Here is a 144,179-nt window from a genome sequence, read left to right on the forward strand (position 1 = left end):
AAATTTTCCCCGTCCCCTCCCCGAAAAAAAAATTGGGTATAAAATTATACCCGTACCCTCCCTGAATGGGGAAAATCCCCGAGGGTACCCATCCCCGTGGGGATTTTTGCCATCCCTAATGGTTAGGGATGGCAAAAATCCCCACGGGGATGGGTACCCTCGGGGATTTTCCCCATTCGGGGAGGGTACGGGTATAATTTTATACCCAATTTTTTTTTCGGGGAGGGGACGGGGAAAATTTTTTACCCAATTTTTTATGCGGGGAGGGGACGGGGATGAGGTGGAATCCCCATCCCCTACCCATTTCCCCATTTTAATTTTTAATTTTATTTTTATTTTTAAAATTACTAATAAATAAATAACAAAATTATAAATATTGTTAAAAATAATAAATATCAAAATAGTTGTATGTTGGGAAAGTGGTCACCCTTTGCCGGGAATTAGTTGAAGAGTATTAATTGAAGTTTTCACCAACTGTTTATTGCTTTGATTATACTGGTAGTAGTTCTTCTACTAGATCTACAGGGGATTCTTATAAGAAAGCAACCAAATGGATGACAGGTTTTAATGATTATGTAAACAATGGAGATTGTGCAGTTGTTGCAGATGAATTAGATTCATATTTGGATGAGAAAGTTATATCTCGGATGGAAGATTTTAATATTTTGAGTTGGTGGAAGACAAATGCTAATAGGTATCCTACATTAGCTCGAATTGCTAGAGATATTTTGGCAATTCCAATTACAACAGTTGCTTCTGAATCAGCTTTTAACACTAGTGGTAGAGTTGTGAGCTCATACCATAACAAACTTCATCCAAGCACATTGGAGGCCTTAATGTGCTGTCAAAGTTGGTTACGAGCTTACAATAGCGGTATGAGTTTATTTTAATATGATTAATTTAAAATCGAAAATAAAAAAATGTATTAGACTATTAATTATTCGGGGACCGGGGACCCTCGGGGATCCCCTGTTATTATTCGGGGAGGGGATGGGGATTCTCTCAAGCAATTTTGACGGGGACGGGGAGGGGACGGGGACATATACAAAACATCGGGGATGGGTATGGGGAGATTGGTCCCCTCCCCTCCCCTCCCCATTGCCATCCCTAATCACCATGCAATACGGTCCCGCTTTCAGCTATTAGCGTAATTGATATTATGATATCTCTTGAAGTAGTAAATTTTAATGAATCGCTTTATGTGCCAATCCTCTTAATTAAATGTCATTAAAGCATTCTAAAATATTTCATCTACTCGCATTTATTTTATGTCTATAATGAAACTATTTGGTTATCTAATAATTGTTTGAAGAGTTTTGAGTTTAATCTTAATCAATCATTAGCACTAAATTAAATTTTATGAACAAATATAAGTTGGATACACAACCTATTAATTTTAGATCGTATTATTGTTATTAATGCTTTTCTTATTCATTAGAGGATAGAATCCAACTTCCCGATTGATTCTCGTGGCCTCAAATCAAGATCTACTCTCTACTATTGTTTAGTCCATTGTTGAGGGCATCCGAGGGAGATCCCACGTGGCCGTAGATGAGATATCCACGTGGCAATGAGAATTGGTCACCCTAGCACCTAGCATGTGTGCATTCTAGGCAATTGCATTTGGGAAGAAGACGAAATGTGCCCACATGGGTAAGTAGCGTTTTCTACTTGGTTCTTGAGCCAATAAAGAATATCTCAATTGATTAATATTATAGCCTTTACAATTTTTACGTAGATCTAGTTGGTTTTAGATAATTTATTCTTTCATTAAACCCAGATTTGCCACTAAATCAATCAATTTTGCGGCTATTAATCTTAATTATAAAAACAATTACGTCTTTATTATCGTTAGCACAACTAATTGACATTGCGGTTCGGGGTCAATGACTCAATTTCCCCTAATCTTAATGGATTTTTAAATCAAGTGGGCCAAACAACTTTTTGGGCCCACATGGGTTTGTGGGGGCCTCAAGAAGCCACCATTTACCATTAGTGAAACAAATGTCCAAGTCCTTTCAAGGGAAGGATATATACATATACGTGAGGAGGGTACAATGGATTGCAATAATTGTATCATTGTTGTAAAATGATGCCACATGAGTAATGAGTGTGACAGTCTAGACTCATTAAAATCGTGAAAGCAAAAACTTTTTTTTGTTTTTTATGCGTTGTCTTTTAATATTATTAGGAGTTTTCACATAGTAACTTTTTTATTTTATTTTAATGTTTCACAAAGTATTTAGAAAGAAAAAAAATTACAATTAGTATATCAAAAAAAAAAAATTTACATTTTCCATAATTATGCCCATAAACCACTAACCACCAAAGCCTTCATGATTATTGTTTTATTTTACTCTTTTAAAACAAAAACAAAAAAAACACTTGATTTTTCTATTTCGCTTACTTTTTTTCATTTTTGGGTTAGGTTAGGCAATTTGCGTTTGATGGTTCCCATGTTGAATGGAGACAAGTGGTCATGATCACACTGAGAAATAATTGGGTTCAAAATTATGATCAACTTGGCCATACCCAAATGAAAAATTTGTTATGCCCATTTCACCCACCCCTTGGTACTTATAACACATATAATAAAAGAGAAGTCTCTAGGATATGAGTTCTATGCAAGGGGATCCCAAAAATTTATAATTATTATTATTGTGATAAATCTTTTAATAGTGCTCCTTCGTTGGAGACATTAAGCGACCATAGATATATCCTACTTTTTGCTTTTGGACCTTTCAATGAGTTTTAAGAAACCAATTGGTGCCCACACATTAGAGTATGTGCGTGTCTCTTTTTGAGCTCGTCAGTTGGTTGCTCTCTCCTTCTTCCCAATTTTTTACATAAAAATTTAATCTTAATTAAAAAAAACCTTTGGTTTTAGAGCAAGATGTTAATTATGAATTTTAAGCATGTGGCTGCCAATATCTAACGACTGGAAAAGAAGCAATCAAGATAGCAAGAGCTACAGTGCCAGGATTAAGCCCATCTAGCAATTATGGGCCTCAAATAAGTATGGGCCACTTTTGATAAGAGAAGTTCTCATTCTTCATATGCGCATATTGATTGCCACATTTGAAGAAAGGTAGTGAATAGATTATTAAGAAAATAAAAAAAAAGATAGGATGATTATTTTGAGATAAACGCATTCATTTAATTTTGTATTCTCAAGTATGCAATGATATGAGAAAGAGAAACCACTATCTTGCAATTTTCAAATCAAAGGTATGTGTATAATTCATTACCCCAAAAAAAAAAAAAAAAATTACATTATTCAAACCTTAAAAATCACATCATTTTCATAGTTAAACAAAAAAATTTTGTTTAGATTTGTCTTAGGCATCAATTTAAGTAAGCATTACACAACGATAATGGATGAGATCAATTCAAGCCATTACGTCAATCACTTAGCTGGGAGCTAATCTCTTTACCGAATACATGCAAACTAAATCAGTTCTGGGATATTTATTAACACGTATTTGACTTGTTATCAATGCTTAGAATCATACTCAACAAAAGTCAAATTGAATATTTAAAGTGATTCGATAACTTACATTTAACTTTTTTATTAGGGAAAAGGACATTCAACCCCCCAACGTTTAGGAAAAGGGACAAAAAATCTCTCAACGTTTCAAAAAGGACTTATAACCCCCTTTCCGTTAACAAATACCGTTTGTTTTAACAGTAAATTTATTTTTAATTTTTAATTACTGTTATACCCTTATAATAAAAAATAATATATTAATTTGAGATATATCACAATTAATAATTTTTTAAAAGCTTAAAATTGAGATACAATTATTTTTTTGCCAAAATTATTTACTATAAATTATACCTTTCTAACAATAATAATATCGTTTTGATTCCTCAAAGAAAAAGGGTTTAATCAAATTTCATTTTATTAATAATAATCACATATGAAAGGTTTGATCATTAGAAAGGTATAATTTATAGCAAATAATTTGGCCAAAAATGTAATTGTATCTCAGTTTTTAGTTTTAAAAAAAATTATTAATTGTGACATGTCTCAAATCAATATATTAATTTATATTTATTAGAAGGGTATAATAGTAATTAAAAATTAAAAATTAATTTACTGTTAAAACAAACGGTGTTTATTAACGGAAAGGGGGTTATAAGTCTTTTTTGAAACGTTGAGGGGTTTTTTTGTTTCTTTTCCTAAACGTTGGGGGGTTGAATGTCCTTTTCCTTTTTTATTATATTTATTTTTTAAAAGATAGGGATAGTAATTCATTTTTTAGCTTCTATTTCCTCAGAATTTGAACTCAAGTAGTCATTAACAAAATATATATTGAAAATCATTAAGTCAAGCTTATAGTATAAGGGCAATACATTTAGTTATTTATTTTTTAAAAAATAAAAGATGTTTTACATTATTATAAGTATAAATTTACTCGTTACAATAAAACAATCTATTATTATTATTATTATTATTTTTCGAAAGAGCCTTCCAAAAACGTTAATATGCTAATATTACAGTAAATGATTTTATTTTTTTCCCTATTTTCTTTTTTAATTATACATAGGACCATTACACTCATTATGCTTAAACGTTTCCATTTATTTCAAGCCCAATGAGTACATAGCAGAAGAGATGTGAAATCAACAATCGTATTTACAAAGGCATGTTAGGATTATGTTTTGCTTCGATTATTCTTTGATTTGACCTAATATCGTTATGGCATTTAGACTATATATTTATCTATAATTTGTTTCATATTAACTCTCTCTTTTTAACTTAAGCGTAGCACACTTGATATTTAATTCTCATCTTCATTCATGCGACCAGTAATGTTTGACTTTAAACTTTCTGTTTAGTATTGGGGAGGCTTGTTGTTGTGGTTTTGAAGTGGAAAAAAAAAAAGAAGAAGAGATATATATATATATATATATATATATAGTAATTTTCTGATCAGGGATTTTAAAGTGCGGAAAAGATTTAAAACCACACGATTTTAAAGGCTTACAGTTAGGGGTGGGCAAATTTGGTTTGGATCGGTTTGAGACATATTCTCAAACTGATCCAAACTTATCGGTTTGAAATATTTTCAAACCGATATCAACCTAAAATTTTTTCAAACCGAACCGATCCAAACCGACTGGATCGGTTTGGATCCTCGGTTTGAGTTTATTAGCTAAAAGCCCACTTCTTTTATATTATTTTACCTAAATTATTATATTTTTTTTGTGTCCGTAATCCAAATTGATACCTCTTTTATATTATTCATATCTACTTTGATATCTACATAACAATTCAAAGATACATCCATACGAGTTTACAGTATAATACATCCTAATAAAGAAATTCTTAACCTGTTCATTCAAAACAAACTCACAAAATTAAAATAAACTTGAGCAACATTTGACAATTAAAATATTGTGCATCCTGTTCGTCAAAACTTATGGCCCAATTACTTTTGATTTGTCAAAATCTGCATAAAATGATAAATATAATTAGTTAGATTGCTTAACTTAGAATATAATGTAATTATATAATATTTCTTGATTGGATCGGTTTGAATCGGTTTGGAATCCTTCCAAACCGAAATCCAAACCGAGTGATGTCGGTTTGCAATCCAATAAACCAAAACCAGTTTTTTTACTAATGAAACCGATCCAAATGGTCGGTTTGGATCGGTTTGGATCGGTTCGGTTAAAATATGCCCACCCCTACTTACAGTTTTAAACCTTTAAAACCATGCAGTTTTAAAGCTTTCCCGCATTTTAAAATTCCGGACTGAAACATTTCTCTCTCTCTCTCTCTCTATATATATATATAATTGTTTACTATATAATTTATTGCTACTATTTAAAATTTACAGTAGCTCAACCACAATATTAAAATGGCCATAATTTTATTTAACTTAAAAGAAGTTTATCAACTAAACTACTGACACCAACAACATATATATAATGTTAATTGACTTATAATATTATAATATTTTGTGAATAATTAAGATGATTTTTTGCTTTATAAATAAGATATCAAGTGATATCATAGTGCGTTATTTGGGAAGGTTGATAATCCAGTTAGAGAAATAATGTTGAGACAGCTGCTATGATGCTGACATGGGCCATGAGATTACTAATAACCGCGGACTCGGTATGTTCAGTATTCTAATAACTAATAATTAAAATTAAATGAATCTATGCAAGTAAATGATACGTAGTGTAGGCTAAGTGCGTGATCAAATCTAGTATCCCACCACCTAATTAAACAAGTCAAAACAAAATCATTTTTGACCATTTTAACTATATTCCCTTCAGACTTTTCTTACTACAACTTTTTGAAGCACATAATTAAGTGTAATTATAAGTCAGATATGCTGCACCAAACCTGAATCTATTTGTTTTTAATTAGTCAAACACTCAACATGGTTTTTTTTTTATTTGAGTTGGTAGATTTGGAACACAATAAACAATTTGAATGGCAATATATTAATTAAGGAACTTGCCTGGCTCGTCGACATGCATAGAAAATAATAAATAATCACTTTTCCACTCAATGTAGAAAAAACTGAAAAATAAATATGAAAAGAATATATGTGACTGCTCTATCCACCACTTTATACCTACCCAAATTTCTATTATAGTTTAATTATTGATTCTTACTGTACAGCTATAAAGCTTTCAAATTTCGAGGATTTTTCAAAAGATGTTGGTGGAGAATTTGTTACCATATGAGTTGGAAGACTCGAATATGGTGGCAGAGGATCACCAAATTAAAAATAATTTATTACCCAGCATAAATATATATAGCTCGATGAATTTCTTATGTGCACATCATCTGTTGTTATAGATACCCTTAAGAATTTATGATGAGCTTTATTTATTTTTTTCCCTCCCTCTCCAATTATAAATAGAAGGGAGATTATTTGTTTCTCCATACTAAAATTAATATGTATTACTTACGTTCTACTATTTTTATAAGATCTAGTAGATGAGAGATAGTCAGTTTCTCTACACTAAAATTGGTACATATCACTTACCTTTTACTATTTTCATAAGACCCAATAATCTGTCTGTCACCATAATTTTACAGTATTACCTTCAATTTTTAAAATACACTTTTATTCATTTTTATTACAATTAAATAAAAAGATATTATTATTTTACGGCATCATAGCTTTTGACATATCACTTTACTACCAAAGTTTCCTGATAATTAATTTTTTACTGCTTAACATTTAGTTTTTATCATTTTACCACCAAACAATTAACTCCATTACTAAATTATTGATGTCAAAAGACTATTTTAGAAATTTCAATATATTCAATATTTTTAGAAGTTTCAAATGGTATAATATTTACAATGTTATCAATTAATTATTTTAGATATATAAAATAATCAATTTTAAAAAGTATTGTTTCTTTGTATATAATTAATTTTGTACTTTTAATTACACTTAGTTTAGGGATAAGATAAGCTTTTACTATAATTTCTGTTAAAAATTATGTTAACTTTAACGGTTTGGTGGTAAAATAGTAAAATTGAAATATTAAGTGGAAAAAAGTAATTGTCATAAAATTTTAGTAGTAAAGTGATATGTAAGAAAATAATAGGTGTTAAAATGATAATATCCCTTAATCAAATCATATAACTTGAAATTAAAACAAAAATATTTAATTACTAAAATAAGAAATACATGTTTTAGTGTGAATAAAAAAATAATAAGATATTTTTCTTGTACTTTTAGTTATTTTTTATATAATAAAGATATATTTTATATTCCTAAAGTCAAATATCAGGCAAATAGCTAATTTATCCCTCTTATCCTTTAAAATTGGATCATGATCCTCTCTTGATCTGAGCACTCCTGGTCTTTTACAGATCTTGTGCCACATATGTTCTAGTGTTAGTAGATGATTATAATTTAACTACTTTTTCTTTTTAATTTATTAGCCACCAATCATATTTAAAAAATTTATTCAAATGAAAATCAAATCTAAAGAGGATCCTGATCCTTTAAAATCTTGGTGTTATTGGGTCATTAGTTGCTATGAAAACAATTAGAAAGTAAGTAGTATATATTAATTTCATTAAGGAAGAAACCAGTAATCTCTTTAAATAGAATTGCAACTCCTTGGCATGCGTGTTTTTTTTTTTAATTGTAATACATTATTTGTCACGATAAGCATTTTGATGTATTTTTTTAATTCAGTCCTTGTGCTTGTATGATCCCTGCTTAAAAAAGGAAGTTATGTTCATTTATTTTCTTTTTTCAAAAAGAAAATTCAGGTACAGTTACATCTATTATAAGAAGAAAGAAAAAATGTAGTGGCAGCACAATTACTCATCAATCTTTTCAGTAATCAGGGATATTGGTTTACGAGTTCCAACCATTTTGAAGGTAATTTAGTCCAAATTTGATTTTATTACTGAAAAGAAAAATTACAAAATCTTCTCTTAGCTAGGTTGCATGTTTTGGGCCACGCGGCCACACCAAGTCACCATCGACGATCGTTGTAACTTGTAAGAGGAACCATCTGGAGTCTCGACCGTTGTAATTGGGTGCCACGTGTACAGAACCCACAAAGCAGGTGCAACATGACATAAGCTTTAGATCATTAATGCTGTCTGAAAAATGTCTCCCTATTTTTTGCTTTGGATTTTAGCTAGCATGCATTATTTTTATTGCATGGACATGAATTTGCTTTTTGGTAACTCTTAAGAGTTCGTGGAACTGATCTTTAGGAGCCAACCTAGGCTAGACCCACCAGGCCACCAACCGCACGCAAAAAATGAGTTAAAAACTTATATTAATCTAAATTAAACAACAAGCAAAATGTTATAATCTCTTCACTCGTCCATCTTATCGATCATTTTAAGATTCTAGGGCACTTCACAAAACAAGAAAAAGAAAACGACATGTTTATTTTATAATCACTATCTATGATTTGTTCAGCCGACTTTATAATTCTCTTAAAAGTCTTGTAACAAATTAAAAATGATCCAAAAAATATTAAAAATTAAAAAGAAAAATAGAACCGATATGCCCACCTCAATGCAAATCAAATAAATTTCGTCCATGCCGCTGCATAGATAGAAAACTGTTTGATTGAAAAGAAAAAAAAAAAGAATATTTATATTGGACTTGTAAAAATGTTAGTTAAAAGAGTGTTGGTGCCATTTTGCTACCTTCAAAATTTTTCTACGTACACGTGATATGGAAAAGGAGAAGATTGATGAAAAATTAAAGTGCATAATAATTAATATAATCATCTTCAGAGGATTTGCTGGCGAAAGTGCTATGGCACCTTGATGAGAGATTCCTTTCACCCGTTTGTGTTCACACTTACTTTAAGGTGCGAGATTCCGTCCCGAACCCTTTTCACACTTGAAGGCTTAGCCATCTGATTTTTTAAGCTTCGTGGCTCGGCTCGGCTTTGGGAGACGACGTCGCTCTTCAGGGCTTCCGTTTTGGCTGCGCAGGGCTGAACCGAACGCCTCCCCTGACTTGTATGCATCGTACTTTTTTGAATCCGTTAAAATTCCGAGAGGATGATATTATAATTGTTAGTCTTTTATTTTCATATTATTATTGTTATTCATTAAAAAAAATATTTCTAATATTCGATATGCTAGTTACCTGCCTTCGTGGACTGCATTTATTAATTCAAAGTTGCATATTTTTAGTTTATAGTTAAATATAATAAAAAATAATTAATTTAGTGAACACCCATATATATTTTGAAATATTAATATTTGAACTCCATTAAAATATTTTAAAAAATACTGTTCATTCTACAACATTACTATAGCTCACAAAACAATAGTATTGTAACAACAGTACTACATTGCTATTATTTCTGTTATGAAAATATTTTGTTGGTGGTTAGATATTATTTTTTATTTTATTATGTGGCTAGGAATGATAATCTATAATTAATATTAAAATTACAAATTAATTAGATAATGTTAGATGACAACATGACTCATTATAAAGTGGCTGCGATTGTCTGCTAAGTCATTACTCAAACCTTACCTACATAGAGAGTATAGCTAAATGCCCAAATGCCTTTGCCGCCATTACAAATCCAAGAGAAGCCAGCCAGCCGCCACCGACAGCTTGGAGCTTCTAAAGTCTCAACTCACATGGACAGAGCTGCAAACTAATCCGAAATAGTAGTTGATTAGGTCAACTTATCATCATCCGCCACGTCAAACGACAGCCCGTCCAACGTGGCACACAATTTGGTCTGACCCTTTCCCTCCTTTTTCCTCCCCAGCCCCCACTCCCCCTTTCCCCAACTCCCACTTTATTATATAAAGAACGCAAATCCCTCCGCATCCAAAATCCTGGCAAAAAATAAAACCAAAACAGGAATTGCCAAAAATAAAAATAAATCAAAACAAAAAATGGGAAATTGTATAAGGCACCAACACCAACCGTCGATGCAATGGGCCGGCGACGACTGGGGAGCAGTGGTGGAGTCGGCCAGCAATCACAGAACCGAAGAGGCAAAGCAAGAAGGGCTGCTGCTGGGAGGTGACAAGGTTGGCTTTATTACATCACCCACTTCTGCTGCTTCTTCTACCGAGATCAAGATCAAGATTACGAAGAAGCAACTGGAGGAGTTGTTAGGTAAAGCGGACGTAAAGGGATTATCCGTGCAGCAGGTTTTGGCCCACTTGATCAACGTTAACGTTAGTAGTAGTAATGATCGTTATCATGAGACGAATCAACGGTCATGGCGGCCGGCGCTGCAGAGCATTCCTGAAGTTAATTAGGAGCCTGATATAGAATCTTAATGAATCGTACATATGATATGACACCAGGGTTTTGTAGTAGAGTTAACGAGTAAATTTTGTCTAAATTTCTAACTCTCTCCCTGTCTCTGGTTTTTGCTCTGTATATAATAATAGATTTGTTTCTATCAATTTCCCCATTTTGTTTCTGCTTAATCTTTCATTAATTTTTACTTAATATTCTTGATTTTTTATTAACTCAGGATTGGATTACGATGGAGTTTGGGTGTGTTTCTGTGTAGCTCTGGTTTTTGCTCTGTGTATATAATAGATTTGTTCCTTTCAATTTCCCCATTTTGTTTCTGCTTAATCTTTCATTAACTTTTACTTAATTTCTTGATTCCTGATTAACTCAGAATTGGATTATGATGAGTTTGTATGTGTTTCTGTGTAGGAAACTTTTTTTTTTTTTTTTCTCGGTGGGGGATCTTCGAATTTTTTTTTTTTTAATTGTTTTGAGTCAAAATTTACTTTAAAGAAACGCTGAAATCACTCTATAAATACGCTGTTGATTACATATAAGGTAACGTTTGGTTGGCCACGTATGATCAAATTGTTTGTCAGTCAACGACTTTCCAACTACTAAAGGAAATATTGGTTGTCCATTAATAGGAAGGCAAGGCCACCTTGAATTGAATGTTTCAATGTTCATATATTAAATATTTCAAGAATTCAATCTAGTACAATTCTCTGTTGATAAGTACAAATAATTAAAAATTGGGAATTTAATCAATTAAGTTTGATTTTGATCCAGTCCACTCAACCTATGTAATGGAAAAGGACAAGATAATAAGACTGCCCATATGGCCAAAGTAGCCAAAGTTTGATTGATCCTCGCCTATGCTGCTACGTATTTGTCACCAGTATCTAATCAAATAAATGACTTAAGTAGATAAAAATCTATGACTAAAGAACTTGGAACTCTTCAAATTAAAATATTCAATCATCATCGCCATCATCAACTTTTCAAATAAAGCCTCGATTAAGTGAGGTAAAATAATATAAAGAAAAATAAAGTCAGTATAGGATCAAAGAGAGGAATAAACTAATTATGAAGTGATAATTTCGAATATTTAATGATTGATGCCGTAAACTTTCATTTTGTGGGTTTTACCTGATGATTGTCCTACTATTATGACTCTTTTTGCTCGGGAGATTTCCATGAACGGACGACACACAATGTCTTCTTTTATAAAAAATATGGCATGTCGGCCACGTTTCGTATGATGACTGACGGAACATTCATCTCTTTGATGGAAATTGACAAATCGTTTAAATGAGATTATTATAACATGATAATGAAAGAACAAGATGAAGAGAATAATGACTTCAAAAGCCGACTTAAAATCATCTTTTATGAATATAATTCTGCTCGTATGTATGTTGGTAATTTATTTTGGCTGTTATCTAGTCTTTCCTTGCTTAAGCACCTTAATGTGGGTGGTGTCTAGTGAGAGCCTCATCAAAGCATTTGATTAATTGGTTAATGGTGACAGATTAATTCACTCCCTTCTTCACTACCCATTACAAAAATTTTCATCCCTTTTTGCACTAGCGATCTTTACTGAACCATTTAGGTCGCAATTTGATTTCAAGTTGGACTTTTGGTCTCGTTCAATTGTCCTCTCTCTTGATCTTATAGTTTTATTGAATTTCAGGGTCCAATATTCCTTTCATCAACTCCAAAACTTGACTTCTTCTTAAACATCTTTATCTCAGGATAATGATTTCAATTCTTCAATACCTAACTGGGAGAAAAAGTTGGTCAGGATTGGATTCCTCCATTTCAGCTTATAGAATTAGCCGATTATTTTGATTTGTGTAAACTAAAGAATTTTTGGAATCATTACTAGTACGTTTGGGAAATTTGTTCCCCAATTTATTTCCTTTAAATCCTTCTCGCAACGAAATTCATGGGGAGATACCAAAATTTACTTTACTTGATTTCATGTCCCGGCCAATAATTTATCATGTCCATTGCCTCTTAACTAAATCCTAAAACACATGGACATTCGGTCCTTCCAAAAATTCTTAGTCAGGATCTCTTTTCCAATTTTTTTTTTGTTCTAGAATGAATTACGGAGACAAATTAAGAGAATGCACAACTGTTGGATGCATAGGAGAAAATTGTTGGTTTTGAATTTATACAGTAATAATTTCCCTTCAGTAGCCTCGGAGCAGTACCCGTGGCTTCGAGAAATTGCACTGAGTTATTAGCACTTGACATTACTGAAAATAAAATTGTAGGAAATATTTACTCTTTGCATGCATCTTGGCTGGTCATAAATACGCTTTCTGTTTATGGTCGCCCGAATTCGAGTAATAATAGAGGTACGAGTGGTGCTTAGTGAATGAGATTTCTCATTCCTCTTAAGATTTTTAATTTTTTTACAATTGAAAAAAGTTTAACATGAGCGCTTTCTACCTGCTTAGTGTTACATTATACGTGCTCAGTCGGGATTTTTAACAAATTGGAGGATCAATAAACAAGGATGATATGAACCACCGTTGCCGTTGCTGTTGCTGGTCCACTCTGTTAATGCAGATACAAAATGCAACATGGAACCCCAAAGGCCCAACTCAAGCCTGGATCCTTTAGCCTCCTTGGACGTCCATATAATGGTAGCCCCATTCACCAGCTCATGGCCCCTTATCCCGGCTTTGAATAAAATTGGACGTCATGTCGGAGATAATTTTGAACAATATGACATGTCGTTTATAAAAAAATAAACGACGAATCGTCTAAAGTATGCATACACTGTACGATTGTCGGTTATGTGAAATATATTAAATGTCACATCGGATATATTTTCAGAAACGAATCGTGTCTCAGCAAAAAGTTGAACGACCGGTTTCGTTGCGTCCGAATGATGGCACTGATTGAATTTCATCAGTCGTGGATTCCATCCAGCTTGGCATTTGGAGCATCCAATTGATTTGCATTTGTTACTTTGCTTCGTCACCGTATATCAAGGCATATACGACATGCATATCTTTGCATTTATTTTCTTCATTTAGAAAAAAAAAGAGTTAAAAATATGACAGGCATATTTTACAAATATTTTCAAGTGTTCAAGAGATTTTTAAATTTAAATTTTTTCACCACTAATTGACATTTCTAAATTAGAGGCATCTCACATTCTCTACGCAATTTTTGAATCTTCAAAGTATTGAGCTTTAAACTTGGACTTAATAGGATCATGGAATTAGCGTTGGACTTTTAACAACGCATGCAAAAGCCACATTTAGTTTTTTTGTGAGGCTGATTTGTATTCTTATATCTAATTGCTTCAGGAGATTAACGAACTGAGGAAGAAACTTGAGAAGCTATATGTTCAGAATGTGATTGAATCCTTAGAGAAATCCTTAATGAGCATGAAGACAGAATGATCAAAACAAAAACAGGGTAATCAGGAGCAGAGGAAGATCTAGTTGATGTTTTTTGGAACCTTCAGCAGACCAGTAACCTTGAGTTTTCCCTAACAAGACAACCTCAAGCACTCATCTGGGTTTGTTTGTTAATGATTTTCGACCATGATATCTACACAGAAAAATTTAACAGATCACAGAAATAGCGGTACACCTGATCTAATACATCTTATTTATTAAATAATAATTGATTAACTTGATAAATCGGACTGGGTTTATTGTTATGCATGGTTCGCAATTGGTTGGTGCCAGCCAAATAACTCTTCAACGTTCATCAGATCTAAATTTTCTTTAGTGTCGGAGCCCTAAAAAATTCATTGATACCCCCCTTAAGTTTTTCCCATTTTTTTCTGTAATAAAATAGTCTGTATTTTATTTTCTATGATTATGCGCAATTATCTTTTATGTTATGCTTGTAATCTCTTTCGAAAAGTAAAAAAATAATCCTAAAAAATCACCACGAGAGATGATGATCCGCACGCCACCCATGAGTAACCGGTGAAATCCGGTAGCCAGTCGATGGTGGATGTGGATAGGGTCGGGGCGGTCGGGATGAATTCGGATCTGAGGAAAGAAAGTGGAAGGTGTTCTGTCGGATCCACGCAAGGGTTTGCGTTACGTAAACGACAGCCTGATTCTGCTTCCGGCATTTTGTTTACTTTATTTACGAACTCTCATCAGAGTGTGAGGGAGCGAAATTTGAAGTGGAGTAGTAGCTCTTCTTGTTGCTGGTGCATCGAAGCTCTGTAATTCTTTTTTATTTATTTTTTTAATTTGTAGAATTTATTTAAATGACTCGAAAACAATTTTTTCTACAAATATGATCCAATATTTGAAACTTTTAAGATTTCCCCATAGATAGAGTGAAATATTATTAAAATAAAAACCATTTGTTCTTCTTCAACGGCTCCTTGTTCAAAAATTGAACGGGTGACAAATAGTAAAGATTTCGAAAAAGAAAATCGTAATTAAAAATCAAACGGGTTAAAAGTGATTAAGAATTCAGAACAAAAATCATAATTGTCTATCAATTGAATGAAATAAAAGATAAGGGGAAAAAAAGAATTAGAGTATGTATTATTCAAAAATCTCTAAAATACTAATAGCACTCAAATGAAAAAAATGCACAAATTGCAATCAAGGTTGTAAATATTATTAATCAAGGTTGTAATCAAGGGTGGGCTTTGCTTGTAATCTCCTCTAATCATAGAACTGGTTGTTGTATGTAAGCCTAGCACTTGGATTTGTGGTGGGATTTTGGTGTTTCATAGGCCCTTTACTCATCAACAGAAGATGGAGGTACAAATACTGCCATTTCTTAGATGACCTTGTGGATAAATTTGGTTGCTTTGTTGGAAGATGCTACTAGGGGCACGGCTACAATACATGCATGTATGGGATACATGTAAACAAAAAAAAAAAATGGAAAACACATAGTTCTATTCATGTGTTCCTCCATTCCATTCATTACTGCCAATATGACATGGAATGAATGCTGTCTTACTGCGTCACCACTATCAATTTATCCTTCATTTTGAACAACTAATTTGGAGCAACTGATTTCTCGCATTGGAACCTGCATAAACTATAAAAAAACCATAAATAATTTATTCAATTTAATAACATAACTACAAAACAACATACAATTATTTAAGGGAACATACCACATTGCTCTCAAAGTCACCAAACTTTTGTCGCCACTTGAGAAATCTTTTTATTTTACTATCAGTCCATACACTAAGAGGACATCCATTCTTGGCAACAGAAAAAAGCTAAAACTTAGTTGATGACATATAGAACAACTTCAAACAACAACAAAATTGGTTAATACGAAAATAATGATAGATAATATCATAATCATTTAACTAACGATAATACAAATTAGTAAATAAATCATACCATTAAAAATATAACACATTCGCTCATTGAGAAAATTTGATTTTCATTGAACTTTGAAACTCCTTCCCACAAGAAGTTGAAAGACCAACTAACTTAATTTTTTGCGTGAATGTTACTCACTTATTTTAAAGCATGAAGATATAATGGGTTGATGTATGTGGCTGGAGTTGAACACAAAATAGTTCCAATTGTAAAAAGACTGAATAGAATACAAAAGTCCTCATCTACACAGATATTTGTCTTTAATTTGTCAACTAAAATACCTATTGGGATGCCCTTCTTTTTTGAGCAATACTTGGCTCTTAAGTCAATTATTTCACTATCTTTTCCAGCAAGCACAGTCAGCATTCCTTCGTCGCTAACACCCATCACGCTTGTAAAAGTTTTCGGTGTAAGCTTGGATTTCATTCCATAAAGTGTTACGAACCGCCTATCTACTTTTCATTGCTTAACTAGCAATCTACATAAATCTTGCCGAAGTCGCCCACATCTTAAACCTAAAAAGCTTTTGAAACCAATTTTTGTCATAGCATCATGTTGTTCAATAGATAGAGAAGAAACAATGTTGGAGGACAACAAAATACTACATTGAGATGGGTGATTACCCTTATCAGAATTGTTCTCCGCTGTTGGAATCGATTCATTTAACAATCCATTAGGCCATCTCGAGTTAATTTTAGCATTTTCATTATAACTGTTAACAAATTGGGCTTTCTTTTTTGAGCTAAGTTGCAATCATTTGTCACATATACGCCCTTTGACAAACACCAAAAAAAAATAAAATTCATTGATCAGTCATCAATGAAACTATTAGTGACTAGGATGCCACAAAGAAAAGTTATCTATAAACTGTTTCATCCACCTTCACACCTTCCTTCTTCAACTTTTGGGATTCTATCTTGCTGTAAATATAAAATAATATCAATTCCTTATATGTCAGCTTGCACTATTAAACTCAAATCACTACAAAATGTAAAAAAAAAAAAAAAAATTCAACGATGAATTAGTAACTTACAAGTAGTATATGTATGAATGCTTGCCCGGCCTCGGAGGTTCGAGTTTGTATTGGCCCTGGTGAGGTAAAATAAAAATATGTAATATAAATAGAACTAAAAATGAAAATATGTTGCTATACCGACAATAGTTCGACCGCTGCTGTTCATCAGTGGTCATTGCATAACATCGTTTTTTGCACTAAAATTTAGTACCATTAGAATCCTTATTATTGAAGCTATGTGATGATGTCATTATTACTAGTAAAAAAGTTTTGTTTGCCATAAATTTAAAAAATTTTAGAACTGAGACTTTGACTATAGATTGACAACAAATGAAAATTTCTTTGTTGGTAATAGTTGCATTATTACGTAGCCCTAACAATAAGGATTCTAATAGTACCAAAATATAGTTTAAATGACACTAAAATACGACAACCAACAATGGCTTGTGGTGCCCGGTAGTGAAAATTTTATATTTTAATTACAAAAATTTAAATTATTATTTGAATATAAATAATAACAAAATATAAGTGAATCTTGAATTATTAATTTAATAAAAATTTTAAAATAAAATATATTTTTTATATAATACAATCCATAATACCCTAAAATATAGTATTCTATTACAGTTTAATACAATATAATATAATTCAGCCTAATATAATATAATTAATGTAATATAATACACATCTTTAATAAAAGTAGATTGCGTGGTATATTTCTATTGGTCTTGGAAACTTGACTAGTCTCAAAACACTCGAACACCCGGTAATGTACTTGAAGGGAAAAATCCAAAAATCATTGTTAAAACTTTGTAAGTTGAGGACAACAACCCCTTTTGCCATCTGCATCATGAATCGAGATATTTTCAAAGTCTTAGGATGTTTTCTCTACATGTGCTGAATATGAGCTAGAGCTACTGGGTTTAATTAATAGTAGAATTTCTGGTCATTTGCCCAATCAACTAAGTCAAGTATAACTTCTATAAATTAATACTCAATAAATTAATAATTTTTATTATATAATAATTTTTATGGTCCCTACTTGGAGTAATTGGCGAAATTAATAATTTCGATAAATTAATAAAATAATACATTTTTTGAAGACTCTATATAACTTTATAGTCCCATTCATATTATAAATTAATAATTTGCTAAGATTATCAATATAATTGTTATAATATTTTATTAAATACAATATGAGTCTATTGTTACTTTTTTTCTTGAAATTAAAAAATAGTTGGATCTCATCTCTAATTTTTCTTAGTACATCCAAAAGTTTTGGAGCTGAATTATCAAATTAAATTAATTTTTAATTTATTTTTTGGCTAATATAATGTATACTTAGTGGATTGATTCATATTAATTGATTAGATTGGTAAATAGAATGAAGTTTTAGTTGATTAAATGTATGTTCATTAAATTGTATGTTAATTGTAACATTTTTGAGTTCCTTGAACGTATCTAACAATAACGCACTTGTGAAAATTCCCTACGAGCACTCAACAGCCAAGTTTTAATGTAACATGTTGCGTAGGCAACAATCTCTGCGGAGCTCCCCAATTGTACTGCAAAGAATGTATTTGTACGCGAAGATCGACATGGAAATAGAAACGAGGATGAAGATGAAGTGGATTGGTTGTTACATGTAAGCATGGCACTTTTGTGGTGGGATTTTGGTGTTTTATAGTTTATAGGCCTCTACTGAGCAACAGAAGATGGTGGTACAAGTACTGCCCTATCTTGGACGGCCTTGGGGATAAATTTGGCTGCTTTATAAGCAATGTTGCTAGCATCTTTGTTGTACGTGTTGGAATTTTTTTTTTTCTTTTTCATTATTATGCACCGTGTACTCTAAGGCTCCAAGCTAAATTGCTAGGCTAGCTGGTGAATAATGATGTAAAATTTCATGAACATGAAGTAGTTTGCGTATTCAATTTGGCAAGTTTGATTAATTTGGATACTTGAAAAGAACAACGAAGCGAGCGATAGACAGTGATAGCGTTAAGTCTTTTCTTGACTTCAGATGGATTTATCAACTACTGAGAATTGAGAAAACCAAGTCATTCTATTCAAATCAAAGTGGGAAATTTACCAATTCAACCAGTTTCCACTTTTTAATTTACAAAGACCATATTTCCAATTTTCTTAACCAATTACATGCCATTCACACCAGAATACCCTTAATCATAAAACAATTAAAAAAAAAAACCTCAAAGAGTAAGACTATTTAAATCTATCATATATCTATGTAAGAAATTACGTTAAAATTTAAAATTTAAAATCTCAAAATTACCCTTAACTTATTTTCTCTCTCTACTTTTTTTGATACAAAGATCTCTATCATCATACTTTGCATCTTGAAATCTCATTTTCTCTCTTTACTTTAAGATACTCAAAGAAATAACGCACTCATACTTAAGATCTCCAATACTCAAAGAAATAACGCACTCATACTATTACAATATTCAATTTGACAAAAAACAACCATTTTTTTTTTTTTAATCTTTCCACCAATACAACCATATTACTAAAAGGCCTGTAGTTCGTTAATATTATAAGAAAATTTGGAGTGCGATCATTTTTAAAATTGGAAAGTAGAAAGTGATCAGATGTGTAAATTTTCCAATTAAAGTGCGGCCGCTGAGAATTTGGATTGGATAATTTTCAAAATAGAAGAGGGACAAACTATTTCCAAGCTCATTGGAATCTGTTGCACGCATTTATTTGCAAAGCCAATAAAATATTTACAACACCCATTAGCGCATTATTATCTCTTATTTTTTGAAATTATTCTAATTTTCCTGCTACGTTATACGAATTATCGAAGCAGATAAATTGAAAAATTGAAGCTACATATATGAATAATTTTCTCTTTAATTAGTTGACTTAAATAAGAGTTCACACAGTTAATGCATTTCCTGCAGGAATTTGAAGACTTCACACAGTTGCCCGCCAAGTAATGGTAAGGTAATTTCCTGGGGAAATTTACACTAATAACCATTAAAGTTTTGGTTTTTTTCATCTTAACCCCCCAAACAAATTTCTATCAACATTAGCCATAAAACAAGCTTTGAGACCAAAATACCCCTCTCCCTCATCTCTCCCCCAACACTCCCTTTCACTCATCTCTCCCAAACCGAACCAACTCCCATCATCGGCGGCAACATCAGCCCTCGTCGGCGGTGGCTCCATCTTTCATCGACGTCCGATCTACAATCTACAACTTTCAACAAAACCTAGATTAGCCATTTTTTTTATTTTCATTAATTTCAAATGAAATTTTAGAATAATAATGGTTGTAGTTTGAGAATAATGGTGGTGGTGGTGGTGTTTGTGGTGGTTGGTGGTGTTTTGGGAGTATTGTTTTTGGATTTTTGAGTGTTGTGGGGAGGGAGGGGGGGTGGGGGGCAGCGCGGGCGCATGTGCGCCCCACTGTCGCACCAATTTTGGTGCGACAGCGCCCTACTGCCGCACCAATTTGGTGCGACAGCAAGCCTCTCGCACCCTCTATTCTTTATGTTTTTGCATCCAGTTTTTCCAAATTTTGAATTTGTTGGTCTGCTTACGGGGTAAATGTCAGTAATATTGGTCTGCTTACGGTTGCTTCAAATTTTCAGGATGATATGTCTCGTAAAGACTGGAACTTGGTTAAGGTGCCGAAGAAAATTTTTAAGATACCATAAAGTGATGAATATTGTTCTATGAACGATTGGGCAGTTGAGTACTGCTCTTGGAATAATGCAGTCAATCTTTCTTTCATGCTAAGTTTTGTTAATAAATTTTTCATAGATACTTTGAGATAATCGATAACATGAATCTTTTAATTTCTTCGGATACTGATTCCAAATTCTGGGATTTTCTTCATCTTTCATTTGTTAGAAATTGGTGCCTGAAGCCTGAAGCCAAACGAACATATTGGCAGTTTTAAATCAAGTACCTTGGACAACCAATGATTCATTTAAAATAAATTTAAGAAAGAAAAAAAGAGAACAGTAACATATGACATCTCAAATACGGCCAAAGGTTCAAGCTACAAAATGTGCCAAGCCATGTTGTTGAGCAAGCGTGCCTCTGGAACTTCCATCTTCATCAACTCTACTTTCTTCCAGCAAAACAATAACCAAGCAAATGCGATTAATCCTCGAATAAAACTTGGTGCGACAGGTTGCCTGTCGCACCAAGCTAAGTGCGACAGGTTGGTTTGCAAATCGTTTTACATTACAGAATCAAAGCACTGCAAGAAACTGAAGCCTCTTCGCCAAGAGCACTTACCAGCTGTTCTCATTCGATATTCAAACACAACCCATCTTGATCTCAGTCTCTATCCACGCATAAATGACCATTCTTTATTTGCAATATCGAAAATCACTAGCTTTACACTTCAATCTATTGATCTTTCACGTTCTTGGGGCTTTTCAAGTTCTGGGTTGCTGAGTTTGACGTTGAGCTGTAAGAATTTGGAATGATTTATGGCTTCGAAGTGACACAAAACCGAACTTGTTGAAGACTGGACCCTCTGTAGCTCGCACTTATGGAAAAGCAAAACTTGGTGCGATTAATCCTCGAATAAAACTTGGTGCGACAGGTGCCTGTCGCACCAAGCTAAGTGCGACAGGTTGCCTGTCGCACCAAGCTAAGTGCGACAGGTGCCTGTCGCACCAAGCTAAGTGCGACAGGTGCCTGTCGCACCAAGCTAAGTGCGACAGGTTGCCTGCCGCACCAAGCTAAGTGCGACGGGGTGCCTGTCGCACCAAGCTAAGGGCGACCGGCCGCCTGGCGCACCAAGCTAAGTGCGACAGGTGCCTGTCGCACCAAGCTAAGGGCGACAGGTGCCTGTCGCACCAAGTTTTTTTGCGACAGGCACCTGTCGCACCAAGTTTTTTTGCGACAGGCACCTGTCGCCATATTCACCCACGACTCAGTTCACTGAAACTCTCGAGCAAGTTCAAAAAATAACTCATGTGATGCCGATTAGTGTTGGATCCGGATAGATTATGATCAGATTTCACTTTTATCGTTGTCTTTTGCCGTCGCCGTTGGTTGATGATTAAAGAGTGGAAAGCTGCCTTTGGTTTGACGATATGTGAGAAAGAAAGTTGCTTTTGGTCTGTAAAGAAGGGTAATTTGGGGAGAAAAGCGTGTGTTTGGCTAATGTTGATAGAAAAAAGTTGAGAGGGTTAATTGTGAAAATAACAAAATTTTTATGGTTATTTTCGTAAATTTCCCAATTTCCTGCTGCAATTTGAAACCATATATATACTTCCAAATCAATTAATATTCTAAATTTGGACTGAACATATATCATAGTAATACCGAGGCTGTTTGCTCTGTTTTATTTATTTATTTTTTGTTTGAATTCAGAATTTGATTCATTCTCAGTCTTTTCTAGTTTTGATTTATTTTAAAAAACTTATATCTGAAAAGGAAAAAATTATTCTGATAATAATAATTTTTTCTTCTTCTTTTTTGTCTTTTTGAGGAAAAGATATCATAACCATTAAACTAAGGTAAAAACATAATATTTTTATACAAATTTTATTTTTAATATGTGTGGTCCACTACTTGACTTCCAATACACCTAAATTACACATTATTGATTGAAAGAGACGGCGTTGGACTGGAAAAGTCTTTCGTCCACGGCGGGACCCACAGCAGTTAGTGACGTTGAAGACTTAATGATCAGATATGGCTAATCAAGGGACATTTAATTATTAATTAAAATTTATAAATAGCAAGCGATATTGATAACATTCTCAGACACAATTATTCCTTCCCTAAATATAATTTCTATTCACATTTTCACAGCAATGAAACCTAACACGAGTGCTTTTGTTGCCCTTGCTTTGCTTGAGTTATTTGCTATAGCCACCGTGATCAACATTAGCCTCTGCAATGGCACCTCTTGCATAGAGAGTGAGAGAGAAGCGCTTTTAAAGTTGCAGCATGATCCCAGAGATCCTTCAAATCGCCTTGCCTCTTGGATTGGCGATAATGGAGATTGCTGTAAATGGGGCGGTGTCTTTTGTAGCAACTTCACCGGCCATGTCCTTGAGCTCAACCTCCAAAATCCTTCTAGTCCTGATGAAAATGAAGCTTACCAGAGGTCGAAGCTGGTTGGTAAGATAAATCCCTCTTTGCTTGAATTAAAGCATTTGGTTCACCTGGACTTGAGTGGTAATGATTTTCAGGGAATTCAAATTCCAAAGTATCTTGCTTCTCTTGTGAACCTAAGATACCTCAATCTTTCTGAAGCAAATTTCACAGGAATGATTCCTCACCAACTTGGAAATCTCTCAAATCTGCAATATCTTGATGTTACAGGGTATTGGTTTGAGTTGTACGTTGACAGTTTTTCATGGTTATCCGGTCTTTCATTGCTAGAGCACTTCCATATGAGTTGGGTGAACCTCACTAAAGCCTCTGATTGGTTACTGTCAATAAACTCACTCTCTTCTTTAAAAGAATTGAAGTTATCCTACTGCCGAGTCTATCACCTTCCTCCGTTATCCTCTGCTAATATTTCCTCCCTTAATGCCCTTGATCTTTCCGGAAACTATTTTAATGACACTTACATTCCTAGCTGGGTTTTTGGTCTAAGTCATTTAGTCTTTCTTGATTTAGGCTCTAATAAATTTGCTGGTCAAATCCCCAGTGGACTAGGAAACTTGACCTCTCTTGGACATCTTGATTTATCTTTAAATCAATTCAATTCTACAAAACCCGGCTGGTTGTCTAAGCTTAATGGGCTTAAGTATCTTTCTCTTCGTGGTAATAGTTTTCAAGGTACGATTTCATCAATTGGACTAGAAAACTTGACTTCTATCAAAACACTCGACATTGCTTTCAATGAACAACTTGGAGGGAAAATTCCAAATTCATTTGCAAGATTTTGTAAGCTGAGAGTAATTGATGTCTCATATGTCAACTTGAGTCAAGATATCTCACAAGTCTTAGATATTTTCTCTGCATGTGTTGCTGATGCACTAGAGTCACTGTTTTTAAGCAGTTGTCAAATTTATGGTCACTTGACAAATCAACTAGGGCGATTTAAAAATCTCCGAGCTCTCGATCTTTCCAATAACACGGTGAACGGTTCTATTCCGTTATCTTTGGGGCAAATCGCAAATTTGGAATCTCTAGATTTGTCCAACAACAAGTTGAATGGAACTGTTTCTGAAATCCACTTTCTCAATTTAACAAAACTGCTTGTGTTTTGTGCTCATGGAAACTTGCTAGTCTTCAAAATCAATCCTAATTGGGTTCCTCCATTTCAACTCGCATTTTTGGAGTTGAGATCATGTCATTTAGGACCTCGATTTCCTTTGTGGCTTCAATCACAAAAGAAATTATATTATTTGGATATATCCAGCACAAGAATCTCAGCCAAAATTCCTCGTGGGTTTTGGAATTCTATTTTCCAGTATGATTATTTAAATGTCTCTGGTAACCAAATCTATGGTGGGGTTCCAAAGTTTGACAGTCCATCAGTGCCTCTTATTACCACACCATCCTTGTTGGGTTCAATATTCGATCTTTCCAATAATGCTTTATCGGGATCCATTTTCCATCTCATTTGTCAGGGGGAGAATTTCTCAAAGAACATTGAATTTCTCAAACTCTCCAAAAATCATTTTTCCGAAGACATCCCTGATTGTTGGATGAATTGGCCGAGGTTGCGTACGTTGAACTTAGGCAACAACAACTTCACCGGTAGCCTTCCGATGTCTATTGGAGCTTTAAATTCTCTTAAGTCTTTGAACCTCCGAAATAATAGATTGTCTGGAATAATACCAACGTCGTTTAGAAATTTTTCAATTTTGGAAGCACTTGACATGGGTGAAAATGAACTTGTCGGCAATATTCCTACATGGATAGGAGAAAGATTTTCCAGATTGATGATTCTCAATCTTCGATCAAACAAGTTTCACGGAGATTTCCCCATTCAACTTTGTCGTCTAGCTTCTCTACAAATTTTAGATGTGGCTTATAACAGTCTCTCAGGGACCATACCAAGATGCATCAACAACTTCTCTGCTATGGCGACAACGGACTCATCTGATCAGGACAGCAATATATTCTATGCCTCATCGGGGGACAACGAAATTGTTGAGGATGCATCGCTTGTGATGAAAGGGTTTTTGGTTGAATATAAATCCATTCTTAATTTGGTGAGAAGCATTGACATTTCCAAGAATAATTTCTCTGGAGAAGTACCTGTAGAAGTGACAAACCTCCAAGGATTGCAATCATTGAATTTGTCGTACAACTTATTTACCGGAAGAATTCCTGATAATATCGGTGTTATGAGATCAATTGAATCCCTCGATTTCTCAGCGAACCAACTTTCAGGTCAGATTCCTCAAAGTATGTCAAGCTTGTCATTTCTGAATTACCTGAACCTATCCAACAATAACTTGAATGGAGAAATTCCTTCAAGCACTCAATTGCAAAGCTTTGGTGCATCATCTTTTGCCGGCAATGACCTATGCGGAGCTCCACTTTCAAATTGCACTAAGAAGAATATTTTGATACCTGAAGATGAAAATGGAAATGGGAACGAAGGTGATTATGAAGATGGAGTGGACTGGTTGTTGCATATAAGCATGGCACTTGGATTTGTGGTCGGATTTTGGTGTTTCATTGGCCCTTTACTTATCAAAAGAAGATGGAGGTATAAGTACTGTCATTTCTTGGATCGCCTTTGGGATGGCTGCTTTGTAAGAAAATGCTACCAGATCTTTCATGTTTGCACGTGTGTTTTCTATGTACTTAATCAATAAATGATGCATTACAATAAAATAAGGAAACTTTTTCTTGTGATTGAAGAGGGAATTTAAACAGATGCCAGATTTCTTTCAAAAGGCAAAAGTAGGAGTTTGTCTGACAGCTGAAGGATAATACCAATCACCATGTCTGCAAAGAATCATTTAAAGGTTTCTTCTAAATTGTGTAGAATAGTTGACAAAATTATTCAAAGACACGCCAATAAGAAAATTTTCAACAGTTAGTCAATATATAACTAAACTAGATTCAAAGTAAAAGCACTCAATCTTGCATCAAACAAAACATTCCAATAAATGCATGATTTTATAACAAATTTCATAATACTAATATCTGAATGAATCTTTAGATTTGTTACAACTCACAACATTCCATCACAACATTTATCAATGAAATCAATAACAATGTTATTGGTTCTTTGAGAAGTCAATGAACTCTGGCTCAAAGAGAAAAGAGTCAACTGGTAAAATGAATTACTTTTGGTACATGGTTGCTATGTCATCTATATTCGTGAAATTGACATCATGACATGGCCGTATTGGCTCAACAGCCTCCTGAAGATTCACATAAAATTATTTTCAGTTGAAAGCATAAATTTTATGAAAAAATGCTAAGTAAGAAAAAACGTAAGAGAATTTTATTGGCATAAATGACATTTATTTTCTTTCTTCATTTGGAATTCATCAATAGCATAGATAGAGTCACCTTCTGTCCAATTACTCCAATTTGGCATACCTCACAGCGTAAGGTGAAGTTGGCAGTGTCACTATATCTCCTTTTCCTAAGGAATAGTAAAAAAATCAAAACTCGATAATGTATAAAAATAAACATCAATATTCTATAATGAAAGAAAATAATTCATCACAGGATAACAAGTAAAGACAAATAAATTGCCTCCAAATCAATAACAAGTAACTCAATTTTCTGGAAATTCGGTTAACCGCAACTTGATCTTTGAAAATGCAGTGACTGATATGCATGTACATGCACATATGTTGGAAGAAAAAACATGTCAAAGGCGGGGATTTGGTAACCTCAATTAAATTTCCTCATAACATAGCTAATATCTCGACGTGATTCTCACCATGCACTAATGACCAAATGAATCTGAATGATAAAATTGGTCAATTAAACAGCAGGTAAAAAATAGTCCATTATCATTTCAAAAGTCCTAATTTCCAGCCTGTAAATAGCTGGAAAACAATTGTGTGTTTGAGCATGGCACCTTTCTTATTTGAGTACGAAAATATCAAACATTTATCACAGGAAACAATACATCTATGAACGAGACTACTACCCTTGTTGCTCTTTAACAAGTTTCAAAAGCTAGCTCTTCTGCTGGCCCAATGGTCCTGTCCTTTCGTACGGGAACTGAACTCTGATCAAACTCCACTGGAGCACCCTCAAATGCAGATATCTGCAGATACAAGATAAAGAAATCAAGCACTCATAAGTTGAATAGAAACTCAAGACAGCACAAGAATTAAGAGGAGCACCGATAGAGGGGAAAAAACTTGTGAAAACATGAACCGGCGTGAAAGATTAATTAGCATCACTCAATAGGAAAAGGATAAAGCAAGCTCAGGGAACTTTTTCTTAAAAGCAAGTTCTAAAACTTTTTTGCATGTGCAGCCTTGAGGCATGGGATTTTTAAAATCTTCTGATTTAACAACCAGCAGAGCGATCTAAAAGAAAAATAATTATAGGAAATTGATCATTAAACATCATACAGCTACAGCATCATAATGAAGCTCGTCGTAGATGAGCATAACTCTTTCAGAATACTTCTTTTCCTGGAAATGAGAACACTGGAAAAAGGAACATTCAGTAATGCTGAACTCGCTAGAATCTCATGCACAAAGGATTCAAGAAAACTACTAACCTGGCCATACAAATCACATCTTGTGGTCTGAATATCATATGCTGCAATTTCACGTCCATAATAATCTGCTAATATCGAAAGCTCAATGGCACCTTCAAATCAAACATAAAGTAAAAGCAAACACAATAAGTCAGTGAATAACCTAAACAACAATGTGACCCAACATATATACAGGGAGCAAGCGGATAAAGGAATAACTATGGCAGAGGTAGATGCTGCTCATATATACTACACTTGAAAAGCCAGTGGTTGCAAGATGATTCCTTAGTTTCATATAGACAAATTTAGACCCATGTTCTTGTAACTGTCTAGCAGATACAAAAGCATGCTTATTTAGGGAAAAAAAGTTCACCGCACCTCCCCACTTCTCTGGGTCCTGAATCCAAGAACAATACTCTTGATTTGACTTCCCAATAAATGCCTCAGAATGTTTTACCGTATCACTTGCTACTGTTGCTGCTATAGCCTTCAAAAGATGATCGATCACAATGTTCAGAAAATTAATAAATAACAGAGGCAATAAATAATGTCATTTATGAATACAAACTTGCCTATGAAAATATATGGTTGTCACTCTCATGCCTGGCAATAATGAAAATTTGATCTACATACTTCAATTGCTGTTAAACATTTAAAAACCTATATAAAGTGTACTTGAATGAACATTCACATAAAACTATTTTCAGTTGAAAGCATAAACTTTTCGAAAAGATACTGGGTAAGAAATAAAGCAGAGGAAATTTTAGTTTCAAAAATGACATTAATTTTCTTTCTTCATTTGGAATTCAAAAATAGCGTAGATAAAATCACCTTCTGTCCAATTACTCCAATTTGGCATACCCCATAGCACAAAGTGAAGTTGGCCGTGTCCGTATAGGTCTTTTTCCTAAAGAATAGCAAAGAAATCAAAACTTGATAATGTATAAATAGTGAACATCAATATTCCATAATGAAAGAAAATAATTCATCACAAGATAAAAAGTAAAGTCAAATAAATTGCCTCCAAATTGATAATAACTATAGTATCTTTCGACAAAATATGGGATTATCCCAAGAATATATCTTGATTTGCTAATATCTTTGCTGAGACTTTATTGTAATACTTCTACAGTATTCGTGTGGAATCAAGAAGCACTTTCATCGGGTAACTCAATTTTCTGGAAATTAAGTCAGCCTCGTCTTGGTCCTTGAAAACGCAATTCCTCATATGCATGTAAATGCACATATATTGGAACAAAAAACCGTGTCAAAGAAGGCAGGGATTCGGTAACCTAAATTAAATGTCCTCTTAACATAACTAATATCTAGACATGAGTCTCACTGTGCAGTAATGACCAAATGAATCTGAATAATAAATTGGTCAATTAAACAGCAGGTTAAAGAAGCTTGAAAATAGTCCATTAACATGTTAAAAAAAAAAAAGTGTTTCCACCCGATAAATAGCTGGAAAACACTTGTGTGCTTGAATATGCTCATCTTTCTTAGAGTTCAAAAATATCATTTATCACAGGAAATGATACCTCTATGACCTAGAATACTACCTTTGCTGCTCCTTGACAAGTTTCAGAGCTAGGTCTTCTGCTGGCCCAATGGTCCTGCCCTTCTGTACGGGAAATATAGTCTGATCAAACTCCTCTGGAGCTCCCTCAAATGGAGATATCTGCAGATACAACATACAAAAATCAAGCACTCATAAGAGAAGCACCGATAGAAGGGAAAAACTTATGAATTCATGAACCAACATGAAAGATTAATTAGCATCATTCACATAGCAAAAGGATAAAGCAAGTTCTGGGGGACTTTATATACAAGCAAGGTCAAGAACTTTTTTGCATATGCGAGTTTAGTGATTGTTTAAAAATTTTCTGATTTAACAACCAACCGAGCAAATAAGAAAATAGTTATAGGAAGTTGATCATAAAACATCATACAGCTAAAGCATCATAATGAAGCCCGTCGTAGATGAGCATAACTCTTTCAGAATACTTCTTTTCCTGTCTATGAGAACATGGGAAAAAGGAGGGAAAAAGGAACATTCAGTAATGATGAACTTGCTAGAATCTCATGCACAAAGGATTCAAGAAAACTACTAACTTGGCCATACAAATCACATCTTGTGGTCTGAATATCATATGCTACAATTTCACGTCCCTAATAATCTGCTAATATCGAAAGCTCATTGGCACATTCAAATCAAACACAAAGTAAAAGTAAACACAATCAGTCAGTGAATAACCTAAACAACATCATAGTTGTTGCTGATTGTGACCCAACATATATACAGGGAGCAAGTGGATAGAGGAATAACAATGGCAGAGGTAGATGCTGCTCATATATATTACACATGAAAAGCCAGTGGTTGCAAGATGATTCCTTCGTTTCATATAGACAAATTTAGACCCCCATGTCCTTGTAACTGTCTAGCAGATACAAAAGCATGCCTATTTAGGGAAAAAAGAAGTTCACCGCACCTCCCCACTTCTCTGGGTCCTGAATCCAAGAACAATACTCTTGATTTGACTTTCCAAGAAATGCCTCAGAATATTTTACTGGATCACTTGCTGCTGTTGCTGCTATAACCTTCAGAAGATAATCAATCACATTGTTCAGAAAATTAATAAGTAACAGAGGCGATAAATAATGTCATTAATGAATACAAACTTGCCTATGAATATATTTGGTTGTCACTCATGCCTGGCAATTATGAAAATTTGATCTACATAATTCAATTGGTATTAAACATTTAAAAACCTACACAAAGTGTACTTGAATGACTAGTTTGTGAGCATACAGGAGGTAGATGCACAGCTGACAGCTCAACTAAGTTTCCATATAAATGTATTCCATCCACAATTAACTGAGGCCAAAAGTATTTGACTAACCATCCCATGCCAAAAGGTGATATCTTCATCAGAAGCATAAAAATCTCATGTTTCAGACTTTGACAAGTATCAAGATGTCAACATGATAACATACAGCTCCAGACACATGTCAGGGTCATGCCATGATGATTTCATTATATACCCACCCACTAGAAGTTCTGGATAAGATCCCTTGAAAAAAGATTGCTGTAGAATCAGATGCCACTCACTAAAAAAGGGGTTGATTCTAAAAGAACATGGGCACGAAAGAATTTCACTACTAATTATCTGCGCACTTCAGTAACTATAACTTTCTTTACAACCTTTTCCATTCAGCTTATCATTTGGAAGAGGCTCACTTAAGAACAAACCCAGTAATCAAAAAACATCCAATAAAATCTTCCAAGACTTTAAATCTTCACTTATGGAACAAAAACTCCCTTCCATTCAGTGCAGTCATGAGAAGGTACAGATGTTTACACAGATAAGAATTTAATAGAATAGATCAACATAGATGTGGAAGCTAAAAGAATTCTGTAGGTACAGTTAGAGAAGATATAGCATCCTATATTAACCAAATACATGTCTCATAGGAAAGATCTAAAGGAAAAAGAGGATTTTTATAATTGACCTAGGTAGTTAAGTTACAAAGCCATGGCCGACCCTCCACTGCAGTAAAGATTTGTTCCATCCCACCTCATATGGAACATTCTCAGAAGAAAGAACACAATCGAATGGCCATGAGAATTCCATCCCACTTCTCCCCACAAGCTTAATCAACATTTAAACAAAACATCAGCAATATACTTCCAAAATAGAAGAAACGAGTTCATAAGAATTTCTATATATTCTCAACAGTTCTTCTGTATACAATGGATTAGATTGCAACGAAATCAAAAAAATTAATTAACCAACTCAACTCTGTTTTCTAGAATTCTAAGTTATCATAACCTAAGAGTGTTAACAACTGTGAGTTGTACATTAAAAGAAACTCACGAGGTAAAAAGAACCAAAACATATTACCAAATAAAGAAAATGAAACTTGATATCGGATCTACTATTACACTTTCTCCCAGCTCATCATGATTTTCCTTTAGATACATGTTTCCATGTTTCCAAAAGTCTTGATATTATTAATCGTACGAATAACTAATAAGCAAAGCTTTACAAGAGCACCATCTAGGCCATATCTTCCATCAATTTTTAGAAGATCTTGCTCCATTTTGTGGCAAGCACAATTTTCATTTTTGGCCCCTTGTGCTTTCAGACTTTCAACTTCTCTTGTTAGTCATTCCTAGATTATCAGACCATGTACTGCATTTGTTCTCAAATTAATAAATAAAATTAAAGACTGACAGGTAGCTGCGGGATTGGTGGAGTGTGTAATTTGCAGTTAAACCTTAATAAGTTCAAGTTTGATGTATAGCCGAAGATATTTAGCTTGATTTCCTTTTATGATGTATGTATGAATTATATAACATTTCACTGAGTACGTTAAACCATTGAACTATTACCCCCTACGAATCCCCAAAGTTATATTTAAGCTTTTCAATCAAATACTCCAATCACACTGAAACAAATTGAAATCTACAACAAACAATGCTGTTAACAAAAATAAAATGTGAAAGATAAGAACCTGTCTCAATTCAGGAGCTTTGTTTTTGTCATGTTCCATAACATACCTGTAAATGAAAAAAGGCAAGAGAACAACGATCAAACAAAGCCCCAAAGCTCACTTTACTAAACATAATATCGTCGCCGGGTCATGCGGCTGTTGATGGCCCTGGTGAGGCGTGTCGTGAGGGAGTGGAGGGGAGAGAGTGAGTGAAGAGGGAGAGGGAGCCATGAGGTCAGGGAATGAGTGAAGAGGGAGAGCGAGCTGTGAGGGTTAGTGAAGAGAGAGGAAAGAGGAAATTGGTTTCCCGTGTGAGATGAGAGCCCTTTTGTTTTTGTTTTTTTTTTTCCCACAAATATATATGGCTGGGTTTGATATGTGTTGAAACCGTTTCTATAGGTTCCAGTTTTGTAAATTTTTTTATTATTTATTAATTAAATTTTGAATCCAACAGCCATTTTTCCTGCATGTATCAGATACATGCAGGTATTGTAGCATCAGCCTGTTACTAGATCTTTCATGTTTGTACTTGTTGCTTTGTATGTACTTTTAAACAATAACTGAAGTGTTAGCCAATAAAATGAAGGACTTTGTTCTTCTTGCGACTATCCCAAAACCAAAAATTACTACAAGGCGACAAAAAGAATAGTACTGCCAACTTCCAATTAAAGAATTGACGGCAGAGAGCGCCTCCTCGGACGATATCCTGTCTACTAATCTCAGTTAATTAAGCAGTCATCCTCGGGGGAAGCAGACAGGTACGATTACTTACTTTGTCCTGATTGTAGTTAACTAATAAATTTAATTGAGTCGCTCAAACAATTCAAGGCCTTGACTTGAAAAACACCCTGTTCTGTATATCAAATGGCAGCGAATTTTGCAGGTCATGGCACAAAAAGATAAGGCTTTCATGATTTCCAATTTATTATTTGACCTAGAGTCCACTCGGAGCTACTTAGTTACATGAAGAAAATAAGAAACTGAGGTTTAACACCATTGATTGCTCAAAATATATTGAACAAATCGGTCAATATTGACAATTTGTCATTTCACATCTCCCTTTTTTTTAAATATTTCAACTTTATTAAGGGTTGTGTGGCAGTTGAAACCAAAGATGCGCCAGGGTCTATTACAATTTATAGATGGGTTCATGATAAATAATATTCTCAAGTAATAGTTACTGGCACTTATATACCCTGCCACATCGATAATCAAATAGATAATTGCATATTTGCAAAATCAAAAAATTTGGAACATTCAATTCACATTGCACTTTTCATAATTAAAGCTTTAGGCTCCGGTTAGTATTGTGGTGTCGAGGCTTAAATGCAACTACTAATGTGATAAAATAACTCTAATTATGATGTAAAAGTTCATAGTCAAGAGATAAAGTCGGAAAAATCGAAGCTTGAAGTCCACTTTACTAATGGAAAGCCATAGTGGGGCTGGAACCATTAGGAGTTCGTGATGTTAAAGTCCTGATGCTAAATCTCACTTGATCAACTGGACTTGGTCAACTCTATTATGATAATATCCTCTGATATATAGTTGGCTTATTTCACTATAATAATGCAGACCGCCAGGGGATAGAGGGACCTTTACCGGTTAACGACATTGAAGACTTAATGCTTTTCGTGTGTACAATCCGAACGCAGGACATTATAAATAGCTAGCAATGTAATAACATTCTCATAAACAACATTCTCATAAACATTTCATTCTCTTATAATTTCTATTCAGATGTACAGCAATGAAACCACACATGAGTATGTTACTATTTTTGCTGCCCTTGTTTTCCTTGAGTTATTTGTCATAACTACCGAGATATCGCCATTTGCTTCTGCACTGGCACCTCTGACACGGGTTGCATAGAAAGTGAGAGAGAAGCTCCTTTAAAGGTGAAGCAAGATTTCAAAGATCCTGCAAATCGCCTCGCCTCATGGAAATATTGATGATGGAGAATTTTGTAAATGGCTGATGTTGTTTGTAACAACTTCACAGGCCGTGTCATTGAGCTCAAACTTGGAAATCATTTCACTTATATCGGATCTGTTGCTGAATTACATGCTAATTACAGGAAGTCAAAACTGGTCGGTAAGGTAAGTCCCTCTTTGGTTGATTTCAAGCATTTGATTCACGGAATCCAGATTCCCATATATATTGCTTCTCTTGAGAACCTAAGATACTTAAATCTCTCGAGTCAGATTTGGCGGATGGTTCCACACTAACTTGGAAATCTCTCTTACTTCCAATATCTTGACCTCAGCAATGTTGTTGGCAGCCTCAGTTTACCTTATTGAGAACCTTTCTCATGCAAAAAAAAATAATAATAGAAAAGCCCGGTCAGGCCAGCCCATCTGAGAACCGGCCTTAAGCATGCGGGCTTAGGCCCTTCCGTCTATGTGGGAGCCTAGATGTAGGTCTAAACTTTGCAGGACCCTCTTGTACTGGGTTTAAGCAATGAAGTCTAGGCTTAGTCCTAGCCCACTTATTATTATCTTTTAAAATTTAAAATTAAATTAATATATTAATATCTTAAAAAATAAAAAATGAAGTAAAAAGTCTTAGTCTTTGTGTATTATTTGTGAACTGTGGTTTATTATGAACTTATGATGTTAGTATTTGCTAGTGCGCTTGTTGAATTGTGTTGTTTTGGTACTGTTTTTTTATTACGAATAGTGTTCTAGTGAGCACATGAAATTACATATTATTTGCAAACTTCATCTTTCTAGGGAGGTTATGTCCTTTTTTTTTCAAAAAAAATGTTGGAAGATTAAAAAAATTAAAAAGATATTAAAAATCGCAACCCATCTAATATTGGACAGGCCTATAGCGAGGATGGCCTGGCCAAGCACTGCCCATCCATTTGTCAATCGTATTGGTTTCCCTCAGGGTATTTTTTGGCACACCACATTACACGTGATTGCATTACTATTAATGCATTGTAATATCATGTTTGTTAAATTTTTCTATTCACATCATATAATACGGGTTTAGGTAATACAACATTGTTCACATTAATTTTTTTAAATTTTTTTAATTAAAATAATAAAAAATAAAAAAATGTAATATAAATAAAACTAAGAACGGAAATATGTTGCTATACCAGCAATAGTTCGAATGCTGTCGTTCATCAGTGGACGCTGCCATAACATCGTTTTTGCACTAAAATTTAATACAATTAGAATCATTATTATCGATGCTATGTAATGATGTCATTATTACCAGTAAAAAAGCTTTGTTTGCCATAAATTAAAAAATTTTAGAACTGAGACTTTGACTATAGATTGACAGCAAATGAAAATATCTTTGTTGGGAATAGTTGCATTATTATGTAGCCCTGACAATAAAGATTCTAATAGTACCAAATTCAGTTTAAATGATACTAAAGTACGATGGCCAGCCATGGCTTGTGGTGGCCGGTAGTGAAAATTTTATATTTTAATTACAAAAATTTAAATTATTAGTTGAATATAAATAATACCAAAATATAAATGAATCTTGAATTATTAATTTAATAAAAATTTTAAAATATAAATTTTAAAATGTCTAGATCTTTCTTCTGGCAGATTGTGTGGTTCTATCCCTTCATCTTTAGGGAACCTTTATTAATTTTAAAATATAACTTGTTACAAAAATTTAAATTATTAGTTGAATATAAATAATACCAAAATATAAATGAATCTTGAATTATTAATTTAATAAAAATTTTAAAATAAAAATTTTAAAATGTCTAGATCTTTCTTCTGGCAGATTGTGTGGTTCTATCCCTTCATCTTTAGGGAACCTTTATTCTTTTACAAGTTTTGATACTTTCTGATAACAGCACATTGAATGGCTCTATTCCTAAGTCTCTAGGGAACCTTTCATCTATGATTGATCCATATATTTCTATAAACAGTTGGATGGTTCAATTGTCCCATTCAGTGTTATGGCAACTGTGAGCAACTCTACATAAACGCTAGATAGTAGGTACAATGGCATCTCTGTTTCTTGAGGATGCATCAATTGCAATCAAAGGGGTGACAACTGAATAAAAAAAACCTTTTTCATTTTCAAAGGAAAGATGAAAACACTCCTAATTAACGCAGAGAAAAATTGAAGCAAATTGACTTTTGTCTTCTTTTTCATTAACTGTGCAACTCGTGATTTCTGAGTCAAAAGTGTTATAACACAAAAAGCACGCACAATTAACAGATGGGCCACTGATTTCTTCATCTTGGAAGATAATTTTTTCAGCGAGATCGACAAAAACAAAGTTAAAAGATCAGAAAACGAGTGCCCCTAACAAATGCAATTCAAGCCGCGGAATTTTTGTTGGGCTTATCGAATCATCAAACGAATAGCAAAAACATTTCAACATCAGTTGTCACGTGGAGAGGAACCTTTTCTCGCTTTCACTCCTTTTTTTTTTTTTTTCACGCGTGAGAAATTTCGGTTTCATCATAAATAGTTAAAGATTAATGATACAATCACAAACTTTTGTATAAATTTATTTTATATAAACTGACGTAGCATTAATTTATTAGTTGAATGAAAATATAAAATAATAAAAATAAATCATGTGGATCAAGTGATATTTAATTCAATTAATCTTATCATACCACATCAATTTATACAAAATAAATTTATACAAAAATTTATGAATATATCATTACTCATACTTAAAATCACTCACGAGTGTCAACTTGGCTTTGCAATTCGTGACTTTTGAGCCGGGCTAACTTAACTTATAACCCATAAGGCACGCTGAAACACTATTCAAGGGGCCACTAATTTCTTCTTCTTGAAAGATAATACAAAAAATATGAGAGAGAGAGAGGATGGGACCGTGCAATTAAATTTAAATTTCAAGTGGGCAGTCCCACTCCTACCATCACTATCTCTTATGCCAGTCAAATTTAAATATGAAAATAGGAAAATCTCACCATGTCTCTATGATAATGTTATGGGCTGTTTCACTTAAGTTTTAATTCTCATGACCTCTTTTAATAGATAAGTCTTGGGTGTCAAAATTTTCAAACTTTTAACTTCTATAATTTTTTAATCAAGTAAATGTTTATTTAGTTTTTTTATTTTAATTTAAGTTCTCATTTAATTCTTATATTTTAAAAAGTATTTTAATATACTTTTATTATTAAATATGTTACATTATTATCCTTACTTTTTTTTACTTTTATAATAATACCCTAACAATAATATTCTTAATATTAATTAATTTTTCTAAAAGCAATAATAGAAAATTAACTAATTATTTATTACCAAATTAACCAATAAATATCATTCTAAAAGAACTAATATTTTTTGTCCTTTAACATAAATCTTACTAATAACTATTTATAAATATATTAATATCAGCCAACTTAAGTAATATTTAATATTATCTCAATAATCTTACTAATAATTGTATATAAAAAATTAATTTACCAAATTAATCCTAAAACTTAAATAATAACATAAAAATTTACATTAATTTTTATTTTTTTAAGGCTAATTTGATGAATTAAATTTTTTCTTTTCATTAATATCTCCAAGATTATTATTGTAAGGTATTATTATAAAAAACAATTAAAGATTGGAACCTAATACAATTAACAATAAGAGTGTTTGAGGTATTTTTTAAAATATATAAATTAAATAAACTCTTAAATTAAAATAGAAGAACTAAACTCATATTTGCAATTTTTTTATTATCAAATAACAAGGTAATGTTAAAAACCTATTAACAGCTTTTTCATTAAATCCGATGGCTGAATCACAAAAGGAGAAAGTTTTGATTGGATCCAAATAAGAAGAGAGGAAAATATCTGGCGATTCTGAGTGGACCTGAAGGAGCGACTTAACGCTACACGTTCAACTAAAATTACATTACACCTCTGACAAATTTATGAGTAGTCTTTCACTTTCCCATTTTCTTTTTGCTGCTTCTTAGAAATTTCGGTTTCAATAGAAATTTCTGTTTGACTCCATTATCAATTAGTCATTGCCCGATTATCTTCTCTTTCATTGACTTTGTTCTTCATTACTTATGAGTCGGGCTAAGGACTGACAAAAAGTTTGTAACTTAACTTATCTCCCATAATGCACGCATAAATGTTAATTAATGGGCCACTAGTTTTTTTAAGACTTCTTCTTCCTGAAAAGAGAATTTTTGCAGCGAGGATAAAGAAAAACCAATTCAAGTTAAAGATCATAAATGAGTGTCCCTCACGAATACAATTCAAGCTAATACTTCGATGAATGTGACGTCACTGATTTGTAAAGTTTCCAGGACTATTAAATTACCTCAATATAAAAAAAAAAAGAATATCATCAATTTTTTACAAAAATTTTTCTCACATATTAAATCAATACCAAAATTTGGTGAAAACTACATCTTATCACCTAAAGTTTACGCTTTTATTACTTTACTACCATTCTATTAAAAATAAATTAATATTTAATATAATATGAGTTAAAATTTGATTTTGCTCTTGGATTGTAAAAGACGATTTCATCATTTAGAAGGAAAGAAATAACAAATCCGACTGTTGCATTGGCCCTAGTTTTATTGGTTGTCACTGATGGGGTCTTCTCTTAAAGTTAATGAAAAGATGAGCTTTGCCCAAATTGATGGATGGAACAAATTTGGGGCTTTGCCTGCTATCACAGTAAGAGTAGCGAAACCTCCATGGCTTCCCCATTCGGTGTTTAGCTAAGTATGTTACATGAACTGGTTTATTTCACAATTGAAAATGGTGCGCTTTTCCTTCAACTTAGAAATTTCTTAAAAGCCCTTATGACATCAAGTTTTAAATTACATAAACAAAATAGTAGTAAAGTGATAACAGCGTAAACATTAGGTGGTAAAATATATTTTTCATCAAATTTTAATACTGACTTAACATATAAGAAAATCTTCGATGGAAAAATGATAATATCCTCTTAAAAATATAATTGCAATTATCAGACCCGACTAATCTCAACAATTTATCCAAAAATTTTAGTTTTCAAAGAATGTGGAATTTATGATAGAATGGGTACTTTTTAAAACTTTTAAAATAATTGATATAGATTAAAACGATCATTTCCTGACCTAAACTTTTTCCAAGTAAAATTCATGTGGCAATTGGTGATTAAAAAATTAAAAAATTAAAATAGTTGAATCATACTCATATATTATTACTAAAAAACACGACACGAGTTTTAAACTTGGAAATGCTCACATTATGAGAGAAATGAGAATCCTAATATAATTGATATATTGAGAAGAAAATTATTGAATAATCTTTTGAATAAGTAGAATTGTTTTACAATGACTCTATCACAATCACATTTAAAAATAAAGTTATTCTTTGAACCTCACATCACTATTCCTACATGACGCAAGATTATAATTCAGTAATTTAAGATTTAGCCTCCGTTTGGGATTGTTTTTGGGAGGGTTAAAAGTGATTTTAAAAATCTAAAAGCTAATTTTGGTGTTTGGTAAAAAAAAATCAAAATCACTTTTGCCAGAATCAGCTCCTCCTACAGCCGATTTTGAAAAGCTGGGAAGGAGTAACTTTTAGATTCTGATTTTGAGAATCAATTTTATCCTTTAATATAATTCCATAAACATCCTTACAATTATTACTTAAACCCGAAATTATCCTTATTTAAATTGGAAATAAAATCAATATTTTAATAAATTTTTATTATAATTAACGCACACCTTTTGTTTACCCTATTTCTTCATATTTTGTGTTCTATCAAAACTTCTCTAGTGCAACAAAGCAAGATCCAGTACGTGTTCCATCACCATATTCAATAACAGTAAGTGATTCATCACCCTTTTCATGCATATTCAATGTAATTTTTATTATAATATTTGTTGTTTGTCTTATTTGGGTTTGTTTATATATAAACAATTCTATGCCTATGCAATTTTTATTATAATATTCATTGTTTGTCATAAGGGAAATTCCTTCAACTATCAAGACGCTTTGTTTTTTTCATAAGAATAGTTTGTGTAACTAAAGATACAGGGCACAAAGCTATAGAAAGTGCTACGTTTATGTTGCTTGGCAAGAAGTTAATATGCTAATTCCACATTTTTATAAAAAAAAAAAATTGTTTGATTCAACGAGATATTGCACGTGTACATTTTTATATGTATAAGTAAATTTCATCCTACATTATGTACATTTTAGTCATTTATTTTCTTACAGCAGTTTAACAATAAGATTTACCAAACACCCATAACTGCTTTCAAAATTCACAGTACTTTTGAAAATAAAATTTACCAAACACTTAACTGATTCTCTTCACAGCTGATTATTTCTACAGCAAAGTTAACAGCAATTATTTTAAAAGCTGCAGCATTACCAAACTGGCCCTTAATCAAAGTAATAATCTCTTCTTGCGTCGGTTATAAATTCTAAAATTTAATTATATCCTTTGACCATAATTGCTCCAACTCAAGAGAAGAACATTTCTAATAGAATTACGAAATTCATTACTAGAAATTTTTATAAAAGTTATGAGATTGGAAGTTAGATCATAGCAATAAATCCCTACCCAATACAAATATGATTATAAAGGAAAACAAATATATTGGGGCTAATTATATTTAAAAAAGAAAAAAATAACTTTTTCAGTCGTAGACAACTTTCTCACAACAACCATGAAATAATTATTATTTACACGTATTCTTATATTGATAACTATTGACATCATCTCACAACAGTCATGAATTAAAAGCGCAACCTTTCAATCTCATTCTCAATCGTATTGCAAATAAATTACTCTGTATGTATGAATTAACTGTTGAATTTATTTCGATAATTTTCGCAAATAAAAGTAGTATAAACATTATTATTATTATTATTTAGAAAACGAGCTTTCTTTCTTTTGCTCTTGCATTTGCTCTGTATTTAATCGCCGTTCAATCTCAATCTCTTGCAAGTTTATTATTATTATGAAATTCTGTAGGATTGCATGCACTTGACGCCTTTGTAAATTTTTTTTTTCGGAGAAAATTTTAAAAATTTAGTTTTTTCATCATCCCTAATAAAAGCGAAATGAAAATAGTGCTAATTGTAACCCGTAAAGCACGCATAATTAACAGGCCACTAATTTCTCCTTCTTAAAAGAGAATTATATATTGCTGAAAGAGAATTTCCATATTAGCCAATCATAGGTGATAAAAATTTTCAATTTCCACATGAGATATTCATAATTTGGAGGGGGAAATAAAAGTTATGAGGTTAGAAGTGTGATCATATGGAATAAATTAATAGGATGATTATAAAGAAAAACAAAACTTACTACAATCATTAATTACGATCTAGTGTTCCTGAGTGTGGACCTGAAGGACTGGCTTGACGCAACGGGTTCACATAAAATTATTGCTCCTTTCAACAAGTTATGAATGTAGTCTTTTCACTCCTCTATTTTCTTTCTTGCTGCTTCTTCGAAATTTCGGTTTCATTATATATACATGGAAGCAGCTATGAGTGTTCTTGCATTATCAGTCCAATTAATCACCCACTAACAATCTAAATATTCTAGTCTCATGGAAAGAATTCCTTCTCCCCGGATGATGATCAGATTTCTCTTACTCCATTGCTTGATTCTTTCCTTCATGATTGCATCATCCAACACTACAAGTATTACCACAGACCAACAAGCCCTTCTAGTCTCATGGAAAGAATTCCTTCTCCCCGAATAATGATCAGATTTCTCTTACTCCATTGCTTGATTCTTTCCTTCATGATTGCATCAGCCAACACTACAAGTATTACCACAGACCAACAAGCCCTTCTTGCCCTTAAAGGCCATGTAACTGATGATCTAGCCAAGAAATTGGCTAGAAATTGGGACACAAGTAGCTTTGTCTGTAATTGGACCGGCATCACTTGCGATGTCCGTTCTCAGAGAGTCACAGCCTTGAATATATCTGGGTTAAATCTCACAGGCACTATCCCTTCTGAACTTGGGGATCTTTCTTCTCTTCAAACACTTGATCTCAGTTTTCACTGGTTTTCGGGTTCCATTCCCGCCTCCATCTACAACATGTCTTCTTTACTTTCTATTAATTTTACAAACAACACACTATTTGCCGAACTCCCACCAATTTTTTTTTTTTAGTTGTCTTTCTAGGGTCCAAAATCAGATAAAGAATTAGAAAGATGGAACAATATCTATAATCTTGCAACACTTCAAGTCGCAGGGAAGTCGTCTTTGTTGGGAGAACATGTGTCTCCCGGTTCGAGTGGGGACTTCTAATATGGGTTGTGGTACGAGCTTAAAGGTGCCTCCCACAGTTGGGGCCCTCCCCAGGATACCTTGCCCTCCCCAGGATACCTTGTGGTTAAGACAAAAAAAAAAGGCAATCAAGTTGAGACGTTTCTTCTGGCATGAAAAAAAAAGTGTTTCGATTTTCAAAAGGAAAGTCTAAGCCAGATTAAATCCTAGCCTTAGAAGTTAGACCGTGTTTGGTCCTGCTTATCTCGTCAATTGACAAAAACTTTATTTATTTATTTTTCATAAAATTTTTTTATCTCTTTTCAGGCAAAAAAAAATTTTTATTTCATTTTTTTCTTCTTGATCGCCGGTTAATAAGTTAAAATAGTTTACGCATATGTTACTCTTGGATTTAAGGAGAAATTCCAGAGGCGTTGAGGAATCTTGCAGAATTAGAGGAGTTATGGCTAAAAATAATTTCTTAACTGGAACCATTCCTTCATCAATCTTCAATCTTTCTTCTCTATCGAATTTGGATTTGTCATATAATAACTTAAAAGGTAGGCTTTGCTAATAATATGCATTTGTGACATCAACATAAAATATTTGGCATGAAATCACAACTTATCTTTATATAATTGGAGATGCCATCGCTAACAAATGATTTCTTAACAGGCATCATTCCTTCTCAACTTGGGAATCCATCTTCGCTTCAAAAACTTTTTCTTAACTATAACCAGCTTTCCGGTCTGATCCCTTCCTTCATCTTATGTAAGTCTTCTTCCCTCGATAATATTCGTTTTGAATATAAGATATTATTTGGTGAACTCGCAGGTGAACTCCCGGCAAATATTTGCAACAACCTTCCTTTTCTGGAAATCCTCCTTCTCGATGAAAACAACTTTGGAAGAAGAATCCCATCGACTTTATCAAGGTGCAAACATCTGCAAACATTGTCTTTGTCGGTCAATGGCTTCTCGGGAGCCATACCAAAAGAAATCGGAAATTTGACCAAGCTTAAGAGTTTATATCTTAGCCAAAACAGTCTCCAAGGTATGTATGGTTTATATTTATGTCATTTTTTTAGTTATCACTCCGAGTATTTTACCTGGACCACTGTGCGCTCGTTCCTAGAATAGCAGGTGTTTGTTAGCTTGAAAATCAATTTTGTTTAAGCATTTTAATTGGAAACCTTATAATAAATGTTGACAGTAACTTTAAATAAGCAGAGAATTATAACAGATAAAGGGATTTGGATCCTCTCATATTCTAATCTTTCTTAATTTTTGTACAAGATCATGACACATGTTGATTATGCCTTTATGAGGCAATGATTTAAATTATTTTAGACTTTCCTTATTAAAATTAAAACACATCGTTTTATTGCCTATTTAAAAGTCCAAGACTAACAGCTCTAAGATTAACGAACGTCTAACAAGCGTAAAACTTCTATTTCGTTCACTTTGTTAGCTTTTCTCTTTCGCTCTTCTATTGCATTTTCTTCTATTTTGTGATCACTCAACAAATTTTGATAATCTATTAAGCAGATTAAATGTTTTTCATTTCTTTCTTGTTTTGTTCTTTTTTTTTTTAATTGTCTTTCTAGGGTCCAAAATCAGATAGAGAATTAGAAATTGCAAATAGAAATTGTGTTCAATTGATATTGGCTACTTCATCTGTCAATTGCTACTGAAGAGTACCAACGACAGTAATGCATCCAATTTTAATCTAATTCCGTGACGTAAATTCGTAAAAGAATTAAGAATTAATTGTCAATGTTTCTTCTTTGCTCATGTTTATACAAAAAGTTTATAAGTTAGTGATACAATAAGTAGCAGAGAAGAAGTCAGAAACAAGCAATACTTTGTGATAAAGGCGGTCAAGTTGAGAAGTTTATTTAGGCATGAAAAAAAAGTGTTTCGATTTTGAAAAGGAAAGTCTAAACCAGATTAAATCCTAGCCTTAGACTGTGTTTGGTCCTGCTTATCTCGTCAATTGACAAAAACTTTATTTATTTATTTTCATAAATTGTTTTTTTATCTCTTTTCAGGCAAATTTTTTTTTTTATTTCATTTTCTTTTCTTCTTGATCGCCGGTTAATAAGTTAAAATAGTTTACGCATATGTTACTCTTGGATTTTAGGAGAAATTCTGGAGGAGCTGGGGAATCTTGCAGAATTAGAGGAGTTATGGTTACAAAATAATTTCTTAACTGGAACCATTCCTTCATCAATCTTCAATCTTTCTTCTCTATCGAATTTGGATCTGTCATATAATAACTTAAAAGGTAGGCTTTGCTAATAATATGCATTTGTGACATCAGCATAAAATATTTGGCATGAAATCACAGCTTATCTTTATATAATTGGAGATGCCATCGCTAACAAATGATTTCTTAACAGGCATCATTTCTTCTCAACTTGGGAATCCATCGTCGCTTCAAAAACTTTTTCTTAGCTATAACCAGCTCTCCGGTTCGATCCCTTCCTTCATCTTATGTAAGTCTTCTTTCCTAGATAATATTCGTTTTGAATATAAGTTATTATTTGGTGAACTCCCAGGTGAACTCCCGGCAAATATTTGCAAGAACCTTCCTTTTCTGGAAATCCTCCTTCTGGACGAAAACAACTTTGGAAGCAAAATCCCATCGACTTTATCAAGGTGCAAACATCTACAAACATTGGCTTTGTCGGTCAATGGCTTCTCGGGAGCCATACCAAAAGAAATCTGCAATTTGACCAAACTTAAGAGTTTATATCTTGGCTAAAACAGACTCCAAGGTATGTATGGTTTATATTTATGTCTTTTTTTATTTATTGATCATGTCATTTATACCTCTGAGGCTATAATTGAAATTATTTTAGACTTTCTTTATTAAAATTAAAACACATTGTTTCATTGCCTAATTAAAAATCTAAGACTAATGGCTCTAAGGTTAACGAATGTCAAACAAGCGTAAACCTTCTATTTATGTTTCTCTTTTCTATTGCATTTTCTTCTATTTCGTGTCACTCAACAAATTTTGATAATCTATCAAGCAGATTAGATGTTTTTCTTTTCTTTCTTGTTTGTTCTCTCTCTCTTTTTTAATTGTCTTTTTAGGGTCTAAAATCAAAGCGGAGAATTAGAAAGATGGAGCAATATTTATATGTGTGTAAAGTTAAATTAATTTCAGACGATTGCAAATAGAAATTGTGTTCAATTGATATTGTCTACTTCAACTGTCAATTGTTATTGCACAATACCAATGACAATAACTTATCCAATTTTAATCTAATTCCGTGACATAAATTCGTAAAAGAATTAAGAATTAATTGGCAATGTTTCTTCTTTGCTCATGTTTATACCAAAAGTTTAAAAGTTAGTGACATAATAAGTAATAGAAAAGAAGAACTCAGAAACAAGCAACAGTTTGTCATAATGTCAGTTAAGTTCCATGTTTGGTACAGCTTATCTTGTCATTTTACAAAATTTTTATTTTTTTCATAAATTATTTTTTATCTTACTTTAGGCAAAAACATTTTTTTGTTTCTTTTTTTCTTCTTGAGTCCCAGTTAATAAGTTAAAATAGTTAACGCATATGTTACTCATGATTTTTAGGAGAAATCCCAGAGGAGCTGGGGAATCTTGCAGAATTAGAGAAGTTAGTGCTAGAATACAATTTCTTAACTGGAACCATTCCTTCATCAATCTTCAATCTTTCTTCTCTATCGGGTTTGGATTTGTCAGATAATAACTTGACAGGTGACTTCCCTAACGACATGCATATGTGAAATCTTCCTCTTCTTCGTAATTTTACATCTCCCCTTATAAATTCTCTTATGGGGACATGTCATTTCCACTATTTAACATTATCTTATTATTTGATAGAGATCTATGAGATTATGCAAAATTTTGTAAATTACGTTACAATAGAAAGTCTATTAATAAACAATTTCTTAAACGACCACCATTCCTTACGTTGGACATCTATTTCAGCTGTAACGGCTTGATCTTAGGGATAACCAATTCTCTGGTTCTTTCCCCTCTTTCAAATTCAAAATGCCTTCTTTATAAGTTCTTGATTTCAGTGTCAATAGACTATCTGCTGAACTCCCTGCAAATTTTTACAATAATATTCCTTTTTTGGAAGAACTTTATTTGTCCAAAAATATGTTTTATGGCGATATGCCCTCCGATCTAGCAAATTGCAGCTATTTTCGAATCTTAATTTTGGGGTTCAATGATTTCTCTGGAGCCATACCAAAGGAAATTGGTAACATGACCAAGCTTGAAAATTTAGATCTTTAGTTTAACAGACTCCAAGGTGCGTCTTATTATAGTTTATGTTATATCCACTCATGCAATATTTTACCTTAATCAATGATGCGCAATCTTATAAGTTACAATATCTTGAAGGTTAGTGTGATATTTTACCTTAATTTAGTGTTTGAGCATTTCTACTGAATAAATTGAGAACCGGTCCTCGATGGTATTTCAGCTGATAAATATGAAAAATAGGCTAAAAAAGTTATTTTACCGAAATAATAGTTAAAAATAGAGAAGTACAGTACATATTATTATTATGCCTATCATTAATATTAGCATTCCCCGACTTAGCCTTTTACTTTTCGCCAAGTCATTTTCTCAAGGCTCATCGCCTGGGCGACAAGTCATTTTCTCAAGGCTCATCGCTTGGGCGAAGATATCCACGCCCACATTCTCGTTCGTTGCATAGAATCCGTTTCCAGCCCGAACATTATATTAATAACAAAACAAACAAAGCAAATTAGGGTAATTTTTAAAAACCTCCCCTGAGGTTTGGGCTTGTTGCAAGTAGATGGTAAGAATTTATTTATTTGTAAAAAATCCCTTACCGTCAGTTAACTTTAACATTGACCGTTAGTTGACTGTGCAAAGACAATATTACCCTTAACAACAGTTTATAGACGGAAATAACTAAAAAAAAAAATTAAAATTGTTGGCTACTTTACCCTCTTTAAATTATTGATATTTTCTTAAAGTTCCTACAAAAAAGATAAAATTAAAAACTTGAAAATGAAATAGTTATAATCTTTACCTATGATATTGTAAATCTTTGGAATTGACAAGGATAAAATTGTCAAAAAATAGGGTTTGTGCTTTTCGCACCAACAATTTTAATTTTTTTTTAGTTATTTCCGTATACAAACTGTTGTTAAGGGTAATATTGTCTTTGCACAGTCAACTAACGGTCAATGTTAAAGTTAACTGACGGTAAGGGGTTTTTTACAAATAAACAAATTCTCGCCATCTACTTGCAACAAGCCCAAACCTAAGGGGAGGTTTTTAAAAATTACCCAAGCAAATTATAACAAGTTAACAATAAAAGCAAACTGATAAACTCTCACAGACATTTCGTCTCACATTTCATGCGCAAAAGTTGTATTAAACTATTTTAACCACAATTTTTTTTTTCACCAATACAAATCTAATACTCAAAGAAATAACACACTCATACTATTACAATATTCAATTTGACGAAAAACAACCATTTTTTTTTTATCTTTCCACCAATACAAACATATTACTAAAAGGCATGTAGTTCGTTAATATTATAAGAAAATTTGGAGTGCGATCATTTTTAAAATTGGAAAGTAGAAAGTGATCAGATATGTAAATTTTCCAATTAAAGTGCGGCTGCTGAGAATTTGGATTGGATAATTTTCAAAATAGAAGAGGGACAAACTATTTCCAAGCTCATTGGAATCTGTTGCACGCATTTATTTGCAAAGCCAATAAAATATTTACAACACCCATTAGCGCATTATTATCTCTTATTTTTTGAAATTATTCTAATTTTCCTGCTACGGTATACGAATTATCGAAGCAGATAAATTGAAAAATTGAAGCTACATATATGAATAATTTTCTCTTTAATTAGTTGACTTAAATAAGAGTTCACACAGTTAATACATTTCCTGCAGGAATTTGAAGACTTCACACAGTTGCCCGCCAAGTAATGGTAAGGTAATTTTCTGCTGCAATTTGAAACCATATCTATACTTTTCCAAATCAATTAATATTCTAAATTGGACTGAACATATATCATAGTAATACCGAGGCTGTTTGCTTTGTTTTATTTATTTATTTTTCTGTTTGAATTCTGAATTTGATTCATTTTCAGGCTTTTTGATTAATTTTAAAAAACTTATATCTGAAAAGGAAAAAAAGTTATTCTGATAATAATAATTTTTTCTTCTTCTTTTTTGTCTTTTTGGGGAAAAGATATCATAACCATTTAAACTAAGGCAAAAACATAATATGTTTATACAAATTTCATTTTTTAATATGTATGGCGACTACTTGACTTCCAACGCACCGGAATTACCCATTATTGATTGAGAGCGATAGCGCTGGACTTGGAAAAGTCTTCCGTCCACGGCGGGACCCACAGAAGTTAGAAACGTTGAAGACTTAATGATCGCAAGTAATGAGCTTGGAAATTTCTTGCAGAAAAGTGAGATCAGATATGGCTAATCAAGGGACATTTAATTATTAATTAAAATTTATAAATAGCAAGCGATATTGATAACATTCTCAGACACAATTAATCCTTCTCTAAATATAATTTCTATTCACATTTTCACAGCAATGAAACCTAACACGAGTGCTTTTGTTGCCCTTGCTTTGCTTGAGTTATTTGCTATAGCCACCATGATCAACATTAGCCTCTGCAATGGTACCTCTTGCATAGAGAGTGAGAGAGAAGCGCTTTTAAAGTTGAAGCATGATCTCAGAGATCCTTCAAATCGCCTTGCCTCTTGGATTGTTGATAATGGAGATTGCTGTAAATGGGGCGGTGTCTTTTGTAGCAACTTCACTGGCCATGTCCTTGAGCTCAACCTCCAAAATCCTTTCAGTCCTGATGAAAATGAAGCTTACCAGAGGTCGAAGCTGATTGGTAAGATAAATCCCTCTTTGCTTGAATTAAAGCATTTGGTTCACCTGGACTTGAGTGGTAATGATTTTCAGGGAATTCAAATTCCAAAGTATCTTGCTTCTCTTGTGAACCTAAGATACCTCAATCTTTCTGAAGCAAATTTCACAGGAATGATTCCTCACCAACTTGGAAATCTCTCAAATCTGCAATATCTTGATCTTACAGGGTATTGGTTTGAGTTGCACGTTGACAGTTTTTCATGGTTATCCGGTCTTTCATTGCTAGAGCACCTCTACATGAGTTTTGTGAACCTCAGTAAAGCCTCTGATTGGTTACTGTCAATAAACTCACTCTCTTCTTTAAAAGAATTGAAGTTATCCTACTGCCGAGTCTATCACCTTCCTCCGTTATCCTCTGCTAATTTTTCCTCCCTTAATGCCCTTGATCTTTCCGGAAACTATTTTAATGACACTTACATTCCTAGCTGGGTTTTTGGTCTAAGTCATTTAGTCTTTCTTGATTTAGGCTCTAATAAATTTGCTGGTCAAATCCCCAGTGGACTAGGAAACTTGACCTCTCTTGGACATCTTGATTTATCTTTAAATCAATTCAATTCAACAAAACCCGGCTGGTTGTCTAAGCTTAATGGGCTTAAGTATCTTTCTCTTCGTGGTAATAGTTTTCAAGGTACGATTTCATCAATTGGACTAGAAAACTTGACTTCTATCAAAACACTCGACATTGCTTTCAATGAACAACTTGGAGGGAAAATTCCAAATTCATTTGCAAAATTTTGTAAGCTGAGAGTAATTGATGTCTCATATGTCAACTTGAGTCAAGATATCTCACAAGTCTTAGATATTTTCTCTGCATGTGTTGCTGATGCACTAGAGTCACTGTTTTTACGAAGAAGCCAATTTTATGGTCACTTGACAAATCAACTAGGGCGATTTAAAACTCTCCGAGCTCTTGATCTTTCCAATAACACGGTGAACGGTCCTATTCCGTTATCTTTGGGGCAAATCGCAAATTTGGAATATCTAGATTTGTCCAACAACAAGTTGAATGGAACTGTTTCTGAAATCCACTTTCTCAATTTAACAAAACTGCTTGTGTTTCGTGCTCATGGAAACTCGCTAGTCTTCAAAATCAATCCTAATTGGGTTCCTCCATTTCAACTCGCATTTTTGGAGTTGAGATCATGTCATTTAGGGCCTCGATTTCCTTTGTGGCTTCAATCACAAAAGAAATTATATTATTTGGATATATCCAGCACAAGAATCTCAGCCAAAATTCCTCGTGGGTTTTGGAATTCTATTTTCCAGTATGATTATTTAAATGTCTCTGGTAACCAAATCTATGGTGGGGTTCCAAAGTTTGACAGTCCATCAGTGCCTCTTATTACCACACCATCCTTGTTGGGTTCAATATTCGATCTTTCCAATAATGCTTTATCGGGATCCATTTTCCATCTCATATGTCAGGGGGAGAATTTCTCAAAGAACATTGAATTTCTCAAACTCTCCAAAAATCATTTTTCCGAAGACATCCCTGATTGTTGGATGAATTGGCCGAGGTTGCGTATGTTGAACTTAGGCAACAACAACTTCACCGGTAGCCTTCCGATGTCTATTGGAGCTTTAAATTCTCTTATGTCTTTGAACCTCCGAAATAATAGATTGTCTGGAATAATACCAACGTCGTTTAGAAATTTATCAATTTTGAAAGCACTTGACATGGGTGAAAATGAACTTGTCGGCAATATTCCTACATGGATAGGAGAAACATTTTCCAGATTGATGATTCTCAATCTTCGATCAAACAAGTTTCACGGAGATTTCCCCATTCAACTTTGTCGTCTAGGTTCTCTACAAATTTTAGATGTGGCTTATAACAGTCTCTCAGGGACCATACCAAGATGCATCAACAACTTCTCTGCTATGGCGACAACGGACTCATCTGATCCGAACAGCGGTATATTCTATGCCTCATCGGGGGACAACGAAATTGTTGAGGATGCATTGCTTGTGACGAAAGGGTTTTTGGTTGAATATAATTCCATTCTTAATTTGGTGAGAAGCATTGACATTTCCAAGAATAATTTCTCTGGAGAAATACCTGTAGAAGTGACGAACCTTCAAGGATTGCAATCATTGAATTTGTCGCACAACTTATTTACCGGAAGAATTCCTGATAATATTGGTGTTATGAGATCAATTGAATCCCTCGATTTCTCAGCGAACCAACTTTCAGGTCAGATTCCTCAAAGTATGTCAAACTTGTCATTTCTGAATTACCTGAACCTATCCAACAATAACTTGAATGGAGAAATTCCTTCAAGCACTCAATTGCAAAGCTTTGGTGCATCGTCTTTTGCCGGCAATGACCTATGCGGAGCTCCACTTTCAAATTGCACTGAGAAGAATATTTTGATACCTGAAGATGAAAATGGAAGTGGAAACGAAGATGATGATGAAGATGGAGTGGACTGGTTGTTGTATATAAGCATGGCACTTGGATTTGTGGTGGGATTTTGGTGTTTCATTGGCCCTTTACTTATCAAAAGAAGATGGAGGTACAAGTACTGTCATTTCTTGGATCGCCTTTGGGATGGCTGCTTTGTAAGAAAATGCTACCAGATCTTTCATGTTTGCACGTGTGTTTTCTATGTACTTAATCAATAAATGATGCATTACAATAAAATAAGGAAACTTTTTCTTGTGATTGAAGAGGGAATTTAAACAGATGCCAGATTTCTTTCAAAAGGCAAAAGTAGGAGTTTGTCTTACAGCTGAAGGTAATAATACCAATCACCATGTCTGCAAAGAATCATTTAAAGGTTTCTTCTAAATTGTGTAGAATAGTTGACAAAATTATTCAAAGACACGCCAATAAGAAAATTTTCAACAGTTAGTCAATATATAACTAAACTAGATTCAAAGTAAAAGCACTCAATCTTGCATCAAACAAAACATTCCAATAAATGCATGATTTTATAACAAATTTCATAATACTAATATCTGAATGAATCTTTAGATTTGTTACAACTCACAACATTCCATCACAACATTTATCAATGAAATCAATAACAATGTTATTGGTTCTTTGAGAAGTCAATGAACTCTGGCTCAAAGAGAAAAGAGTCAACTGGTAAAATGAATTACTTTTGGTACATGGTTGCTATGTCATCTATATTCGTGAAATTAACATCATGACATGGCCGTATTGGCTCAACAGCCTCCTGAAGATTCACATAAAATTATTTTCAGTTGAAAGCATAAATTTTATGAAAAAATGCTAAGTAAGAAAAAACGTAAGAGAATTTTATTGGCAAAAATGACATTTATTTTCTTTCTTCATTTGGAATTCATCAATAGCATAGATAGAGTCACCTTCTGTCCAATTACTCCAATTTGGCATACCTCACAGCGTAAGGTGAAGTTGGCAGTGTCACTATATCTCCTTTTCCTAAGGAATAGTAAAAAAATCAAAACTCGATAATGTATAAAAGTAAACATCAATATTCTATAATGAAAGAAAATAATTCATCACAGGATAACAAGTAAAGACAAATAAATTGCCTCCAAATCAATAACAAGTAACTCAATTTTCTGGAAATTCGGTTAACCGCAACTTGATCTTTGAAAATGCAGTAACTGATATGCATGTACATGCACATATGTTGGAAGAAAAAACATGACAAAGGCGGGGATTTGGTAACCTCAATTAAATTTCCTCATAACATAGCTAATATCTCGACGTGATTCTCACCATGCACTAATGACCAAATGAATCTGAATGATAAAATTGGTCAATTAAACAGCAGGTAAAAAATAGTCCATTATCATTTCAAAAGTCCTAATTTCCAGCCTGTAAATAGCTGGAAAACAATTGTGTGTTTGAGCATGGTACCTTTCTTATTTGAGTACGAAAATATCAAACATTTATCACAGGAAACAATACATCTATGAACGAGACTACTACCCTTGTTGCTCTTTAACAAGTTTCAAAAGCTAGCTCTTCTGCTGGCCCAATGGTCCTGTCCTTCCGTACGGGAACTGAACTCTGATCAAACTCCACTGGAGCACCCTCAAATGCAGATATCTGCAGATACAACATAAAGAAATCAAGCACTCATAAGTTGAATAGAAACTCAAGACAGCACAAGAATTAGGAGGAGCACTGATAGAGGGGAAAAAACTTGTGAAAACATGAACCGGTGTAAAAGATTAATTAGCATCACTCAATAGGAAAAGGATAAAGCAAGCTCAGGGAACTTTTTCTTAAAAGCAAGTTCTAAAACTTTTTTTGCATGTGCAGCCTTGAGGCATGGGATTTTTAAAATCTTCTGATTTAACAACCAGCAGAGCGATCTAAAAGAAAAATAATTATAGGAAATTGATCATTAAACATCATACAGCTACAGCATCATAATGAAGCTCGTCATAGATGAGCATAACTCTTTCAGAATACTTCTTTTCCTGGAAATGAGAACACTGGAAAAAGGAACATTCAGTAATGCTGAACTCGCTAGAATCTCATGCACAAAGGATTCAAGAAAACTACTAACCTGGCCATACAAATCACATCTTGTGGTCTGAATATCATATGCTGCAATTTCACTTCCATAATAATCTGCTAATATCGAAAGCTCAATGGCACCTTCAAATCAAACATAAAGTAAAAGCAAACACAATAAGTCAGTGAATAACCTAAACAACACCATGGTTGTTGCTGATTGTGACCCAACATATATACAGGGAGCAAGCGGATAAAGGAATAACTATGGCAGAGGTAGATGCTGCTCATATATACTACACTTGAAAAGCCAGTGGTTGCAAGATGATTCCTTAGTTTCATATAGACAAATTTACCCATGTTCTTGTAACTGTCTAGCAGATACAAAAGCATGCTTATTTAGGGAAAAAAAGAAGTTCACCGCACCTCCCCACTTCTCTGGGTCCTGAATCCAAGAACAATAATCTTGATTTGACTTCCCAATAAATGCCTCGGAATGTTTTACCGTATCACTTGCTACTGTTGCTGCTATAGCCTTCAAAAGATGATCGATCACAATGTTCAGAAAATTAATAAATAACAGAGGCAATAAATAATGTCATTTATGAATACAAACTTGCCTATGAAAATATATGGTTGTCACTCTCATGCCTGGCAATAATGAAAATTTGATCTACATACTTCAATTGCTGTTAAACATTTAAAAACCTATATAAAGTGTACTTGAATGAACATTCACATAAAACTATTTTCAGTTGAAAGCATAAACTTTTCGAAACGATACTGGGTAAGAAATAAAGCAGAGGAAATTTTAGTTTCAAAAATGACATTAATTTTCTTTCTTCATTTGGAATTCAAAAATAGCGTAGATAAAATCACCTTCTGTCCAATTACTCCAATTTGGCATACCCCACAGCACAAAGTGAAGTTGGCCGTGTCCGTATAGGTCTTTTTCCTAAAGAATAGCAAAGAAATCAAAACTTGATAATGTATAAATAGTGAACATCAATATTCCATAATGAAAGAAAATAATTCATCACAGGATAAAAAGTAAAGTCAAATAAATTGCCTCCAAATTGATAATAACTATAGTATCTTTCGACAAAATATGGGATTATCCCAAGAATATATCTTGATTTGCTAATATCTTTGCTGAGACTTTATTGTAATACTTCTACAGTATTCGTGTGGAATCAAGATGCACTTTCATCGGGTAACTCAATTTTCTGGAAATTAAGTCAGCCTCATCTTGGTCCTTGAAAACGCAATTCCTCATATGCATGTAAATGCACATATATTGGAACAAAAAACCGTGTCAAAGAAGGCAGGGATTCGGTAACCTAAATTAAATGTCCTCTTAACATAACTAATATCTAGACATGAGTCTCACTGTGCAGTAATGACCAAATGAATCTGAATAATAAATTGGTCAATTAAACAGCAGGTTAAAGAAGCTTGAAAATAGTCCATTAACATGTTAAAAAAAAAAAAGTGTTTCCACCCGATAAATAGCTGGAAAACACTTGTGTGCTTGAATATGCTCATCTTTCTTAGAGTTCAAAAATATCATTTATCACAGGAAATGATACCTCTATGACCTAGAATACTACCTTTGCTGCTCCTTGACAAGTTTCAGAGCTAGGTCTTCTGCTGGCCCAATGGTCCTGCCCTTCTGTACGGGAAATATAGTCTGATCAAACTCCTCTGGAGCTCCCTCAAATGGAGATATCTGCAGATACAACATACAAAAATCAAGCACTCATAAGAGAAGCACCAATAGAAGGGAAAAACTTATGAATTCATGAACCAACATGAAAGATTAATTAGCATCATTCACATAGCAAAAGGATAAAGCAAGTTCTGGGGGACTTTATATACAAGCAAGTTCAAGAACTTTTTTGCATATGCGAGTTTAGTGATTGTTTAAAAATTTTCTGATTTAACAACCAGCCGAACAAATAAGAAAATAGTTATAGGAAGTTGATCATAAAACATCATACAGCTAAAGCATCATAATGAAGCCCGTCGTAGATGAGCATAACTCTTTCAGAATACTTCTTTTCCTGTCTATGAGAACATGGGAAAAAGGAGGGAAAAAGGAACATTCAGTAATGATGAACTTGCTAGAATCTCATGCACAAAGGATTCAAGAAAACTACTAACCTGGCCATACAAATCACATCTTGTGGTCTGAATATCATATGCTGCAATTTCACGTCCATAATAATCTGCTAATATCGAAAGCTCAATGGCACCTTCAAATCAAACATAAAGTAAAAGCAAACACAATAAGTCAGTGAATAACCTAAACAACACCATGGTTGTTGCTGATTGTGACCCAACATATATACAGGGAGCAAGTGGATAGAGGAATAACAATGGCAGAGGTAGATGCTGCTCATATATATTACACATGGTATTATTGACTTCCCAATAAATGCCTCGGAATGTTTTACCGTATCACTTGCTACTGTTGCTGCTATAACCTTCAGAAGATAATCAATCACATTGTTCAGAAAATTAATAAGTAACAGAGGCGATAAATAATGTCATTAATGAATACAAACTTGCCTATGAATATATTTGGTTGTCACTCATGCCTGGCAATTATGAAAATTTGATCTACATAATTCAATTGGTATTAAACATTTAAAAACCTACACAAAGTGTACTTGAATGACTAGTTTGTGAGTATACAGGAGGTAGATGCACAGCTGACAGCTCAACTAAGTTTCCATATAAATGTATTCCATCCACAATTAACTGAGGCCAAAAGTATTTGACTAACCATCCCATGCCAAAAGGTGATATCTTCATCAGAAGCATAAAAAATCTCATGTTTCAGACTTTGACAAGTATCAAGATGTGAACATGATAACATACAGCTCCAGACACATGTCAGGGTCATGCCATGATGATTTCATTATATACCCACCCACTAGAAGTTCTGGATAAGATCCCTTGAAAAAAGATAGCTGTAGAATCAGATGCCACTCACTAAAAAAGGGGTTGATTCTAAAAGAACATGGGCACGAAAGAATTTCACTACTAATTATCTGCGCACTTCAGTAACTATCTTTACAACCTTTTCCATTCAGCTTATCATTTGGAAGAGGCTCACTTAAGAACAAACCCGGTAATCAAATAACATCCAATAAAATCTTTCAAGACTTTAAATCGTCACTTATGGAACAAAAACTCCCTTCCATTCAGTGCAGTCATGAGAAGGTACAGATATTTACACAGATAAGAACTTAATAGAATAGATCAACATAGATGTGGAAGCTAAAAGAGTTCTGTAGGTACAGTTAGAGAAGATATAGCATCCTATATTAACCAAATACATGTCTCATAGGAAAGATCTAATGGAAAAAGAGGATTTTTATAATTGACCTAGGTAGTTAAGTTACAAAGCCATGGCCGACCCTCCACTGCACTAAAGATTTGTTCCAACCCACCTCATATGGAACATTCTCAGAAGAAAGAACACAATCGAATGGCCATGAGAATTCCATCCCACTTCTCCCCACAAGCTTAATCAACATTTAAACAAAACATCAGCAATATACTTCCAAAATAGAAGAAACGTGTTCATAAGAATTTCTATATATTCTCAACAGTTCTTCTGTATATAATGGATTAGATTGCAACGAAATCAAAAAAATTAATTAACCAACTCAACTCTGTTTTCTAGAATTCTAAGTTATCTAAATTAGATACATGTTTCCATGTTTCCAAAAGTCTTGATATTATTAATCGTATGAATAACTAATACGCAACGCTTTACAAGAGCGCCATCTAGGCCATATCTTCCATCAATTTTTAGAAGATCTTGCTCCATTTTGTAGCAAGCACAATTTTCATTTTTGGCCCCTTGTGCTTTCAGACTTTCAACTTCTCTTGTTAGTCATTCCTAGATTATCAGACCATGTACGTTGCATTTGTTCTCAAATTAATAAATAAAATTAAAGACTGACACGTAGCTGCGGGATTGGTGGAGTGTGTAATTTGCAGTTAAACCTTAATAAGTTCAAGTTTGATATGATGTATGTATGAATTATATAACATTTTTATGAGTACGTTAAACCATTGAACTATTACCCCCTACCAATCCCCAAAGTTGTATTTAAGCTTTTCAATCAAATACTCCAATCACACTGAAACAAATTGAAATCATATAATTTGAAATCGACAACAAACAATGCTGTTAACAAAAATAAAATGTGAAAGATAAGAACCTGTCTCAATTCAGGAGCTTTGTTTTTGTCATGTTCCATAACATACCTGTAAATGAAAAAAGGCAAGAGAACAACGATCAAACAAAGCCCCAAAGCTCACTTTACTAAACATAATAACAAGTTAACATCAGCCGCTGCATATCGTCGCCGGGTCATGCCGCTGTTGATGGCCCTGGTGAGGCGTGTCGTGAGGTAGTGGAGGGGAGAGAGTGAGTGAAGAGGGAGAGGGAGCCATGAGGTGAGGGAGTGAGTGAAGAGGGAGGAAAGAGGAAATTGGTTTTCCGTGTGAGATGTAGGGATGGCAAAAATGCACACGGGGACGGGTACTCTCGGAGATTTTTCCTATTCTGAGAGGATACGTGGATAATTTTATACCCAATTTCTTATTTAGAAAGGAAATAAGAAATTTTTTTTACCCAATTTTTTATTTAGGGAGGGGACGAGGATGAGGTGAAATTCTCATCCCCTACCCATTTCCCCATTTTAATTTTTAATTTTATTTTAATTTTTTAAAATTATTAGTAAACAAATATTAAAATTAAAATTATAAATATTGGTACAAATAAAAAATATCAAAATATTTATATTATTAAACTTTTAGGCCTAATTAACTAATTAAAGTCCTAAATTTTTATTTACGACATTAAAAAGACCGAGTAGATTCTATTAGCCAATTTTTTTTTATTTTAATATTCTTTAAATATTTTAAACTTAAATCTATTTTTTATTTATTTTTAGATGTTATAATTGCCCACAGCGAATCACAATTTTAATATCTAATCTAATATTTATTTTTGATTTGCTCCAATTTAATTATTGTGTTGTAAAGGGAATAGTCCACATTTATAAAGTGTCCACGCCACCATTGAAAAAGTTAATTTTGAATCTAAATTCGATTTTATTTGTAATAATTTTGTATTAAACTATTAATTTGTTCATGATAGTTTGTAAAAGAAGTTTGTATTCCGTGCATGTTGCGTTATTTACTAATTTAATGTATGTGACTTTTATAATAGATATTAATATAAGATATATTTTGAACTTTATTCTTATTTGAATTTTTTATTTTAATATGATTAACTCAAAATTGAAAAAAAATGTATTAGTTATTCGGGGATCGGGGACCCTCGGGGATCCTCTGTTATTATTCGGGAAGGGGATGAGAATTCTCTCAAGTAATTTTGACGGGGACGGAGACATACACAAAATATCGGGGATGGGTACGGAGAGATCGGTCCCCGCCCCTCCCCTTCCCATTGCCATCCCTAGTGAGATGAGAGCCCTTTTTTTTTTTTTTTCCCACAAATATATATATGGCTGGGTTTGATATGTGTTGTAACCGTTTCTCTAGGTTCCAGTTTTATAAATTTTTTTATTATTTATTAATTAAATTTTGAATCCAACAGCCATTTTTCCTGCATGTATCAGATACATGCAGGTATTGTAGCGTCAGCCTGTTACTAGATCTTTCATATTTGTACTTGTTGTTTTGTATGTACTTTTAAACAATAACTGAAGTGTTAGCCAATAAAATGAAGGACTTTGTTCTTCTTGCGACTATCCCAAAACCAAAAATTACTACAAGGCGACAAAAAGAATAGTACTGCCAACTTCCAATTAAAGAATTGACGGCAGAGAGCGCTTCCTCGGACGATATCCTGTCTACTAATCTCAGTTAACTAAGCAGTCATCCTCGGGGGAAGCAGACGGTTATGATTACTTACTTTGTCCTGATTCATAGTTAACTAATAAATTTAATTGAGTCGCTCAAACAATTCAAGGCCTTGACTTGAAAAACACCCTGTTCTGTATATCAAATGGCAGCGAATTTTGCAGGTCATGGCACAAAAAGATAAGGCTTTCATGATTTCCAATTTATTATTTGACCTAGAGTCCACTCGGAGCTACTTAGTTACATGAAGAAAATAAGAAACTGAGGTTTAACACCATTGATTGCTCAAAATATATTGAACAAATCGGTCAATATTGACAATTTGTCATTTCACATCTCCCTTTTTTTTAAATATTTCAACTTTATTAAGGGTTGTGTGGCAGTTGAAACCAAAGATGCGCCAGGGTCTGCAAGGGGTCTATTACAATTTATAGATGGGTTCATGATAAATAATATTCTCAAGTAATAGTTACTGGCACTTATATACCCTGCCACATCGATAATCAAATAGATAATTGCATATTTGCAAAATCAAAAAATTTGGAACATTCAATTCACATTGCACTTTTCATAATTAAAGCTTTAGGCTCCGGTTAAGATTGTGGTGTCGAGGCTTAAATGCAACTACTAATGTGATAAAATAACTCTAATTATGATGTAAAAGTTCATAGTCAAGAGATAAAGTCGGAAAAATCGAAGCTTGAAGTCCACTTTACTAATGGAAAGCCATAGTGGGGCTGGAACCATTAGGAGTTCGTGATGTTAAAGTCCTGATGCTAAATCTCACTTGATCAACTGGACTTGGTCAACTCTATTATGATAATATCCTCTGATATATAGTTGGCTTATTTCACTATAATAATGCAGACCGCCAGGGGATAGAGGGACCTTTACCGGTTAACGACATTGAAGACTTAATGCTTTTCGTGTGTACAATCCGAACGCAGGACATTATAAATAGCTAGCAATGTAATAACATTCTCATAAACAACATTCTCATAAACATTTCATTCTCTTATAATTTCTATTCAGATGTACAGCAATGAAACCACACATGAGTATGTTACTATTTTTGCTGCCCTTGTTTTCCTTGAGTTATTTGTCATAACTACCGAGATATCGCCATTTGCTTCTGCACTGGCACCTCTGACACGGGTTGCATAGAAAGTGAGAGAGAAGCTCCTTTAAAGGTGAAGCAAGATTTCAAAGATCCTGCAAATCGCCTCGCCTCATGGAAATATTGATGATGGAGAATTTTGTAAATGGCTGATGTTGTTTGTAACAACTTCACAGGCCGTGTCATTGAGCTCAAACTTGGAAATCATTTCACTTATATCGGATCTGTTGCTGAATTACATGCTAATTACAGGAAGTCAAAACTGGTCGGTAAGGTAAGTCCCTCTTTGGTTGATTTCAAGCATTTGATTCACGGAATCCAGATTCCCATATATATTGCTTCTCTTGAGAACCTAAGATACTTAAATCTCTCGAGTCAGATTTGGCGGATGGTTCCACACTAACTTGGAAATCTCTCTTACTTCCAATATCTTGACCTCAGCAATGTTGTTGGCAGCCTCAGTTTACCTTATTGAGTACCTTTCTCATGCAAAAAAAAAAATAATAGAAAAGCCCGGTCAGGCCAGCCCGTCTGAGAACCGGCCTTAAGCATGCGGGCTTAGGCCCTTCCGTCTATGTGGGAGCCTAGATGTAGGTCTAAACTTTGCAGGACCCTCTTGTAATGGGTTTAAGCAATGAAGTCTAGGCTTAGTCCTAGCCCACTTATTATTATCTTTTAAAATTTAAAATTAAATTAATATATTAATATCTTAAAAAATAAAAAATGAAGTAAAAAGTCTTAGTCTTTGTGTATTATTTGTGAACTGTGGTTTATTATGAACTTATGATGTTAGTATTTGCTAGTGCGCTTGTTGAATTGTGTTGTTTTGGTACTGTTTTTTTTATTACGAATAGTGTTCTAGTGAGCACATGAAATTGCATATTATTTGCAAACTTCATCTTTCTAGGGAGGTTATGTCCTTTTTTTTTCAAAAAAATGTTGGAAGATTAAAAAAATTAAAAAGATATTAAAAATCGCAACCCATCTAATATTGGACAGGCCTATAGCGAGGATGGCCTGGCCAAGCACTGCCCATCCATTTGTCAATCGTATTGGTTTCCCTCAGGGTATTTTTTGGCACACCACATTACACGTGATTGCATTACTATTAATGCATTGTAATATCATGTTTGTTAAATTTTTCTATTCACATCATATAATACGGGTTTAGGTAATACAACATTGTTCACATTAATTTTTTTAAATTTCTTTAATTAAAATAATAAAAAATAAAAAAATGTAATATAAATAAAACTAAGAACGGAAATATGTTGCTATACCAGCAATAGTTCGAATGCTGTCGTTCATCAGTGGACGCTGCCATAACATCGTTTTTGCACTAAAATTTAATACAATTAGAATCATTATTATCGATGCTATGTAATGATGTCATTATTACCAGTAAAAAAGCTTTGTTTGCCATAAATTAAAAAATTTTAGAACTGAGACTTTGACTATAGATTGACAGCAAATGAAAATATCTTTGTTGGTAATAGTTGCATTATTATGTAGCCCTGACAATAAAGATTCTAATAGTACCAAATTCAGTTTAAATGATACTAAAGTACGATGGCCAGCCATGGCTTGTGGTGGCCGGTAGTGAAAATTTTATATTTTAATTACAAAAATTTAAATTATTAGTTGAATATAAATAATACCAAAATATAAATGAATCTTGAATTATTAATTTAATAAAAAATTTAAAATAAAAATTTTAAAATGTCTAGATCTTTCTTCTGGCAGATTGTGTGGTTCTATCCCTTCATCTTTAGGGAACCTTTATTAATTTTAAAATATAACTTGTTACAAAAATTTAAATTATTAGTTGAATATAAATAATACCAAAATATAAATGAATCTTGAATTATTAATTTAATAAAAATTTTAAAATGTCTAGATCTTTCTTCTGGCAGATTGTGTGGTTCTATCCCTTCATCTTTAGGGAACCTTTATTCTTTTACAAGTTTTGATACTTTCTGATAACAGCACATTGAATGGCTCTATTCCTAAGTCTCTAGGGAACCTTTCATCTATGATTGATCCATATATTTCTATAAACAGTTGGATGGTTCAATTGTCCCATTCAGTGTTATGGCAACTGTGAGCAACTCTACATAAACGCTAGATAGTAGGTACAATGGCATCTCTGTTTCTTGAGGATGCATCAATTGCAATCAAAGGGGTGACAACTGAATATAAAAAAAACCTTTTTCATTTTCAAAGGAAAGATGAAAACACTCTTAATTAACGCAGAATATCAATTTGCTTAGAAGTATTGACTTTTCCAAGAATTATTGCTCAGAACATATTACAAAAGAAATGAGTGATCTTATAGCTTTACAGTAATTGAATATGTTGCAAAAAAAAAATTTACTAGGAAAATTCCAGAGAATATCACTTCTTAAAGAAACAACTTTGCGGTAAAATCCCCTCAAAGTATGTTAATTGTAACATTTATGGGTTACTTGAACTTATCTAACAATAACGTGATTGTGAAAATCCCCTGCGGGCACTCAACAGCAAAGTTTTAATGTAACATGTTGCACAGGCAACAATCTCTGCGGGGCTCCCAAATTGTAAAGAATGTATTTGTTCGTGAAGATCGAAATGGAAATAGAAACGAGGATGAAGATGAAGGGGATTGGTCGTTACATGTAAGCATGGCACTTTTGTGGTGGGATTTTGGTGGTTTGTAGGTCTATTATTTTAAAGTAAAGAATTTATTTGTTAATAGATATCTTAAATTAAAGAAAACACATTAGGCATCAATTTAGGTATCTTAAAGTATTGAAAAAAACGATTTTGAAGATATCTATGATCATAGATCTTGAAATCTCATTTTCATTCTTTTGGCTATTAATTCTTTTCTTTTATTAATAAATCAAACTTTATTTTTTTCTCCTATTACTATTCTTTTCCATTTATTCATCTTAGGCTTGTTATTTTAATAATAACTATGAAACCCAAAAAAAAAAAATGTTTTATGGTTTTCATGGCTGGTAAAAATTAATTGACATTTTTTATGGTAGGTTTTTTTATCTCTCATTTGTAATGACAATTATAAAACTGATTTTGAGAAGTTGAGCAACAAGTGTCATTGTTTATTTGAAATTAAAGGATAAACGTTTGAATTACCTAATCTGAAATTGATGAATTGGAAAAGAAAAAGAATTAGGGTTAATTAAGTAATTTTATAAAAAAAATATGTTTATAATAAAAACTTAATTTAAATAAATGACTCAGAGAAAAATTTAGCGAGTTCAAAGAGTCTTTTAAAAACTGCAGTAAAATAGAAAAAATTATAAAAAAAGTTACAAAATTTATCAAATATTATTTTTATAAAGAATTATGAAATAAAAAATTTATTAAATTTCTACTTTAATCCCACAGGAATACTTAATGTCCCACCATGTTATCATCATTCAATGTCTTATTGTCTTTGCTTTCATTGACTTTGGTCTTCCTTTTCATTAACTGTGCAGCCCGTGATTTCTGAGTCAAAAGCGTTAAAACACAAAAAGCACGCACAATTAACAGATGGGCCACTGATTTCTTCATCTTGGAAGATAATTTTTTCAGCGAGATCGACAAAAACAAAGTTAAAAGATCAGAAAACGAGTGCCCCTAACAAATGCAATTCAAGCCGCGGAATTTTTGTTGGACTTATCGCCACTCGTGAATCCTCGAATCATCAAACGAATAGCAAAAACATTTCAACATCAGTTGTCACGTGGAGAGGAACCTTTTCTCGCTTTCACTCCTTTTTTTTTTTTTTTCACGCGTGAGAAATTTCGGTTTCATCATAAATAGTTAAAGATTAATGATACAATCACAAACTTTTGTATAAATTTATTTTATATAAACTGACGTAGCATTAATTTATTAGTTGAATGAAAATATAAAATAATAAAAATAAATCATGTGGATCAAGTGATATTTAATTCAATTAATCTTATCATACCACATCAATTTATACAAAATAAATTTATACAAAAATTTATGAATATATCATTACTCATACTTAAAATCACTCACGAGTGTCAACTTGGCTTTGCAATTCGTGACTTTTGAGCCGGGCTAACTTAACTTATAACCCATAAGGCACGCTGAAACACTATTCAAGGGGCCACTAATTTCTTCTTCTTGAAAGATAATACAAAAAATATGAGAGAGAGAGAGGATGGGACCGTGCAATTAAATTTAAATTTCAAGTGGGCAGTCCCACTCCTACCATCACTATCTCTTATGCCAGTCAAATTTAAATATGAAAATAGGAAAATCTCACCATGTCTCTATGATAATGTTATGGGCTGTTTCACTTAAGTTTTAATTCTCATGACCTCTTTTAATAGATAAGTCTTGGGTGTCAAAATTTTCAAACTTTTAACTTCTATAATTTTTTAATCAAGTAAATGTTTATTTAGTTTTTTTATTTTAATTTAAGTTCTCATTTAATTCTTATATTTTAAAAAGTATTTTAATATACTTTTATTATTAAATATGTTACATTATTATCCTTACTTTTTTTTACTTTTATAATAATACCCTAACAATAATATTCTTAATATTAATTAATTTTTCTAAAAGCAATAATAGAAAATTAACTAATTATTTATTACCAAATTAACCAATAAATATCATTCTAAAAGAACTAATATTTTTTGTCCTTTAACATAAATCTTACTAATAACTATTTATAAATATATTAATATCAGCCAACTTAAGTAATATTTAATATTATCTCAATAATCTTACTAATAATTGTATATAAAAAATTAATTTACCAAATTAATCCTAAAACTTAAATAATAACATAAAAATTTACATTAATTTTTATTTTTTTAAGGCTAATTTGATGAATTAAATTTTTTCTTTTCATTAATATCTCCAAGATTATTATTGTAAGGTATTATTATAAAAAACAATTAAAGATTGGAACCTAATACAATTAACAATAAGAGTGTTTGAGGTATTTTTGAAAATATATAAATTAAAGAAACTCTTAAATTAAAATAGAAGAACTAAACTCATATTTGCATTTTTTTTATTATCAAATAACAAGGTAATGTTAAAAACCTATTAACAGCTTTTTCATTAAATCCGATGGCTGAATCACAAAAGGAGAAAGTTTTGATTGGATCCAAATAAGAAGAGAGGAAAATATCTGGCGATTCTGAGTGGACCTGAAGGAGCGACTTCACGCTACACGTTCAACTAAAATTACATTACACCTCTGACAAATTTAGGAGTAGTCTTTCACTTTCCCATTTTCTTTTTGCTGCTTCTTAGAAATTTCGGTTTCAATAGAAATTTCTGTTCGACTCCATTATCAATTAGTCATTGCCCGATTATCTTCTCTTTCATTGATTTTGTTCTTCATTACTTATGAGTCGAGCTAAGGACTGACAAAAAAGTTTGTAGCTTAACTTATCTCCCATAATGCACGCATAAATGTTAATTAATGGGCCACTAATTTTTTTAAGACTTCTTCTTCCTGAAAAGAGAATTTTTGCAGCGAGGATAAAGAAAAACCAATTCAAGTTAAAGATCATAAATGAGTGTCCCTCACGAATACAATTCAAGCTAATACTTCGATGAATGTGACGTCACTGATTTGTAAAGTTTCCAGGACTATTAAATTACCTCAATATAAAAAAAAAAAGAATATCATCAATTTTTTACAAAAATTTTTCTCACATATTAAATCAATACCAAAATTTGGTGAAAATTACATCTTATCACTTAAAGTTTACGCTTTTATTACTTTACTACCATTCTATTAAAAATAAGTTAATATTTAATATAATAAGAGTTAAAATTTGATTTTGCTCTTGGATTGTAAAAGACGATTTCTTCATTTAGAAGGAAACAAATAACAAATCCGACTGTTGCATTGGCCCTAGTTTTCTTGGTTGTCACTGATGGGGTCTTCTCTTAAAGTTAATGAAAAGATGAGCTTTGCCCAAATTGATGGATGGAACAAATTTGGGGCTTTGCCTGCTATCACAGTAAGAGTAGCGAAACCTCCATGGCTTCCCCATTCGGTGTTTAGCTAAGTATGTTACATGAACTGGTTTATTTCACAATTGAAAATGGTGCGCTTTTCCTTCAACTTAGAAATTTCTTAAAAGCCCTTATGACATCAAGTTTTAAATTACATAAACAAAATAGTAGTAAAGTGATAACAGCGTAAACATTAGGTGGTAAAATATATTTTTCACCAAATTTTAATACTGACTTAACATATAAGAAAAACTTCGATGGAAAAATGATAATATCCTCTTAAAAATATAATTGCAATTATCAGACCCGACTAATCTCAACAATTTATCCAAAAATTTTAGTTTTCAAAGAATGTGGAATTTATGATAGAATGGGTACTTTTTAAAACTTTTAAAATAATTGATATAGATTAAAACGATCATTTCCTGACCTAAACTTTTTCCAAGTAAAATTCATGTGGCAATTGGTGATTAAAAAATTAAAAAATTAAAATAGTTGAATCATACTCATATATTATTACTAAAAAACACGACACGAGTTTTAAACTTGGAAATGCTCACATTATGAGAGAAATGAGAATCCTAATATAATTGATATATTGAGAAGAAAATTATTGAATAATCTTTTGAATAAGTAGAATTGTTTTACAATGACTCTATCACAATCACATTTAAAAATAAAGTTATTCTTTGAACCTCACATCACTATTCCTACATGACGCAAGATTATAATTCAGTAATTTAAGATTTAGCCTCCGTTTGGGATTGCTTTTGGGAGGGTTAAAAGTGATTTTAAAAATCTAAAAGCTAATTTTGGTGTTTGGTAAAAAAAAATCAAAATCACTTTTGCCAGAATCAGCTCCTCCTACAGCCGATTTTGAAAAGCTGGGAAGGAGTAACTTTTAGATTCTGATTTTGAGAATCAATTTTATCCTTTAATATAATTCCATAAACATCCTTACAATTATTACTTAAACCCGAAATTATCCTTATTTAAATTGGAAATAAAATCAATATTTTAATAAATTTTTATTATAATTAACGCACACCTTTTGTTTACCTTATTTCTTCATATTTTGTGTTCTATCAAAACTTCTCTAGTGCAACAAAGCAAGATCCAGTACGTGTTCCATCACCATATTCAATAACAGTAAGTGATTCATCACCCTTTTCATGCATATTCAATGTAATTTTTATTATAATATTTGTTGTTTGTCTTATTTGGGTTTGTTTATATATAAACAATTCTATGCCTATGCAATTTTTATTATAATATTCATTGTTTGTCATAAGGGAAATTCCTTCAACTATCAAGACGCTTTGTTTTTTTCATAAGAATAGTTTGTGTAACTAAAGATACAGGGCACAAAGCTATAGAAAGTGCTACGTTTATGTTGCTTGGCAAGAAGTTAATATGCTAATTCCACATTTTTATAAAAAAAAAAAATTGTTTGATTCAACGAGATATTGCACGTGTACATTTTTATATGTATAAGTAAATTTCATCCTACATTATGTACATTTTAGTCATTTATTTTCTTACAGCAGTTTAACAATAAGATTTACCAAACACCCATAACTGCTTTCAAAATTCACAGTACTTTTGAAAATAAAATTTACCAAACACTTAACTGATTCTCTTCACAGCTGATTATTTCTACAGCAAAGTTAACAGCAATTATTTTAAAAGCTGCAGCATTACCAAACTGGCCCTTAATCAAAGTAATAATCTCTTCTTGCGTCGGTTATAAATTCTAAAATTTAATTATATCCTTTGACCATAATTGCTCCAACTCAAGAGAAGAACATTTCTAATAGAATTACGAAATTCATTACTAGAAATTTTTATAAAAGTTATGAGATTGGAAGTTAGATCATAGCAATAAATCCCTACCCAATACAAATATGATTATAAAGGAAAACAAATATATTGGGGCTAATTATATTTAAAAAAGAAAAAAATAACTTTTTCAGTCGTAGACAACTTTCTCACAACAACCATGAAATAATTATTATTTACACGTATTCTTATATTGATAACTATTGACATCATCTCACAACAGTCATGAATTAAAAGCGCAACCTTTCAATCTCATTCTCAATCGTATTGCAAATAAATTACTCTGTATGTATGAATTAACTGTTGAATTTATTTCGATAATTTTCGCAAATAAAAGTAGTATAAACATTATTATTATTATTATTTAGAAAACGAGCTTTCTTTCTTTTGCTCTTGCATTTGCTCTGTATTTAATCGCCGTTCAATCTCAATCTCTTGCAAGTTTATTATTATTATGAAATTCTGTAGGATTGCATGCACTTGACGCCTTTGTAAATTTTTTTTTTCGGAGAAAATTTTAAAAATTTAGTTTTTTCATCATCCCTAATAAAAGCGAAATGAAAATAGTGCTAATTGTAACCCGTAAAGCACGCATAATTAACAGGCCACTAATTTCTCCTTCTTAAAAGAGAATTATATATTGCTGAAAGAGAATTTCCATATTAGCCAATCATAGGTGATAAAAATTTTCAATTTCCACATGAGATATTCATAATTTGGAGGGGGAAATAAAAGTTATGAGGTTAGAAGTGTGATCATATGGAATAAATTAATAGGATGATTATAAAGAAAAACAAAACTTACTACAATCATTAATTACGATCTAGTGTTCCTGAGTGTGGACCTGAAGGACTGGCTTGACGCAACGGGTTCACATAAAATTATTGCTCCTTTCAACAAGTTATGAATGTAGTCTTTTCACTCCTCTATTTTCTTTCTTGCTGCTTCTTCGAAATTTCGGTTTCATTATATATACATGGAAGCAGCTATGAGTGTTCTTGCATTATCAGTCCAATTAATCACCCACTAACAATCTAAATATTCTAGTCTCATGGAAAGAATTCCTTCTCCCCGGATGATGATCAGATTTCTCTTACTCCATTGCTTGATTCTTTCCTTCATGATTGCATCATCCAACACTACAAGTATTACCACAGACCAACAAGCCCTTCTAGTCTCATGGAAAGAATTCCTTCTCCCCGAATAATGATCAGATTTCTCTTACTCCATTGCTTGATTCTTTCCTTCATGATTGCATCAGCCAACACTACAAGTATTACCACAGACCAACAAGCCCTTCTTGCCCTTAAAGGCCATGTAACTGATGATCTAGCCAAGAAATTGGCTAGAAATTGGGACACAAGTAGCTTTGTCTGTAATTGGACCGGCATCACTTGCGATGTCCGTTCTCAGAGAGTCACAGCCTTGAATATATCTGGGTTAAATCTCACAGGCACTATCCCTTCTGAACTTGGGGATCTTTCTTCTCTTCAAACACTTGATCTCAGTTTTCACTGGTTTTCGGGTTCCATTCCCGCCTCCATCTACAACATGTCTTCTTTACTTTCTATTAATTTTACAAACAACACACTATTTGCCGAACTCCCACCAATTTTTTTTTTTTAGTTGTCTTTCTAGGGTCCAAAATCAGATAAAGAATTAGAAAGATGGAACAATATCTATAATCTTGCAACACTTCAAGTCGCAGGGAAGTCGTCTTTGTTGGGAGAACATGTGTCTCCCGGTTCGAGTGGGGACTTCTAATATGGGTTGTGGTACGAGCTTAAAGGTGCCTCCCACAGTTGGGGCCCTCCCCAGGATACCTTGCCCTCCCCAGGATACCTTGTGGTTAAGACAAAAAAAAAAGGCAATCAAGTTGAGACGTTTCTTCTGGCATGAAAAAAAAAGTGTTTCGATTTTCAAAAGGAAAGTCTAAGCCAGATTAAATCCTAGCCTTAGAAGTTAGACCGTGTTTGGTCCTGCTTATCTCGTCAATTGACAAAAACTTTATTTATTTATTTTTCATAAAATTTTTTTATCTCTTTTCAGGCAAAAAAAAATTTTTATTTCATTTTTTTCTTCTTGATCGCCGGTTAATAAGTTAAAATAGTTTACGCATATGTTACTCTTGGATTTAAGGAGAAATTCCAGAGGCGTTGAGGAATCTTGCAGAATTAGAGGAGTTATGGCTAAAAATAATTTCTTAACTGGAACCATTCCTTCATCAATCTTCAATCTTTCTTCTCTATCGAATTTGGATTTGTCATATAATAACTTAAAAGGTAGGCTTTGCTAATAATATGCATTTGTGACATCAACATAAAATATTTGGCATGAAATCACAACTTATCTTTATATAATTGGAGATGCCATCGCTAACAAATGATTTCTTAACAGGCATCATTCCTTCTCAACTTGGGAATCCATCTTCGCTTCAAAAACTTTTTCTTAACTATAACCAGCTTTCCGGTCTGATCCCTTCCTTCATCTTATGTAAGTCTTCTTCCCTCGATAATATTCGTTTTGAATATAAGATATTATTTGGTGAACTCGCAGGTGAACTCCCGGCAAATATTTGCAACAACCTTCCTTTTCTGGAAATCCTCCTTCTCGATGAAAACAACTTTGGAAGAAGAATCCCATCGACTTTATCAAGGTGCAAACATCTGCAAACATTGTCTTTGTCGGTCAATGGCTTCTCGGGAGCCATACCAAAAGAAATCGGAAATTTGACCAAGCTTAAGAGTTTATATCTTAGCCAAAACAGTCTCCAAGGTATGTATGGTTTATATTTATGTCATTTTTTTAGTTATCACTCCGAGTATTTTACCTGGACCACTGTGCGCTCGTTCCTAGAATAGCAGGTGTTTGTTAGCTTGAAAATCAATTTTGTTTAAGCATTTTAATTGGAAACCTTATAATAAATGTTGACAGTAACTTTAAATAAGCAGAGAATTATAACAGATAAAGGGATTTGGATCCTCTCATATTCTAATCTTTCTTAATTTTTGTACAAGATCATGACACATGTTGATTATGCCTTTATGAGGCAATGATTTAAATTATTTTAGACTTTCCTTATTAAAATTAAAACACATCGTTTTATTGCCTATTTAAAAGTCCAAGACTAACAGCTCTAAGATTAACGAACGTCTAACAAGCGTAAAACTTCTATTTCGTTCACTTTGTTAGCTTTTCTCTTTCGCTCTTCTATTGCATTTTCTTCTATTTTGTGATCACTCAACAAATTTTGATAATCTATTAAGCAGATTAAATGTTTTTCATTTCTTTCTTGTTTTGTTCTTTTTTTTTTTAATTGTCTTTCTAGGGTCCAAAATCAGATAGAGAATTAGAAATTGCAAATAGAAATTGTGTTCAATTGATATTGGCTACTTCATCTGTCAATTGCTACTGAAGAGTACCAACGACAGTAATGCATCCAATTTTAATCTAATTCCGTGACGTAAATTCGTAAAAGAATTAAGAATTAATTGTCAATGTTTCTTCTTTGCTCATGTTTATACAAAAAGTTTATAAGTTAGTGATACAATAAGTAGCAGAGAAGAAGTCAGAAACAAGCAATACTTTGTGATAAAGGCGGTCAAGTTGAGAAGTTTATTTAGGCATGAAAGAAAAGTGTTTCGATTTTGAAAAGGAAAGTCTAAACCAGATTAAATCCTAGCCTTAGACTGTGTTTGGTCCTGCTTATCTCGTCAATTGACAAAAACTTTATTTATTTATTTTCATAAATTGTTTTTTTATCTCTTTTCAGGCAAATTTTTTTTTTATTTCATTTTCTTTTCTTCTTGATCGCCGGTTAATAAGTTAAAATAGTTTACGCATATGTTACTCTTGGATTTTAGGAGAAATTCTGGAGGAGCTGGGGAATCTTGCAGAATTAGAGGAGTTATGGTTACAAAATAATTTCTTAACTGGAACCATTCCTTCATCAATCTTCAATCTTTCTTCTCTATCGAATTTGGATCTGTCATATAATAACTTAAAAGGTAGGCTTTGCTAATAATATGCATTTGTGACATCAGCATAAAATATTTGGCATGAAATCACAGCTTATCTTTATATAATTGGAGATGCCATCGCTAACAAATGATTTCTTAACAGGCATCATTTCTTCTCAACTTGGGAATCCATCGTCGCTTCAAAAACTTTTTCTTAGCTATAACCAGCTCTCCGGTTCGATCCCTTCCTTCATCTTATGTAAGTCTTCTTTCCTAGATAATATTCGTTTTGAATATAAGTTATTATTTGGTGAACTCCCAGGTGAACTCCCGGCAAATATTTGCAAGAACCTTCCTTTTCTGGAAATCCTCCTTCTGGACGAAAACAACTTTGGAAGCAAAATCCCATCGACTTTATCAAGGTGCAAACATCTACAAACATTGGCTTTGTCGGTCAATGGCTTCTCGGGAGCCATACCAAAAGAAATCTGCAATTTGACCAAACTTAAGAGTTTATATCTTGGCTAAAACAGACTCCAAGGTATGTATGGTTTATATTTATGTCTTTTTTTATTTATTGATCATGTCATTTATACCTCTGAGGCTATAATTGAAATTATTTTAGACTTTCTTTATTAAAATTAAAACACATTGTTTCATTGCCTAATTAAAAATCTAAGACTAATGGCTCTAAGGTTAACGAATGTCAAACAAGCGTAAACCTTCTATTTATGTTTCTCTTTTCTATTGCATTTTCTTCTATTTCGTGTCACTCAACAAATTTTGATAATCTATCAAGCAGATTAGATGTTTTTCTTTTCTTTCTTGTTTGTTCTCTCTCTCTTTTTTAATTGTCTTTTTAGGGTCTAAAATCAAAGCGGAGAATTAGAAAGATGGAGCAATATTTATATGTGTGTAAAGTTAAATTAATTTCAGACGATTGCAAATAGAAATTGTGTTCAATTGATATTGTCTACTTCAACTGTCAATTGTTATTGCACAATACCAATGACAATAACTTATCCAATTTTAATCTAATTCCGTGACATAAATTCGTAAAAGAATTAAGAATTAACTGGCAATGTTTCTTCTTTGCTCATGTTTATACCAAAAGTTTAAAAGTTAGTGACATAATAAGTAATAGAAAAGAAGAACTCAGAAACAAGCAACAGTTTGTCATAATGTCAGTTAAGTTCCATGTTTGGTACAGCTTATCTTGTCATTTTACAAAATTTTTATTTTTTTCATAAATTATTTTTTATCTTACTTTAGGCAAAAACATTTTTTTGTTTCTTTTTTTCTTCCTGAGTCCCAGTTAATAAGTTAAAATAGTTAACGCATATGTTACTCATGATTTTTAGGAGAAATCCCAGAGGAGCTGGGGAATCTTGCAGAATTAGAGAAGTTAGTGCTAGAATACAATTTCTTAACTGGAACCATTCCTTCATCAATCTTCAATCTTTCTTCTCTATCGGGTTTGGATTTGTCAGATAATAACTTGACAGGTGACTTCCCTAACGACATGCATATGTGAAATCTTCCTCTTCTTCGTAATTTTACATCTCCCCTTATAAATTCTCTTATGGGGACATGTCATTTCCACTATTTAACATTATCTTATTATTTGATAGAGATCTATGAGATTATGCAAAATTTTGTAAATTACGTTACAATAGAAAGTCTATTAATAAACAATTTCTTAAACGACCACCATTCCTTACGTTGGACATCTATTTCAGCTGTAACGGCTTGATCTTAGGGATAACCAATTCTCTGGTTCTTTCCCCTCTTTCAAATTCAAAATGCCTTCTTTATAAGTTCTTGATTTCAGTGTCAATAGACTATCTGCTGAACTCCCTGCAAATTTTTACAATAATATTCCTTTTTTGGAAGAACTTTATTTGTCCAAAAATATGTTTTATGGCGATATGCCCTCCGATCTAGCAAATTGCAGCTATTTTCGAATCTTAATTTTGGGGTTCAATGATTTCTCTGGAGCCATACCAAAGGAAATTGGTAACATGACCAAGCTTGAAAATTTAGATCTTTAGTTTAACAGACTCCAAGGTGCGTCTTATTATAGTTTATGTTATATCCACTCATGCAATATTTTACCTTAATCAATGATGCGCAATCTTATAAGTTACAATATCTTGAAGGTTAGTGTGATATTTTACCTTAATTTAGTGTTTGAGCATTTCTACTGAATAAATTGAGAACCGGTCCTCGATGGTATTTCAGCTGATAAATATGAAAAATAGGCTAAAAAAGTTATTTTACCGAAATAATAGTTAAAAATAGAGAAGTACAGTACATATTATTATTATGCCTATCATTAATATTAGCATTCCCCGACTTAGCCTTTTACTTTTCGCCAAGTCATTTTCTCAAGGCTCATCGCCTGGGCGACAAGTCATTTTCTCAAGGCTCATCGCTTGGGCGAAGATATCCACGCCCACATTCTCGTTCGTTGCATAGAATCCGTTTGCAGCCCGAACATTATATTAATAACAAAACAAACAAAGCAAATTAGGGTAATTTTTAAAAGCCTCCCCTGAGGTTTGGGCTTGTTGCAAGTAGATGGTAAGAATTTGTTTATTTGTAAAAAACCCTCTATCGTCAGTTAACTTTAACATTGACCGTTAGTTGACTGTGCAAAGACAATATTACCCTTAACAACAGTTTATAGACGGAAATAACTAAAAAAAAAAATTAAAATTGTTGGCTACTTTACCCTCTTTAAATTATTGATATTTTCTTAAAGTTCCTACAAAAAAGATAAAATTAAAAACTTGAAAATGAAATAGTTATAATCTTTACCTATGATATTGTAAATCTTTGGAATTGACAAGGATAAAATTGTCAAAAAATAGGGTTTGTGCTTTTCGCGCCAACAATTTTAATTTTTTTTTAGTTATTTCCGTCTACAAACTGTTGTTAAGGGTAATATTGTCTTTGCACAGTCAACTAACGGTCAATGTTAAAGTTAACTGACGGTAAGAGGTTTTTTATAAATAAATAAATTCTCGCCATCTACTTACAACAAGCCCAAACCTCAGGGGAGGTTTTTAAAAATTACCCAAGCAAATTATAACAAGTTAACAATAAAAGCAAATTGATAAACTCTCAGAGACATTTCGTCTCACATTTCATGCGCAAAAGTTGTATTAAACTATTTTAACCACAATTTTTTTTTCACCAATACAAATCTAATACTCAAAGAAATAACACACTCATACTATTACAATATTCAATTTGACGAAAAACAACCATTTTTTTTTTATCTTTCCACCAATACAAACATATTACTAAAAGGCATGTAGTTCGTTAATATTATAAGAAAATTTGGAGTGCGATCATTTTTTAAATTGGAAAGTAGAAAGTGATCAGATGTGTAAATTTTCCAATTAAAGTGCGGCTGCTGAGAATTTGGATTGGATAATTTTCAAAATATAAGAGGGACAAACTATTTCCAAGCTCATTGGAATCTGTTGCACGCATTTATTTGCAAAGCCAATAAAATATTTACAACACCCATTAGCGCATTATTATCTCTTATTTTTTGAAATTATTCTAATTTTCCTGCTACGTTATACGAATTATCGAAGCAGATAAATTGAAAAATTGAAGCTACATATATGAATAATTTTCTCTTTAATTAGTTGACTTAAATAAGAGTTCACACAGTTAATGCATTTCCTGCAGGAATTTGAAGACTTCACACAGTTGCCCGCCAAGTAATGGTAAGGTAATTTCCTGCTGCAATTTGAAACCATATATATACTTCCAAATCAATTAATATTCTAAATTTGGACTGAACATATATCATAGTAATACCGAGGCTGTTTGCTCTGTTTTATTTATTTATTTTTTGTTTGAATTCAGAATTTGATTCATTCTCAGTCTTTTCTAGTTTTGATTTATTTTTAAAAACTTATATCTGAAAAGGAAAAAAATTATTCTGATAATAATAATTTTTTCTTCTTCTTTTTTGTCTTTTTGGGGAAAAGATATCATAACCATTAAACTAAGGTAAAAACATAATATGTTTATACAAATTTCATTTTTTAATATGTATGGTCGACTACTTGACTTTCAACGCACCTGAATTACCCATTATTGATTGAGAGCGATAGCGCTGGACTTGGAAAAGTCTTCCGTCCACGGCGGGATCCACAGAAGTTAGAAACGTTGAAGACTTAATGATCGCAAGTAATGAGCTTGGAAATTTCTTGTAGAAAAGTGAGATCAGATATGGCTAATCAAGGGACATTTAATCATTAATTAAAATTTATAAATAGCAAGCGATATTGATAACATTCTCAGACACAATTAATCCTTCTCTAAATATAATTTCTATTCACATTTTCACAGCAATGAAACCTAACACGAGTGCTTTTGTTGCCCTTGCTTTGCTTGAGTTATTTGCTATAGCCACCATGATCAACATTAGCCTCTGCAATGGTACCTCTTGCATAGAGAGTGAGAGAGAAGCGCTTTTAAAGTTGAAGCATGATCTCAGAGATCCTTCAAATCGCCTTGCCTCTTGGATTGTTGATAATGGAGATTGCTGTAAATGGGGCGGTGTCTTTTGTAGCAACTTCACTGGCCATGTCCTTGAGCTCAACCTCCAAAATCCTTTCAGTCCTGATGATAATGAAGCTTACCAGAGGTCAAAGCTGGTTGGTAAGATAAATCCCTCTTTGCTTGTATTAAAGCATTTGGTTCACCTGGACTTGAGTGGTAATGATTTTCAGGGAATTCAAATTCCAAAGTATCTTGCTTCTCTTGTGAACCTAAGATAGCTCAATCTTTCTCAAGCAAATTTCACAGGAATGATTCCTCACCAACTTGGAAATCTCTCAAATCTGCAATATCTTGATCTTACAGGGTATTGGTTTGAGTTGCACGTTGACAGTTTTTCATGGTTATCCGGTCTTTCATTGCTAGAGCACCTCTACATGAGTTTTGTGAACCTCAGTAAAGCCTCTGATTCATTACTCGTAATTAACTCACTCCCTTCTCTCAAAGAATTACAGTTGTCTCACTGCAAACTCCGTCACTTTCCTCCATTGTCGTCTGTAAATTTTTCCTCCCTTACCGCCCTAGATCTTTCCGGAAACCAATTTCAAGGTCAAATCCCCAGTCGACTAGGAAACTTGACATCTCTTAAATATCTTGATTTATCTTCCAACGAATTAAATTCTACAGTACTTGGATGGCTGTCTAAGGTTAATGATCTTGAGTTCCTCTCTGTTTATTCTAATAGATTGCAAGGTAACGTTTCGTCACTTGGTCTAGAAAACTTGACTTCTATCAAAAGACTCTACCTCTCTGAGAATGATGAACTTGGAGGGAAAATTCCAACATCATTTGGAAAACTCTGTAAGTTGACATCATTCTCTATGAGGTTTACAAAATTGAGTCAAGACATATCAGAAATTTTAGGTATTTTCTCGGCATGTGTTGCAAATGAACTAGAGTCACTCCGTTTGGGAAGTTCTCAAATTTTTGGTCATTTGACCAATCAACTTAGGCGATTTAAAAGATTGAACTCTCTAGATCTTTCAAATACCATTTTGGACGGTTCTATTCCGTTCTCTTTGGGGCAAATCTCAAACTTGGAATATCTAGATTTGTCTAACAACAAGTTGAATGGAACTGTTTCTGAAATCCACTTTGTTAATTTAACAAAACTGGCTTTTTTTAGAGCTAATGGAAACTCGCTAATCTTCAAAATCAATCCTAATTGGGTTCCTCCATTTCAACTCACAGTTTTGGAGTTGAGGTCATGTCATTTAGGGCCTCGATTTCCTTTGTGGCTTCAATCGCAAAGGGAATTAAATGATTTGGATATATCCAGCACAAGAATCTCAGCCAAAATTCCTCGTGGGTTTTGGAATTCTATTTACCAGTATTTTTATTTAAATATCTCTGGTAACCAAATCTATGGTGGGATTCCAAAGTTTGACAATCCATCAATGCCTCTTATTACGACACCATCCGACTTGTTGGGTCCAATATTCGATCTTTCCAATAATGCTTTATCGGGATCCATTTTCCATCTCATATGTCAGGGGGAAAATTTCTCAAACAACATTGAATTTCTAAAACTCTCCAAAAATAATTTTTCTGGAGACATCCCTGATTGTTGGATGAATTGGCTGAGGTTGCGTGCGTTGAACTTAGGCCACAATAATTTCACCGGTAGCCTTCCGATGTCTATTGGAACTTTAAGTTCTCTTTTGTCTTTGAACCTCCGAAATAATATATTGTCTGGAATAATACCAACGTCGTTTAAAAATTTTTCAAGTTTGGAAGTACTTGACTTGGGTGAAAATGAACTTGTCGGCAGTATTCCTTCATGGATAGGAGAAAGATTTTCAATATTGAAGATTCTCAATCTTCGATCGAACAAGTTTCACGGCGATTTCCCCATTCAACTTTGTGGTCTAGCTTTTCTACAAATTTTAGATGTGGCTTCTAACAGTCTCTCAGGGACTATACCGAGATGCATCAACAACTTGTCGGCTATGGCGATAACGGACTCATATGATCAGGCCGTTATATTATATTCCTCACTGCGGTCAGAGGGGCAGAGCGAAATTTTTGAGGATGCATCACTTGTGATGAAAGGGGTTTTGGTTGAATATAATTCCATTCTTAATCTGGTGAGAAGCATTGACGTTTCCAAGAATATTTTCTCTGGAGAAATACCTGTAGAAGTGACAAACCTTCAAGGACTGCAATCATTGAATTTGTCGCACAACTTACTTACCGGAAGAATTCCTGATAATATTGGTGTTATGAGATCAATTGAATCCCTCGATTTGTCAGCGAACCAACTTTCAGGTCAAATTCCTCAAAGTATGTCAAATTTGTCATTTCTAAATCACTTGAACCTATCCAATAACAACTTGGTAGGGAAAATTCCTTCAAGCACTCAATTGCAAAGCTTCGGTGCATCATCTTTTGCTGGCAATGACCTGTGCGGAGATCCACTTTCAAATTGTACTGAGAAGAATGTTTTGGTACCTGAAGACGAAAATGGAGATGGAAACGAAGATGATGATGAAGATGGAGTGGACTGGTTGTTGTATATAAGCATGGCACTCGGATTTGTGGTGGGATTTTGGTGTTTCATTGGCTCTTTACTTATCAACAGAAGATGGAGGTGCAAGTACTGTCATTTCTTGGATCGCCTTGGTGATGGTTGCCTTGTAAGAAAATGCAACTAGATCTTTCATGTTTGCACCTGTGCTATTCTATGTACTTAGTCAACAAATGAAACATTACAATAAAATAAGGAACCTTTCTCTTGTGATTGAAGAGGGAATTTAAGCAAATGCCAAATTTCTTTCAAAAGGCAAAAGTAGAAGCGATCTGCTGAAGCTGTGGGATGTAAAAATGCATCATTAGGGGAGCGTTCCGCCTTAGGGGAAAGCAACCGCGCGAGCGGCGGTGGCCGAAGCGGAAGCGAGGAGGTGGTTGTCCGACAGCTGAAGTTAATAATAGCAATCACACGTCTGCAAACGATCATTTAAAGGTTTCTACTAAATTGTGTAGAATAGTTAACATAATTATCCAAAGACACGCCGATAAGAAAATTTTCAACAGTTAGTCAATGAATAACTAAACTAGATTCAAAAGAAAAGCACTCGAATCTTGCATCCAACAGAACATTCCAATCATTACATGATTTTATAACAAATTTCATAATACTATTATCTGAATGAATCTTTTGATTTGTTACAACACACAACATTCAATCACCACATTTATCAATGAAATCAATAACAATTTTATTGGTTCTTTGGGAAGTCAATGAACTCTGGCTCAAGAAGAAAGAGTCAACTGATAAAATGAATTACTTTTGGTACATGGTTATTCCTAAAAATTGACGTGGCCAGTCGCTTGAGCGTGCTTAACAGCCTCCTGAAGATTCACATAAAATTATTTTCAGTTGAAAGCATAAATTTTATGAAAAGATGCTGTGTAAGAAGAAACGTAAGAGAATTTTAGAGGCAAAAATGACACTTATTTATTTTCTTCATTTGTTATTCAACAATAGCATAGATATACTCACCTTGTGTCCAATTACTCCTATTTGGCATGCCCCACAGCGCATGGTGAAATTGGCAGTGTCAGTATAGCTCCTTTTCCTAAGGAATAGTATGAAAATCAAAACTTGATAATGTATAAAAGTAAACAACAATATTCGATAATACAAGAAAACAATTCATCAAAGGATAACAAGTAAAGATAAATAAATTTCCTCCAAATCAGTAACAGGTAACTCAATTTTCTGGACATTCGGTTAACCTCAACTTGGTCTTTGAAAATGCAATGACTGACATGCATGTATACGCACATATATTGGAAGGAAAAACATGGCAAAGGCAGGGATTTGGTAACCTCAATTAAATGTCCTCATAACATCGCTAATATCTCGACATTCTCACCATGCAGTAATGACGAAATGAATCTGAATGATAAATTGGTCAACTAAACAGCCGCTTAAAGAAGCTCAAAAATAGTCCATTATCATTTTAAAAGTCCTAATTTCCGGCCTGTAAATAGCTGAAAAACATTTGTGTGCTTGAATATGGCTGCTCTCTTATTTGAGTACGAAAATATCAAACATTTATCACGGGATACATACAATACATCTGTGACCTCGACCACTACCTTCGTTGCACCTTAGCAAGTTTCAAACCTAGCTCTTCTGCTGACCCAAAGGTCCGTCACTTCCTTTTTTTTATTTTTATTTTTTTTATTGATACACATAAAATGCCATGTGATGAAATTCAAGGATGTATCTCTTGTAAGAGACACATCCCTATATGTTCAAATTTAAACATGTAACTTCCTGATAGATAATGGAAGTTATTTGTTCAAATTTCGAACATATAACTACCACACGATTGCCTATATAAAGGCATGAATGCATCACAAATAATCATTTCAAGACACACTTAAAAAGTTAGTATTTTATTATCTTGGTATTCTGCGTGCAACTACCAGCCTAACAGTAGTGTAAAATGATCGAAAAATGCAAATGGAGGTACAACTATTGTTACTTCTTGCATGGCCTTGGGGATAAATTTGGTTACTTTGTAAGAAAATGCTACTAGATCTTTCATGTTTGCACATGTGCTACCGTATGCACTTAATCAAGAAATAAAGCGTTACAATAAAATAAGGAACATTTTTTGTTGTGATTGAAGAGGGAATTTAAACTGATGCGAAATTTCTTTCAAAAGGCCAAAGTAGGAAGAGGTTGTCCTACAACTGAAGGTAAATAATACAGTCACACGTGTCTACAAATGATCATTTGTAGGCTTCTGCTACATTGTGTGTAGAATACTTGACAAGATACCTGAAGTCACACCAATAAGGAAATTTTCAACAGTAAATAAGTTAATGAATAACAAAACTAGATTCAAAGCAAAGGCACTCAATATTTCATCTACCAGAACATTCCAATAAACATATGATTTTATAACAACTTTCATATTATCAAATACCCAATAGATATTCCTTAACATATCACTTCACCATCAAGATTTTCTAATAAATACGTATACTTTTATTTTACTGCCCAATATTTTTACTACTTAATATTTTAATTTTTATCATTTTACCATTAAAAATGTTATTTATATTAAAAAAATTATTGAGGTCACAAGGGTATTTAAGAAACTGCAAGTATAAAATTGAAACAACACCGTTTTATCAAATGCATAATAAACAAAAGGGTGAGAATATTTGAATCCATCAAATTCATCTCTACACCCATTTTAAAAAATTAATTCATTATTAAAAATTTAAAATTTAAAAATCTCATAATTATTCTTTATTAATCTCTTTCTCTCTTCTTATGATTGCATAGTCTCTCCCTACTCTCACGCTCCAAACTAAACACTCTATTTCACTCTATTTGGGATTTTTTTTTTCCCCCATTCTTAGTAAAACATAATCTCTATTTCATGCCTTTTATATATAAGATTTTTTTTTTTTTTGCTTGACAGTTACTAGCTTTTTTGGTTGGTAAAAAATATTTATTAATATTCATTAGCTTTCATGTCTGATAAAAATTTGTTGATATTCATTTTTTAATAATGAGTTTCGCTTCTTTTCCTTTATGATTGCATACAACGAAATTAATTACTTGCAATAAGAAGAAAATATACGAAAAATTTTATAAGAATTGAGGATTTGAGAATGAAAAGAATAAGAATTTAAGTAGATGACAAAATAAAGTAATTTTATTAAAAATCTTAATTAAAGAGAAAATTGGCGGAATCAAGGAACCCTTGCTTAAACAAAATTGGTGGTGCTGCCACCATTAAACAATTACAAAAACAGCTCCTTTGCGCGCTTTCTCTTCCCTTTTATGAAATCCGTCATTAAAAAAAAAAATATCATCAATTGTACCAAACCTTTTGATGTTGCATGAGATGAGTGAGTGAAGACATGAAAGGGCTCCTTCGTGTGATGAGGTAAAGACATCGAATTGAAGAAATCAAGCTTAGTTTTGGGTTTACTGCCGCGAGGTAAATTCATCAAAGTATGTTTGAATTTTGACCCATTATGGATATAAAATTTTGTGCACCTTCTTATATGTCAGTGTTTGATGATTTTTTACTTGATCATGAAACTTAGAAGTTAATATTTTTAGTACTATTGAATTATATGAATTATTTTTGAGATTTTATTATAATTGAGCTTGATATGGTGAAATTTATTTTTATAAATAAAAATAATATCACGAATTACTTTGTTTTTTTGGGTGCATGAAAAATTTCAATCTCCGTTAGAAAATCTAGAATTCTGCTTTTGGGATTTATGTGACACTAAAAAGATCATTAAGTATGACTATATAATAAATTTGCAACTATCAATTTGAGAATACAAATCATTATGTGTTTAGCTTCTAGCATAAATACTCTAATAGCTTAGACTGTGCGCAATAAGTTAACGACTGGGAATTGAATTTTTAATGGATGAATTGCATGGTAATGTTCACAAAATTTAGAAAGCAGAAATGGGTCTCAACTTGTGCTCTCGATGAAGTTACTCTGATGCGAGGGCTTTATATTATAACTTACACATTTCAAGTTCTGTTCCGGGGTTAACTTTTTTTTTTTAATTTAAATTTATTTATTTATTTATTTATCTTGATAATATCTGTGCATGATAAGCAGATGCTTTGGCATTAATAGGTATCAAGGTAGCATGGTTACGTGCATAGAAATTGATTTGGGTCTGCATGTTTGCCCTTATTGATCTCCTTATTTTTTATTTGTGGGCCTCGTTATGACCTACGTTTTTTTTTTTCTATGCACTACTTTACCCAAAGACTTTGATAAATACTCTGGAAATTCGATATAAAATATCCTCAGTAATAAAAATCAATTGATAATCCTGGTTTTGTTTTGATTTTTGAGTAGTCGATCCTGTTGTTGTACGCGTTCCTGCTGCTGTAATTTTTTTGCTTTACAGATTTTGTATGGCTAATTACTAACATGAATATTGTTTGCACTTACAGGAAAGTGTTTGCGGACTTAGAGTTGCCGTTGTTGGATGATAAAGTGTTAAATTTGAGGTATTTAGTTTTTAATTGTAGTATTTGTAAGTGGATTCGAGTTGAACTTGCCGAATGATAGTGTTGAAATTTAAGTGTTTGGTGCATAAATGAACTGTTTTGGGTGTGGCGTTGATTTTTTAATGCAACAGATTAAATAATTAGAAAAATAGCAGTTTTTAAAATAAAATTTCTACTTTTTAGGGCAATATTTCTAAATCACCTTGTTTGTAATTTCTATCATTCCAGAGAACAGAATCGTCTTTTTAACTCCAGGAATAAGAAAAAAACTTTCAAGAGACATTCTCCTAAATATTCTATTAGTTTTAAAATTTTGGTGATAGAATAATAGCAATTAAAATATTAAGTAGTAAAATAATTGTCAAAAAACCTTAGTAATATATGTCAAGAAATATCTTATGAGTATTTGATAATATCCCATTTCATAATACTATTATTTCAGTGAATCTTTTGATTTGTCACAGCTCAAAACATTCCATCACAACATTTATCTATGAAATCATAACAATTTTATTGGTTCTCTGAGAAGTCAACGAACTCTAGCTCAAAGAGAGAGAGCTAACTGATAAAATGGATTACTTTTGCTACACGGTTACCATATCATCTATATTCCTGAAAATTGACATGGCCAGTCGCTTGAGCATGCTCAACAGCCTCCTGAACATTCACATAAAACTATTTTCAGTTGAAAGCATAAACTTTTCGAAAAGATACTGGGTAAGAAATAAAGCAGAGAAAATTTTAGTTGCAAAAATGACATTAATTTTCTTTCTTCATTTGGAATTCAAAAACAGCGTAGATAGAATCACCTTCTGTCCAATTACTCCAATTTGGCATACCCCACAGCGCAAAGTGAAGTTGGCCGTGTCGGTATAGGTCTTTTTCCTAAAGAATAGCAAGGAAATCAAAACTTGATAATGTATAAATAGTGAACATCAATATTCCATAATGAAAGAAAATAATTCATCACAGGATAAAAAGTAAAGTCAAATAAATTGCCTCCAAATTGATAATAACTATAGTCTCTATCGACAAAATATGGGATTATCCCAAGAATATATCTTGATTTGCTAATATCTTTGCTGAGACTTTATTGTAATACTTCTACAGTATTCGTGTGGAATCAAGAAGCCCTTTCATCAGGTAACTCAATTTTCTGGAAATTAAGTTAGCCTCATCTTGGTCCTTGAAAACGCAGTTCCTCATATGCATGTAAATGCACATATATTGGAACAAAAAACCATGTCAAAGAAGGCAGGGATTTGGTAACCTAAATTAAATGTCCTCTTAACATAACTAATATCTCGACATGATTCTCACTGTGCAGTAATGACCAAATGAATCTGAATAATAAATTGGTCAATTAAACAGCAGGTTAAAGAAGCTTGAAAATAGTCCATTTTCATGTTAAAAAAAAAGTGTTTCGACCCGGTAAATAGCTGGAAAACACTTGTGTGCTTGAATATGCTCATCTTTCTTAGAGTTCAAAAATATCATTGGAAATGATACCTCTATGACCTAGAATAGTACCTTTGCTGCTCCTTGACAAGTTTCAGAGCTAGGTCTTCTGCTGGCCCAATGGTCCTGCCCTTCTGTACGGGAAATATAGTCTGATCAAACTCCTCTGGAGCTCCCTCAAATGGAGATATCTGCAGATACAACATACAAAAATCAAGCACTCATAAGTTGTATACAAACTTAAGGCAGCATAAGAATTAAGAGAAGCACCAATAGAAGGGAAAACTTATGAATGCATGAACCAACATGAAAGATCAATCAGCATCATTCACATAGCAAAAGGATAAAGCAAGTTCTAGGGGACTTTATATACAAGCAAGTTCTATAACTTTTTTGCATATGCGAGTTTAGGGATTTTTTAAAAATTTTCTGATTTAACAACCAGCAGAGCAAATAAGAAAATAATTATAGGAAATTGATCATAAGACATCATACAGCTAAAGCATCATAATGAAGCCCGTCGTAGATGAGCATAACTCTTTCAGAATACTTCTTTTCCTGTCAATGAGAACATGTGAAAAAGGAGGGAAAAAGGAACATTCAGTAATGATGAACTTGCTAGAATCTCATGCACAAAAAATTCAAGAAAGCTACTAACCTGGCCATACAAATCACATCTTGTGGTCTGAATATCATATGCTGCAATTTCACGTCCATAATAATCTGCTAATATCGAAAGCTCAATGGCACCTTCAAATCAAACATAAAGTAAAAGTAAACACAATAAGTCAGTGAATAACCTAAACAACATCATAGTTGTTGCTGATTGTGACCCAACATATATACAGGGAGCAAGTGGATAGAGGAATAACTATGGCAGAGGTAGATGCTGCTCATATATACTACACATGAAAAGCCAGTGGTTGCAAGATGATTCCTTAGTTTCATATAGACAAATTTAGACCCATGTTCTTGTAACTGTCTAGCAGATACAAAAGCATGCCTATTTAGGGAAAAAAGAAGTTCACCGCACCTCCCCACTTCTCTGGGTCCTGAATCCAAGAACAATACTCTTGATTTGACTTTCCAAGAAATGCCTCAGAATATTTTACTGGATCACTTGCTACTGTTGCTGCTATAACCTTCAGAAGATAATCGATCACATTGTTCAGAAAATTAATAAATAACAGAGGCGATAAATAATGTCATTAATGAATACAAACTTGCCTATGAATATATTTGGTTGTCACTCATGCCTGGCAATTATGAAAATTTGATCTACATAATTCAATTGGTACTAAACATTTAAAAGCCTACATAAAGTGTACTTGAATGACTAGTTTGTGAGCATACAGGAGGTAGATGCACAGCTGACAGCTCAACTAAATTTCCATATAAATGTATTCCATCCACAATTAACTGAGGCCAAAAGTATTTGACTAACCATCATATGCGAAAAGGTGATATCTTCATCAGAAGCATAAAAAATCTCATGTTTCAGACTTTGACAAGTATCAAGATGTCAACATGATAACATACAGCTCCAGACACATGTCAGGGTCATGCCATGATGATTTCATTATATACCCACCCACTAGAAGTTCTGGATAAGATCCCTTGAAAAAAGATTGCTGTAGAATCAGATGCCACTCACTAAAAAAGGGGTTGATTCTAAAAGAACATGGGCACGAAAGAATTTCACTACTAATTATCTGCGCACTTCAGTAACTATAACTTTCTTTACAACCTTTTCCATTCAGCTTATCATTTGGAAGAGGCTCACTTAAGAACAAACCCAGTAATCAAAAAACATCCAATAAAATCTTCCAAGACTTTAAATCTTCACTTATGGAACAAAAACTCCCTTCCATTCAGTGCAGTCATGAGAAGGTACAGATGTTTACACAGATAAGAATTTAATAGAATAGATCAACATAGATGTGGAAGCTAAAAGAATTCCGTAGGTACAGTTAGAGAAGATATAGCATCCTATATTAACCAAATACATGTCTCATAGGAAAGATCTAAAGGAAAAAGAGGATTTTTATAATTGACCTAGGTAGTTAAGTTACAAAGCCATGGCCGACCCTCCACTGAACTAAAGATTTGTTCCATCCCACCTCATATGGAACATTCTCAGAAGAAAGAACACAATCGAATGGCCATGAGAATTCCATCCCACTTCTCCCCACAAGCTTAATCAACATTTAAACAAAACATCAGCAATATACTTCCAAAATAGAAGAAACGAGTTCATAAGAATTTCTATATATTCTCAAAGGTTCTTCTGTATATAATGGATTAGATTGCAACGAAATCAAAAAAAATTAATTAACCAACTCAACTCTGTTTTCTAGGATTCTAAGTTATCATAACTTAAGAGTGTTAATAACTGTGAGTTGTACATTAAAAGAAACTCACGAGGTAAAAAGAACCATAACATATTACCAAATAAAGAAAATGAAACTTGATATCGGATCTACTATTACACTTTCTCCCAGCTCATCATGATTTTCCTTTAGATACATGTTTCCATGTTTCCAAAAGTCTTGATATTATTAATCGTATGAATAACTAACAAGCAAAGCTTTCCAAGAGCACCATCTAGGCCATATCTTCCATCAATTTTTAGAAGATCTTGCTCCTTTTTGTAGCAAGCACAATTTTCATTTTTGGCCCCTTGTGCTTTCAGACTTTCAACTTCTCTTGTTAGTCATTCCTAGATTATCAGACCATGTACGTTGCATTTGTTCTCAAATTAATAAATAAAATTAAAGACTGACACGTAGCTGCGGGATTGGTGGAGTGTGTAATTTGCAGTTAAACCTTAATAAGTTCAAGTTTGATATGATGTATGTATGAATTATATAACATTTTTATGAGTACGTTAAATCATTGAACTATACCCCCTACCAATCCCCAAAGTTGTATTTAAGCTTTTCAATCAAATACTCCAATCACACTGAAACAAATTGAAATCACATAATTTGAAATCTACAACAAACAATGCTGTTAACAAAAATAAAATGTGAAAGATAAGAACCTGTCTCAATTCAGGAGCTTTGTTTTTGTCATGTTCCATAACATACCTGTAAATGAAAAAAGGCAAGAGAACAATGATCAAACAAAGGCCCAAGCTCACTTTACTAAACATAATAACAAGTTAACAACTTTAATTGTTATACCGTACCCGACAGCATTAAATAGGCAACTGTTGTCTGAGGGAATAACCCTTCTAACAATAATACCTTCCATCTTATATAGCAATACTGACCTGAAACCAATCAAAAAATCACAATTATATCAACTACTTTAAATTTCTGAAGCAGAAGCATAAACAAAATAAAAAACCAGTAAAGAAAATCATCACAAAGAAATCCTTTTGATTGTATGAGAATCAATCAAGCAAGAAACCAATTTTACTGAAACTTGTTGGTCTCTCAGATATATTGAGTATGGAAGGCAAAAGACATGAAAAAAAAGGGGGTAAAAAATTAAATAGCATTGCCCTATAAAATTACATAAACATAATAAAATTCAATTAAAGAAAATAAAAATCACATCTTTTACCTATATAAGGCACCTTACTATGCATTAAACACCCACAAAAACTCAGCTTTGACACAATATGAAAATTAAACAAACAAAAATCAACCAACCCACCTTCAAAAACGGCCCAGCAAACAAACAAACAAAATAAAAGCAATAAAAAGAAGAATTCAAGGATGCCAAGAAGTAAATATAATGAAAAATGAAACAGAAAAAAAGAGATTTATAGATCTATAACAACACAGCGAACATAACTTTACATAAAAGAAAGGAACAAGATAAGAAAAAGAAAGATTGAAAAGGACCCACAATTCAAGAAACGTATAGAAACACGTATTTTATAATTATGTTTTATTACAAGCAAATTACACGTAAAGTGTTCTGGGTACTTATGACAGTTCAGAAGTGAAGAAGAATTTCTAGGAAAACTCACTGGATGTGCTTCTGTTCTTGTTAAGGTAATATCATCAGTTCTTGCTTGACAATAATAACTCGCTACCTGTAATAAATTTATGAGTTGTGTATTTTAACTGATTTTGATAACAGGTTTGATTTTTTATTTTTTTTGGTATTATTGGAAGTTATTTTGTTTTTTTTTTTTTGGAGCTTTTTTTTTTTTAAATATTTTATATCGCATATTTATAGAACCATGAAAATGCATCGCCCCATCAGGGTCGGGATGACGTGGAGGACCTAAATGATGACTTTTACAACTAATAGGTTAGTTTTTATGGTTCGCTAAGCAGCAATGACTAAAACTTAATAACAATGTATCCTTGACTTTTACTGATATTGCAACTTGGTATGTGATAATTTAATCAAATCTTACAAAGTACAAACAAAAGTCTTATGTATAAAGATATTTTTATTTTAGCAAGGTAGGGATATTAAGAATGATTATATAAATCATTCTCTAATGCAGCTATTTTCATTAATTTTAATGCAAACATACTCTTAATTTATGAGATTTAATACTTCATTTTGAATAAATTATGAAGCAGTGCGGTTTAATAGTATTAAAAATTAACTCTCTTAGACTGTATCACTTAAAAGTGTGTTTGTATAAAAAAATATGGGCACTTATACTAGAAAATAACTATATATGTGTGTGTGCGTGCTCGTACGCATGTGCGTGTAACATACAATATATAATAAATCTTATATATTGATGAAGGTTGAGTTCCTTAAATTTTCAAACAAAAAAAGTTGCTCATCTAAGCAAATACACATCAATTAATTATAATATACACAAAGTCAAAAAAAGAAAAGTACTCTATATCATTATTATACAATTCTATTAATTTTTTTATCCATTAGGAATTTCTCTCTATAAATTAACTCGCCCTTGACACTAATGTTCTCAAACCCAATTTTTTTTTTTTTCTCTATCAACTTCTCCCTTCAACATGCTTTCTAGCTGCTCTATGTAACCCTAATAAGGATAATACACGCAATAATATATTATCATTACTGACTTCCGGTGATCAGCGTAAAATATATACAAATTATGTTCTTACCTTGAAATGTTACAAAAATGAGGGACTTCGACGTAATTACAAAGTTTTCATCGTGCGAAAATAACACCCATCGCGCAACTTTAAAATTCTTGGAAACAAAGACAAATTTTTCTTGACTCAAAGTTATTCATTATTTTATTCAAAAAAATTATTTACTTCTTTTATCTATTTAATGATAATATTCGTAACCGAATTGATAGTATCGAATAATAATATAAACTCTTTATTATTCATTAAGCGCCTACAATCTTAATACTATTCAATCACTTTTGAACCTTGCTTTCTTTAAAATTTTAAGCCATTACAAGTCGATCTTAATAGAACTCCATAACTATTGTTAAACAGAAATCCATTTTTGAAGTGTTGACATTAATAATGCAGTACAGTGTTCACTTAACTGAGCAGGCTTTAGTTGAGGGAACGGCCCACAATCACAAGATCAGCAAAATGGGGTTTGGCTCGAATGCTAAGACTAAACTATATAGTTCAACATTAGCTGATAATACAAGGGCAGTTCTTCAACAAGTTTCAACAGTTCTGTATGTAACTGGGGGAAATGAGAAAATGCCTCCAAAATCCTGTCCTCAAAGGTGTGCTTTCTTCCCCTTTATTCGATTATCCTGGAAGAATTTCACCCCAATCAAGCATTGGGAAGGGCTGCAATGCATTCAATCTCAACCCTGGCATCCAACGGCAGTGCTGCTACTTGATATGTTGCACGTGCTGGAGCTGGTGAAGGAAAGTCTGGAACAAAATGCAGAAACCAATTTGACCAGGTTGAACAGAAATCTTCAATAGTAAAAATGCAGTTTGGGGGCAAGATGAACGAATACATAGTATGAAAGTGGATAAGAAGCTCAAAATCATGCAATTAAGGATCAAAATAAAGGAAGAGATCAGTACCAACTGTGACCAATCCACCTCAAGAAGTCACACTTGATCCTGCCAGTAGTTTCTTCGGACATATGTATAGTTTACTATTTATAAATTTTATTCTGAGTTAAGATTCTACTATAATTACCACTAAGTAACCATGTCGCCAATGTGTATCAGGCTTGCAAAAGTACGACTGTATGAGCATCCTAAAGTCGAATGAGCTTCAAATTACAACATCGATAAATTGTAGCCACTCCATTTACTACTAATACCACACATCAGCTCATACTCATTGGAATAATGCAGACCTCATGATTTAAGTTACAAGCTCTACATTTTCTTTCTGATTCAGTTAACATGAAAGTATGGGTAACTCTGAGAATTGCTGGGACAAAATTTTTATCTTGCACTCATGCCAAATGCAATTATTCAGCATATGAAAGTTTCAACTTGACTTCAATATTACTCACATTTAGCATAGATCTCATTCACTGTCTTGAAGTCTTTCAAGTCTGCCAACCTGCAGGGTGAAACAATCCAAAAGGGTCATCTTTGTCTAACCATCAACTTCAAAAAGTAAAAATTGCGGAGGAGAGGGGCAGAAAAATTCATACAAAATTGTTGTCTTAACCACAGAGGAATAGTCAGCGCCGCTAGCTTTCAGTATTTCCCCAATATTTTTAAGAACCTTCAAATGTTCATAAGCCCAAATTTATTAGTGATCTTCTACATTAAATATGACCCATGACACATTCATAATTTGTGCCATCAAGGGAAGAACAAAGTGAAACTTCAAAGAGACAGATAGGCTTTAGGAATAGCAATTTTGCATACTGGTTTACCTGCTCTGTCTGGTCCTCTATAGTATCTGAGACAAATTTCCCAGTCTGAAATGGAGACTCAAAAACATATATAGTTAGAATTCTACATGAAATGGTACCTATAAAACTTAAAAGAGAAACATAACAAACCTCTGGAACTAAACCAAGAACCCCAGAGACAAAAACGAGGTTATTTGCTTTGATGGCCTGAGAATAAGGTCCCAATGCTGCTGGAGCCTTGTTAGTCACAACAGCCTCCTTCAAATCTAGAACCAGAAAACAGTAGAAGTTGCTCAGTATTATGAATCACCAGAGCAAAAAAAAAAAGAAAGTTTCTAACAACATGAAGGCTAGCATCCCTATAACTCATCCCCAGCAACAAAATTTGTTTACCCACAAGCTCATCCCTTCAACTTATACGTGCAGTTCCTTATTGCATGATCCAGCTAAATAATTTCACCACTTTGTCAGAATCACAATAAAGATTAAACCCAACTACCACAAATCACACTTAAAACCGCATACAATTAAGCCAATAAATTTGAAAAAGCAATGAACTTCTCTAAAAATGACCAGAAATGAGCACCATCCCACTGTCATAACACCACACATTCTATTCAACTAATCAAAAATGACAACAAATTAGACCATATTTTAAACTAATCAAAAATCAGTAAACACTTTACACTGCACAAAGTAGCAAAATTTATAAACCTTCGGAAAATTCACTACAAACTCATTATCAAAATCCAACCTCTCCTTACATCAAATTAAGGAAAATAATGGTTATTTAAGCTATATATTTACTGAAATAATTCAAATGGGCATCAAGTAAATCGATCAAACAACGACAGCATATGATAAAATCTTTAAAATGGGTAAAGATCGATTACTAGAAACGGCGGAAGTGGATAAGCAAGCAAAGGGAGTGGAGTGTTTCTTGCAAGAAGAGCGCCAGACGCTGGACCCGGCGACCGAGGCGCAGCCGATTCCGACGGCGGCTAAGCGAGAGCGGGTGCGCAGTGCGCCCATGTCGATGGTTGGGACATTCAACGACCGTAATGAACACCACGCCATGTCTTCGTCTTTGTCGCTGTTGCTCTCTCAGTTTCCCTCGAGCGAAGTGAGCGAGAGTTGAATAGTTGCTGCCTTTTGTCTTTTTTTGTTTTTTTCTTTTTTTTTTTTTTTTTTTTTTTTTGGTTTCGTGCTTTACAACCAAATGAAAGATTGTATTGGGTCCGGGATGAGAATAATTTTGGGCTTAATTTTCAGCTACCAAGACTCAAAAGCCCGTTCTGTCTTTCATTCGTTTAGTTTTTAATTGATAACTTGATTCTGATTTATTTATTAAGAAATTCTTTTATATTTAGCAGTAACAACATATCATCTTATATAATAATACTTCACGTGGTATCTTTGATGACGCAATTTATTTCTTTGTATTGATGTATCAGATGAGATTAGAAAAAAATTGATCATTCGTATTTCATACGTTATTCGTGAGAGGTCCATTTAATGAGCTCATCATACACCTCTTAAGATTTTAAAGTTACTTTTTGATCATAAGTGTCAATAGCCTACCTGAAAGTAAAAGCTTTAATAATAGAACATTAGAACCTTGCTCCTTTTTTTTTTTTTTTATAAATGCCACTTAACGTCAACAAATCACAACGAGGCCACACACCATTAATGTCTTCTTCATGAAAATGAAAGCAAAAAGTAATTACACTTTGGAATTTGGAATTCCATTGATAAGATCAGTGAATTCACCGGTCTACATTACCATGTGTCAGTATCTTTACATACACATTCTCTACACACAGGGCAAGAGCCATTTCTGGTTAGCCATTTATCTACGCATTCCGAATGAAAGCAGTGCCCGCAACTGGGAAGTTTTCTTGCGGAATCTCCTTCCTCAAATTTCTGAAAAATGGCAACAAAAAAAAAAAAAAAGCATTCAAACTCAACATTTTACCAATAAATCAAAGAACCCATGACAGATTGTTTCCTTTTGACTCTCATTTCCATGACAATCAACCATAAACACACCTGCAGTTTTCTGTCTATTTATAGGAATTTCTTACCTCTAAGCAAATTGAACAGCCAATTTCATTGTCTAATTGGATCAGTTCTTCAGAATGGAGTGCGCATTCAGGAAGCTTTTGAATCATATCTTCGGATAACCCTTTAACTCCAGTCACATCGTATACATCAGAAACTTCTCTGTAAGCAGTTTCTAATGTGCTAACCTGAAATAAAAAAAAAAATCTCCTGTTTAGATTTAACATACCGTGACTTGATTTAATGAACTCCAAAAATTTCATTTTGTGATTACTTACTTGCCACTGATAGGCTTTCAGCACTGCAGGACTTACCCATTCCATGAAAACCTTGCCGTTTACTAAGCTACTTAACAATGCCGCCTGAAAAAAAAAAAAAAAAATTGTTTCATCAGCCTGAATTTTGTATCTGCTACATCTACCTGAATTTTAACATTGATTAATCACCTTGGACAACGACTCGCCATCAGCTGCTGATTCTAGCAATTGAAGGGCTGTGATGGCGCCGGCCACAGCGCCTATTCCAGCCCCGTGAAGGAACCCAGTTTCTGTTGTTTGGCCTTTCATGGCTCCAAATATTGTTCCAACAATTGCCCCTCCTGCAAAACACGGTGGTGTTTGATTAAATTTCAGTCACAATTTATTTGGTTGATCAGCTCAGAGAATGAAGAATTCTAATTACATACCTAAGGCAAAAATGCAGGTGAGTGCTGCATAAAGAACTCTTTTCATCGCTCTAATCAAAACTCCAGTTCCAAACGCACACATTGTAGCAAAAAGCCACAAAGACACGGTCTCTTTACAAGTTAGTGACATCTTTATTACTTCAGAAACCAACCCTTTTGACATTGGAAATTAAACAACTAAACAAAGAAATTAATTAGATTTTGCTTGAATATGTAGCAGCAAGGGGAGATGAAAAACATGAGAGAGTTTGCATTGGAAATGTGTAAGTTCAGTAAACACAAACATTTATAGGGTGAGGAAAAGCAGGAGGCATTAATGAGAGTTAAAGCTCAGAGCTACCCGACAAATGCAGCTGCATGCATGAAAGTTTTAGCAAATGAAGGCGTTGCAGCTTCTCACAAGACTTTACAAAAAAATTGATATACAATACAAAATTGGGCAGTGATTTGTGTGCCCCCTCCATTATTGTGTCTATTAGAGGATAACCCTATCCCTTTGAGCCTTAAAGTGACATTGTTATGGGCCAGATTGCAAAACTGTGATTAAATTAGCATTATCAAAGATCACAAACCAAGAATGGTATTTACTATATGTTATCAATTGGTTCAATTGGAGGCGTATGATTCATGAGTCGGTGGAGCTAGACCACTTGTTTTGCATACCAAATCTCAAGGAAATGACCCCATTGGTCGGCCATAGCCACATCTAAGAGAGAGCCATTTTTTGGCTCACGTAATTAAAGGCAATTTTAAAAAATAAAAATAAAAATTCTGCTCAATTGACATTGACAGTGGAGCCTCAATTACAAAGCTAGCTGCAGCAGCTCAATCGGAAAAGCAATTTGAAGCCTCAGTTCAAATTTCAAAACCAGGTGCTGAGATTGAAAGTGTTAGTTCTGTGGGCTGGAGAATTAAGTTAACTGAGTGTGGAGATGATGTTAGGATAAAGCAAGTGGTCCTTCAATGGCATTAATTGTTAGCAATGTAGTAAAGATATTTTTTAACATAGTTGGTGGGTCTCCTCTAGCGATGGCAATATCGCACAGGATGGGTGCCTTGAGGATTTTTGTTATTTGGGAAGGGTAAATAAATGATTTTGTATCTAATTTTTTATTCCGAGAAGAAACATAAATGATTTTTTACCTAGTTTCTTTTTAGAGAAGGGAAAGGGATGAGCTGAAATTCTTGTCTCCTCCCCAATTTGCCATTTAATTTTTAATTTAACTTTTATTTTTTTAGAATTATTAATGAATAAATAATAGAATTTAAATTATAAAATATTGAATATTAGTATAAATAACAAAGACCAAAATATTTATACAAGTATACTATGAAACTTTCGAGTCTAGAAAAACTTTAATCCAAAATTTTTGTTTTAAACTTTTATCCAATAAAAGAAAAACTAAAGCAATACTTAAAACTAAATAATCCAAACTTTACTAAGATATATTGTAAAATTTTACTTTTGTTAAATTTGACTAAATCAAATTCAAAAATTAAAAATGTATCAGTTATTTGGGAATTATAGACCTTTAAAAGATCCCTTATTATTATTCAGGAAGGGGACGAAGACTCCCTTAAGCAATTCTGATGAAAACAAAGAGGGGATAGGGACATATAAAAAAATACCAAGAATGGGTACGAAAATATCAGTCCCCTTTTCTCCTCTTCTCATTGTCATCCCTAGTCTCGCCCACCCTACCATAATTTCATTTCCTTTGATATTATTTCACCAAACCTAAATTCTATGTTGTCACTTAATATTGTTTTGTAGAAGCCAAGAATGTTAAAGTTTGATTTGAACATGATATTTACTATACTCTGAAGGTATAGCTATGCATATCTAGTATTGAAATGTAAGAGTTTTAATTATCTTTTGGCTCACTCCTAGATATTTTGCTCACTTATTCTTATTCATCTGTCTAGTACTGTCTCCTGCAAATGGAACCCTCGCTAGCACCACCACCATTAAATTTCAACAGAGAATTAATGATTTTATCTATATTTTTCCATATCTCTTGCCGCTGCAGATCAGCAGCCGTGCAAAAGAAGCAACGTGCATGTATCTCGCTCCATCCTACTGTCTAGAAAAACAAGGCATGTCACTTTAATAGCGGCTAAAACAAATGTAGGATTAATTTCCAAATCTCTCTAGTCTGTGTGTGTGTGTATTCCCCTTAATATTCCTTTTGTTAACCTTTGAAGCATCACATCTGTTCTCAGACGAATGCGCTAACTATCAAGTGAAATTGAATAAGTGTACGATAAATGTAACATCATAAGTAATGTTAGTAATTAATAATAGAGTCATCGTATAGTATGGCGCTGTATGTAATACAACTGCTTCAACAGTGAAAAAAAACTTGAACAACCGGTATTTTACTGGTTGTTCATCTAATAAAAATTTGTTTTTAATGTGAAAAAAATAAGGAAATTTATAAACAATTAAGATTAAAAAGATTTGAGTGAGAAAAATATTTTTAATTTAAAAGAAAGTTAAAAAAAGAGTAAAATAACCATGTTCAAATTCTTTTGATTAAATATCAATTTATTAGGTAGACGTTTCAAATTAATTTCACATGTCCCTAATTTTCGTTAAACTTTCTCAATAATTGGTTTATTTGTTTCCACTTATCAATCCACTAGTTTTATATACAATATTCCTACTAAATTGGTTAAGTACAAATATTTTAGATTAGATTACAAGTAAATTCATTTCTCGTTGAATAAGTTCCTAAATTTGGTTACACTTTATCCCTTTTTGGTTTATATGTTTCAACTATTATTTCACAAATTTTGCGTTCAATATTCCAATTCGTTTGGTAAGATTTCTGTTATTTTGGTTAAATACCGAAACTATTTTTTATTGTTAGATTAGTTCCTGATTTTGGTTAAGCCTTTTCATATTTAAGTTCATATGTTTCAAATTATTAGCCCACTAGTTTTGTGTTAGGTATTCCTACTAAGTTCAATCAATACTAATATTTTAGGTTAGTACCAAGTAATTTTCATTTCCCGTTGAATGAGTTCCCAATTTTTGTTAGATTTTCTCGCTTATTGGTTCAAATGTTTCATCTAATTATTCCTATAGTTTTGTGTTGAATATTCTCATTAACTTAGACATATTCCAATTATTTGGGTTAAGCACCAAATTTTTTTTTTGTAATTTTATTTTTGGTTAAATAAGTCCCTAATTTTGGTTATACTTTCTTCCATGTGGGTTTATATGTTTCAATTATTATTCCACTAATTTTACGTTCAATATTCCAATTAACTTGGTAAGATTTCATTTATTTGGGTTAAATACTAAAATAAGCTTTTTTTAGTTAAATTAGTCCCTGATTTTGGTTAAGCCTTTTCATATTTAGGTTCACATGTTTCAAATTATTAGTCCACTAGTTTTGTGTTAGGTTTTCCTATTAAGTTCGTTCAATACCAATATTTTAAGTTAGTTCTAATTAAGTTTCATTTCCCGTTGGATGAGTTCCTAATTTTTGTTAGATTTTCTTGCTTATTGGTTCAAATGTTTCATCTAATTATTCCTCTAGTTTTGTGTTGAATATTCCCATTAACTTGAACATATTCCAATTATTTGGGTTAAGCACCAAATTTATTTTTATAATTTTATTTTGTGTTACGTAGGTTCCTATTTTGGGTTATATTTTCTCACATATAGTTTTATATGTTTCAACTATTATTTCACTAGTTTTGTGTTCAATATTCCAATTAATTTGGTGAAATTTCATGCCTTTAGGTTAAATACCAAAATTACTTGTATTACCGGAAACAATAATTTTAATAAGTTGAATTATGTTTGAACCCTTACTATTTTATAAAATATCAACTTACCATATAATACTGAAAATTTTTTATTGTAACCATTAATCTTTTCTAATATTTTGGGTCCATAATGTAATTCCCTTTTATATATAATTATATATCATGAGATCTCTTGAACTTGATTGTTTATATACTTGAGCTTCTAGTCTCTATACGTATTTATTCTCATTTTGTCATTTTATTTGATTATTTTTAGTTATTGTTAAAATAAATTAATGCATTTATTTTCATCTCTCTCTTTACTTTTTAAAATAATTTCTTTAATTTTTCAAAACTTCGACAGTAAATAAAAAATAACATGTAAGAGCGCATGCAATTGCTATGCTTCTCCAAAAAATAATTTTAAAAATTATGACGGCATAAGTTTTAAAAAATATTTAAGCTAACAAAAATTGAAACTTTCTTAATCTATTTGTGTTGAATTTTCTTTTTTCTTTTTTTTTTTGGGATCAATTACTTTAGGAGATTTCTCGAACTTGAATTTATTTATACTTAACTTTTAATCTTTATAAATGTTATGCTCATTTTATCATTCAATTAATTTTATTTATTTATCTTTAAACTAAAATAAATCAAGAATTAAGATTTTTTTGAATTCAAATTAAATTTTTACCACTATGTTTTCTTTTCAAATTAGTTTTCTTAATTTCTTATTACTTCAACTAAAAAATTATGCTATTAATTATAAATATTATTAAATTATACTTGTATTATTATCACTATTATTATTTTTTACTCTTATTAAAATTATTATTACTATCTTGCCCCATGAGATTTGTTAACAATATTGTTTTTTATAATGAGTATCCTTCTTTTTCGTTTTTAAGTATGGATATAATTTTTAATTTATAAAATAAGTTCTTAAATTTTCAAGATTTAACTAAAATAATTTTTAAGAGTTTATTATGGCTAATATGGTTATGAAAATTTATTACTATATTAGCAACACTTTATACCATACAATTTCGTATTTATTACTATACCAAAATTTGTTTATTTATTTTATGATTATCCAATGAACTGTGAAAATTAACTTTTATATTAAAATTGAAAAATTTGTAAATTAGTATTACTTTGATCCAATTCTACTAAGCCACAATTTATTTATCTTTGATGAATGCTTTAAGCACAGTAAACACAATTCAAATTCAACAATATTTTTTAAAAAGAATTAAAAAAATCAATGCAATCAAGAAAAAAGAAAATATATTAAACATTAATTTTTTTCCTAAATTAAATGTTGAAAGGATATTTTTCTCTAATAGGTAAATTCAACACCGCAATTTAACAATAATGTTGGCTTTTATTTTTAATCTTTTTTTATTACTCCGAATTGCAATACGTTTTTTATAGGTCATAAAAATTAATAACCAATAATGAAAGTATCTTTATTTATTCAATATCAATATTCATTACTTCAGTATGATCACAAATTTGATTATCCCTTGTACAAACAAAATAAGTTAATCATTTTTCACGACTTAAACAAAAATTATCTTAGTAGCTAAAATTATTTTTAAAAGCTGAGTATATTTGGATGGATATTCCAACTAATATGGTGTTACAACATAACACTATGGTATAAGAAACAACATTCACTGATACGAATTTCATCTGCACTTAATAATGGAGTTTCACATTAATAAAGAATTGCTCAATTGGAGGATGAATTAAACAAAAATTAAGTTCATTTACAACCGAATTAGATGGTAGCCAATTCTTGTTCGTTACTCAACAGTATAGCATTTGTTCATTCAAAAACTTATAATTTGTTAACATTATTTTTTTTAATTGAGTATCATTCTCGTTTAAATATCCCTATAATTTTCCATTTACCAAAATAAGTTATTCAATTTTTAGGACTCAACTAAAATAGTTTTTCAATTTTTATCATGACTAATATGGCATTAAAAAAATATAGCACTACAGTTATAACATAAGATTATAATTTTGGCATATTTTTATTATTTTTTAAATGGTTTGTTGGCATTTGTTTGTAAATGAAATTACAATGCCTTATTAATTTATCCAGAGCATAAAAATATTAATCAAATCAAAAATTCAATTCATCCAAACAGGTATATGAGAATATTTTACAAGCTTGCGAGAAAATAATTTTAAAAACTTTTAGCATCAAATAAAACCAATACAAAACTAAATCAATTTACAAATTTCAAAAGCTAGATTTCAGATGCTGTTAGATTAGAAGGGTCTCTGCATGTAAAAAAGAAAACCAAATGATATTAGAAAACAATTATGCGAAACAATAAACAATATTCAAAATTTCAAATGCATGTCCTTAATTTCTTGATTAGGATCAAATAAAATTTGTTTTCAGTAGAAAAAACTTTAATACAAAATATACACAAACCTATATACACTAATTTTTAACCACAATTTTTTAAAGAGATTTTTTTTAACAGCAATATTCAGAATATAAAACTTAATCTCGAACACCATGCTTGTTCTATTTTTTAGCTGCAATATTCAGATTATAAAAATTAATCTCGATCACGTTTATGTCAATTTTCATTTAACAGAAAAGTGAGCTATGAAAGATAAATACATCCGCAATAAACAAGAATAAATGGACAAATGAAATATTCCAATATCTCGATGATAAAAAATTAGATCTATAAGTGTTTCTTTATTTTAAACCTCAACCTTCAACAACAGTTCTTCAAACTATAATATGACTTCCTGGCAACTCAATAATATTACATATTAAAACTATAACCTATATTATGGATTCAAAAAATTATATAACTCAAAAAAGAATTAGATAGAAAGAACAAACTTGCTATCGTCATCTCATTATAACACTCAAATAATCACTTTTGGAAGAGCTTGCTCTATCAAGAACACATGCATACAATCACAATTTGATTCACCTCCAAAAGCCAATCAATCAATCAAAAATGGAAGCTGCAATTAGAAAGAAAGACAGAATGCAAATAACTAAATATTTTTAAAATGGAAACTTTTTTAGAGAAAAACTATAGAATGTTACCGTAACAATTCAAGAGACCAGTCTAAGCACAAGATGAGACAAACAAAACAATAAAGGATGTCAGTTTTAATGATCAATAGAATTGCAAGACTAAAATATTAGAAACAAAGACAATAAGTAGTTCAATTCAAAGAAATCAATGAAATCAAGGTAATATAGGAAATTAAAAAGGTATATACAAATATTCTTCCCTCAATAAAATCTTGGGTCTCAACATCAACTAGGGTAGACACAACGGCCTTAGCAGAGTTCATAAAAAGGGTATAAACAGTAATGAAATATTCAGGTTACAAAAACACCAAATTCAAAATATTCAACTATAAATTACAACAATAAAGAAAACAATACTAAAGAAAACAACTTCAAACCCGAAGACTCTTTTTCTGGCTCGATTTTGGATACATCTTAGATGCCTTCACCTACTTTTGAAGGTAGTGGTGTTCTATTTTGAGCCCATAGCCTCCGACGTTCCATTTCCTCACAAAGAATTCTGTCAAAAAAATACATAACAAGATTCAGTAAATAAATCTTTTGGATCAAAAACATATATTTAACAATTATCTTTTAAAAAATGATTTAAAACCACAATACTAAACAGACACAGCTTTGCATTGGAGAAAAAAGAAGCGAGATTCAGAATTATAAACTAACAAGTTTTCAAAAGTTCATTCTCAATCCAAATGTTAAGATGCAAAAAATTCAGGCAAATTCCATTCCACCATCAGCTATGAATACTTGGCTCCATAAAAAAGAATTAAATAGATTATACAAAATATTGCTCACTTGGCTCCATACCAAAGCCTGGAAAAAAGAGTTCATGGCTCGAATTTACATCGGCCCGCATATGTTGTATTATATTATTTGGTGATATATATATATATAAATACAGTTCATCTACTGACCTAAACTTTTACCCTTTGCATAATGTTGGCTACACAATACATGACCTTTGCACAATTAAAATTTTTTAAAAATAAAATAAATTATCAAACTCTGCTGCATTCACATTCTAGAAAACTAATAACTTATTTTCCTACCTGGCTTTGTTTTCGTATCCCCTCATCTTGTTGTAATCCCTGCCCATATTTTTAACTCTGGTTAGTGAGAGTAAAACAATTTCAAATAATAAAATTCTTATTTTTACACATATAAATAAAGAAATAAAACTGCACCTGCTCGGCTGCAAATTCCTCGGGAGCATCCGAGTCATATGAAAATTTAGATTGTAAGCATGAGAGTCTGTCGGGCGTCAGCGGCTCTATTGTGATGGGTGTGGCGGCAGTCGACGGCTTCAAATTTGAGAGAGACGGAACCGAGAGGAATGGGTTAGGTTGTGGCTGTGTTAAAAGTGTTAGGGTCTGTTTTGTTTTGTGGCTTTAGAAAATTGGGAATTTAGGGATCGGGTTTGGGTGTTTGGCTTTGAACCGTTTATGCTTTTTTTTTCTTTTAATTATAAGGTATAACCCGATCGACTTTAGTAAATTCAATCTCTAACCTTCTTCGTGCTTTGGTGACGCAAGAGATGATGACTCTTTCAAACAGTCAACGACAGCCTTTGATTGACCTCCATCACTTGATTCAGCTCGCAGGTCTAGGATTTGCGTGCATAGAAAGTGAGATACGGTAACAGCTAGTGGCTGATACATAGGACCGTAATGGGTGTAGGAATGAAGACGGCGGCAACCGCTCGCTTGCTGGCTTGTGAGGGTTTGACGTGAGTGAGCGTGTTTGATGGTTTGAGGAGAGCGGCTAGGGTTTCCAAAGAAATGTCATAATGTGAGTATTCATATTATTAGTAGAAATTGGAAAAAAAAAATATGAAAGTTTTCAAATTAATAAAAAAGATAATAAAAGTTAGAAGAATAATAAAACTTCCATTGATAGATTTATTGTGACCATTCAAAATCTCAAGATTCATTTTTGTAATTTGGTAAATAATATTTTCATTTTTACCTGCCAAGATGAAATTTTTTTATGTGAAAATCCATGGGAGCAAATTTAGTTGTAAATCATTTGAATTCAAAACAAAATAGTTGAGGTTTGAATCCATGGGAGCAAATTTAGTTGTTATTAAGCTATATTAAAAAAAAAGTTATATTCAAATTCAATTCCTTTTACCACTAGAATAAAATTATATATATATATATATTAAATTTAGTGAGAAGTACAACAAAAACATATTTCACGGCACATAAGATTATAACAAGCTCAACACGCATAAATAAAAATAAATTCATAAGATTATATTTCTCTCCAATAGCATAAAGAGTTTCAAAAGTAAATTTAGTAAAACATACTACTTAATATGAAAATGGATATATAATTTTTATATTTTTATATAATTTTATTATTTTTAGTTGTTATATAAGTTAACTTAATTTCAGAAAAATACGGATATAAATGTAAGATTGAACAAATTTTGTGATAATTGCGCATCATTCAATATACAGAATTACAAATCATGTAACTATCTAGTGAGTGCAATACTACTCAAATAATTTGATTTAATTTAGAAATATAATTGCCATGCTTAAATTATATAATTGTAAGTACAATATAATATAACATTATTCAATATTAGTTGCATTCAAATTGTAATTATCCATGTCATGTACCATTATTAATTTGATTAATGTTTAACAAAAAAAATTATTATAGCAAAAAAGATTAAATAAAGTAATTAATTTTACATAAGTTTGTATGAATTAATTTGCATAAGAGATTGTTTGTGAGTTTTATTTAAAAATATCAAATATTAGATGCTTTATATTTGTGGTATATACAAAACATATTAATGTTAGCCTCTAATAACAACAACAACAATATTATTCTAATTAGTACATAAGTTATGTCTTTTTAAAGCAAAATATCATTTAATTTATAACACAATATTAATAAAATAAAATAATTTTATTTTTAAATATAGTAGTCTAAATAATTTTATTTAATTTTATTTTTTCAATAGTACATAATTTAAATATATTAACTATATTTTCCATGAATTAAAAGAAAAAAGAAGTATTTTCTTTTTTTAAAAGTTGAGGGGGTCTTTGATAGTTTAATAATTTTGAATTGATTTTCGTGCTATTTACCTAAAATAAGGGATCTGTATGATAGTTACCTTTTAATTTTGGCCTCTTTAACCAGTTAAAACGATGGTACCGGTGGCCGGTTATGTGCTGAATTAAAAAAATAAATAAAAGCGGCTGTATTACAAGCGGACCCTTAATAATATTAGGGATCCCAACCATTGTCCCAGTAATAGAGTACAATGTAAATACTAGTTTATCTATAACTACTTCATCATGCTAATCGTTACTTCTTATTTTTTTTTTTTAAGCTCTATTCATATTCATCCCCTTATTTGTATAACGCGTACAATCAACTATCAAGTATCAAATTTGGAGGTTGCATTTAAAAATTAATAATTAATCAAATCATAAACTCCGTGTTTTAAGAGTCGTTAAAAGATGAAAATTTATGAATTTTCAATTCGTTAAATATCTAATTTTGTATAACTTAAAACAGGACAGATTTTCGATCATCTTGCAGTTTTTTAAATCTAAATTTTAACCAAAAAAAAAAATGCGGAGGCACATTGAGGGACTTTTCATACAACAAATTAATTGTAACGATATTTCATTATCCTTATCAATCCCCTTATCTATTTATGTTCTTTTTAATTCTTAAAATAATCTCTTAGACCCTCCATAGAGCCCCTTAATTAGCATAACACTCTTTCTCCCATTCCAAAGCCAGACCCCTCGAATGTACATTTGGTGTTCTTAAAAAAACTTTAACGGATGCTTGTTTTCTTTAAAACCAATGAAAATTTATGGATATATAACTCAGGTATACGTTTTATAATTTATTTGGGCGTTCCATTTCGAAAGAAAACAAAAAAATGCACGAGGTTTAGTTGTTCCCCAACATGCTCGTGAAATTAATATTTTATAAAAATTTCACAAAATTATCTTTCTTGCAAAAGTAAATTATAAAATGAATATAGCTTAATTTTTGCATCAAATTCTTTCTTTTTTGAAAAAAGGGTAGGTGGATTTAATTCTATAAATGTTTGCTTTTAATAGAAAGGATAATATTGTAAATACAAAACAATAGGGGTTTTGTAAGCCATAGAGAGGGTTGCCACTAGCTCCACTTGAAGAGAAATTTCTATTAAGCCCCAGACTTTTTTAGATTTTGGGCCAGCGATGGCCCACATTTGAAAGCCCAAACGAAAATGAAATCACCTTTCAACCCACAAAAATCTAATACTTTAGTATTTCATGAAGTAAATGTACCATAACATAAACTTCTATTTTTTTTTAATTTTTAATTTTCACAACCACTTTTTTAAAATCTGCCATCGACTGCACTCATCTGTAATTTTCTTGCCAAAAGACAGAGCTTTCCCAAAAATAAGAGGTAATTTAATATCAATATTTCCTTTATTTTATTAATGCATAATTTTTTACCATGTTATTTTTGCATTGTAATTAACTTACTACTACAGTGTAATTTGGATGCCCAGCTTGATAAAATATATTGCTTCTTGAGCTTGTCATGCATGAAAAATGTTATTTTCTTTGGTGTTACTTTTCTGGTGGGAAATTTTATGGGTGCCATTTTTTGAAGTCATTTATATAGTTTGTTACTGCTAAGTCTTCATTTTTATCCATGATAGAGTATGTAACATTAGATGGGCATTTTGTGCTAAAGCCAATTAATTTCTATATGGTTTAGGCTTGAACTTCAGCTTGTGCTCTCTTTTCTAAAGTTAACTGAATTGTAATTGTGTTATGTGCCTGTGGTAAAGTGTCTGTTTTTTGCAACGTGATCCTTACTATAGACATCAAGTTTTTCCTAATAATTGAAAGCCGCGTTTTGCCCTATAAAAGTTTCATTTTGATATTTTGAGAATCTAGCACTGCACCCCGGCTTGGCTCATGTCAAGATTGAAGGTTTGGAGACTTGTTTTGCATAGGGTCAGGGTTGATGACCTTGAGATTGGGACCTATCTTATATGCCTAATGAGTGCCATCAAAAGCATAACTAGTTGATATTTAACCACGATTAGCCTTTTCTGGACAAGTTGTCAGTTTATTTTTTAACCACGAAAGCATTGCGGATATAATATTGAAGTTAAAAATATAGCTAGACATTGACCTAATAATTCCAATAAAATGGTTTGTCTCTGTGGATTTTGTACATATTTAATTTAATTTTTTTTTTGGCAGTCTGTGCTTGAAAATTAGACCGAGTGACAGATTTGGGTTCTTCCAAGAAGGGCTGGAGAAATGAGTGATCTTCAGAGAATAGATGATTCTGGAGGGTTACACCTCAACTTCGCTGTTGATGAAGGAGCAAAGGCTAAGGTTATGTTCAAATTGATCTGAACATGCAGGCACAACAAGGGTCCCCCCAAGTTCTTGCTGATTTCAGATATCAGAATTCGATATCGAGTTATCATAAATTCCATTCTGTGCCTACTGAACTTGATCATGATGATACTAGGAGAATAAAAATTGACAATGATGAGGAGATGATATAATCTCCATATAATGACTATGATCAGGAGAGGACACAATCTCTAAACCAAGGTGAGACGGATTAGTTGTCTGGCAGTTATTTTCATAAATCCTCCTTTGAATTTAAGGCTCAAAATTTCAACTACGAGAGGGGAACTGAGGATTCCGCTCATTCACAGGAGTTTCCTCTGTCTGAAGACGACAACCAAATGGAGGAAACAGAACGCAATTCCATCATAGACCCGCCAAGCAATAATCCCCGAGATAAAAAAAGTTAAGGATACTCTTTCAAAGAAGTCGCGCAATGTATTTAATAAATCTTCCTGCAATGAGATAGAAGGTCAAGGTATTGAACACCAAGGAGAAGAGTACAACTCTTCCCGAAACTCCCCAGGTGAGAGCAGAAGGCTAGATATGCCACATTCTACTCCACACTCTGATGGTAGTAGCAGCCACCGAAAATCAGCTTCATCAGCGGCACTAAAATCAATGTTGGTCTCACCTCGGTCTCCACATGTACACCTGTCTCAGGATGGTCACAGGCCACTGTCTTTACAAGAAGGTTTTCAAGAATGATTTCATTCCCCTCCACCGGATAGACCGAAGCATTCTTCACCTAAAAAATCTAATCTGGCTAAAAGAATTTCAGCTTATGATCCTTTATCTCCCTCGGTCACACGAACACAAATTTTTCCAATGAGGTCTCAGCAAGCGTCCCGCCATAAGATGCCCCTGCTCTGAAGCGCTTGTCTGCATCGACAGAACCCCATTATGTTAAATTTATTTCTCACATTATGTGGACTGACATAAATCATTCTAATTATTTTTTATATTTTACCGAATTAATACGTGACTAAAGTCAAATATTGTCGAGCAATTTTGACAGACTCATTTATTAAGTGATCAAATATGGAGTTAATGAGTCTAATTTTGACATACCCTGTACAGTAGTATATTCTGGACAAATATATCCTTAATTGTGTTATTTTAGCCCATAATGGGATGGACAATTTTGTACTAACACATGAGGGGTCCCTGCGCTCAACCACTGTATTTAAGTAACTTCAGCCCATTGGAAGTTTACTGTTCAAAAAATCAGTGGCATGTGTGCAGTGCACCTCTCTCTCTCTCCCTCTCCCTCTCGTCTCCCGTGTGTGTATGTACAGTAATTTTGAAGCAAGCCGATCCTTGAGCTGACGCAAGAGAAACTGAATTCAGAAGCTAGATCAAGCTTGTAACAACTCTGTAAAGCTCCATAACAAGCTTCCAAGGTCGGATTCATGGGAGATCATGGTAAATTTCAAAATTACCTAAAATATGTGTTTGCTTGGAAATGCACGATTAAGGGCATAAAGATTGTTATTGTTTCAACACATTATTCACCAGAAAGGTATGGGAGAAGCAATAGACCAAATTGGGTGGATCATGAAAATAAATACATGTTATTATTGAGGAAAATATTCCCACAGAAGAAATTCAAAAGCTTCATTCTACCTTTAAGAACATGGACGCTGACAACAATGGCACAATTCCCCACAATAAACTGAAGGCAGGATCATCTAAATTTCGATCAAAGCTTGCAGAAGCTGCAGTGCAGTAGCGTAAAGAGGCTTTAAGTGTTTATTGGACTGTTCGTTTGCACTACACTCAACTGATATTATTGGTCTGCATTTCAGGCAGCTTTGGATGGAAACGGTACTATTGACTGCTTTGAATTTATCACTACAACAAAGCTCTGATATGGGTTAGAAAGATAAGAACATTTATACAAAGCCTTCCCCAACATTTTGATGAAGATAGTAGTAAGCTAAACACATAAGTTGACAAAGATTCCATAAGTTGATTGTTTCTTACAAAAGCACAAAATTTGTGTTTGCATTCTCGTATTACACATCATTTGTTAAGTCCTACGTTTATTGTGTAATATATAGCATGGTAGAATCAGCTTGGCGAATTCAGCGCAATGATGAGAAGCAGCAGAACTCGACGTCTATTATAATTACACATCATTTATGTTCAAGTTAATTGAAATTTTGAATAAAAATGCAAGATCATATCATTAATAATAATTTTATTACGAACTTGCGTTGTAGTTTGTAAGGTAGTTTGCTTATAGCAGATTTGCAGCAAGATTTCAGGAAAAGGAATGCGTCTGGATCAGAATATATATATATCAATATTCCGCTCAATGCAGCGAAGTTATATGTAGTATTATGGCTGAACAATGTTCAGTCTTAAACCCTATTGATGATTGATGAAGCTAATAATTTAAATATGCGAACTGGGTTTTTGTTTCTCTTTGTCGGTATTTGATTATTTGAAGCCAAATTGAAGATAAAATAAACTAAAATAAAATAAAACATAACATATTTAACAAACTAATAAGATGAGAAAAAGTATTTCTATTGCCTCAAACGGTGCAATTTTGAGCCAGTAATTAAGTGAGAGTATCAAAGTTTGTTGACTCTTTGATAAGGGTGTTCAAAATCTAATCCAATTTAATCAAATCAAAATCTAATCCAATTTAATCAAACCAATCGTTGTAATTTAGACCGATTTGATTTTTGTCGAATTGACTTTTTGATGAGATTGGATTGTAAAATGAAAAATCTGATGTTAATTGATTGGTTTATGGATCTATATGTTCAAACCTTATATAAACCAGTCAAACCAATTAATTTTTATTTTCTTATTTTTTAAAAATTACTTTTATATTTAACTTGACAAAAAAATGAAACATAATTTTAAATAACTATAAATATACAATAATAATATAAAGTACAAACTACGAGTCGCAACCAATGTTTACTTTAAATATTCAATTTTAATTTTTTTAATCATATGATAATAAAAGACGTGAATTATAAAATATTAAAGGAGTTGAAATTCTATGGTTAGTAATTAGAAATTTAAAGAGTAGTTATCGATTTTTATTTATAAATTTTATTTTAATTAGATTGATCGGATCAGATTACATTGATTAAACATTTTATTGATTTAAATTTCAATCAATTATTAGATTGAATCAGTTATCAATTTCCATAGCGAGTAGATATGGATGGACTTTGTTTATACGGTAAAAGAAGTGTAGAGGATGTAAATGACGAAAATCGTTATTATGGCTTATGGTTATGGAGCACTTAACTGAAGCATTTCTGAAACTTTTGGCTTATGAATTTGTTTTAATAAATAACAAGGATTCAAATGTGAAAATCTACACTTGACCATTTTTTTCCCCTAATTATGAGGTTCACCAAAAGTTTTTGCTGTTTCTTGTTTGTAGTCCATCTTTAGAAAGCGGACCTTTCCGACAAGGCAAACATCATTTTGGTTCGGGAACGACAAGTAAAAAAACTTAAAAAACTAAAAAAAAGTCAACTTCCCTTTAATCAAAACTCTGTCCAACTTGGAGCTTCATCTGAATCATTCCTCCTCCGTACTCTCTGAAAAATCCTTATCTGGGTTTTTCATTCCTCAACCTTCAATCTCTCTTTAGTAGTTTCATGCTTTCTCTGCAAATTAATCTTAATCTCAGAGTTGTTGATTTTGATCAAATACTCATGGTCTTGACTTTCATAACATCATAGCTCAGCAGTGATCTCTTGATTCTGGGGTGGTAACAAGAAATGGGTAGTGGTTTATCCAAAATTCGACACTCAAAGCCACATGATAAGAGTTATGGCAGCACATCACAAGCGAACACAGGCGTCGTTCTAGAACCTGCAGCGCCGGTAGCTCAAATTTCAAGCCCCGAACCAGTACGTCACCCTCTATATACAATTCTTGGTAAACCTTATGAAGATGTTAAGTGCCATTACACTATGGGTAAAGAATTGGGTAGGGGTCAATATGGTATTATTTATTTATGTACTGAGAATTCAACCGGTAGGCAATTTGCTTGCAAGTCAGTTGCTAAGAGGAAACTTGTGAGTAAGACTGACAGGGATGATATCAAGAGAGAGGTTCAGATAATGCAACATTTGAGTGGGCAGCCTAATATTGTTGAGTTTAAGGGTGCCTATGAAGATATGCGTTTTGTGCATATTGTTATGGAGTTATGTGCTGGTGGTGAGCTCTTTGATCGAATTATAGCTAAAGGGCATTATAGTGAGAGAGCTGCAGCTTCTGTATTTAGAGACATAATGAACGTAGTCGATGTCTGCCACACCAAGGGTGTTGTGCACAGGGATCTCAAACCTGAGAATTTCTTGTTCACTAGTAACGATGAGAATGCTATTATGAAGGTCACTGATTTTGGGTTCTCATTTTTCTTTGAAGAAGGTAAGTTCTCATCCTATAATTTGTCATTTCCATTGGTAATTTGAATCGACTAAAGAAACCGTTTCATGAAATCTATTTTAAGATTGCCGTTGTGAATAAATATGCCTTGGTCAAGAAAATGTTGACTCTCAATTATTTTCAAATTTTCAAGTTTGTTCTAGTCTTAATCTTAGGAAGGGTAAGTGTTTGATGTTCACGCATTAATTAACATAGGCTGTTTTTTTCTGTAGAATGTTTGGTAGCATTTCGTCTTGAGTTTTCAAAAAGCATGTTACTGATTATCTCTTGGTAAACTTTCCAGGAAAGGTATATAGGGAAGTAATTGGAAGTGCTTACTATGTAGCTCCTGAATTACTACGGCACAAATATGGGAAGGAGATAGACATTTGGAGCGCAGGAGTTATTCTGTATATTATACTGTGTGGTGTACCTCCATTTTGGGCAGGTGAAGATATTCATTGCGCACCCTACATGATCTCTTTTTCACTTCAACACCCACCTCATGTTTATTATTATTAAGTATAGCAAATGTAAATATATAATCACGCACTTGATAATGTGCCCTGCAGAAACGCAGTTGGGAATTTTTGATGCAATATTGCAAGGAGATATTGACTTTGACTCTGCTCCCTGGCCAACCATTTCAAGCGGTGCCAAGGACTTGGTTTGCAGGATGCTGACACAGGATCCAAAAAAGCGGATCACAGCTGCTGAAGTTCTAGGTAGAAAGTTTCTCACATCTATGATGCTTTGATTATTATAAGTTCAAAGCTTATTTAGTCCTTTAACTGTACCAACAGTATGGATGCCAATGAAAACTGTATGCATGATAACTCTATGCAGATCACCCTTGGCTTAAAGAAACTGGAAAAGCATCAGACAAGCCAATTGACACTGCCGTTATCTTCAGGATGAAGCAATTTAGAGCAATGAACAAACTAAAGAAACTTGCACTAAAGGTAAGTCTTAAAAGATTAGGATTCCCTCCTTTTGACCTTGCACTTGCAAATATAAGATGTGATTACAAGTTCTAGGATAAAAAGTAAAAAATAAAAAGAACAGATCTTGACCACACCTGAAAATTAATACAATGTGCCAAAAGATTCTTCAAAAGCTTAGTTAAGCTGAGATTAGCAGAGAATCCTAACCTAAGTGTGAGAATGTACATATTTTCATGGCGACATTGTATTTTGAATACTATGATAGAATCTACAAGACTCTGAGAATCATGATTATATACGTTTGACTGAATTTTTGCGCCTACACTTCCTCATCAACAATGTTCTATGGTAGACTGTTTATTATTTTTTCATAAACTTGTGTGTGCTAGCCAATAAATTTATGTATTTGATTGTGCTTTCTACCTTCACCTACTGATAAACTGAGTGGTTTTTTAGGTCATTGTGGAAAATCTTCCAACCGAAGAAATACAAAAGCTAAAGGAAAAATTTACTGAGATGGACACCGACAACAATGGCACACTTTCTTACGATGAATTAAAGGCAGGATTAGCTAAACTTGGATCGATGCTTACAGAATCTGATATCAAACAGTACATGCAAGCTGTAAGGAATTTGTGAGCTCTGAATTTATCCCATTGCTATGAATTTGCATTATATGCTCAGCTAATATTTTTGGCTCTGCATTTCTGCAGGCTGATATAGATGGAAATGGGACTATTGACTATATTGAATTTATAACTGCTACAATGCAAAGACACAAGCTAGAAAGATTTGAACATCTTTACAAAGCCTTCCAATACTTTGACAAGGATAATAGTGGGTGAGATTCTCATTTTGTTTTCACTATTGTACAATAATGTTGAGCATACTTTATCCTCAGTTTTATCTTGAACTGAATGGGGCATATCCCAAACATACCCACGTCTGTTAGGGACAGGACTGCTCTGAGTCGTTGAATTAATTACTAAAGTTCTCCCGTGCAGATATATCACAGTAGACGAACTGGAAACAGCTTTTAAAGAATATAACATGGGTGATGATGCCACGATTGCCACAATTAAAGAAATAATGTCTGAAGTTGATAGAGATAAAGTAAGTTGATTTTTATTTTTCGGCAACATCATTAATTTGTCTGCATTTTTTACATATAACATAATATTTATAAGCCGGTTCTTCTTGTGTTTCCTGTGTTTACAGGATGGTAGGATCAGCTATGATGAATTTCGAGCAATGATGAAAAGCGGAACCCATCTGCGAGCAGTATCTTCTAGATCTTTAGCTCATGTTGTTACCATAAGACGACGCAAGATTTTCTCGTAGGTAAAACTGTGTTATTCAAAGTGCTTTGGTATAGGTTCGGTAAATTTTGTGTGAGTTTATAATGTCTATGATGTACATATACATTTGTATCAATTTTTTTAACCCTCACTGTAATAATAAGTGAAATCAATGCCGATATATTCCAAATTTTTTTCAAATAAATTGGATTTTTATGTAACAATGAAATATCTGTAGTCTTGTTTGAAAATTGATGATATAGAATTAATAAAAAAAAAATGCCATGCAAATAGATCGATCTGACTGAATAGAAGAAACCTTGGAAGATATAAAATTTAGTAGCATGAATGGATAAATTTTAGCTAATTATTGGAGGTTACCATGATCAAGGGCAGACCCTAATTCTTACATTAGGCCAAGTTAAATTAGAGTTCCAGATAGAGCGGGGGGCGCCGCGGCGGGGGGTGGGTTGGCGCGAAGGTAAAGGTATCTTGAACCATACTTTTAAGGATCCCACTACCTTACAATCAATGTATGGTACATCCCTCACATGAACAGTGAGTGGGTCCCACTCATTCACTGTTCATGAGTGAGGGATGTACCATACATTGATTGTAAGGTAGTGTTTGCCTACTTTTAAAAGACTCATTCGTTTAGACTAAAAAGCATATTTTATAAAATAAAAATTACCACTTTTAAGAAAAACTTGCAAAAATTACTGAAGTTATTTATACCATATAAAATCTGTTGAAGTGTATTTTTTTTTAAATAAAGTTAATAAAAATTATTTTTTAAAAATTTATTACAGCTAGCTTTCGCCCCACCTCTCACATGCTAAAATAAAATATATTCTTTATTTAACTAGTTTATCCTAATAATATAAAATGATCAAATTGTCCTTAAAAATATGTGTCTTGTATGTTATAGTCAGGTACTTTATTTTATTTGATTAAGTGTCCAAACTTATTGTTGTTTGGATTTTCAAAAATAATGTTAACTTATTATGGTTAGTTTTTTGAAGTAGGGTGAGTTTACAAAAATTGTAGACCCCATATATTAAATGGATAATAATATTCTAGCCTCCAAGTTTTCTAATTTTCTGTAACAAGAATATTGTTTGTTTACTTATATCAAATCCAGTTAAAATGACCAAATTAATCCTATAAAATTAATTCCAACTAGCCAATCAACATACAGCTATAGGAGAAATTGTTTCATCAAAATTTATGTTTAAGATATGCCTTTATCAAGAAATCTCGATCTTCAATTCCTTTTTTGCTTGTGAATTTTTGGTAGCATTTTGTATTTATTTTTCAAAAGCATGCTATCCTCTGGTCTCATGGTAAACTTTCGTGAAAAGTTATATAGGGTTATAATGTTTGTTATAAAAGAGAATTTAAGGATGAGATTGACGTATTATATTATATTATTTTAATATAAGTGTATTGTATTATTCTGTATTGCATTAATATTGTATTATAATAATATTATATAATATTTGGTGTTATATTGTGTTATATTAATTTTTAGTTATATTACTTTTGATGTTGTACTGTATTAATTTCTTTGGTGATTAATTTACTTTATATATTTAGAATATAATTCCAAAATATTTAGAAAAGTACTAAATATAAGATCTTAAATTTTAAGAACTCAACATTATTTTTTTATAAGGGTTAAAAAAATAGGGTTAATACTACTTGAATGACACTTGTTTCGATATTTATTAAAAAAGTAATAAATATTTTAAAAATAAGCACACAGGTGACAACATGACTCTATTAAAATTAACATATTTAAATACCAAAATTTAAATTAATGATTTTATACACTATTAATTGATCTATAATTCTTATAGATAATTAATTTTTATATATGTGAAGCTGTTAGTTTGATTTTGTTATTAATCTGCTGATGTGGCGAGCTGAGTTGGAGAATGTGGGCCCGTTGTTAGTTAAAAGCCGTTATAACTAGTGGCTGATTCCATAAACAGGAGGATGCATTTTAAGGGCTGGTTTGTGACAGAAAGAGTGTGTGATTTTGTGAACGATAGAGTGAGAGATAGAAAGTTCTGTAAACCAGAGATTTAATCTCTGCACTCCATTGATTCTGTTTGTAATAGTCTCCATTAATAAAAGTTTTAGCCTCTTGCTGTTTTTCAGCCGTGGATGTAGGTACTTTGGTACCGAACCACGTAAATCCTTTTGTGTTTTTCTTGGTCCTTAGTTAATTTTGCTACTATTATTTGTTTCTGGTTCTTTGTTCTTGGTTGTTTTTAGTCAATCCAAGTCGATTAACTGGTTCAAGTTAATTGTGATTGGCCAATTAGCATTAACAATGTACAAGTTTTATTGAGAAAAGATCACAATAATTATCTTTTTTTAAACAAAATTATAAACTCAAATTTAATTTCCAATACCGATTGCACAACAATTGTCCTTTATCAAACAAAATTCTAAACAAAAATTTAATTACCAATAGCAATCACCATAGCACGGTAAAATAAAAATTTTGTAAAGGGCTAAAGGCATTCAATCTCATCTTAAACAAATCTCATCCATCATTGTCTTCTTCAATTAATTTGCAAAATGAACCCCCTAATCTGTTAAGAAATTGAACTTCCTCTCAAGATCATTCCAAACAATTTGTCAAGTAATAAATTAAAAAAAAATTAAATAGAGAATACACCAATCACATAACACAAGATTTACGTGAAAAATTTTAAATCCAGAAAAAAATCATAGCCGTTGTCAAAAGACAACCAGAGAAAAAATATTCACTATGTGAAAAATTATTACAAACACACTCTTAGAAATAATTTTCTCTCTTACCCAATGTCCAAATACATAATCCTCAAAAATATCCTTTAACAAAATAAATCCGTAATACCCATATTAAAGAGTCAAATACTCTAACCAACAAAGTGTTGGCTCCACTGACAATGGAGTCCTCTTAAGTGGTTTGACTAAGTTTGTCCCTCCAGTTCGAGTCGCAGGAAAGTCGCCTTTATTAGGAGAACTTATGCCTCTCAGTTCGAGCCAGAACTTTTAATTTAGATTGTGATACAGACTTAAAAGTACCTTGCACAGTTGGGACCCTTCCCAAAATACCTCGTGCTTAAGACAAAAAAAAAATCAAATACACCTCCAATATAAACTACGTGCAACATTTCTCTCACTCAATTTCTCACCAAAACTTGGGTTGCTTCATTGGAATTTGAGATACAAAAATGAGGAGGAGAACTCCTCTGTTTATAGCTAAATTGTAGCTTCATTTTCTTCCTCTTTTCCTTCTTTGCATGGGCGGCACCCACCTATTTTTTCCTTGTTCAATGATGATAGCTGGCTCAACCACCCACCCGTCTTTAAATTCAAAAATGGTGGCTCAGCCACCCATCATTTTAACCTTTTTTTTAATCACATTTTTCAACAGAATCAAACCTAAAAAGGAACTAAGGGGGGCAGAGGAGGCGGCTATGAGCGGTTATATTAAGATGATGATGAAATGGAGGAGAAGAAGACGAACAAGAAACGGAGAAGACGAAGAAGAAGAGTGGAAAAGGAAAAATAAAAATAAAAGAAAATGAGAGAGAGAAACAGAGAAGACTAAGAAGAAGAGGGGAAAAGGAAAAAAATAAAAGAAAAAAAGAGAGAGTGAGAATCAGAGAAGACGAATAAGAAAAGGGTAAAAGGAGGAAAAATGAAGAGAAAAGTAGGGAAGATGAAAAAGAAAAGGGGAAAAGGATTAAAAAAATAAAGGAAAAAAAAAGAGAGAGAGAAACAAAGAAGACGAAAGAGAAGAGGGTAAAAGGATTTCAGTTATGCGGGTTTTTCCATATTATTTTATTATGCAATACGGAGTAAGTGGCAAACATTCTATTTGTAATACTTTAATACAGAGCTCTGATACAATATAAGGCGGCGAGACAAGTATGGCCCAATTGTGAAACAACAAGGAAAAATGATAGAAACCATATAACAATTGACTAATCGTGAGGCTGACAAAAAAGTATTTCAAGTTGTATTTAGTTCATTTTTCCAAGAAGAGTGCCAGACCTTCCCGACAAACGTCAACTCTGAAGTCGAAAAATTGCACTTTTCCTTTTGTACCTTCATTTGTAATTCATGTTGTATCTTCATCTGAATTACACATCCTGCAGTTTCTGTTTTGTTATCTGTGGTTTTTCTCTATGCATCTCATCCTATACCAAAACACTCAAGGTCTTGTTTTCCATAAACATCATAAACAGTTCAGCAGTCTATTGATTTCTAGGTGGTAAAAAGAAATGGGTAGTGTTTTAACCAAAATTCGACACGCAAAACAACAAGATTATTGTCATGGCAACCCATCACAAGCGAATACGGGCGTTCCTCTTGATCATAGAAACCAAGAGCCTGAAGCTCAATTGTTAAGCCCAAAACCGCTATCTAAGACTTCAGATCCAGTTCTTGGTAAAGCTTATGATGATGTTAGGCTATACTATAATCTTGGTAAAAAGTTGGGTAGGGGTCAATTTGGCGTCACTTATTTATGTACGGAGAAATCAACCGGCAGGCAATTTGCTTGCAAGTCAATTGCTAAGAGGAAACTTGTGACAAAGAATGACAAGGATGATATCAAAAGAGAGATTCAGATAATGCAACATTTGAGTGGGCAGCCCAGCATTGTTGACTTTAAGGGTGCTTATGAGGATAGGCATTTTGTGCATATTGTCATGGAGTATTGTGCCGGTGGTGAGCTATTTGATCGGATTATAGCTAAGGGGCACTACAGTGAGAGAGATGCAGCATCTGTATTTGGGGATATTATGAATAGCGTGAATGTCTGCCACTCTAAGGGTGTCATGCACAGGGATCTCAAACCTGAGAATTTCTTGTTCAATAGCAAGGATGAGAATGCTCGTTTGAAGGTCACTGATTTTGGGTTGTCATCATTCTTTGAAGAGGGTAAATTTCTCGTACTTCACTGTGTAATTTATCATTTTCGTTGATAATTTAAATGGACCAAAGAAATAGTTTCGTGAAATCTATGTTTAGACTTTTAAGGGTAGCCCTTGATATGAAATATCAACTTTCAATTATTTTTCTAAAATTTCGATTTGTTCTCATCTTAATTGTAGAGAGAGTTTGTATTTCATGTTCGTGCATAAACATGGATTGTTTATGTTTGTGTAATGTTTTGCAGTATTTTGTGGCTTGTTTAGAAAAGGCATGTTTAATCTAGGTATTAACATTTTATTGATTATTCCTTGATAAACTTTCCAGGAAAGGTATACAGGGATAGACTTGGGAGTGCTTATTATGTCGCTCCTGAACTATTACGGTGCAAATATGGGAAGGAAATAGACATTTGGAGTGCAGGAGTTATACTATATGTTTTACTATCTGGTGTACCTCCATTTTGGGCAGGTAAAAATATTCATTTTGCAGTTTGCACGCTACATGAACTCTTTTCCCCTGTACATGCTTATTACTTTTGACTTAAAGTATTGGAAATTTAATGTAATCACTCACTTGTGATGATGCATCCTGCAGAAACTGAGAAGGGAATTTATGATGCTATTTTGCAAGGAAAACTTGACTTTGAAACTAATCCTTGGCCAACTATTTCAAGTGGTGCCAAGGACTTGGTTCGCAAGATGCTGACAGAGAAACGAAAAAAACGGATTACTGCTGCTCAAGTTCTAGGTTGAAAGGCACTAGATCCTGAACTTATCAGTGTTTCTTATGATGTTTTGACACATATATATATATCCAATAGTATAGAACATTGAAAACTGTATGAATGATATATATGCAGAGCACCCTTGGCTTAAAGAAAGTGGAGAAGCATCAGACAAGCCAATCGACAGTGCTGTAATTTTCAGGATGAAGCAATTTCGAGCAATGTACAAACTAAAGAAACTAGCACTAAAGGTAAGTCTAAGGGATTGGGATTCTCTCACAATGGGCTTAATTTCATCTGCTAATACAAGATGTGATGATAAAAGAACAGATCTTGACCACACCTTAGTAATAATGGATATAGACATGTCAAAATATTCATTAACATGACAACATGTAGGTAATCAGATTAGTGGAGGATCTAACTCAAGATGGAAATCTATATGACAACATTGTCTTTTAAACATTATAATAGAATTTTATATGACAGTTAGAATCACGTGGAAATGTTTAATTGTAGGGTGCTTATAAAGTGTGTGTATACATATATAGGCAAGTCCAATGATTCATGCGTTCAGTTTGATTGTGCTTCGCCTGCTGATAACTTGTGCATGGGTCATTTCAAATAAATATATATAGGTCATTGTGGAAAATCTTCCAATCAAAGAAATACAAAAGCTTAAGGAAAAATTTACAGAGATGGACACTGACAACAATGGCACACTTACTTATGATGAGTTGAAGGCTGGATTAGCTAAACTTGGATCGATGCTTACAGAAACCGATGTCAAGCAGTACATGCAAGCCGTAAGGAATTCATGAGCTCTGAATTCATCCTATTGTCTGTCTGTTTGCATTATATGCTCAGCTGATATTGTTGGCCATGCATTTCTAAAGGCTGATATAGATGGAAACGGGACTATCGATTACATTGAATTTATAACTGCTACGATGCAAAGACACAAGCTAGAGAGATTTGAATGTCTTTACAAAGCCTTCCAATACTTTGACAAGGATAATAGTGGGTAAGTTTATTGTTTAATATATTTCTATGAATGTAGAAGCATGTTTAGCATACTTTGATCCTCGGTTACAGACAGAACTGCATTGATGAAGTAATTACTGAGGCTGTTCTTATACATTCTGAATGCCTGTGCAGATATATCACGGTAGATGAACTGGAAACAGTTTTTAAAGAATATAACATGGGAGATGATGCGACAATTGCAACTATTAGAGAAATAATGTCTGAAGTTGATAGAGATAAAGTAATTAATCTGGTTTTTGTTTTTCGATAACATCATATTTATGATCTGTATGCATTACTCCATACAAGCCCTGTTCTCATGTGTTTTGTGTTTAATTACAGGATGGTAGGATCAGCTACGATGAATTTCGAGCAATGATGAAAAGCAGAACCCATCTGCAAGCAGTATCTTCAAGATCTTTAGCTCATGTTGTTGCCATAAGAAGCAAGATATTCTGGTAGTGGTAGCTAAACCCCTGCTATATACAAAAGTGCTTCCACATGCGTTTGCTAAATTTTGTCATTCATAGTTCAATTATTGTGAATATATAATGACCATAATGTACATATATTGAATTGCACAAAAATACAGTATTTGGAACCTAATAATCCTACTACAGTAAAAACAAAGACAACGAAAAAAGGAAAAAGTTTTGAAAGTTATAATAATTTTAAGGTAAATTTTGTCCTTTTACACATCATGGTAGAATAAACAAATTAATCTCATTCAAAGTCAACTCCAGCGTTCAAAAGATTCGAGGGACCTAATTGACAAAAGGAGAAATTAAATGATGACAATTATGCAAATTACTAAAGGAATTAGAGAGTTCTTAAATGATTAATTACGAAAAACTCTAATTTGTTCGAATTTAAAATTTTTAAAGGAGTTTATAGTACATTATTCGAGTGAGTGGGATGTAATTAATCAAGATTAGGAAAAGAACAGATACCTCCCATTAAGTTAGTAAGAAAGACTAGTATTTATATGCTTATTCTGTCAAATGATAGAACAGGTTGGTTCCGAAATCTATAATGATTATATGAATAAGACTCACTAAATAAAAAAATTTGTGACATGCTTTCATAAAACCAGTAGCAGAGCCTGATGAGGGAACAGCCCAGCATGCAGAGATAAGTTTTTTCTCCAAGTTAGTTTAGTACTTGTTAATAACGAATGATTTCAATTATTATTTTAAACCCAAGAGATCCAAAGTCGTTATTGACGAATGATCCCGAGACCAGATCTGGAACCCACAACTCAAAAGAAGGGCAAAATTGTCAAACTGTACAAAAGTTTACACGCCAGGCGTACGGGTGTTTTTTCAAAAAGTAAAGGGGGAATGGGGCATTAAGCCAAACATCAGGGGGCATTAAGCAATTTACTCGCAAATTATTATAAACAACACAGATATTATCGTTTTGCTTACGGTACCTTCCGAAGTTTGAGTGGGATATTAAAAAAGTGTTTTTAATAAAGGACGGTAGAATTGGCTTCGCAGCAGTCTTCTTCTAACAAGTCTCATTGTAGATTTTAAAGAATCAATTTAAAGGCAGAAACTATGATGTATAGTTGTATACATCTCGGGTCCTGCATATTCTTTGAAACTGCCCATCTCTGAAAGTCATATCCTTAGGTCCTGTCTTGCATCCTCTGTGGTGGTGGCGGCGGCCAGAAATGGGTTGCATTTTCAGCAAAGGCCAAGACTCAGACCACCCAGCAGCACGCCATCTCCATGATGCAATTCTTGGTAAAGCTTATGAGGATGTTCAGTTACATTACACTATAGGTAGAGAAGTGGGTAGGGGTGAATTTGGTATAACGTATCTTTGTACTGAGAATTCAACCGGTTTGGAATTTGCTTGCAAGTCTATTCCTAAAAGAAAACTGGTAAAAGACGTTGAAAAGGATGATGTAAGAAGAGAGATCGAGATAATGCGACATTTGAGTGGGCAGCCTAATATAGTTCAATTCAAGGCTGCTTATGAGGATGACCAATTTGTGCATATTGTTATGGAATTATGTGCTGGGGGTGAGCTATTTGATCGAATTGTAGCCAGGGGCCATTATAGTGAGAGAGCTGCGGCTTCTGTATTCAGGGTAATTATGAATGTTGTGAATGTTTGCCACTCTAAGGGTGTTATGCACAGGGATCTCAAACCTGAGAATTTCTTGTTCACTACCGGGGATGAGAATGCTGTTGTGAAGGCCACTGATTTTGGGTTATCAGCGTTCATTGAAGAGGGTAAATTTCTCTACCTTGCTTGCCCATTTTCCATGTTTAGATTTTACTGCATGTAGTAGTCTTTCATGCCTGTAGAATTTTCCGATACATATCATTTGAGTAAGCTGTAACTCACTTAACGTATTGATTTTGGTGAAATCATAAGAAAATAATACAAAACTCTTAGGATCACCATGAAGGCATATTTGATTAATCGAGCTATTAATGCATTCTTTTTTTATTATCCTGTGATACATTTTCCAGGAAAGGCATATAGAGAAATAGTTGGAAGTCCTTACTATATTGCTCCTGAAGTATTATCGCAAAGTTATGGGAAGGAAGCAGACATTTGGAGCGCAGGAGTTATATTGTATATTTTATTGTGTGGTGTACCTCCCTTTTGGGCAGGTGAAAATCAATATTCATTTTGCACCCTACAGGATCTCTTTTCACTTCAACAACCTACTTTTATTTCTTACTGTCAACCAGAGTGTAACTATGATCACTCTGAATATTTTATGTGCTCTGCAGAAACGGATCAGGGAGTTGCTCAGGCTATATTAAAAGGAGAAATTAACTTCCAACGTGATCCTTTTCCAAGTATATCAAGCAGTGCCATAGAGTTGGTTCGCAGGATGCTAACACAGGATCCAAAAAGGCGGATTACTGTTGCTCAAGTTCTAGGTATAAAGCAGTAGATCCTCATGTTATTAATTTTTCTCATTCATTCTATCTATGCTGCTTTGATTACTGTAAGTTAAAATTTATTATTCGATTTAATAATACGAATAGTATAGCTACCATTGAAAAATGTATATAATGCAGAGCACCCTTGGCTTAAAGAAAGTGGAGAAGCATCAGATAAGCCAATCGACACTGCTGTTATTTTCAGGATGAAGCAATTTACGGCAATGAATAAACTAAAGAAACTTGCACTAAAGGCAAGTCTAAGGCCCATTAATCCCCCCTATTTGAGCTTAAACTTGAGAAATACATGAATAGGATTCATAGATATAAAGGAAAGTGACAAAGCTTATATCTCAAGCACACATGATAAATAATATCCACATGTCAAAAGATTCTCCAAATAACATGTACAAGAATCTATACATGATGTCATTGTATAGATGTTCATGATGACATTGTATTCTGAACATTATAACAGAAATTTATATGACTGTGTGAATTATGGGTTACCTGTTTGATTGAAATTTTGCATCTACACTTCCTCATCAACAATGCTTTATTGTATTATTGTATTTTGAAAACTTGTGCGAGCCAATAAAAATTTATGTATTCCATTGCGCTCCCCCGAATGATAACCCAAGCATTCTTTAGGTCATTGTGGAAAATCTTCCGACTGAAGAAATACAAAAGCTAAAGGAAAAATTTACAGAGATGGACACTGACAACAGTGGCACTCTTACTTACGATGAATTGAAGGCAGGATTAGCTAAACTTGGATCGATGCTTACAGAATTTGATGTCAAGCAGTACATGCAAGCTGTAAGTAATTCATGAACTCTGGGTTTAGCCCACTGTCTGTCTAGTTGCTTGATACCCAGCTGATATTGTTGGCTCGGCATTTCTGCAGGCTGATATAGATGGAAATGGGACCATTGACTACATTGAGTTTATAACAGCTACAATGCAAAGGCACAAGCTACAAAGATTTGAAAATCTTTACAAAGCCTTTCAGTACTTTGACAAGGATAATAATGGGTAGGCTTCTCATTTTATTTTTATTATTATGGAAGCATGTTGAGCATTATTTGCATCCTCAGTTTTATCATGATCTGAAGGGGGAATATTGAAAACATACTCCCTCCATTAACTTGCTTCAATTTAATGAGTTATATCTGGCGTCAATCAACTAATTAATGAAGTTCTTATTCTAAATGGCTGTGTAGATATATCACGGTAGATGAACTTGGAAAAGCTTTCAAAGATTATGGCATGGGTGATGATGCCACAATTGCCACAATTAAAGAAATAATGTCTGAAGTTGACAGAGACAAAGTAAGTTGATTTTCAGTTCGCAAGGGCATTAGTAATTTGTCTGCATTGTTGTAAGCCAATTCCCATGACTTTAATTTGTGTATACAGGATGGTAGGATCAGCTATGATGAATTTCGTTCAATGATGAAATGCGGAACCCAACTGCGAGCATTGTCTTCTAGATCTCTGGCTCATGTTGTAACCGTAAGACGCAAGGTATTCTGGTACGTAAACTGTGTTGTTATTCATCGTTTTCTGTATATCTTTGTAAATTTTGTTATTGCAGTTTTGTGGGAGTGTATAAGAACAATAATAGTCATATACGGAATTTTACGAAACTACCTTCTTCCCTTTTTCTTCTTACAGTCAAATAGATAAATATACGGAAGTGAACAAATTTGTGATGCACACGTAGGCTCTGAATTTTGTAGGATCAAAAGATTTATACATTATTTCTATTAAGATTTGTTTCTATGAAAAAATACAGTTGAAACAAACTATACGCTTTATTCCATGAATTTCCTTTGATGAAAAAAGGAAAATGCAGAGAGGCGAGAGGGAAGACATTGGCAAATCACCACCATCACAGCAGCAAACGGGCACTTAATAAATTAGAAAGTCTTTCTTCTCGTCACAATAATTAACCTTTCTTGATTTGCCCAGTTTTGTTAAAATGTTATGCCTAGAGAGAGCTTCGTCACTTCGCCATTGCAACTTGGGGGTTTTCATTGCACTCGAATCGCCATTTCAGCCTCTGAGGAAGACGAATTAGAGGACAATGCCTGTGGGTCAGTGTGTTAACATAACCAAAATTGTAAACGGCAGTGATCCTTCAACAGCTTTGAAAACTCGCTCTTTTTATCAATCAATTTCTTCAAGCTTCGACCTTGTTCAGAGATGGAGAGGGGAACAGCAAAGAGAGAAAAGGCCTTTAAAAAAAAATACAAAATTGTTTGCATTAAATTATTTGCAAATCTAAGGTTATTTTTGTCTTTTTACAAATAGTTGATAATATTAGGAGTACATTCATCGGTCAACTATGGTTTGACCTTAAAGGAAAAAAAACAAAAAGCTAATGACGTGGGGGTGGAGTGATGACTTTTCCAATAATTGGGCCATGATAAACGAAAAAAATATGCATTTTTACGAATTATTTTAAATATTAAATACAATTATCTTCATATTATTAATCTGTTAGAAATTTTTCATTGATAATATTAATTTTAGTACTATTTATAAAAAAAATTTAATAAAAATAATGAATTATGTGGGCTGCGTGTATATTTGAACTTTTAAAGTGTAACGCAACTTCTGAAAGTTGGAACTTGAAAGATATTATTTAACTTATTAATTTTTTTTTAATTTATGGAGAGAATAAAAATATGAACGGAATCTTTGTTATTCATTGTTCGTGTCATGGGGAAGGTTCCATAATTCCAATTTTAATATCAAATTTCTGTCCTAAAGACATTATTTACAACCTCATCATTTATTCAAACTTCTATCCTATCCCACGCGTTTCTTTTTCGCTGACCATTTCCAACAAAAGCCAATAAATTTCTTACCAAAAAAAAAAAAAAAGGCCCATAAATTTTAACTATATTGACGTATAGTTTGATAGTTAAATATATATGCGCATACAAATATACAGTTGGTGCCTCCCAAGTGGGCAAGCTGGAATCATTCTTTATATTTTATTTTGCTTTTCCTCAAAATCTCATTTGATTCCCTATAATTTATGTTTGATCTCAACTGGATCTGTTCCAGTTTACTTTTGTAAAGATCCAGCATCCAGAGTTGAGCTTGAGCTGAGCCTCTTATGCAGAAATGGGTTGCTGTTTAAGCAAAAGCCCAGCCTCCTCAAACCCTGCAGCAGCGCGACAGCAGCCACCACTTAGGGTGCGTTTGGAAGTGCAGTATTGTATCTTTTAAGTTGCAATTGTTATAGAGTAAAAGTTATAACTATGGAGTAGAAGCTGATGGTTTTTTATAAAGGTGTTGTAACTTTTAAATTGCAGTTGTTATTAGTGTTTGTTAAATTTTAATAGGTATGGAGTCGATGAATATTTGTAATAATTAATTTTAAATAACATTATTTTTAAACCTTAAGAAAACAATCTGTTAGAACTTAACCAATTTGTCACCGATTTAATTCTCCCAAGATCCACCTTTATTTGCTCAAGATTTCAGAATTTACTTAGTTTTATTGGCTAATGAATAAGTGGTAATTCACTCAAGCAACTCAAAGAAAACAGAAAAGAAAGTACACACACTTGACACCAGTGATTTATAGTGGTTCGGCCACAAGGTGAGCCTACATCCACTGTGAAGGAGAAGAAGAGTTTCACTATCAGAGCTTATTAAAGATACAAAGTTCTTGAGAAGATAGTACAAAATCACGCTACACAAGATCTCATCATAGGGCTATATATATAGTAAGGAAATGATCTAGAAGGACCCTTCATCAGTCAACTGCTAACGCCACTTGGGTTTGTTCATAACAAACCCAGTCTTTTGCCCGTGTGATAACAAGCTTTAACGACTTTTTGCATCTCTGGTAGCCACGTGTTTCATCTTCTTAAGCTCCTGAGTACAAAGCGGTATTCACCTCTGTCGTTTTGAGTAAGTGATGCACGTGTTTCATCACGTGAGTCACTTACTTATTTTACCGACAAAGTAAGAATGTCATACAGCTCCCTGAACTCCTGCAGCTGACATGTCATACCCAATGCAAGGTTTAAGTTGACTTGTCGTATACAGTCTCAAGTTCAGATTTTGAGCTTCATATCTAACATTCTCCACCTTAAACTCAAATCTGCTGCTCCCCTTCCTCACCATCACTTTACATCTGCAATCTATATCTTGCAGATCCCAGCTGAGTTCAAACATAACTCAAACTTGGCACCTGGAACAGCCTTGGTTAGGAAGTCTACAAGGTTATCATCAGTGTGAATTTTCTCTAACTTCACCACTCCTTTTGATACCTCTAGTCTCAGAAAATGAAGCTTGATATCTATGTGTTTAGTTCTTTCGTGATGGACTTGATTTTTACTCAAACAAATAGCACTGTGATTGTCACAATGAACCAACACCTGCTCTTGTTTGAATCCCAGTTCAGTTACCATTCCTCTAAGCCATATTGATTCTTTAACAGCTTCTGCTGCTGCAGTGTACTCTGCTTCAATTATTGATAATGCTACAACATTCTTCAATGTGGCTTTCCAATTGACAGTACAGCCATTTAGAGTAAATATGTAACCTGTCGAGGACCTTTTCTTATCCAGATCCCCAGCAAAATCAGCATCTACAAAGCCTTCAACTATGACTTCCTCTTATTTTCTGATTCCATAGACCAGACCATAATCAGATGTGCCCTTTAGGTATCTCAGCACCCATATCACAACTTTCCAATGTTCTTGTCCAGGGTTTGCCATATATTTGCTTACCACACTTACTGCATAAGATATATCTGGCCTGGTTAGAACCATTGCATACATTAGGCACCCAACAACACTTGAGTAAGGAACCATGTTTATTTCAGTCATCTCTTCTTCAGTTTTTGGGCACTGCTGACTTGAGAGTCTAAAATGAGCTGGTAGTGGTGTTTGGACAGGCTTTGAGCTCCCCATCCCAAACTTCTCGAGTACTTTCCTGATGCATTTCTGTTGAGTTAAGTATAGGATACCCTGCTTTTTATCTCTGATTATTTCTACCCCAAGTATTTTCTTTGCTGCTCTTAAATCCTTCATTTCAAAGACTTCTCTCAGTTGTTGTTCAAGGACATTTATTTGCTCCATGTTTTAACATGCAATCAACATATCATCAACGTATAACAGCAGATAAATCTTGGTGTCATCCTCCACCTATTTGAAATATACACAGCAGTCAAAACTACTTCTTTGGAAACCATGTTCTGACATAAACTTGTCAAATCTCAAATACCACAGCCTTGGAGATTGTTTAAGCCCATATAGTGGCTTTTTTAGATGACAAGCATAATCAGCCTTTTCTGGATTCACATAGCCTTCTGGTTGAGCCATTACAATCATTTCATCAAATTCACCATGAAGGAAGGCAGTCTTGACATCCATCTGCTCAAGGTGCATGTCTTTGACAACTACAAGTGCTAATAAGATTCTTAAGGATAAGTGTCTGACTATTAGAGAAAACACCTCTGTGAAGTCAATACCCTCTTTCTGTGTAAAGCCTTTGGCAACAAGCCTAACTTTATACCTTTGAGATTCAACACCTAGTATCCATTCTTTAATCTTATAAACCCATTTACAGCCCACTACCCTCTTATTTGCTGGTTTTTCAATCAGCTCCCATGTCTGGTTTTTTATCAATGATTGCATTTCCTTATCCATAGCTTGTTTCCACTCCTTTTGACTTATTACTCTTAACAGCTTCTGAATAAGTTCTTGGTTCATCAGGTTCAACTTCATGTGCTACTGTCAATGCAAATGCAATAGGGTCTGCATAAGCATATCTCTTTGGTGGCTTTATAACCCTTTTTTCTCTGTCTCTCACGAACTGATAATCCCTTACTTCCTTATCACCTACTAAGTTAGGTATAGACTCAGGAATCTGCATATCCGATTCTGACTCAGGTTCAACTCTTGGTTCATGTCTTGCATTAGAAGTTGAGAGCTCCACCTCAAAGTGAAACTTCTGGTTTCTGTCTCCAAGCTTAATGATCATAGTTTTTGGCTGTGTTGTATTTTGAAGCATTTCAGCTTCATTAAATACAACATCCCTACTGATAATAGCTCTTGGTGGTTTCAAATCAGTACACCAGAGTTCAAATCCCTTCACCTCATCTGGATAGCCTAAAAATACACCATTCAAGGCTCTAGGTTCTAGTTTCCCCTGCTTAATGTGTGCAAATGCAGGGCAGCCAAACACCCTTAAATTGGAATAGTCTGCTGGTTTACCAGACCACAATTCAATTGGAGTTTTAAAGTTGATTCCAGAAGAAGGACTTCTGTTTACAATGTAACAGGTTGTAGATAAAGTTTCTGCCCATAGAGCCTTTGACAGTTTTGAGTGTATTAACATGCATCTCACTTTGTCAACCAAAGTCATATTCATCATTTCTGCTAATCCATTATGTTGAGGGGTATGCCTAACTGTTTTATGCCTCATGATACCATTTTCAATACAACAATCATCAAAGTTCTTATTACAAAATTCTAGCCCGTTATCAGTCCTTAGCCTATTGACTTCCCTATTTGTTTGAGTTTCTACCAGTGTCTTCCAAGCTTTAAACTGATCAAATGCATCATCCTTGGTTTTTAACATATATACCCAAACCATTCTAGAAAAATCATGAATGAGAGATAAGAAATATTTTACCCCACCTAGTGAAATTGTCTGTGCTGGCCCCCACAGATCAACATGAATGTAGTCTAGAGTTCCCTTTGAGTTATGGATACTAGTACTAAATTTTACCCTTGAAGACTTTCCTAGGACACGTTTTTCACAGAACCTCAAAGGCTTTATCTTGTCTACACCTAGAACTCCATGTTGTCAGTTCTTTTAAGCCCCTTTCACTCATATGGCCTAACCTCATATGCCACAACATAGATTTGTCTATATTCTGATTTGTCACAGCAACTTCACTTGTTACAGCTGAACCCTGAAGCACATACAGGCCATTGCTCATGTTCTCCTTCATCACAACCATTGACCCTTTCATAACCTTTAAAATGTCTGATTCAAGTTTAACTAGACATCTCATTTTATCAAGCATCCCAAGAGAAATAAAGTTTCTTTTTAATTTAGGAACATATTTAACATCCCTTAGTTCCCTAATCATGCCATCAAACATTTTCAGCCTAATTAAACCCCTGCCAACTACCTTACAGCTAGTATCATTACCCATTACAATTATTCCACCATCATAGGCCTCATAGTTCATGAATAGACTCTTATTAGGGCACATGTGAAAGGAACAACCAGAATCTAGAACTCAATTACCTCTAGTTTGACCATCAGTTGCTATTAGAACTCCAGCTGAGTCATAGCCATCAGATCCCTCGAATTCTGATGCAACAACAGCATCTCCACTCTTCTCTTTTGCATCTTTATTCTTGTATTTCTTCTCAGGACAATCTCTTTTGAAATGACCCTCCTTATGACACTGAAAACATTTCCTTGATTTTGATTTGGATCTTTTCTTCTTTCCCGTGTTCTCTTCTCTTTTTTCAGTCATTCCTCTTACTGTCAAGCCTTATCCATCTCTGGATTCTTTCTTTATTGCAGCCTTGGAACTCAGATTCTCCTTTACATCTACCATGGTAAGAGTTTGCCTTCCACACATAAGTGTGTCAACTAAATGTCCATATGAGCTTGGTAGTGAACAAAGCAGGATCATAGCTTTGTCTTCATCATCAATTTTCACATTAATGTCTTCAAGATCTAGTATGATCTTGTTGAAAGCATCAATGTGATCAGTGATTGAAGACCCATATTCCATCTGAAGGGTATAAAGCTTCTTCTTTGTGGCTAGACGTTTGGCCATTGATTTCTTGGTGTAGAGATCCTCAAGCTTTTTCCGCAGACTTGCTGCTGTCTTTTCACCACCAACCTCTCTGAGTACACCATCTCCAAGGCTTAGAATTATTGCACTATGAGCTCTGTCCAGTACATATGGTAAATCTTCATTAGCAATTTTTCTTGGTTTCTTGGATGATGAAACCTCCCCAAGTGCTACATCTAGACCTTTATGTACCAGCAAGGCCTTCATTTTAAGCCTCCACAGGTGAAAATCATTTTCACATGAAAATTTCTCTACCTCAAGCTTTGGTGCAGCCATTCTGAGATCAAGAATTCAGTGGACTGGCTCTGATACCAATTTGTTAGAACTTAACCAATTTGTCGCCGATTTAGTTCTCCCAAGATCCACCTTTATTTGCTCAAGATTTCAGAATCTACTTAGTTTTATTGGCTAATGAATAAAGTGATAATTCACTCAAGCAACTCAAAGAAAATAGAAAAAAAAAGTACACACACTTGACACCAGTGATTTATAGTGGTTCGGCCACAAGGTGAGCATACATCCACTGTGAAGGAGAAGAAGAGGTCCATTATCAGAGCTTATTAAAGATACAAAGTTCTTGAGAAAATAGTACAAAATCACGCTACACAAGATCTCATCATAGAGCTATATATATAGTAAGGAAATGATCTAGAAGGACCCTTCATCAGTCAACTGCTAACGCCACCTGGGTTTGTTCATAACAAACCCAGTCTTTTGTCCGCGTGATAACAGCCTTTAACGGCCTTTTGAACCTCTGGTAGCCACGTGTTTCATCTTCTTAAGCTCCTGAGTACAAAGCGGTATTCACCTCTGTCGTTTTGAGTAAGTGATGCACGTGTTTCATCACGTGAGTCACTTACTTATTTTACCGACAAAGTAAGAATGTCATACAGCTCCCTGAACTCCTGCAGCTGACATGTCATACCCAATGCAAGGTTTAAGTTGACTTGTCGTATACAGTCTCAAGTTCAGATTTTGAGCTTCATATCTAACACAACCTATACCACTCATATGTGCATACTATATATTACAATTTCTACATGTAAATATAAACAAAATTGAAACTTGTTACAATATCAAAACATGAACTCTGCTCAAATAAATTTGAGATGGATTTTTATCATGGGAATTTCATCAAACAAGGGATGTGTGTGTCTACAAAAAGCAACTACTACAATAAAAACGGTGGGTACAAGTAAATAAATCAGGCATGACCCATCACCCATCAATTTATTCTGCACAAGCCCCCAAAATATTATGAACAAAAAGGAAGAAAATGAAAAATTGCATGTAATAGAGCAAAGGAGCATTCAAAAATGAACAAGGGGTAAAGGAAAATGCACCACTGACAGAGGCGTATGAGAGTGGCCGGTGTCGAAATCGCGTCGATGAGAATTATCGGTGTTAGAATTGCATCAATTAGAACTGCCAGAGTCAGAACCATACTGATGAGAATGAGCGTTTAGGGTTTGTTTCATAAAAAAAAAATTGATTTGAAATGAAGATTAAAAATGAGGATAAAATTGAAATTGAATAATATATAAGACTAATTTAGTAATTTAACCTACAGCTGGGAAAAAAAATCTCTTAAGCTGTCAAAGCCCAACTACAAGTGTTACCAAACACTTTAATACTAGCACAACTACCTTACCACACTCCCAAATACATCTGTAAACTAGACGGTGCAATTCTTGGTAAACCGTACAAAGATGTCAGGTTGCATTACACTATTGGGAAAGAACTGGGTAAGGGAGCATTTGCTGTTACATATCTTTGTACTGAGAATTCAACCGGTTTGCAATTTGCTTGCAAGTTTATCTCTAAGAAAAAAATTGTGGCGGCGTATGAAAAGGATGACATAAGAAGAGAGATTGAGATAATGCGACATTTGAGTAGGCAGCCTAATATAGTTCAATTTAAAGGTGCTTATGAGGACATGCATTATGTGCATATTGTTATGGAGTTATGTGCTGGTGGTGAGCTATTTGACCGAATTATAGCCAGGGGCCATTATAGTGAGAGAGATGCGGCTTCTGTATTCAGGGTAATTATGAATGTTGTGAATGTTTGCCACTCTAAGGGTGTTATGCATAGGGATCTCAAACCTGAGAATTTCTTGTTCACTACCAGGGATGAGAATGATGTTTTGATGGCCACTGATTTTGGGTTATCAGTGTTCATTGAAGAGGGTAAATTTCTTCACTGTATATATTACTTAATACTTATCGTTTCCGTTATAGGCACCACGTACATGTTTGTATTTGAAATCTTATATTTACATACGTTGCGTGAAGCTAAGTTTCTTTGGTAATTAATTTACATTATATATTTAGAAAATAATTTCAAAATATTTAGAAAAATATCAAATATAAAAAGTCTAAAATTAAAAAAAAATTAATAGAAGTGCTAAAAAATAAGGTTAATATCACCTAAATGACACTTATTTCGACATTTATTAAAAAAGCAATAAATGTTTTAAAAATAAACACACAAGTGACACTCTAACTCTAATAAAATTAACATATTTAAATATTATAAATTAAATTAATGATTTTACCCTCCATTAATTGATTTATAATTCTTATAGATAATTAATTTTTATATACAAGTCTTATTGATGAAAGATGAAAACAATTATTTTTTTGAACTAAATTGTAAACTCAAATTTAATTACCAATAAGAAGAAGAAGAGAGAGAGAGAGAGAGAATCAGAGAAGACGAAGAAGAAAAGGAGAAAAATAAAAGAAAAAAGAGAGAGAAACAGAGGAGACAAAAAAGAAGAGGGCATGATCAAAAATAAAGAAAAAAAGTGAGAAAAACAAAGAAGACGAAGAAGAAGAAGAGGGTAAAAGGATTTATGCTGCGTTTACTTATCAGTAATCAGAATTTTCTGTAATGAGAATATGTTGGAATGAGAATGAAGAATAAGAATTAGAATAAGTTGTTTACTTGAGCTGTATAAATCGAAATCATAATGAGTTAGAATTCCATTGATGTGTTTATTTTATCTTAGAATCAGAATTAGAATAACTTTAATTTTTTCAAGTTACTGAAATGTTCTAAGTTAATTATAACCACTACTATTATCATCATCATCATTATTATTTCTGATTTTTATTATCATAAAAATGATTGTTAATAATAATAAAATAAAAATAATATCATTAATAATTTATTAAAATACCCTTTGTTAACTATTGTCATTTGATGATGATGATGATAATAAAACTAATAAAATAAAATAAATAATAGTAATTGTTAATAAATTAATAACACTAATAACAACAACAACAACAATAATACTAATAATAAAATGAATTCCGTTATCATAATAAATTTTTCAGTTTTGTCTTCTTTCAATTTATATTTTTTAATTTCCAAAGAGGGTATCCTGGGTATATTAATAGTGTAGTGGAGATAATTTTGTCATTCCAAGAAATGAGGTTCTCATTGCCAACCCCCTCCGAGAATCACAACTCTAGCGATCAATCCAAAATTTATGTGGGGCCCACGAAATTCATTTTCATTCCCAACCTTAATTTAACAAGTAAACATGTTATTCTTTCTAATTCTTCCATTCTGATTCTCATTCCGGATTAGTAAATACAACATTAATACAATGTGGTATGAACTCGAGTCTCAACCAGATTTCAAATATGTGGGTTTTCCCACATTCTTTTTTCTTTTTTTTAATACAATACCGGATAAGTGCCAAACATTGTATAGTAATATTTTAATACAATGCACAGCTCTAATATAATATAATGAGGCATGCCAAACATGGCCTAAGTGAATTATATCTGAAAATTTTGGCTCATGAATTTATATTGAGAAACAACAAGGAATCAAATGATAAAAGCGACATAAATAATTGACTAATTGTGAGTCTGACCAAAAAGTATTTCATGTTGTTTACAGTCCATTATTCCAAGAGTAGCGGACCTTCCCCACAAACCTCAACTCTGAAACCGAAAAAATCCACTTGCCCTTTTGTATTCATTTGTAATTCATGTTGTATCTTCATCTGAATTACACATCCTGCAGTTTCTGTTTTGTTATCTGTGCTTTTTCACTATGCATCTCATCCTATAATAAAATACTCAAGGTCTCGTTTTCCATGAACATCATAAACAGTTCAGCAGTCTATCGATTTCTAGGTGGTAAAAAGAAATAGGTAGTGTTTTAACCAAAATTCAACACTCAAAACCACAAGATTATGTTATGGCAGCACATCACAAGCAAATACAGGCGTTCTTCGTGATCATAGAAACCAAGAGCCTGTAGCGCCTGAAGCTCAATTGTTAAGCCCAAAACCACTATCTAAGACTTCAGATGCAATTCTTGGTAAAGCTTATGATGATGTTAGGTTATTCTATAATCTTGGTAAAAAGTTAGGTAGGGGTCAATTTGGTGTTACTTATTTATGTATGGAGAATTCGACCGGCAGGCAATTTGCTTGCAAGTCAATTGCTAAGAGGAAACTGTGACTAAGAATGATAAGGATGATATCAAAAGAGAGATTCATATAATGCAACATTTGAGCGTGGGCAGCCTAGCATTGTTGACTTTAAGTGTGTTTATGAGGATAGGCATTTTGTGCATATTGCTATGGAGTACTGTGCTGGTGGTGAGCTATTTGATCGGATTATAGCCAAGGGGCACAATAGTGAGAGAGCTGCAGCATTGGTATTTACGGATATTGTGAATAAAGTGAACGTCTGCCGACCTAAGGGTGTTATGCACATGCATCTCAAACCTGAGAATTTCTTGTTCACTAGCAAGGATGAGAATGCTCGCTTGAAGGTCATTGATTTTGGGTTGGCGTCATTCTTTGAAAAGCGTAAATTTTCTTGTACTTCACTATGCAATTAATCATTTCCCTTGATAATTTTTTTTTTTTTTTGGTCTTAACCACGAGGTATCTTGGGGAGCACCTCAACTGTGGGAGACACCTTTAAGCCCGTACCACAACTCAGACTAGAAGTCCCCGCTCGAACCGGGAGGCACAAGTTCTCCCAACAAAGATGACTTCCCTGCGACTCAAACTGGGGAGCAAACCCAATCAAACCACTGAAAGGGACTTCATTGCCAGTGGAGCTAACACTTTATTAATTCCTTGATAATTTAAATGCACCAAAGAAACAGTTTCAAAATCTACGTGTAGAGCAATCCAGAGCAAAAACGACAGCGTATGGAGCAACGAAACTGTTTCGTTATGAAGCCACGTGAGGAAGCTCGTGACCTCTATAAGTGAAACGACGCTTAGACTTGCGTTTTACTGATAACGGTATTAACGAAGTTGCTCGTGCCAAGTCACGTGCTCGCTTGAAGCTCGTCTGGCCTGGACACGTGGGAAGCAGCTGTGCATTCTGGGTTCAAAGTTTGTTTTTCATCCGTAATATAAAGCTGGTTCACCAGCTCATTTCACGCGAGATTCGAGAGTATTCTAGAGAGTTTTCCAGTAGAGAGAAAGTTGATTCTTGTGCTCTGTAAACACATCTCTGAATGCTTATAATTTTTCTTCATGAATCAATCAAAACAAGCTCTGATGTTTTCACTCGTTGGTGTAGGTCTTGAAAAAGACTGAACCACGTTATCTCTGTAGGTCTTGAAAAAGACTGAACCACGTTATCTCTTGCTTTCTCTGTGTTTTTGTTTCTGATTCATCTTTATCTTTCGTCTTGATTCTATTTCTTGAGTGTTTAAGTCTGGTTAATTGATGGTTGAGTTGATTCAGATTTGATTCTCTGCCTGTGCAACTTGTGTTGATCTTATTCAAGATCTTGGGCAGAGTCTTTGGTTTGATAAGATAATTAGACCAACCAAAGCTCTACACTACGTTTAGACGGCTAAGGGTGGCCCTTGATCATGAAATATCAATTTTCGATCTTTTTATAAAATTTTAAATTGTTCTAATCTTAATTGTACAGAAAGTTTGTATTTCATGTTCGTGCATAAACATGGATTGTTTATGTTTGTGGTATGTTTGGCAGCATTTTGTGGCTTGTGTAGAAAAAGGCATTTTTAATTTAGGCATTGACATTCTTAATCTGATTATGCCTTGGTAAACTTTCTAGGAAAGGTTAGAGGAATAGACTTGGGAGTGCAGGAGTTATATTGTATGTTTTACTATCTGGTGTACCTCCATTTTGGGCAGGTAAAAATATGCATTTTGCAGTTTGCACACTACATGATCTCTTTTCCCCTGTATATGCTTATTTCTTTTGACTTAAAAGTATTGGAAATTTAATATAATCACTCACTTTTGATGAAGTATCCTTGCAGAAACTGAGAAGGGAATTTATGATGCTATTTTGCAAGGAAAACTTGACTTAAAAATTAATCCTCGGCCAACTTTTTCAAGTGGTGCCAAGTAGTTGGTTCACAAGATGCTGACAAGGAAACAAAAAAAAAAAAAATGGATTACTGCTGCTCAAGTTCTAGGTTGAAAGCAGTAGATCCTGAAGTTATCAGTATTTCTTACCTATGATGTTTTGATGTATATATATATGTATATAGTCCATTTAATAGTACCAGTAGTATAGAACATTGAAAACTGTATGAAAGATGTATGTGCAGAGCACCCTTGGCTTAAAGAAAGTGGAGAAGCATCAGACAAGCCAATCGACGGTGCTGTCATTTTCAGGGTAAAGCAATTTCGAGCAATGAACAAACTAAAAAAACTAGCACTAAAGGTAAGTCTAAAGTTCAGGATTCTTCTACAATGAGCTTATTTTCATCTGCTAATACGAGGTGTGACAAATAAGTGAGATGATAAAAGAACAGATCTTGACCACGCCTTAAGTAATAATTGATATAGACATGTCACGTTATTCGTTAACATGACAACGTATAGGTAATGTCAGATTAGTAGAGGATCTAAATCAAATATGGAAATCTAGATATGTTCATGAGAACATTGTATTGTAAACATTATAATAGAATTTATATGGCAGTTAGAATCATGTGGTATATATTTGATTGAATTTCTGCGTCTACACTTCCTGATAAAAAATGCTTAATTGTAGGGTGTCTATAAATATAAAGTGTGTGTGTATATATATATGAGCAAGTCCGATGATTCATCTGTTTTATTGTGCTTTTGCCTACTGACAACCTGTGCCGGGTTCATTTCAAATTAATATATATATATAGGTCATTGTGCGAAGTCTTCCAACCGAAGAAATATGAAAACTCAAGGAAAAACTCACGGAGAAGGACACTGACAACAATGGCTTACTTATGATGAATTGAAAGCAGGATTAGCTAAACCTGAATAGATGCTTACAAAAACCGAAGTCAGCAGTGCATGCAAGCCGTAAGGAATTCATGAGCTCTGAATTCATCCTATTGTCTGTCTATTTGCATTATATGCTCAGCTGATATTGCTGACCATGCATTTCTAAAGGCTGATATAGATGGAAACAAGACTATCGTTTACATTGAATTTATAACTGCTACGATGCAAAGACACAAGCTAGAAAGATTTGAACGTCTTTATAAAGCTTTCCAACACTTTGACAAGGATAATAGTGGGTGAGTATTTTTTTATATACTTCTATGAATGTAGAAGCATCTTTAGCAAACTTTGATCCTCGGTTACAGACAGAACTGCATTGATGAAGCAATTACTTAGTTTGTTCTTCTACATTATGAACGCCTGTGCAGATATATCACAGTCGATGAATTGGAAACAGCTTTTAAAGGATATAACATGGGAGATGATGTCACGATTGCAATGAAAAAAGAAATAATGTCTGAAGTTGATAGAGATAAAGTAGTTAATCTGGTTCTTGTTTTTTGATAGGATGGTAGGATGGTAGGATCAGCTAAGCCTCGGCCTCATGTGTCATGTGTTATGTGTTTAATTATAGGATGGTAGGATCAGCTACGATGAATTTCGAGCGATGATGAAAAGCGGAACCCATCTGCAAGCAGTATCTTCGAGACCTTTAGCTCACGTTGTTGCCATAAGACGGAAGATATTCTGGCAGTGGTACCTAAAGCCGTGCTTTATACAAAGGTATCTGTATTTGTTTTTTTATGATAATAAAAATTAGAATTGAAATATATAAAAGGAGAGTGCGGAACCCCCACATGTTGCCTAAACACTAGACACCCCCCACTTTAAAAATTCTATAAATTGATCATTCATAAATTAATTAATTTAAGTTATACGTGCTTTTTTTTTTCCTACTTAATAGTCATTGGCCATCTATGACTCTATAAAGTTAATTTATCTATTTTACCTTTATGATATAAAATGAATAAAATTCTCGTAAAACATGTGCTACTCTGCCTTAATATTTTAATGATGTAATTATAACTTGTAATCTTGCATAATGCGATTTTCTAAATATTAATAATGAAATAGGTAAATTAGTAACTTACCTTAATTTTAATTTTACTTGATAGGCTTCCAGTGTTCTTGGAACAGTTTTAACTTCTAACTAGCTAGCATGAGATTTGATGAAGTGTTGGAGAAGTGCCAGAAATACAAAGAAAATGAAGCGCAAAAATTAATTAATGAACCTAGAATAAAACTTTGCAAAGAATAATAATAATAATAGATTATATTGAATCTAACAATCCTACTACAATAAAGACAAAGACAAAAAGAAGTTTTGGAAGTTATAATAATTTTGAGGAGAATTTTGTCCTTTACATATGATGGTAGAATAATCAAATTGATCTCATTTGAACTCAACTCTAGCGGTCAAAAAATTCAAGGGACCTAACTGACAATAGGAGAAATTAAATAATGAAAATTATGCAAATTACTAAAGGAATTAGAGAGTTCTTAAATGATTAATTACGAAAAACTCTAATTTGTTTGAATTTAAAATTTTTAAAGGAGTTTATAGTAAATTATTCGAGTAAGTGGGATGTAATTAACCAAGATTAGGAAAAGAACAGATACCTCCCATTAAGTTAGTAAGAAAGACTTGTATTTATGTGCTTACTCTGTCAAATGATAGAACATGTTGGTCTCGAAATCTATAGTGATTATATGAATAAAACTCAACAAATAAATAAAATTATGGCATGCTTCCATAAAACCAATGGCAGAGCCTGATGAGGTAATAGCGCAGCATGCAGAGATAAGTTTTTTCTCCAAGTTAATTCGGTACTTCATGTCGTGGTTTCGATTTCAGTTATTATTTTAAACCCAAGATATCCAAACTTGTTAATAACGAATGATCCCAAGACCAGATCTGGAACCCAGAACTCAAAAGAAAGGCAAAATTATCAAACTGTACAAAAGTTTACATGCCAGGGGTAAGCAGGTATTTTCAAAACGTAGAGAGGCAATGGGGTATTGAGCCAAATATCAGGGGGCGTGCAGCAATTTACGAGCAAATTATTGTAAACAATCCATCCTTCCGAAGTCTGAATGGGATATTAAAAAAGAAAGTGTTTTTAATAGAGGACGGTCGAATTGCCTTCGCAGCGGTCTTCTTCTAACAAATCTCATTGTAAATTTTAAAGAATCAATTCAAAGGCAGGAACTGTGATGTGTAGTTGAATACATCTGGGTCCTGCATATTCTTTGAAATTGCCCACCTGCAAAAGTCAAATCCTGAGGTCCTGTCTCGCATCCTCTGTGCCGGTGGCGGCCAGAAATGGGTTGCATTTTCAGCAAAGGCCAAGACTCAGACCACCCAGCAGCACGCCAACTCCATGACAAAGGCCAAGATGGAGACTACCCAGCAGCACGCCAACTCCATGATGCAATTCTTTGTAAAGCTTATGAGGATGTTAAGTTACATTATACTCTTGGTAGAGAATTGGGTAGGGGTGAATTTGGTATAACCTATCTTTGTACTGAGAATTCAACCGGTTTGGAATTTGCTTGCAAGTCTATTCCTAAAAGAAAGCTGGTAAATGATTATTATAAGGATGATGTAAGAAGAGAGGTTGAGGTAATGCAATATTTGAGTGGGCAGCCCAACATAGTCCAATTCAAGGCTGCTTATGAGGATGACCAATTTGTGCATATTGTTATGGAATTATGTGTTGGTGGTGAGCTATTTGATCGAATTGTAGCCAGGGGCCATTATAGCGAGAGATCTGCGGCTTCTGTATTCAGGGTAATTATGAATGTTGTGAATGTTTGCCACTCTAAGGGTGTTATGCACAGGGATCTCAAACCTGAGAATTTCTTGTTCACTACCGGGGATGAGAATGCTGTTTTGAAGGCCGCTGATTTTGGGTTATCAGTGTTCATTGAAGAAAGTAAATTTCTCTACCTTCCTTGCACATTTTCCATGTTTAGATTTTACTGCATGTAGTAGTCTTTCATGCCTGTAGAATTTTCCGATACATATCATTTGAGTAAGCTGTAACTCACTTAATGTATTGATTTAGGTGAAATCATAAGAAAATAATACAAAACTCTTAGGATCACCAGGAAGGCATATTTGATTAATCGAGCTATTAATGTATCCTTTTTTTATTACCGTATGATTCATTTTCCAGGAAAGGCTTACGACGAAATAGTTGGGAGTCCTTACTATATGGCTCCCGAAGTATTAAAGCGAAGTTATGGGAAGGAAGCAGACATTTGGAGCGCAGGAGTGATATTGTATATTTTATTGTGTGGTGTGCCTCCCTTTTGGGCAGGTGAAAATCAATATTCTTTTTGCACCCTACACGATCTCTTTTCACTTCAACAACGTTTTTGTATTTCTTACCGTCAACTAAGAGTACAGAGTGTGACTATGACCACTCTGAATTTTTTGTGTGCTCTGCAGAAACGGAGCAGGGAGTTGCTCTGGCTATATTAAAAGGAGAAATTGACTTCCAACGTGATCCATTTCCAAGTATATCAAGCAGTGCCATAGAGTTGGTTCGCAGGATGCTAACACTGGATCCAAAAAGGCGGATTACTGCTGCTCAAGTTCTAGGTATAAAGCATTGGATCCTCATGTTATTAATTTTTCTCATTCATTCTATCTATGCTGCTTTGATTACTGCAAGTTAAAATTTATTGGTCTATTTAATAATACAAATGGTATAGCTACCACTGAAAAATGTATATGATATGCAGAGCACCCTTGGCTTAAAGAAAGTGGAGAAGCATCAGATAAGCCAATTGATACTGCTGTTATTTTCAGGATGAAGCAGTTTACGGCAATGAATAAACTAAAGAAACTTGCACTAAAGGTAAGTCTAACTGTCTAAGGCCCATGAGTCCCTCCTAAATGAGCTTAAACTTGAGAAATACTTGGATAGGATTGATAGATATAAAGGAAAGTGACAAAGCTTGTATCTTAAGCACACGTGACAAATAATATACATGTGTCAAAAGATTCTCCAAATTATAACATGTATGTGAATCTATACCTGATGACATTGTATGCATGTTCATGACGACATTTTAATTCTAAATATTATAACAGAAATTTATATGACTGACTATCATGAGTTACATGTTTGATTGAAATTTTGCATCTACGCTTCCTCGTCAACAACATTATATTGTATTGTTGTATTTTGAAAACTTGTGCAAGCCAATAAAAATTTATGTATTCTATTGTGTTCGCCCTACTGATAAACCATGTGTTCTTTAGGTCATTGTGGAAAATCTTCCTACTGAAGAAATACAAAAACTAAAAGAAAAATTTACAGAGATGGACACTGACAACAGTGGCACTCTTACTTACGATGAATTGAAGGAAGGATTAGCTAAACTTGGATCGACACTTACAGAATTTGATGTCAAGCAGTACATGCAGGCTGTAAGTAATTCATGAACGCTGAGTTTATCACACTGTCTGTCTATTTGCATTATACCCAGCTGATATTGTTGGCTCTGCATTTCTGCAGGCTGATATAGATGGAAATGGGACCATTGACTACATTGAGTTTATAACAGCTACGATGCAAAGGCACAAGCTACAAAGATTTGAAAATCTTTATAAAGCCTTTCAGTACTTTGACAAGGATAATAATGGGTAAGCTTCTCATTTTATTTTTATTATTATAGAAGCATGTTGAGCATTATTTGCATCCTCAGTTTTTTCATGATCTGAATGGGGAATATTGAAAACCTACTCCCTCCATTAACTGGCTAAAATTTAATGGGTTATATCTGGAGTCAATTGACTAATTAATGAAGTTTTTATTCTAAATGGCTATGTAGATATATCACGGTAGATGAACTCGGAAAAGCTTTCAAAGATTATGGCATGGGTGATGATGCCACAATTGCTACAATTAAAGAAATAATGTCTGAAGTTGACAGAGACAAAGTAAGTTGATTTTCAGTTTCAAGGGCATTAGTAATTTGTCTTCATTATTGTAAGTCAATTCCCACGCCTTTAATTTGTGTATACAGGATGGTAGAATCAGCTATGATGAATTTCGTTCAATGATGAAATGCGGAACCCAACTGCGAGCATTGTCTTCTAGATCTCTGGCTCATGTTGTAACCGTAAGACGCAAGGTATTCTGGTAGGTAAACTGTGTTGTTATTCATCGTTTTCTGTATATCTTTGTAAATTTTGTTATTGCAGTTTTGTGAGAGTGTATTAGAACAATAATAGTCATATACGGAATTGC

At 33.1% G+C, this 144,179-nt stretch overlaps 7 protein-coding genes, 1 non-coding gene and 4 pseudogenes across 18 annotated transcripts; 8 read left to right on the forward strand and 4 right to left on the reverse strand.

Annotated features, from left to right (window-relative positions):
- The first annotated feature begins 10,293 nt into the window (after nucleotides 1-10,293).
- Nucleotides 10,294-10,906, forward strand: LOC102620634 (hypothetical protein). The gene has a single exon (XM_006475123.4). The coding sequence runs from the start codon at nucleotides 10,385-10,387 to the stop codon at nucleotides 10,754-10,756; it is 372 nt and encodes a 123-aa protein (XP_006475186.1). The 5' UTR covers nucleotides 10,294-10,384; the 3' UTR covers nucleotides 10,757-10,906.
- A 12,000-nt stretch (nucleotides 10,907-22,906) lies between these two features.
- Nucleotides 22,907-25,879, forward strand: LOC127899959 (receptor-like protein EIX2). Its single transcript, XM_052434129.1, has one exon. It carries the CDS (start codon nucleotides 22,907-22,909, stop codon nucleotides 25,877-25,879), a length of 2,973 nt encoding a protein of 990 aa, XP_052290089.1.
- A 288-nt stretch (nucleotides 25,880-26,167) lies between these two features.
- Nucleotides 26,168-58,410, reverse strand: LOC102622255 (uncharacterized; annotated as a pseudogene).
- On the reverse strand, nucleotides 27,762-93,700 carry LOC102610474 (reactive Intermediate Deaminase A, chloroplastic). 2 transcript variants are annotated; one of them, XM_052433194.1, is made up of 11 exons: nucleotides 93,413-93,700; nucleotides 92,670-92,785; nucleotides 92,541-92,585; nucleotides 92,313-92,386; nucleotides 92,169-92,218; nucleotides 89,739-91,566; nucleotides 88,947-89,030; nucleotides 58,101-58,146; nucleotides 31,255-31,394; nucleotides 30,234-30,342; nucleotides 27,762-27,854 (listed from the first exon to the last, which is right to left on the reverse strand). In XM_052433194.1, the coding sequence occupies exons 1-6, from the start codon at nucleotides 93,594-93,596 to the stop codon at nucleotides 91,463-91,465; spliced, it is 573 nt and encodes a 190-aa protein (XP_052289154.1). In that variant the 5' UTR covers nucleotides 93,597-93,700; the 3' UTR covers nucleotides 27,762-27,854; nucleotides 30,234-30,342; nucleotides 31,255-31,394; nucleotides 58,101-58,146; nucleotides 88,947-89,030; nucleotides 89,739-91,462. The 2 variants fall into 2 exon arrangements, with proteins under 2 accessions (XP_052289154.1, XP_052289153.1); XM_052433193.1 differs by lacking the exon at nucleotides 27,762-27,854 and adding an exon at nucleotides 29,303-29,422.
- On the forward strand, nucleotides 42,348-80,176 carry LOC102612354 (LRR receptor-like serine/threonine-protein kinase RGI2). Of its 9 annotated transcripts, none has more exons than XM_052433182.1 (10): nucleotides 42,348-43,004; nucleotides 43,120-43,191; nucleotides 43,279-43,497; nucleotides 44,587-44,730; nucleotides 44,846-44,917; nucleotides 71,288-71,506; nucleotides 72,595-72,738; nucleotides 72,854-72,925; nucleotides 73,013-73,231; nucleotides 76,396-77,521. In XM_052433182.1, the coding sequence occupies exons 1-9, from the start codon at nucleotides 42,842-42,844 to the stop codon at nucleotides 73,216-73,218; spliced, it is 1,311 nt and encodes a 436-aa protein (XP_052289142.1). In that variant the 5' UTR covers nucleotides 42,348-42,841; the 3' UTR covers nucleotides 73,219-73,231; nucleotides 76,396-77,521. The 9 variants fall into 9 exon arrangements, with proteins under 9 accessions (XP_052289142.1, XP_052289141.1, XP_052289144.1 ...); XM_052433181.1 differs by lacking the exon at nucleotides 76,396-77,521 and adding an exon at nucleotides 74,052-74,397; XM_052433184.1 differs by lacking the exons at nucleotides 72,595-72,738; nucleotides 76,396-77,521 and adding an exon at nucleotides 74,052-74,397.
- Nucleotides 83,916-84,022, forward strand: LOC112498017 (small nucleolar RNA snoR100). Its single transcript, XR_003065101.1, has one exon. It is a non-coding gene; the product is annotated as a small nucleolar RNA snoR100 (small nucleolar RNA).
- Nucleotides 84,702-89,804, reverse strand: LOC102610987 (OVARIAN TUMOR DOMAIN-containing deubiquitinating enzyme 2). The gene is made up of 9 exons (XM_052433192.1): nucleotides 89,739-89,804; nucleotides 88,947-89,030; nucleotides 88,800-88,845; nucleotides 86,790-86,898; nucleotides 86,415-86,506; nucleotides 86,252-86,314; nucleotides 85,829-85,947; nucleotides 85,108-85,183; nucleotides 84,702-84,955 (listed from the first exon to the last, which is right to left on the reverse strand). Exons 2-9 carry the CDS (start codon nucleotides 89,009-89,011, stop codon nucleotides 84,899-84,901), a joined length of 627 nt encoding a protein of 208 aa, XP_052289152.1. The 5' UTR covers nucleotides 89,012-89,030; nucleotides 89,739-89,804; the 3' UTR covers nucleotides 84,702-84,898.
- Nucleotides 93,701-94,242: 542 nt separating the features above from the next.
- Nucleotides 94,243-95,609, reverse strand: LOC102609960 (NEP1-interacting protein 1). Of its 2 annotated transcripts, none has more exons than XM_006475021.4 (5): nucleotides 95,266-95,609; nucleotides 95,027-95,178; nucleotides 94,895-94,942; nucleotides 94,604-94,768; nucleotides 94,243-94,442 (listed from the first exon to the last, which is right to left on the reverse strand). In XM_006475021.4, exons 1-5 carry the CDS (start codon nucleotides 95,426-95,428, stop codon nucleotides 94,299-94,301), a joined length of 672 nt encoding a protein of 223 aa, XP_006475084.1. In that variant the 5' UTR covers nucleotides 95,429-95,609; the 3' UTR covers nucleotides 94,243-94,298. The 2 variants fall into 2 exon arrangements, with proteins under 2 accessions (XP_006475084.1, XP_006475083.1); XM_006475020.4 differs by having other exon boundaries at nucleotides 94,859-94,942; nucleotides 95,266-95,591.
- A 15,349-nt stretch (nucleotides 95,610-110,958) lies between these two features.
- On the forward strand, nucleotides 110,959-114,344 carry LOC102607143 (calcium-dependent protein kinase 33-like). Its single transcript, XM_006475013.4, has 8 exons — nucleotides 110,959-111,924; nucleotides 112,226-112,369; nucleotides 112,494-112,646; nucleotides 112,768-112,883; nucleotides 113,322-113,489; nucleotides 113,579-113,706; nucleotides 113,870-113,978; nucleotides 114,084-114,344. Exons 1-8 carry the CDS (start codon nucleotides 111,270-111,272, stop codon nucleotides 114,204-114,206), a joined length of 1,596 nt encoding a protein of 531 aa, XP_006475076.1. The 5' UTR covers nucleotides 110,959-111,269; the 3' UTR covers nucleotides 114,207-114,344.
- A 3,092-nt stretch (nucleotides 114,345-117,436) lies between these two features.
- On the forward strand, nucleotides 117,437-125,571 carry LOC102607727 (uncharacterized; annotated as a pseudogene).
- Nucleotides 125,572-133,003: 7,432 nt separating this feature from the next.
- LOC102630944 (calcium-dependent protein kinase 2-like) lies at nucleotides 133,004-140,058 on the forward strand (annotated as a pseudogene).
- A 947-nt stretch (nucleotides 140,059-141,005) lies between these two features.
- LOC102608031 (uncharacterized) overlaps nucleotides 141,006-144,179 on the forward strand; it is a 7,852-nt pseudogene continuing 4,678 nt past the window's right edge.

This window comes from Citrus sinensis, chromosome 9 (assembly GCF_022201045.2).
Source record: "Citrus sinensis cultivar Valencia sweet orange chromosome 9, DVS_A1.0, whole genome shotgun sequence".
Taxonomy (NCBI): domain Eukaryota; kingdom Viridiplantae; phylum Streptophyta; class Magnoliopsida; order Sapindales; family Rutaceae; genus Citrus; species Citrus sinensis.

Bases quoted from the DNA above. Each gene is read 5' to 3' on its own strand.
- LOC102620634 (XM_006475123.4), top strand. From the start codon at position 10,385: ATGGGAAATTGTATAAGGCACCAACACCAACCGTCGATGCAATGGGCC.
- LOC127899959 (XM_052434129.1), top strand. From the start codon at position 22,907: ATGAAACCTAACACGAGTGCTTTTGTTGCCCTTGCTTTGCTTGAGTTA.
- LOC102612354 (XM_052433180.1), top strand. From the start codon at position 77,526: ATGATTCCTCACCAACTTGGAAATCTCTCAAATCTGCAATATCTTGAT.
- LOC102610987 (XM_052433192.1), bottom strand. From the start codon at position 89,011: ATGGAAGGTATTATTGTTAGAAGGGTTATTCCCTCAGACAACAGTTGC. The intron at 86,899-88,799 runs GTTCTTATCTTT...TATCTTCTGAAG, and splicing joins AAGCTCCTGAATTGAGACAG to GTTATAGCAGCAACAGTAGC. The intron at 86,315-86,414 runs GTTAGTAGCTTT...TCTCATTGACAG, and splicing joins GATGTGATTTGTATGGCCAG to GAAAAGAAGTATTCTGAAAG.
- LOC102610474 (XM_052433194.1), bottom strand. From the start codon at position 93,596: ATGGCGTGGTGTTCATTACGGTCGTTGAATGTCCCAACCATCGACATG. The intron at 92,586-92,669 runs GTTTGTTATGTT...TCTCCATTTCAG, and splicing joins TTCTTGGTTTAGTTCCAGAG to ACTGGGAAATTTGTCTCAGA. The intron at 92,387-92,540 runs GTAAACCAGTAT...GAACATTTGAAG, and splicing joins TAGAGGACCAGACAGAGCAG to GTTCTTAAAAATATTGGGGA.
- LOC102609960 (XM_006475020.4), bottom strand. From the start codon at position 95,428: ATGTCAAAAGGGTTGGTTTCTGAAGTAATAAAGATGTCACTAACTTGT. The intron at 95,179-95,265 runs GTATGTAATTAG...CGTGTTTTGCAG, and splicing joins CACCTGCATTTTTGCCTTAG to GAGGGGCAATTGTTGGAACA. The intron at 94,769-94,858 runs GTAAGTAATCAC...TTTTTATTTCAG, and splicing joins TGAAAGCCTATCAGTGGCAA to GTTAGCACATTAGAAACTGC.
- LOC102607143 (XM_006475013.4), top strand. From the start codon at position 111,270: ATGGGTAGTGGTTTATCCAAAATTCGACACTCAAAGCCACATGATAAG. The intron at 112,370-112,493 runs GTGAAGATATTC...TGTGCCCTGCAG, and splicing joins TGTACCTCCATTTTGGGCAG to AAACGCAGTTGGGAATTTTT. The intron at 113,979-114,083 runs GTAAGTTGATTT...CTGTGTTTACAG, and splicing joins CTGAAGTTGATAGAGATAAA to GATGGTAGGATCAGCTATGA.